General features: G+C 43.5%; 1 pseudogene; it reads left to right on the forward strand.

Moving 5' to 3' along the window:
* Window positions 1-1,756: 1,756 nt before the first annotated feature.
* LOC139382554 (neural-cadherin-like) lies at window positions 1,757-105,119 on the forward strand (annotated as a pseudogene).
* Window positions 105,120-141,109: the final 35,990 nt, after the last annotated feature.

The raw sequence follows: 141,109 nt of genomic DNA on the forward strand, positions 1-141,109 counted from the left end.
TTTGTTGTGATGTAATTGTTTTAACCTTGTTTGGACCCCAGGAAGAGTAGCTTCTGACTTGGCAGCAGCTAATGTGAATCCTAATAAAACCTAAGTACTAGATCCTCTTTTAAAATGTACTGGTCAGGGAGGAGCACTTGACTCCTGTTCATAAATGTGCACTTGCACACTCCCTGTCATTTAACAATGTTGGAAACTCCCTCCAGTCAATGCTTACACTAATCCAATGTTTTTCAATCTGTGACAGGAAATGCAACTTTGAAAGAAAGTGTAGCCTATTGGTCAGGGAAGAGCCCTTGTTCCTAAATGTGTACTTGCACACTCCCCATCATGGATTTAACAATGTTAGAAACTCCCTCCAGACAATTCTTACACTAATCCAATGTTTTTCTGTGACAGGATATGTTATTTACAAAGGAAGTGTGGAGAATCGAGACTCACCTCAATAGACAGCGTCCACAACGTCTCTGTGCTGAATGACAACAAGGCAAACAGTTCCACTATACCTTTATCTTCTTATATATTTTGTGTCGCTGAAAACACATTTTGCAACATGGAACAGGCCTATGCACAGTCCATATCCACATATTTAGCTATCGCCATATACTGTAAGAATCAAGAGTCATAACATTTCTGTGAGGATTTGTATGTGTGCAGATAACATTGTAGGGGTGTTCTGGATTGTGGGTGGGTACACTAGCAGGGGGTAAGGAGCAGTGACAGTGTTGATCATTAACACTCTGCTGAACACAGCACACAGGCAGCACAGAGATACTGCACAGTTTGCAAATCCCTTTTCTCACTCTGATAATAGGGAACAGGGATATCTAGTCAGCTGCACAACTGATTGCATTCAACCGAACTGTGTCTTCTGCATTTAACCCAACCCCTCTGAATTAGAGAGGTGCAGGGGGCTGCCTTAATCTACATCCATGTCATCGGCGCTTGGGTAGTTGTTGTTTCAGGGTTAACTGCCTTGCTCAAGTGCAGAATGGCAGATTTCTTCCACCTAGCCGGCTTGGGATTCAAACCAGCGACCTTTCGGTTATATCTCACAATGCATGTTTTTTTGTTGTTTGAGGGCCCATTTACAGCAGCCTAACCTTGATTCCCCATTTGCTATTATGCTGTGTATTCATATTGTCTCTACCATTTGTCATATTCCTAGCTTTCCACATCAAATTTAATCTCTGAGTTGAAATGGACTTTGTGCTAGGTTTGTGCTAGGAGAGAGCTGCTTCACTGCTCAACTCCCACTAAGGCTTCGGACTGAAGAGTGGAGATCAATAACTGAGAGTGCTCAATGGTTCATGGTTGTACTTGTGGTTTGTTTATTGTCGCAGACGTCTTGACCGCATTGGAACGGACTTGATCCCAACGGACTTGATCTAAGCATCCTCCAGGCGGTCACATGGGGTGCGAGGATTCTGTCCCCGTGCGCCACGCCCCCGCGCTTGGCGCTGTCCAGCACGCCAGGACTGAAAGCTGCTGGTTGCGAGCAGCCAGTAACTGCCTGCAGCGGTGGACTGCACGTAGTGCTGAATTGAACCAGCGACAGACAGTCGACAGATCTCACCGGATACTAAGGTGAAAGTTCAGTAGAAATAAATTCAATTCATGGAGTAGACATCGTACAAATATGTGACAGCTTTTAGATTTTACCAGACGGGGACATTTTTATTTTGCCTTTCAATGATTTGCTGTCACAATTGAAACTCCTGAACCACTTGGTAGTAGGCTAAAACTTGTTACCACCATGATTTGGGTTATTTTACTGTCTTATTGCCTGACGTTTGTTTTTGGATATAAATCGGATGCTCGACTGCCTTTCTTTTATGGGCATGCATTTGAGAACTCGCCGACGGCATCAAAAGTGAACGGACTAAGCATTCCTGTTAAACGCATCAACCCACAAAAATGGTGTCCAGAATCGGGAATGCACTTTAAACTGTATGGAAATGGCAGCGAGGATTTCCACGTCTTTGCCCACCACAAACGGGGAAATATATTACTTAAAACTTCCAAGGTTTTGGACAGGGAAGAGCGTTCCGAATACCTACTGAGTATATGTTTATGTTGCCAAACATGCGTGTCAGCGGACCATGTTGTCTTTGAGGTTGCGTCGGTGAAAGTGGACGTTTTGGACACCAACGACCACGAACCCACTTTTCGCAGTGCAGACTTGAAATTAACTTTGAATGACGCGACTCCACTCCGGTCTGTGGTTCACACGGTAAATGCACTTGATGCAGACAGTGGAAAGAACGCAGAGTTGACATACTTCTCCGTTCCCAAAAACGGCATATTCTACGTGGTACCACGAACGGGTGAAATTTTACTGGTGGACTCCATACTGGGGCTTCCATCTACAGTCAAGTTTTATGTTTTTGCAAAAGACCACGGTTGGCCCAGCAGAATCAGTAAGGGGGTTGAGGTCACGGTTATCCCACGACAGTGGTGCCCACTGCGCCCAGGCCAGACAGGGGAGTTAGGCCGCCTGGGCAGGGCAGGGCGGATGCAGAGGGCATTGTTGGACTCTGGTAGCACGGTCTTCCTCAATGTATCCGAAGATGTAAGCATCGGTTCAGTCGTTATGAACCTGAGCCCAGCCAAGTTTCAGGCAGCCTCATTTGAGCTGGTTTACCCGGAGACAGATATCACCCCAATCAACGTGGGCAAGGAGAGTGGACATATCGTGGTAGCCAGGCGCCTGGACAGGGAGACTGAACCGTTCGTGGAATTTACTGTCAAAATACAAGATCAACAAGGTGCGTACTAAATCTGCACTTTACTGGGCGCTTGTCTTCAGTGCGATATGTGCGGAGTGGTAATGCCCTTATTTAATTGGCAAACGTCTATTACGCATGCATGATGTCACTTTAATAGCGCAGTATTTTACGACCATCTGGGTGGCTGAAATAAAAGTCCCCCTGCAGTCACTATCCCTCAGTAATGCCCCAAAAGAGCATAATGTACATTGGGATAAATAGCCAGGTCGGAAAAAGCTATTAGCGCAGGCTAGCTACAATACATCCAACAGGTACACAAGGTATCCCTTTACCTGCTTCAGTGGAAAAACAACAACAACATGATTTGTAATTATGACATGCTCATACAATAATATGATGTATCTCATGTTTATGTATAACTCTAACAACTATTACTTTTTTAAATTAGGGCCAAATAATTATGGTTATTTTAATTAGGGCCAAATAATTATGGTTATTTTAATTAGGGCCAAATAATTATGGTTATTTTAATTAGGGCCAACTATTCTTCTTCTTAAATAGACTCCAGTCAATGTATGGCTACCATAGACTCTACTGTAGACTCGGCTGTGAAGTTGTTTCCAACATGAACCATTTTGGAGTGGAGATCCAGTGTGACCCCAATGCTGTCTGTTTCCTTGAGGGCTGGTCTTTTTAGTTTTATTTTCATCCTTGAAAAAGCAGACTACCCATCACCCTTTTTGTGTTTAAACACATATTCTGCTGGATTATTATTTTGAGTCTGTTTTGCACCAACAATCTTTCACTTATTAGTATGCTATACTGCATGTGGTTTGCTTGTGTTCCATTTTTCCCTTTGGCTGTGTGGTGAAGCAGGTAGCTAGCTATAGCATGTGGGTCCACAAGGATATTAGTGTGACTTGTGTCACTAAAGCTGTGTGCATGTGGCCCAGTGGCCACTTGTCTACACCCCAAGGCTGTCCTCATTGGGGAACTCTTTGAATAACCCTTTTTGATTCCAGGTAGAACTCTTTTGGTTCCAGGTAGAACCCTTTTTGGTTACATGTAGAACCATTTCCACAGAGGGTTCTACATGGAACCAAAAAGGGTTCTCCTATTGGGACATCCGAGGAACACTTTTTGAACCCTTTTTTCTAAGAGTGTATGTGTAGTCTCTCTCTGTCACCTCTACACCAGTAGCTGGGGAATCGGCATGGGGAGACAGAAGGAGAAGCCAGTGAATTAGGTCATCATGATAGACACTAGTAAGGTGTCATGTTGGAGAGAGGTAGAGAGAACTCTACATTAGTCCTGTGTAAAGATTTAGTTTCCACAAAGGCCATCAGCTTAATAGCTTGGTTTAATTGGAACAGAATGTAAAGTATAAGCTGTTTCTCTTCGACTGTGACTTTTTCCTGCCCCTGTGCTTGAATCAGTTAATGGTATTGGAAGGGGCAGGAGACTGGAGAAGTATTGAGCAAATGGGATAGTCCTTGGTGAGGTGGAAGAGAGGGGATGAGATTGGACTGAAGTGATTCCCCTGTTGGCAGGGGGGTGGTTTGGAGTGGAGCTGTGTCTCAGCTTGTGGTAATCACCAAGGGTCGTATGTATTATATCTTCTATCTGTAGGAGTGCTGAATTAAGATCAGTTTTTCCTTCAAGATCAAAATGAATAAGATTACCTGACTAAGATCCATTTAGGATGGAAACGTTGTCAATAAAGCAGTGAATTGGGAGCTTTAACAGTGTGCGGGCCTTCTTGTTCTTTACTGGGATCTGATTCTATATCAGCTCTCCATTATCCATATGGCACCTAAGCTCAGCCTGCTTTGTCAGAGAACTTCAGCTCTCTAATTCTAGTCAGCCTCTTGTCTAGTTGCAAATACATTTGCATGTTCATAATGTGATATGAAATTAATTGGGATGAGACCTGATCTTAATTCCTGTGTAATGTATGACTCTGGGGCTGTATATTTAATACAGAAAACTTCAAACTTTACATTTGTAAAGAAACTCAAGATGTGTGTGTGTGTGTGTGCGTCCATGCATGCGTGCTTGCGGATTTGTGTGTATGCGCACGCCCATGTGTGTGTGTGTGTGTGTGTTTGTGTGTATGTTTCTGTTTTGGGACATAGCTCCTTTCTGCTTGAAGTACATTGTCAATACATTTACAAGCAGTTGCATGTTAGTTTCCACCCAATCTATTTCTGCTCTATGTTCTGCTTGGATATTGTCTTTGCCCCAAGTGGCACTCTATTCCTTACATAGAGCTCTATTGGCCTTGGTCCAAAGTAGTGCACAGTATAGGGAATAGGGTGCCATTTGGGGCGCACATTTGTCTGTCTGGCCGTGTCAGAGGAACATTCTTCCCTGCAATGCTGTCTCCTCCAATGTACAGCACCACACCACACCACTGCTCCACTGCTCATCTGATGGCCAGGAGAAAGGAGAGGTGTAGCCTAGTTCCATGAGGATGGGTCCAGGGCAGAGGGTTTATTAGACCGAGAGGTGTAGCCTAGTTCCATGAGGATGGGTCCAGGGCAGAGGGTTTATTAGACCGAGAGGTGTAGCCTAGTTCCATGAGGATGGGTCCAGGGCAGAGGGTTTATTAGACCGAGAGGTGTAGCCTAGTTCCATGAGGATGGGTCCAGGGCAGAGGGTTTATTAGACCGAGAGGTGTAGCCTAGTTCCATGAGGATGGGTCCAGGGCAGAGGGTTTATTAGACCGAGAGGTGTAGCCTAGTTCCATGAGGATGGGTCCAGGGCAGAGGGTTTATTAGACCGAGAGGTGTAGCCTAGTTCCATGAGGATGGGTCCAGGGCAGAGGGTTTATTAGACCGAGAGGTGTAGCCTAGTTCCATGAGGATGGGTCCAGGGCAGAGGGTTTATTAGACCGAGAGGTGTAGCCTAGTTCCATGAGGATGGGTCCAGGGCAGAGGGTTTATTAGACCGAGAGGTTGCATTATTTATGTCCATTATTACAGAAATTGTCAGGCCCAGGACATGGCAGCCAGGGAGGAAGAGAATAGTGACAGTCAGGGGCAAATGCCTCTCTCCTCCTCCTCCTCCTCCTCCTCCTCCTTGGAGGAGTATTCCTAAGGCACAGATTCCCTGCTACGTGCCCATGCACCATGCTGAGTGATAAATGACTACAGTGGTCCTTACAGTAGCCCCAGTCACCACCAGCTGAGGTGGTGTTACACAAATGACAGGTTTTACCGATGGTGCAGCAGTACAGATCCAGAAGGGCGGGTGGGGGTGTCTGTGCGAGGAGATCCTGTCTGTTGTTTTATTTGTCTAACATTCTAGCTGGCCTTCTGTTCTTTTGGAATGCAGTTGACACCTAAACATAGTTGTTAAGTTAAGGTAGACTCAACGTTATAATGTTGCCACGAGCAGCTCTGTAGATATTGCAATGTGCTCGAACACAGTCACACAGAGTGTCTGGGCATGTGCACGGGTTTGCTTCACCCTGCTACAACGTGGTAGCTACGGGACCATAAAGCAGAAAAGTTTAGCCTCGCGCTTCAATGCGCTTAGTTGTTGCGGAAATCTCGCCGGCCGGGTCTATACCTTGAAATATTCCGGATAAAGATTTTGAAGGGCCACAACCCCTGTCTGTCAATCCAGAAACATCTTTGTTTACTGAGTTTTGTTTTGCCTCAGCTCCACATCCTCGCTGTTGGCATTTCCCCTCTGGGCCAGAATCGATTTGCCGCTATTGATTAAGCAAGCAGGCTTCTGTTATGTTCCAGTCACAAAACATTGCTTTAAACACAATTTATGTGTCAGAGAAGGCCTGCCATAGACTGCTACTAATAGTTTGCAAACTGGTAAAGAGTTAGGACTGTGATTGAGCGGACCACAGATGTAACTTTCTGGGACCATTTAATGAATCAGAGCCAGGCGTTTCAGACCAGACGAGCCAAGACCAGACTGAGCATATAAAATTGGTGTTGGCACTCAGACCTACCAAAGGAATTGTCTGGTCTGTGTTTATTTATCTATATTGTGTTGAGTTTCTTTACCTTTTTCCCCCTGAGGTCCAATTAACTGAGTAAAACAATGGTTGCGGCTCAACTTTCAGCCCACGAGAAGAGCTGTTAATTAAAACCAAAATACAGGGTGTATAGACAGCTCTGAAAATTTTTGTTTTGTGGACAAAGAGATTTTGCTGCAGAAAAATTACATGTCTGGCAGAGTTGCTTGGTATAGTATTTCGATAGGAATTTCCGTAAGAGAAAATACATGTAATTGCCGTAATGGCGTAACATGTTGTAAGGGACTTCTGTCAAAAGATGAAATGGCAGTTTGATTAAAGATTGAAGGAAGAAATTTGAAGCTGGCTTGTGATCAAAACAAAGCAAGGCTGACATGAGTCATCAGTATGCACAGTATTGGCCAGCTTGTTGGTGTGTGTGTGTTTGTGAGTGTGTGTGCACAGAGAGAAAGAGAGAGAGAGAGAGAAGGGGAGAGCCCATGGTGATGTAGCCTACCCACAACCTAGGCTGATGTGTGAACAACTCTGTGTCTACTGCTGACTGCTTAGCATTCAATTTGTTGTATTCCCATTACAGTTGGAACATATACTGTATCCTATGCTTTTTTTTATGGCTTCCGCGTCTGTGGTCGGGCTACCCCCGTGTGTGCTTTAATCCAAGTTTGACAGTATGTCTGTGCATTGTTCTCGTCATGTGGTTCGACATGTTGTTCTCTATGGAACAAATGAATGTGGTCCTCCTCTCCATATCGTCAGTGTGGGGGTCCGGCTTCATGCTGTGGACTAATAAGAACATATGGTCTCCACAGTCTTATGATGGTCTGAGGAGGAGGATGGGACAGTAGTGATGGTGGTGGAGTCATTAGTAGTGCTTCCAGTGGACACGCACACACAGACACACACACACCAAGCATAATGATCCAGATCTGGGTGTAACTTCCATCTTAGGCTTCTGCAATACAGTACTGTACTTAGAGTTCCTGGTCTTAAGCTCAACACATAATACACTACAGAGACGCTCAGGATAGAAACCATGAGAAATCATTTAAATAAAGTTTTTTTCTGTGTCAACGCTTTCGAGAGGTTCAAATTGTTTCACATCGTGACTATTGCACAAGATGTGTGGCATCTAATTACTTGTGCTCTTTGTGCCCCAGGAGGCCAGAGCGATAGCATTTTAATCATTCAATTTTAATCATTAATTGCATGAATGTGTGTTAAGTTGCTTATGATGGATCTCTTGGGTGCATAACATTCACTGCATCTGTCAAATCCTTAATTTAGTCCCTAAGAATTGTATGGTACTTAATAAAATAATCATACATTTGTCATAATTAAGTCATACTTTTATCACGTTGATATTAAACATTTAATACCAGAAAGTCATGCATTTAGTTGTAAAAAATTAAACACCCCTGATAATGCATTAATATTGTACTATGAGATATAGGATAATCAAAGATTTGGGGAATTAAGTCCCCTTAATAGTCCTATTTACCATGTAAATAAGAGATCATCATAGATTTCTGTTTTTAATATGTCACTTCTGTCACACTAATATAATCATCCAAGTTAGTGATCAGGGGTGTTAAACGTTGGGTGTTGATACCTCCTCCTCTACTCTCCCGCTGTGTGATGAGCATTGATCTGGTTTAATCACGCTGGCTTCCTACTAATGCAGATTAGGATGTGTGTGGGGAGATGATGGTATACAGCACAGGCTGTTCACTGGATTACATTCAGAAAATGAGGGGTTTATCCTCACTCCTGTCCCCATTAACAACGCTTCTAAACACGCTGCTGTCTTAGTGTGTGTGTGTGTGTGTGTGTGTGTGTGTGTGTGTGTGTGTGTGTGTGTGTGTGTGTGTGTGTGTGTGTGTGTGTGTGTGTGTGTGTGTAGGGGAGAGGTGTAGAGAGTGTGTGTGTCAAATCAAATCAAATTGTCTTTGTCACATGCTTTGTAAACAACCGGTGAGACTAACAGTGAAATGCTTACTTACGGGCCCTTCAACAATGCAGAGAGAAAAATATAAATATAATAGAAAGATAATAGTATGAGGAATAAATACACAATGAGTAACGATAACTTGGCTATATACACGGGGTACCAGTACCGAGATGATGTGCAGGGGGATGTGGTTATTGAGGTAGATATGTTCATATTGGTAGGGGTAAAGTGCCTAGGAAACAGGATAGATTATAAATAGTAGCAGCAGCATATGTGATGAGTCAAAATAGAGGCAGTATGCTAGCTAACACCTGTTGTCTTGGTTTGGTAGAGGCAGCATGCTAGCAAACACCTGTTGTCTTGGTTTGGTAGAGGCAGCATGCTAGCAAACACCTGTTGTCTTGGTTTGGTAGAGGCAGCATGCTAGCTAACACCTGTTGTCTTGGTTTGGTAGAGGCAGCATGCTAGCTAACACCTGTTGTCTTGGTTTGGTAGAGGCAGCATGCTAGCTAACACCTGTTGTCTTTGTTTGGTAGAGGCAGTATGCTAGCTAACGACCCATTATGTTCGTTAGGTAGAAGCAGTATGCTAGCTAAAACCTGTTGTCTTGGTTTGGTAGAGGCAGTATGCTGGCTAACACCTGTTCTCTTGGTTTGGTAGAGGCAGCATGCTAGCTAACACCTGTTGTCTTGGTTTGGTAGAGGCAGTATGCTGGCTAACACCTGTTCTCTTGGTTTGGTAGAGGCAGCATGCTAGCTAACACCCGTTGTCTTGGTTTGGTAGAGGCAGCATGCTGGCTAACACCTGTTGTCTTGGTTTGGTAGAGGCAGCATGCTGGCTAACACCTGTTGTCTTGGTTTGGTAGAGGCAGTATGCTAGCTAACGACCCATTATGTTCGTTAGGTAGAAGCAGTATGCTAGCTAACTCCTGTTGTCTTGGTTTGGTAGAGGCAGCAGGCAAGCTAACACCCGTTGTGTTGTGTCGATTTGTTAGAGGCCTCTCAGTGACTTAGTGGTGGAGTCGGTCGGAGGGTGAGAGAGTTCCAGAGAGGCCACGTCCGCTTTTAGAGCAGCCCCATTATTCTCCATTACGATCCCATTCTAGACCTGAGAACACCACTGAGAGTGGATTCTCCAAATTGTCCCCATACTTTACGCTCCTATATCTACCATCACCATCATAACACAAACATGACCCCTCCCTCCACCACAGCAGCACAGCATAGAGCGTGAGCTTTCTGAAGCCTCAAACATAAACAGATAGCCACAGATAGAGGTGAATGGACAAAATAATTCTGCTTTATGAACAACACCCCCGGTTCTGGTTACAGAGGTGGATAGATATCTGGAAATATGAAAAGAGAGAGAGAGAGAGAGAGAGAGAGAGAGAGAGAGAGAGAGAGAGAGAGAGAGAGAGAGAGAGAGAGAGAGAGAGAGGATGGAGCGAGGGACAGAGCAAGAGACGGAGGGGGATGCTCCCGACCTGGGAATGTCCACACTTTTCCTGGAAGAGATATGACTCTCCTTTTAGCCACAACCCTCTTCTGGCTCTCTGTTGTGAAGTGGCTTTTACAGAGTCTTTTCTTAGAGTTGTATAGTGTTTCTATGAACTCCCCACTGTTCCCAATCCACTTCAGGCCCAGTGTGGTGATAACAGCTGGAGGGACGAAAGAGCCTGAAGTGTACATCTATCTCCTTACTGCTAGTGTCCTTTCTCCTCGCAGCACACAACAGAAGACAATAAGGAGAGCCCCACAAGGAAAGCAGGATAAGGCTAAAGAATATTTGACTTTAGATTCTGTTATAGAGGATATTGTGTATATATATTCCATATGTGTGAAGCCATTTAGATTCACTTCTGTGTCACCTAGTCAGCAATGCATTGCATTTAAATGGTGTGTTAGATTGTATGTGTGCATGCGTGCACACGATTACAGTTAGTGAGTGTGCCTGTGCCTGTGGAGCTCTGTGTGTGTCCGAACCTTGGAAGCCTTGAGCCACTACAATACAGAGTGCAGAGGACGGATCTTAATAGATTTCAGTCCTCTGAGCTTTCAGTGTGTTGATCCTATGCTGACTGGTCCAGACTCACAGTGCTTTAGGCTCACAGTGGGGGGATTTACAATAGGGCCCCTTTAACACGGCAAACGTTTGGTTAATATGTCTTAATTCTTCCCTGCTGCGCTGAAATTCACTTTATACCCACAGACTGCTAAAAAGCCTAAAAGGTCTCTGATGCACCATCGGGTATTTATGTTTGCAGATGCAATTTCTATTAATTTGGTACCCAATTGATATATTTGTTTCATGTTTTATTTTCCTGCAACGGGCTCGAAGAAGAAGCAGTAGGCAAATCAGTGTGGGGTCCATATTATGTGGAGCCTTTGAAATTACAGTAATTAGATGGTATATCGCAATACAATTCTCTCCTGTGCTGTGTTCGAGTGCTGTCCTGTATTGTGTACTATACACAGATCATGTTCACTTGTGTGTGTTCACATGTAGTGTTTTGTTTAGCTGTTCGTGTAGTGCCATAGACTACTTAGGCTGCTCAGTTTCCTTTGTACTGTCCTCTTATACTACTCTGTTCTCTTAGGCTTCTCTGCCGTGCATTGCACTCCACATATGAACACACACACACACACACACACACACACACACACACACACACACACACACACACACACACACACACACACCCCTCCTTGTACCGTGGGCAGTCTATGAGAGGAGCACTTGAGAAAACTTTTTATACCAGCAAGCCACTTAGCAGCTTTATATAGCTACTGCCCAAGGAGAGGATTACCAGCAGGCAGCAACAACACAACATCCCTGCAGGGAGACAGTGGAGGGAATAGCACACTGTGACACTCCCAATGTGTTATACCTGCTATCCAATTTATCACGTTACATTTCATTACAGCCATTTAGCAGATTATATTTTTCGTTAGATACTGAACAGTAGACCTTATTCATCCGATTGACCTATAGTTAATACTTTGTATGGGCTTTGTAAATTCGGAGGAGACTTAAATCTGATTCGTCTTACATTCATTTGATTATAGCACTTGGTCTCAGTCAGGTGAGATGCTGTGAGGCGAGTTCCAGCCTGAGTGTTTTTATCACTGCTCTTTTTGTGGCTCCATAGATCATAGGAGCCTCATGCACACGTGCACACACACACACACGTCGGCTTTGACACACTCTTCATTATCATTCTAGTCCGGATGGTCTGTAATTATGTGGCTTGGCACTGATTAGACGCTCCATAACAAGCTTATTAAGCCAGCCTTGTAAAATCATCACCACCATTAGCTATAAGAGACATGGCTGGGAAAGGCAGAAACTTGCGAAAGCACTGCACTTTCTCCCCCCGCTTGTCACAACATAACGATATTTAACCAAATGTAAAGTGATTTGTCCTTGATAGAGTGCCTCTTAGACCTTCCAGATCTGAAAAAATACATATCTGTGATCATTGCTCAGCATAAATGGATTCTGGATTTCTTTTTTTACAGCTCTTTAGCTGGCGTAAACTGCCTCTGTCGACATTTCCACAGATACTATCTGAACATTGATGAGTTTCTCTGCCCCCATGATACTGTTCTATTTATCCAAATGAGCTATCGCCTGATCCGCAAGAACTTTTCTCCACAAACAGACTTCAAAGCGCCGGTAGCAAAACTAGATTAATTATCTCCTCTAGCCTCTGCCTTTTAGTTATTATCCTTCTAACAGGGATTTTTCTGCCACTGAAATCCTTGGGTGGGCCGTCTGAGTGTTTTTCTGGGTCGCCTAAGTACAAACAGTGAAAATAAAAGAACGTAGAAAAGATAATGGACCTCTATATATATATATATATCTCTTTATAATATTATAAAAATAATATAATACTAGCCATCACCAAAATAAAAGCTAGAGAGTCAGGGAGAATTGAAAATTCCCAAAACAATGAATTTGGCAGTGTAGATAGAACATAGCATTAGCTATTGCAAAATACATAAAATTGCAAGAACTTAGCTTTAAAATTGCAAAATGTCCTCTCAGCTCCATGGCAGAGGATGTACTGTAGAATCGCAGGACATGTTCTTTAAAACGTGGCAACATGACATAATTTGTAGAATTGCAGTAAATTAGCTTTAAAACTCCTAAAATGTCTCTCAGCTTCATGTAGAAATTTGTACAACTGCAGGAAATTTGATTAAAAATGCTAACATTTCTTTACACTGGCAAGACGTGAGCCGTCCGCGCCATATTTTTATTTAACCTTCATTTAACTAGGCAAGTCAGTTAAGAACAAATTCTTATTTACACTAACGGCCTACCCCGGGCCAAACCCGGACGATGCTGGGCCCATTGTGCGCCGCCCTATGGTACTCACGGCCAGTTGTGATACAGCCTGGATTCGAACCAGGAACTGTAGTGACGCCTGTGCGCCACTCGGGAGCCTGCATTGTTTAAACTCTGCATCGTTGGGAAGGGCTCGTGAGCAAGCATTTCACAGTAAAGTCTACACCAGTCATATTGGCACGTGACAAATAAAATTAGATTTGACTTGCCACGCCCCCTTCCACCCCCCCACCACGCCCACCAGCTAAGCCCCTTTTTTATCCAGATTTTTGTAGTGCTCTAACAATTAAATGACAGATCATACAAACTCATACAGTATACAGTATAATACAGTATAGCACATCATAGACCAGGTAATAGACTGTGAGTGACGGAGGGTCAGAGTCGGGTTAGAGCAGAAATACAGCTCTTTCTCCTTGGTAAACAACAGCTGTCATGGAAACCAGTAAAGGTGAAAGTCAGTAGCTACTTCCTGCAACAGTTGTTTAGATTGTTGAAGATCAGGAGACATGTTTATAGCCTGTAGTCAGACAGAGGAGGTTTAAGACAAATCCTCTGTTATCTTTGACCCCGGGATAACGTGCGTGGGACTCTAGCTACCTAACCTTGCTAAGGTGAAACAAAGAACAACTGAGGAGAGTGTGATCGTCCCATAGAGGTGGATTTAATTGATGGCATTTGATGAGTCAATATGTCTATGTCCTAGTCTTAATCTCTCAATATCTGTAAAACGTGCTTAGCATTCAAACGGTTTAATTTCCTGACAATGCCATAACATTCTTGATTATATATTTAGCATGCCCATTGTTTGAATGTGCTTTTCTGTCTAGTCCTTCAGTTTCAGCTCTGAACAATACAGTATCCTCTTCAGCCCTTTCCAGCTCACTTCAGAAGTCAACTGAGCTCTGTGGACCATATCCACATCTCAGACCTTGCATTCTCTCTCTCTCTCTCTTTCTCTCTCTCTCTCTCTCTCTCTCTCTCTCTCTCTCTCTCTCTTTCTCTCTCTTTCTCTCTCTCTCTCTCTCTCTCTCTCTCTCTCTCTCTCTCTCTCTCTCTCTCTCTCTCTCTCTCTCTCTCTCTCTCTCTCTCTCTCTCTCTCTCTCTCTCTCTCTCTCTCTCTCTCTCTCTCTTTCTCTCTCTCGCTCTCTCTTTTTTCACACTCCCGGTTCCTCCCTGCAGATTGATAATTGGATTGCAGGAATCTTCTTATTCATTCCAGCGTGGAAGGAGCATGGCAGTAGCAGTGTTCAGGTGACAAAGAGTCTGTGGACGTAAGGCATTATCGCCAAGCTCCTGGGGGATCACATAGGCTTTGCTGGGTCAGGGCAGATCAGCTCGTGGCTGGGCCAATCTCCCAGGGGAGTCAGGGTTTCAAGAAGTCTGCTGGGCTGGCAGCTGTCCTGAAGTGAAGAACCATCTCCTCACCCTTGTGACATTGTGACATCCATCCTGCACTCCCAGAAAGGCCTTTAGTCATGTAGCGCAAGAATCAATCAGAGAACTATATCGGCGATACTGTTGTTATGTACCCCTGTACTCATTTTGATGAGCAGTTTACTATGTGTAGCTCATAGAAACAGAATGATTAGAATAGAAATCCCCATCAATTCTCTTTGATGGGTGGACTGGCTTGGGTATTGAGTGTACCCATAAAAAAGCAGTAAAGCAGGAAGTACAGGATTCTATTTATATGGTCTAGTCTCTTCAGTTGACTCAATATCTCTCTCCTTTCCTGTCCTCAAGGGCCTGACTGGTACCTGACCAAGGTGAAGCTGATGGTGACAGATGTCAACGACAATGTCCCCGAGTGGGCTATGGAGCCATATCCCTACCTGGCCGTGGTGTCCTCCGAGGCCCCCCCTGGGGTGCTGGTTTACCTGCTCCATGCCCGCGACGGGGATGAGGGCAGCAATGGCGAGGTGGAGTACTTTCTGGCCGATGGTACGGAAAGCACACATAGACACACACACGGTGGGCCAAGCCCATCACTTAATGATTAATTAGTATTGTACATAACAAACCTAATATAATAGCATAGTATAACAATAGGCTCTACTGTTAGACCAAAAACACCACGTAATTAGGCTATTTGTTAAATTTCTCTCCTCATGAGACCAGAACTCAACAGCCACGCAACTAGGCTAAATATGCTTCGATTGAAACAAAATATGCAACTTACATCATTCAAGAAGAATAAAATCAAAATGCATAATCCCATGAAAGTGATTGGGATCAAATGGTTGGCATGCAGATGGCTCATGGACGTTTTACCTGTAAAACGTGAACATTTTTCTTTCATGATTGACAGTGATGAAAGCCTAATTTATAATAAGGTAGGCCTTTTATGACATGTTATTTGAGCCACTATGTGTATAGGCCGTCATTACATTTGCATTATGCATTATAGTATGTGTATATTCTAAAATGATATCATACAGTAGACTAATAAAAAGGAAAATGTGCTCTTGTGGCTAATAAAATAGCACTACACCACTGGGTCCAGTCAAGAGATCTGCATCTGTGGAGCCCCTGCAGGCTGCGGAGGGGGTTCTGGAGTGGGGGGTGGGTTTATCCGTCTGCCCTCTTCTCTGACCTGCATGAACTCAGTGCACTACCACTGATGCAGATAAAACCCTCACCAAATGACCAGTCAAACCCACCAGTACCACTTTTTGAGTGGATTGACCCACTTCTCTTTACTCATTCTACTCAAACAGATGTTGAAGATGAATTGTAACTAAGCACTGACATCAGATGAGCCCCAAGTGGTACAATCTAAATGGAACCCAGCAACCACCCGCTTAGAATTTTTAAATCAGATTTAACAATGATTTATATGACTTAATCCTCCAAACATTCCGTAGGTTTAACTCTTCATCTAAAGAGGATGACAGCCCTGATCTTGCACAGCAGCAACGTCTACTGGCTTACATTTGACCTCGTTCTATACAGTGTGATTGTTGGTAGCCTTACTGTATGTTACTCTAATGTACTGTCCGTGCATGGATTTACAGCAAGACTAGGATTAGGATGTTGCTACTGTATATGAATACATTAATATGGAAATATTACCCTCAGTCTATTCGTCTAGTCAAGTCAAATCAGGTCAAGTCAGGTGAAATATGCCTTTCACATCAATGCCACAACACACAAGGGCTTTACAAATAATTACGACTGATTGATTCATTAATATATGTATTGCCTGATTGATGTACCTAACAGGTGGTGATGGCTGCTTTGCAGTGGACAAGAAGAGTGGTCACGTCCTGACCACGGGTCTGCCCCTGCAGAGAGACAGGGAGTATCTGCTGAGTGTGGTGGCCTTTGACAGGCTGGGAAGCCGCAGTGCTCCGGCCATGGTGTCGGTCATAGCAGGACCCAGAGCACCACAGTTCACCAACACGTCCTACGTTATCTCCTTACCAGAGAACACCCCTGAGGGACAGTCGTGAGTACTGGGAGTGTATAGGTTTATACACATATGACATAGATATACACTATCCTGAGTGGCAGTCTGTTTGTGCTATCACACAAACATGGCTTGACAATGACAGCAATGGAGTTGGCAAGAGCACAAACAGATCTGAGGCCAGGCTAGATGCATACACACTCAACATGTTAACGCAGGTGCACACACGCACACACACACACACACACACACACACACACACACACACACACACACACACACACACACACACACACACACATCCTTGGTCCCACAACAGGCACAACTTCACTTATTTTGGTCCAGAACTGTAGCACTATACTATTAGTATACTGTTAATGTCATATTTCTGTTTCCTCTAAGCTTCCTGGTGGTGTTGGCCATCTCCTTCCAGAAGCAGCCAATCAGCTACAGCCTGCTGATCAACCCCAGTAGCCTGTTCAGCATGCAGCAGGAGACGGGGGAGATCAGCCTGACCCGCACACTGGACTATGAGAATGACCAGAGACGATACCTCCTCATGGTCAGGGCCAGTGAGGGTCCAGGGGGCCTCAGCAGCGCCATCGAAGTTAGTGATGGAGTGTGTGTGCAATTGGTGTGTGTGGGGTTAAAGGAGGGATGTATGTGTATGTGTGTATGTGTGTGCATTTAGCCTCGATTTCCAGACTTCTTCACATTCGATCCAGTGAAGAACGGGACTTGGAAGGAAGGCATTGTGAAACTAGGGATGGTCTGGACACCTAAATCTCAAATTTGTCACACTACTTTCTTATCTATCTCTCAGTGTAAGTGTTGTATGTACAGTAAAGACTGTCACGAGGTGTCGAGCAAGTCTATTGCAACCATGAAGTTTACTCAACCAGACACCCTATAGAATTCAGCCTGGAAGTCAGTTTGCTTACCAGAATTTATTTAAACCTTCTCAATTATTTAGTAAATGATTTTGTCATCCAATTATCATGTCAGACATTTATTCCACACTCCCCATTTCAGATAGAAAACAGAACTTTATATCTGACTTGGTCTGTTGGACGTAGAGTGTTGGCTTATAGGAAACCTTTCCAGCTATTTTCAGTGCTATTACTCAGCTGTCACTTCACGCTTTACACTCTGACAGTGACAGAGAGAGAGAGAGAGAGAGAGAGAGAGAGAGAGAAAGAGAGAGAGAGAGAGAGAGAGAGAATGGAGCGAGGGACAGAGCGAGTGAGTGAGTGAGAGAGAGAGAGAGAGAGAGAGAGAGAGAGAGAGAGAGAGAGAGAGAGAGAGAGAGAGAGAGAGAGAGAGAGAATGGAGCGAGGGACAGAGCGAGTGAGTGAGTACGGGTGCAGCGCTAAGGGCCTAGTTCTGCCAAAAAGACAGGTCGGGAACATTTCAATTTTAGAAGCAGAGTTCATGAGCTGGAAGATAAAGGAAATGTTGAGGTGGCAACTTTTAGAAACTAAAGTGCAATTTAGTTTTTCTCCTCCCAGTATGATATTTCAGTAACAATTGACTTGTTGTTTACTGAAATGTTGTACTGGGAGGAGAAAAATTTACCGATGCGGTCATAATGCATTGTAAGACATCATGAGCATCAATAACCCCATTATAATGACACATTTTCATCTCATAATGATCTTGACGAAATAGCAGTTATTTTGAGTCAGTTGAGATGTTGATACATAAAAACATAACCTATTATAAGCTTTGTTATAAGACATTATAAAGGCTTATACGCGCTTATAAATAGTTGTAAAGCATTATACCCGCAGGATTTTATATAGTCTTAACAAAATGTCCCACTTCTGTGTCCTAGATGTAGAACTATGGGTTATGAGAGACTTGTTAATTTTCCATTTATTTCCCTCTCTTCTCTGTCACCTGTCCCCCTCTTGTCTCTCTCTCATTTCCCCATCTCCTCTCCCTCTTGGCTCCCTCCCTTCCAACTTTCCCCATATTATTTTCCTCCTCATCCCCCTCTTCTCTCTCTCGTTTCCCCTGAGCAGGTCCAGGTGGTGATAACGGATGAGAACGACTGTGTCCCAGAATTTCTCCAGTCCATTTACAGCGTTGATGGAGTCTCTGAGACAGTCACCACAGCAACCTCTCTCCTGCAAGGTAAGATGAGAATGCAGCTCTGTCTTCCTAGTGTGTGTTGTGTGCTGTGTGTGTGTGTTTTACTATACCAGAAGTCCTCACAAGAATAGTAAAGAATAGTAAAGGAGAATTCAGACAAGTGAGGACATTTGGCCAGTCCTAAAAAGGAAATTTTGGGATTAGTGATTAGTTTAGGGTTAGGGTTACAATTAGGGTTAGGGTTAGTAGTTTGGAGTTAGGGTAAGGGTTAGAGTTAGGTTTAAGGTTAGAGAAAATAGGATTTTGAATAGGAATCAATTGTTGCTCCCCAAAAGGTCCTCAAAAGTATACAATGGCGCCGGAAGGGATGGCTGCCGTTTTAAGGACTCCTAACCAATTGTGTTATTGTGTGTGTTTTTTGCATTATTTGTAACTTATTTTGTACATAATGTTTCTGCCACCGCCTCTTATGACCGAAAATACCTTCTGGATATCAGAACAGCGATTTCTCACCTCGTACTGGACAAAGATTTTTTCTTTAACGAGTTTAATTTACAGTGGAGGTCTGTGTCTATTTGTCAGTAACAGCTGGTGCACGAAATCTACTATTAATGAAGTCTCCAATTTTTGCTCGCCTGACGTAGAGTATCTCATGATAAGCTGTTGACCACACTATTTACAGAGAGAGTTTTCATCTATATTTTTCGTAGCTGTCTATTTACCACCACAAACTGATGCTGGCACTAAGACCGTACTCAACGAGCTGTATAAGACCTTAAGCAAACAAGAAAATGCTCATCCAGAGGTGGCGCTCCTAGTGGCCAGGGACTTTAATGCAAGGAAACTTAAATCTGTTTACCTCATTTCTACCAGCATGTTACATGTGCAACCAGAGGAAAAAAACCTCTAGACCAGCTTTACTTCATACACAGAGACGCGTACAAAGCTCACCCTCCATTTTGCAAATCTGACCATAATTCTATCCTCCTGATTCCTGCTTACAAGCAAAAATGAAAGCAGGAAGTACCAGTAACTTGCTCAATACGGAAGTGGTCAGATAACGCAGATGCTAAGGTACAGTGCTGTTTTGCTAGCACAGACTGGAATATGTTCCGGGATTCTTCCGATGGCATTGAGGAGAACACCACATCAGTCACTTGCTTGATCAGTAAGTGCATCTATGACGTCGTCCCCACAGTGACTGTACATACATACCCAAACCAGAAGCCATGGATGACAGGCAACATCCGCACTGATCTAAAGGCTAGAGCTGATTATTTCAAGGAGCGGGACTCTAACCCGGACACATATAAGAAATCCCGCTATGCCTTCCGACAAACCATCAAACAGGCAAAGCATCAATACAGGACTAAGATTGAATGGTACTACTCGCCGGATGTGGCAGGATTTGCAAACTATTACGGACTACAAAGGGAAGCACAGCTGTGAGCTGCCCAGTGACACAAGCCTACCAGTAGAGCTAAATTACTTCTATGCTCGCTTCGAGGCAAGCAACACTGAAGCATGCATGAGAGCACCAGCTGGTCTGGACAACTGTGTGATCACGCTTTTCGTAGCCGATGTGAGTAAGACCTTTAAACAGGTCAACATTCACAAGGCCGTGGGGCCAGATGGATTACCAGGATGTGTACTCCAAACATGCGCTGGCAAGTGTTTTCACTGACATTTTCAACGTGTCCCTGACCGAGACTGTAATACCAACATGTTTCAAGCAGACCACCATAGCCCCTGTGCCCAAGAACACCAAGGTAAGTGCTTTGAAAGTCTGGTCATGGCTCACATCAACACCATTATCTCCAATTTGCATACCGCCCCAACAGATCCACAGCTGACGCAATCTCTGTTGCCCTTTCCCACCTGGACAAAAGGAACACATATGTGAAAATGCTATCCATTGACTACAGCTCAACACCATAGTGCCCACAAAGCGAATCACTAAGCTAAGGACCCTGGGAGAAACACCTCCCTCTGCAACTGGATCCTGGACCTCCTGATGAGCCTCTCCCAGGTGGTAAGGGTAGGTAACATCACATCTGCCATGCTGATACTCAACACGGGGGCCCCTCAGGGGTGCATGCTCAGTCACCTCCTGTATTCCCTGTTCACCCATGACTGCGTGGCCAAGCACGACTCCAACACCACCATCAAGTTTGCCGATGACACAACAGTGGTAGGCCTGATCACCGACAACGATGAGACAGCCTATAGAGAGGAGGTTGGAGACCTGGCAGTGTGGTGCCAGGATAACAACCTCTCCCTCAACGTGATCAAGACAAAGGAGCTGATCGTGAACTACAGGAAAAGGAGGGCCGAGCACGCCCCCACTCTCATCGACGAGACTGTAGTGGAGCAGGTTGAGAGCTTCAAGTTCATTGGTGTCCACATCACCGACAAACTGTCATGGTCCAAACACACCAAGACAGTTGTGATGAGGGCACCACAATGCCTTTTCCCCCTCAGGAGACTGAAACTATTTGGCATGGGTCCTCAGATCCTCAAAAAGTTCTACAGCTGCACAATTGAGAGCATCACCTGGTTGCATCACCGCCTGCTATGGCAACTGCTCGGCTTCCGACCGCAAGGCAGTACAGAGGGTAGTACGTACGGCCCAGTATGTCACTGGGGCCAAGCTTCCTGCCATCCAGGACCTCTATACCAGGCGTTGTTAGAGGAAGGCCCTAAAAATATCCAAAGACTCCAGCCACCCTAGTCATACCCTGTTCACTCTGCTACTGCACGACAAGCGGTACTGGAGCGCCAAGTCTAGGTCCAAGAGGCTTCTAAACAGCTTCAACCCCCAAGCCATAAGACTTCTGAACAGCTAAACCAACACTGCTGCTACTCTCTGTTTATTATCTATGCATAGTCACTTTTACTCTACCTACATGTACATATTACCTCAATTACCTCGACTAACCTGTGCCGCCGCATATTGACTCTGTACCAGTACCCCCTGTATATAGCCTAGCTACTGTTATTTTATTGTTGCTCTTTAATTTTTAGTAATTTTTCAGATTTTTTTTTTCCTCCTTTTTTCAGATTTTTTTCTTTCTTTATTGTTTACTTCAGTTTAACTAGTAAATACTTTCTTAAACCTGCATTGTTGGTTAAGGGCTTATTTTTTTCTTAAACCTGCATTGTTGGTAAGCATTTCTATAACGTGTGCGCTGGGACTCGAGAAGCAAGTTCAGGGAGTGAGTGTTTTAATAAATAAATGCAACATGAAACAAAACAAGAACCGCTAACAACGCACAGACATGACACAGGAACAGAAACAATAATGCCTGGGAAAGGAACCAAAGGGAGTGACATATATAGGGAAGGTAATCAGGGAGGTGATGGAGTCCAGGTGAGTGTCATTATGCGCAGATGTGCGTAACGATGGTGACAGGTGTACGCCATAACGAGCAGCCTGGTGACCTAAACGGCTGTTGTAGAACTTACAATGAATTATTCTGAAATTATTCTGTTGTTACAGTAATAAATAGATGCTAGCGTGCAGCTCTGCCAACATATGCCAACAGATTCATCAGATTTCTGTTCCAGACTGTGACCTTAGAGACCAGGGTCGTGTTCATTTGGGCACACCATAGAAAAACATATTGCAACGGAAACCGAAATGTGTGTTTCTTATTGGAAATGTTCAGCTAGTGCCCTCTTGTTTTCAGTACCTTTTCTCCGATTTGGTGCCTAATAAATACAACACTTCTGTACCTCTGCCGCAGTGTTAGCCAGTGACTGTGACTCTGGGTTGAATGCGGAGCTCACCTACTACACTCTAAGCCCAGACTTCAGTATTTCTCCCCATGGAACCATCTTCCCTGCGGGCCGTCTGGACTACGAGAGGCCCAACCACCTGTATGAGTTTGTGGTGATGGCTGTGGATAACGGGGAGGAGCCTCTCTCGGGCACCGCCACAATCCGCATCCGCATGGCCAACATCAACGACCAGGCCCCAGAGTTCTCCCAGACTGTGTGAGTGAATATGCAGGTGTACTGTACACTACAAACCCCATAACCTCTTCCCCCAACATCAGTAGACCATACTGTACTTTAAGATTTCATTAGGATCCCCATCATCTGTTGCAAAATCATTAGCTACCCTCCCTAAAGCATAACAAAATACAGAACAATAACAATTTAACTACAACCCCCCCTCCTCCATCAGTATTGAACTACAACCCCCTCCTCCTCCATCAGTATTGAACTACAATCCCCTCCTCCTCCATCAGTATTGAACTAACCCCCCCCCCCCCCCCCCCCGCTCCATCTGTAGTCCAGTTTAGCAGGATAATCCCTCTCCCATTCTCCCATTTTAGCTGTATGGTGGAGAGTTCTTCTATAATATAGTAGTAGTGACAGATTTAAAAGATCAATTGATACACTCGTTACTAATATTTTATGTTTAACCTTTATTTGACTAGGCAAGTCAGTTAAGAACAGATTCTAATTTACAATGACAGCCTACCGGGGAACAGTGGGTTAACTGCCTTGTTCAGGGGCTGAATGACAGATTTTTACCTTGTCAGCTTGGGGATTTGATCCAGCAACCTTTCGGTTACTGGCCAAAATGCTCTAACCACTAGGTTACCTGCCGCCCCAATATACTGCACATAATTATACCTAACAAACATCACACAGTGTAACGGGATTCTTGCTGTGAAGGAGAGGCGGACCAAAATGCAGCGTGGTTATAATTCATGGTTCTTTAATAATGAAACTATACATGAATAAACTACAAAACAAGAAACGTGAAAACCCGAAACAGTCCCGTGTGGTACTGACACAGGAGACAACCACCCACAAAACCCAACACAAAACAGGCTACCTAAATATGGCTCCCAATCAGAGACAATGACTAACACCTGCCTCTGATTGAGAACCATATCAGGCCCAAACACAGAAACAGACAAACAAGACATCCAACATAGAATGCCCACTCAGATCACACCCTGACCAAACAAAACATAGAAACATACAAAGCAAACTATGGTCAGTGTGTGACACACAGATTACACCCTACCCAATTGAGAGGTAATACCATACAGGTATCTTAGAATCAAAATGAGCGAACCATGTGTAAAGTGGGTGAAGGTGTTTTTGGAAAGCTGACAGGGAGGAGGGTGACAGTTTTTGACGATTTTCATATCTGCTGGCTGCATTAACTCTTCTGAGTGACTCAGGTCTTGTACTGTCAGTCATGTGCCAGAGAACTTCGCTAGAGCGCCAGAACATCTAAGATGCCCTCTCATGTCTAAGTGTTAGGTATCAGACTGAACCGACAGACAGGGTAAATTTTGTGTGGTATCGTCTCCTTAGATCAGCGAGAAAGAGGAAGAGATACATTGAGGATAGGAGGAGTGATACTCAGCGGAGAAATGCCTGAGCAGTCCCGTCTAGAGGCGCGTGAAGTGCCCTTTGAGCCGGATGACAGATTACAGGTCACTCATGTTGCCACGGCGACTGTCACAGCTGGCAGAGATTAATCACCCATCAGCGTTCTTCTGAAAACCATCAATCACATCGGAGACACACAAACAAACACACACACAGGTTTGCATTCTGCTGACGAGTCAACTTAAACTCACTCAAACTCTGCCACTCTTCTTACATTATACTCCTGTCTATTATTTTTTTTTTCTCTCTCTCTCTCTCTCTCTCTCTCTCTCTCTCTCTCGCTCTCTCTCTCTCTCCACATATCACTGCCCGTGTCATTTAACTTTTTCCCACCAACCCCCTCCCCACCCTCTCTCCAATCCTCTACCAAACAAGTGAACAAGCCTCTCTACCCCATCATCCCACTTCACCAGTCTATTAGTCTCTTGTTCCTGGCTTGGCTATCCCAGTTTCCAACACCACACAGCAAGCAAATCACTGTTGACATTTTAAAAGCCACTGATCAAATGTCACAGAGTGGGCTGGCACTGTGAAAGGGATGAGTTCAACATCCCAGCAAACATGATAATTTGTCTTTGGCCGGCTCATAGTAGGGGTTAAATCAAAGTGGCAGGTGAAGCCAGGCTCATAACTCTGCTGATTCTTTGACTATGTGCTTGATACAGTCTGTACAGTACACGGTGTGTGTGTGTGTGTGTGTGTGTGTGTGTATGTGCATGCGTGCATCTCCACACACAGACAAACATCTTTAAGGCTGAATGACGACACGGATAATATAGAACTGGCAGGGTTTCCCATGCATCAGCAGGATAGAACAGCTACGTCTGGTGTGCCTAACAGCTGATGCGCAATGTCTAATATTAAAAAAGTCTCGAGGTATTGCTCGCCTGAGGTAGACTATCTCATGATAAGCTGTAGACCATGCTATCTACCAAGAGTGTTTTCATCTATATTATTTGTAGCCGTCTATTTACCACCACAGACCAATGCTGGCACTAAGACCTCACTCAACGAGATGTATAAGGCCATAAGCAAACAAGAAAATGCTCACCCAGAAGAGGTGCGCCTAGTGGCCGGGGACTTTAATGCAGGGAAACTTCAATCCGTTTTACCTCATTTCTACGAGCATGTCACATGAGGGGAAAAAAACTCTCGATCATCTTTACTCCACACACAGAGATGCATACAATGCTCTCCCTCGCCCTCCATTTTGCAAATCTGACCATAATTATATTCTCCTGATTCCTACTTACAAGCAAAAACTAAAGCAGGAAGTACTCGTGACTCGCTCAATACGGAAGTGGTCCGATGACGTGGATGCTATGCTACAGGACTGTTTCACTAGCACAGACTGGAATATGTTCCGGGATTCATACAATGGCATTGAGGAGTATACCACCTTAGTCACCGGCTTCATCAGTAAGTTCATCGACGACTTCGTCCCCATAGTGACCGTGCGTGCATATCCCAACCAGAAGCCATGGATTACTGGCAACATCCACACTGAGCTAAAGGGGAGAGGAGTGGGACACTAATTCGGACGCTTATAAGAAATCCCACCATGCCCTCAAGGGCTCTGACACTCGTTGGATGTGGCAGGGCTCACAAACTATTACGGACTACAAAGGGAAACCCAGCCGTGAGCTGCTCAGTGACGTGAGTCTAGTGTACCAGACGAGCTAAATGCCTGTTATGCTCGCTTCGAGGCAAGCAACACTGAAGCATGCATGAGAGCGCCAGCTGTTCTGGACAACTGTGTGATCACGCTTTCCGTAGCTGATGTGAGTAAGACCTTTAAACAGGTCAACATTCACAAGACCGTGGCGCCAGACGGATTATCAGGACATGTACTCAGAACATGCGCTGACCAACTGGCAAGTGTCTCCACTGACATTTTCAACCTCTCCCTGACCGAGTCTGTAAGACGTACATGTTTCAAGCAGACAACCATTATCCCTGTGCCCAAGAAAGCGAAGGTAACCTGCCTAAATGACTACCGCCGCGTAGCACTCACGTCGGTAGCCATGAAGTGTGTTGAAAGACTGGTCATAACTCATATCAACCACACCATCACGGAAACCCTAGACCCACTCCAATTTGCATACCGCCCCAACAGATTGACAGTTGACTCAATCTCAATCGCAGTCCACACTGCCCTTTCCCACCTAGACAAAAGGAACACCTATGTGAGAATGCTGTTCATTGACTACAGCTCAGCGTTCAACACCATAGTGCCCACAAAGCTCAACACTAAGCTAAGGACCCTGGGACTGAACACCTCAGTCTGTAACTGGATCCTGGACTTCCTGACGGGCCACCCCCAGGTGGTAAGGGTAGGCAACAACACATCTGCCACGCAGATCCTCAACACAGGGGCCCCTCAAGGGTGCATTCTTTGTCCCCTCCTGTACTCCTTGTTCACACACGACTGTGTGGCCAAGCACGACTCCAACACCATCATTAAGTTTGCTGATGACACAACAGTGGTAGGCAACGATGAGACAGCCTATAGGGAGGAGGTCAGAGACCTGGCAGTGTGGGGCCAGGACAACAACCTCTCCCTCAATGTGAATAAGACAAAGGAGCTGATCATGGACTACAAGAAAAGGAGGGCCGAACAGGTTGCCATTAACATTTACAGGGCTGGATTGAGTCAGGTCGAGAGTTTCAAGTTCCTTGGTGCATCACCAACAAACTATCATGGTCCAAACACCCCAAGACAGTCGTGATGAGGGCACGACAACACCTTTTCCCCCTCAGGAGACTGAAAAGATTTGGCATGGGTCCCCAGCTGCACCATGGAGAAAATCCTTACCGGTTGCATCACCGCCTGGTATGGCAACTGCTCGGCATCTGACAGTAAGGCGCTACAGATGGTAGTGCGTACAGCCCAGTACATCACTGGGGCCAAGCTTCCTGACATCCAGGACCTACAGTATATACTAGGCGGTGTCAGAGGCCCAAATAATTGTCATAGACTGTTCTCTCTGCTACCGCAAGGGAAGCGGTACCGGAGCCAGCCAATCTCTATTGTCTCTTTCTCTATTGTTCATAGATCCTTCCAGCACTCTCTCTCTCTCTCTCTCTTCCTGGTTTTTCTTGACCCTTTATCTGTGGGTCGGCTCCACCTTCTGAGGGTTCCCCTTGCTTCTGGGACTTGTAGTTTTGGCGGTCGGCCATTTTGTGATCTGTAGTTCTGACAGGGGTGGCCATTTTAGTGATCGGGCAGAGCCCGTTTATTAGTTCTGCTCTCACATATCTGCCATTTATCACTCAACCCCCTTCTTTGCCACACTACGTATAGTCACTTTACCCATACCTACATGTACACATTTTTACTTTAGTTTATTTTGTAAATATTTTCTAATACTCTATTTCTTGAACTGCATTGTTGGTTAAGGGTATGTAAGTAAGCATTTCACAGTATGGTCTACACCTGTTGTATTTGGTGCATGTGACAAACCTATTTGATTTGATCTGATGTGTGTGTGCAATCAGGCCTGTTTGCTATTGTCTGTATTGTTGTTGTACACATAATGATTTTCTCCTATCCCTCACCAGCTATCGGACATTTGTCTCTGAGGATGCAGGCCCCAACACTCTCGTTGCCACGGTACTGGCTAAGGACCCGGATGGTGATGGAATAGTGTACTCAATTACAGCTGGCAACGAGGAGGGCAACTTTGTCATCGACAGCCAGAAAGGTGACACTTACTTTGTTACTTTATAATTTACATTTAAAATTTTCTCCTTGGGCTTTCATAGCATTCCTAATATACAGGTATAACTCTTGCCCATACGTGTCCTTGCTTATTAACAGAATGAGCCCTATGTTGTATGTGGAGTGATTTGTACTTATTTTATGCTGTGTCAATACTTTTGACACTCAAGGTTGATGAAAATGCAGCAATTTCAATAGAAGCGCAGTCTGTTTGTTATTGAAGTCATAAATATAAATAACTACATTACTGTATTTACCAACATATACTGAACATAAATATAAACACAATATGTAAAGTGCTGGTCCCATGTTTCATGAGCTAAATAAAAGATCACACACATTTTCCATATGCACAAAAAGCTAATTTCTTTCAAATGTTGTGCACAAATTTGTTAACATCCCTGTTAGTGAGCATTTCTCCATTGCCAAGATAATCCATCATGCTGACAGGTGTGGTATATCAAGAAGCTGATTAAACAGCATCATCATTACACAGGTGCACCTTGTGCTGTGGAAAATAAAAGGCCACTCAAATGTGCCTTTTTGTCACACAACACAATGAGCTGTTGCCAGATAATTTAATGTTAATTGCTCTACCATAAGCCTCCTCCAATGTCATTTTAGAGAATTTGGCAGTACGTCCAACCGGTGACAATACAATTTATTTGATTTGATGTTGCGTTAATATTTTTGTTCAGGGTAGTTTATTCTCTCATATAGAAAATAGTTCTCTGCTGAGTACTCTGTATTTTGTGGCTGTGCAATCTGTCATTCTTTATTCACCCTCTGATCCGTAACCAGCAGGACATTTGTCAGACTGGGTGACATTTGTCAACCAACCCTTTCAATTCAATTTCACATGAGTTGCTCAATCATAGCTCACAATCTACAGCTTCTACACTGCCAGCCCCCATCTTGGAGTTTACTCCTCTTTCCTCCTCTCCTCTGTCCTCCCTTTCTCATTGATCTTAAAGATTATGCCAAAGGCAGGCAGCTGTAGGTTAATAGGAGAACAGATAGCCAGGGAGCCACCACAGTTGTGTCTTATTGAAATGATACATTCTGTTATTTCAAGCGAGCACTTTAAATAGGGTAGACCAGAACATCAATGTGTCTTTTTTTGTCTTATTTTTCATATTTTCTTTGTTGTTAAATTTATAACAGCTTTTTGGTGAAAACATACAGTATGGGAAAAAAACAACATGAGACCGGAGAAATATATTATATCATTAATAGTTTTGTGTATTGACATTTTCGATTAACAATCATTGTCTGTATAAGCAGAGACCTCTTTCTCCAAGACAATGAGAGAGAAATAAGTAGACTACAGTCGGAACGAGTGGAGTGAAAGAACACCTGTCCCATTTGGGTGCGTGCTTGTTGTCTTTAATCCGCGAGGAACAGTGAGAGATGAATGATACCACAACAAGAGCAACAAGTCCTGTGCTCTCTCTCTCTCTCTCTCTCTCTCTGTCTCTGTCTCTCTCACCTTTGCGCTCGCTCGCCCTCTCTCTCTCTCTCTCTCTCTCGCTCTCTCTTTTAACTCAGTGAGATTTCCCCAGATCACAAGTAGCTCATCTTGCACCCATTGATGTTGGTGTTGACAGAGAGAACAGTTGACTCAGATGCTGTTCTCCTCTCATCTGTTATTTCATCCTTCCTGTTATCCAAAACCAAGACAAGGGGAGAATAATCAAACGTGCATGCATGCTGCCTGGTTTCTAGCCTTGGGAATGAGAACCTTTTCCCAGCTGAGCGGGGTGACAGTACAGTTGGGGGCATTCAAAAGTTGATCTGTTCTGAAATTCAATAGAAAAACATGTGGTTAAAAATGGATGTAACTCACCATCAGGGGTATATTTAACCTCTCTGGGATATGTGGGACGCTAGCAATCCACCTGGCCAAAAGCCAGAGCAGAGTGCCAAATTCAAATAAATTACTATAAAAATCAAACTGTCATGAAATCACACATGTAAGATACAAATTAAAGCTACACTTGTTGTGAATCCAGCCATCATGTCAGATTTCAAAAAGGCTTTTTGGCGAAAGCAAACGATGCTATTATCTAAGGATAGCACCTCCGTAAACAAAGAGAGAAAAGCATATTTCAACACTGCAGGCGCGACACAAAACTCAGAATAAAATATATAATTAATTCCTTACCTTGGACGAGCTTCTTTTGTTGGCACTCCAATATGTCCCATAAACATCACAAATGGTCCTTTTGTTTGATTCATTCCGTCTATATATATCCAAAATGTCCATTAATTTGGCGCGTTTGATCCAGAAAAACACCGGTTCCAACTTGCGCAACGTGACTACAAAATATCTCAAAAGTTACCTGTAAACTTTGCCAGAACTACTTTTGTAATACAACTTTAGGTATTTTTTAACGTAAATAATCAATCAAATTTAAGACGGGATGATCTGTGTTCAATACAGGAGGAAAACAAACTGTAGCTAGCTTTCTGGTCACGCGCCTCTATCTAACAGTACACTACAAGCGACCCTCGTTCTGAACAGGGCTACTTCTTCATTACACAAAGGAAAAACCTCAACCAATTTCTAAAGACTGGTGACATCCAGTGGAAGCGGTAGGAACTGCAAGAAGGTCCCTTAGAAATCTGGATTCCAAATGAAAAACCACTGAAAGGAGAGTGACCTAAAAAAAACAACATCTGAATGGTTTGTCCTCGGGGTTTCGCCTGCTAAATAAGTTCTGTTATACTCACAGACATGATTCAAACAGTCTTAGAAACTTCAGAGTGTTTTCCATCCAAATCTACTAATAATATGCATATCTTATCTTCTGGGGATTAGTAGCAGGCAGTTGAATTTGTGCATGCATTTCATCCGGACGTGAAAATACTGCCCCCTGTCACCAAAAAGTTAAGACATGTATTTCAATACATGAGTTATGGTTAGAGGGTGTTGTTTGGCATCACCCTGTGAGATAGTAAGTCACATTTACAATGTACCTGGCTGCAGCCAAACTAAAAAGTCACTTTTTAATACCCCCAACAGTAGGTGGGGGTCCTTTGCTAAGGTTGTAATGGTACTCTGGTCTCTCATCTTTTTAGGGTTGATCCGTCTGCGCTTCACCCCCGCTCCCAAGCTCCAGGGCCTGGAGTACGTCCTCAATGTAACAGCTACAGACGACAACGCCTCCGGGGGGCCACACCCACTCTCTGCCACCGCCTGGGTCATAGTGGGCGTTGATGATGTCAACAACAACAAACCCGTCTTTGAGAAGGTAAGAAAAAAGCCTTGTGGATGAATCCTTTATATACACAGTAACACAACAGCAGTAGTAAAATAATTGTCTTCTAGGTAGCCTTCGATGTCTTAGTCTGTCTGTCTGTCTGACCGTCCGTCTCTCTCTCACTCTCTCACTTCCCCCGTCTCCCTACAGTATCCCCTTATGTTTCCCCCAGAGCTCTGATTAGTGTGTCCAGCCGTCCACCCATGCTATCTTTAGGTATTCCACAGGGATTTGAATTCATTGATGAAAAAAGTACTGTATCATCATGATATACTATACGTGTTAAATTAACTTCCTCCTTAATTAGGTCTGCGACGTGTTCATAAAGTCCATGAAGTTATGCGGTCCAGATGGCTGGAAGGTGTCGAGTTGATATTTCTAAATTTAAATTTATGCCTGAATACCCAGAGCCTAGGTATTTTTATGATATATTTTTATACTTTGACATTGATAATATGTATAGTTTACTGTTCGGCATATTGGCTCCTCTCCCTCCCGCTCTCTCTCTCTCTCTCTCTCTCTCTCTCTCTCTGTCTCTCTGTGGGGTGTCTGTGCTTCTCTTTAGACAATGTAACTATTGGTCCAATAACGGTACTCTGAGAGAGTATTTGACTTGTATGTGTGTTAATTAAACAGAGGTCTCTCTGGGGCAGACTCATCGAGGGACAAAGTAAACAGGATACCAGGGAAAGACAGGGTGGGCGTTGCAATGTTTAGCTGAGGTTTGATGCGGTGGTGGACCTTCAAACAAAGGAATATCATTGCTCTATTCTCCGTCCTATCACGTGTACTGTACAAAATAGACATAGACTACATTGAGTAGATTATAACTATCAGTTTTAACTTGTTATTCCCCCTTTCTCTCTCCCTCTCACACACACACACACACACACACACACACACACACACACACACACACACACACACACACACACACACACACACACACACACACACATCCTTCCTCCCTCTCTCAGTGTCAGCAGTACAGGGAGCAGGCGTCCGTGTTGGAGAACCAGCTCACAGGAACCTTCGTATTACAAGTGCACGCGGTGGATGCAGACGAGGGGGCCAATGGGAAGGTCAAGTACGGCCTGATGCACAGAGACAGCGCCATACCTGCCTTCAGAGTCCACCATGACACAGGTAGGTACAGTCGACAAGGATCCCACAGTCCAGTTAGCCCCAGGCTGCTCTCTGACTGATGGGAACTGTATGAACATGGGTGTACCAGTCTGTGGTGCCAGGGGGCACTGTAATGGGCAGTGGGACTCCTTCAGCTGCCAGTGTGGGCCCGGGTACACAGGGATCCACTGTGAAGATGGTATATCCTTAGAGAATTAACAGTCAGATTATAACAGGTGTTGTTTCTGGGTATCATGAGGTGGAGTGGACTGCATTGCATAGCAGAGTCCTAATATGATCTAAACGACATACAGTTGAAGTCAGATGTTTACATACACTTAAGTCGGTTAGGACATCTACTGTGTGCATGACACAAGTCATTTTTCTAACAATTGTTTACAGATAGTGATTTATAAGTGAAATAATCTATCACAATTTCAGTGGGTCAGAGGTTTACATACACTAAGTTGACTGTGCCTTTAAACAGCTTTGAAAATTCCAGATTTAAAAAAATATATATATCTTTTTTTAAATGTACCCCTTTTTCTCCCCAATTTCGTGGTATCCAATTGTTAGTAGCTACTATCTTGTCTCATCGCTACAACTCCCGTACGGGCTCGGGAGAGACGAAGGTCGAAAGTCATGCGTCCTCCGATACACAACCCAATCACGCCGCACTGCTTCTTAACACAGCGCGAATCCAACCCGGAAGCCAGCCGCACCAATGTGTCGGAGGAAACACCGTGCACCTGGCAACCTTGGTTAGCGTACACTGCGCCCGGCCCGCCACAGGAGTCGCTGGTGCGCGATGAGACAAGGATATCCCTACCGGCCAAACCCTCCCTAACCCGGACGACGCTAGGCCAATTGTGCGTTGCCCCACGGACGCGGTCGCGGTCGGTTGCGACAGAGCCTGGGCGCGAACCCAGAGTTTCTGGTGGCACAGCCCTTAACCACTGCGCCACCCAGGAGGCCGCCGTGGTGGTATTTGTTGAGATAGCCATAGACCCATAGTCACAGCCCCATAGACCCATAGTCACAGCCCCATAGACATAGCCGTAGCCATAGTCAAGCAGGATGTGAGCATATTGGGATTACAACATGACAGCTGAAACTGACCTGAAAAAGAATCTACAAGAATCTACAATTCCCATGTAGTCTTCACACTCTTCATTAAAAAAAATGAATAATGCTAGCGTCCGATAAATGACCTCTTATACCTGTACAGTATTCCAAAGAGCCCCATTGAAATGAAGTGTAACACCTCATACTTAACCTTTATTTATGTCCTATAACCATGTTTTGTAGTATAACAATATACTGTATTAATTATAAATGGTTTCAGAATAAGTATAACAATATGTTAATCAATAATGTCATGACAAATAGAGCTATTATATTAACAAGCCACTCTACAACCTTGAGTTTTTCCTGACCACATGAGCTGACCAGGAAAAATCAAACTTAAGGACTGAAATTTTTGTCTAAAACTAGTGCCCAGAGTTTTTCCTCAATTTCATGGCCACATAGTTACCACAGGAAAACTCAAGGGGTCTAGTCATGACGTTTGGCCTCTGACCTCAGGTGTGATCGTGACAGCGCGGCGGTTCGACCGGGAGCGTCAGAGAGAGTACTCCATCACGGTGACGGCTACAGACTGGGCTGAGGAGCCCCTTATAGGGATCTGTCAGCTCAACGTCATCATCCTGGACCAGAATGACAACAGCCCCAAGTTTGAGAACCTACGCTACGAGTGTGAGTGTCGTAGTATACATATGATAATACATAATATTAATAATACGTATGGTTGATGGCAGACTAATCATTCATTTTAATGATATAGACCATTAACCAAAGCTATTCGAAAAGGGTTTATGTACGTTATGCATAGTTCCTTTTTACTTTTCATCATAATGTTTCCATTATGTCTTTAACTGTATTGCCATACATAAAGATGTAAACATACATAAACACACTTAAGTATGTAAACAATTGATTTGTGGTCTACTGATTCAGCCTGTGACCGACCGTGACCTTGCTCCAGAGTGTTGAGCATATTATTTTGTCTGTTACTGTCTCTTATAGATTTTCTGAGAGAGGACACAATGATCGGCACCAGTTTCCTGCGTGTGGCGGCACATGACGACGACTTTGGTACCAACGCTGCCGTCACCTACTCCATATCCCAGGAGCAGCCTGAGTACCTGAGGGTCAACCCTGTTACCGGCTGGGTGTACGTCAACCAGCCCATATCACAGGTCAGTCAACCAGACGTCAACCATTCAGTCAACCAGCCCATATCACAGGTCAGTCTACCATCAGTCAACCAGCCCATGTCACAGGTCAGTCTACCATCAGTCAACCAGCCCATATCACAGGACAGTCTACCATCAGTCAACCAGCCCATATCACAGGTCAGTCTACCATCAGTCAACCAGCCCATGTCACCATCAGTCAACCAGCCCATGTCACAGGTCAGTCTACCATCAGTCAACCAGCCCATGTCACAGGTCAGTCATTCAGCCGATCAACCAGCATCTTGCTCAAGCAGGGTAAAATTGATCAGGGCAGGTGATACAGCTATATAGCAGTATACAATACAGTCCCATAAACTTACTTGACCATGTCAGGCTTAATGAACTAAATGAACCGTATTTCAGACAGAATCATATTTCCTTGCTATTGTTTTGACTTCAGAGGTCCTACCTTACCCGGGAGATTATGGCCACGGACGGGGGGAACCGCAGCACATCTGTAGAGATGTCTGTGACCATTACCAATGTGAAGAACCAGCCCCCGCAGTGGGAAAAGGACAGCTACAGCGTGGTCATCCCAGAGAACACTGCCAGGGATACTCCCATTGTGGTGCGTGGAACAGTCCGGGTACCAGCCTGGGTGGCATGGGAAGTCAATCTCATTATGGCATATGGGGGTACCTTTTTTTTTAGCTATTTGGTTTGCTGGCTGCATACACATTAGTAAATTTTTTGCAGAAATGTTCATTACTTTTTTTAGTTGATTACATTTTCGGTTGCACGCTCTGATTTAATCAGTAAGCACTAATTGACTTGACAATGAGCGCTAATTATTGCTCCACAAACAAATTACCTCAATATTATACCGGAGTGTATAACATTGAATGTTTTTGTCATATTTACCCCCCCAAAAAGATTGTTTGTGTTCTGTTTTTGTCAGACGATCAAAGCAACCTCGTTGCTAGGCGACCCCAGGGTGACCTATAACCTGGAGGAGGGTGTGGTCCCGGAGACTAACATGCCTGTGCGGTTCTACCTGTCGCCCAATCGCGAGGATGGCTCAGCCTCCATCCTGGTTTCGGAGCCGCTGGACTACGAGACCACGCCCAGTTTCTCCCTGAGGGTGCGGGCTCAGAACTTAGCAGCGGTACCACTGGCTGCATTCACCACCATCTATGTCAATGTCACAGGTAGGTCTCAACTCAGACACCCTGCAAATGCCCCATCACTAGGGGGCAAATCCTAACTTCCACTTAACATCAATTTTTTTTTACTGAGTCATGAATTGATGTCACTGGGAGACTAAGTGAAAATGTCACTTCAGAGGAAGTTAAAGCAGCCCCTGGGTGAATTGTAAGCATTCATTATTGTCTTCTGTTGACATTGATCCATGACTCATATGTTATTTTTTCTCAGCTATAATTATATAACATTATTCTTTGAAATCTGTAATTGTATACATCCATTAGCACAAAGTCAGTGAAAAGCTTAAATACTGAACAGAGTTTAATGGCTGTGATAGTAGAAAAGTGAGGATGGATCAACAACATTGTAGTTACTCCACAATACTAACCTAATTGACAGCATACAAAGAAAGAAGCTTGTACAGAATACTAATATTCCAAAAGATGCATCCTGTTTGCAACAAGGCACTGAAGTAATATTGCAAAACATGGCAAAGCAAACTGTTTGTCCTGAATACAACGTGTTATGTTTGTGCAAATACAATACAACACGTTACTGAGTACAACTCTCCATATTGTAGTGGTGGCTGCATCATGTTATGGGCACGCTTGGAATTGTTATGGACGGGGGAGTTTTGGAGATAAAAAATGAATGGAATGGAGCTAACTACAAACAAATTCTATAAGAAAACCTGGTTCTGTCTGCTTTCCACCAGACACTGGGAGATTAATTCACCTTTCAGCAGGACAATAACCTAAAACACAAGGCCGAATCTACACTGGGGTTGCTTACCAAGAAGACAGTGAATGTTCCGAGTTATAGTTCAGAGTTATAGTTTTGGCCTAAATCTGCTTGAAAATCTATGGCAAGACTTGAAAATGGTTGTCTAGCAATGATCAACAAGCAATTTGACAGTTTGAAGAATTTTGAAAATAATATTGGCCAAAAATTTTACAATCTAGGTGTGCAAAGCTCTTAGAGACTTACCAAGAAAGACTTGGCTATAATCACTGCCAAATATGATTCTAACATGTATTGACTGTGTGGTTACTTATATTAATGATATATTACTGTATTTAATTTTCAATAAATGTGCAAACATTTCTAAAAACATGTTTTCATTTTGTGATTATGGGGTATTTTGTGTAGATGGTGAGAATTATTATTTTTGAATCCATTTTGAATTCAGGCTGTAACACAACACAATGTGCAATATGTCAAGTGGTATACATTATTTCTGAAGACACTGTAAGTCATATTGAAATGTAAAGTTCAGTCAATTGAGTTATATTTGTAGGCTACACTGTCTGTAATTGTTGCCTCAATATATTTTATGATGTGTAACAACATGTGCGCAATGATGTGCCAAATGAGTCTGTGATTAAGTGCATTATTATTGGGTAAGCATTAGAATAAGCCGCCTCAATATTTGCAGCCTCTCTATGAGCTGATCCGTCATCAGTGTTGTGAAATAATTATAATGTTCAGGTAAGATTTGAATGGAGAAAGCTGATCAGAGATCAGCGCTGCCTTTCTTTCGATCCTATCAGTATTGGCACATGTTTTGGGAAACGCATGTTACAGCTTCAGCCTTTATAGGAAATTTGCATTGTTAAAACACTCAAAAGCCTAAATTCCATTGCTATCGGGAAACCGGGCGCTGGTAACTTTACCAGTATATCCAAACATTTGGGGGCACAGAAAGAAAGGAAAAGGGATGGCTTCTTCTTCAGGAGACCAATGATCATAGCAATAAATGAATGACAGATATCTTGCATGTAGTCAAAATCAACCTGACATTTTTAAAGAGACAATGTACAATTATCAATGTAATCCGTCTCAGTAGGAAAATAGTGCTTTTACACAATGTAGAAATCTGATATTCCACAAATGACTTTGTAAGTTCAATGACAGGGTACAGTACAGTATCAACATTTGAGCTATTATAATAATTGAATGTATTTACAGTGTTACATATTAGGTTCTAGGGCACAACATGTGATTAGCTAGAATTCATATAGGGCCAATATAGACTGTATCTCTATCAATTAAAACAATCTTATTTTGTGGGGCTCCTAAATTCCGTGGTGCTCCTAAATTATTTAAGTTGGGAGCACCAGTGATACCAATGAACATTTTTCATTTTGAGTCCTGGATATAGTTTCTGAATTGAATCTTCAAATAATTATGTTTTCAATCTTGTCTCTTAGATGTGAACGACAATGTTCCATTCTTCACCTCCTCCATCTATGAGGCTTCAGTGACGGAGGGAGCCAAGGTGGGGACCATGGTCCTCCAGGTGTCTGCTCAAGACAAGGACCTGGCTTTCAATGGACATGTGAGTGGCACATCTGCAACATCTAACACAGCACAACACAACATCCATTCACCCATCCATAACTTAATATCACATAGCTGTGGTGGTCAAGTGGTTGGGACTGTGTGTTATTCTGCCTGTGTGGCTTTGACCTTACGACTGTGAAGGAGAACTTAAATAAGGATTATGTTGCAGTGACTCTAGTTTCTATGAACAGTCGTTGACCACAAGGATGTGATAGGATAGGATGTGATGCTATAAGGCATCCATATCAGGAACTCATCAGATTTCTGTAATGTGTTCACTTCTTAATATGGGAACCATCATTAATTGTACTCTGTCGTGGCCCTATAGATCACTTACTCCCTCTTGAGTGACAGTAGTGGGGACCACCGTCTATTTCGTGTAGATCCAGAGCTGGGCTCCATTTATACAGAGGCTGTGTTTGACCGCGAGGCGCAGGGATCCTACCTACTGGAGGTTCAGTCTGAAGACGGCATGGAGTCAGCACGGCCTGGGAGGAACAAACAGCCCAACTCTGGTGAGGGCTGGTAGTAAGAGGAGGAAGGGAAGCGCTACTAAGGTACACAATAGTACATTTTGGTCGATAGAAGGTGCTCTTTGGAAAAAGGGGTTTATTGGTCATCAAAAAGAAAGGAGGACCAAGGCACTCTTTTCTGGTGAGGGCTGGGTTGTATTTATTAGGGCACAACGTAGCAAAAAGGTTTGCAACGGGTAACAAAAACGAGTTTCTAAGTTCACTTACTCCCTCCCTGTTTCAGTCAGTTTTTTTCCAGTTTGGTATACAGTATGTGACCGACCTGCTCGGATCGGTCTTACGTAGCAAAATATGAAATTGTGTTTTTTATGTTGGATAAAAGTAGAGACTCAGAGCTAGAAAATGGTATATCATACAGTACATACAGTACAACAGAACAATAGAAAAGTAATTCTGCTTTGAAAGTTTATAATCTTGTAACCCCACTTTTGAGGAAATGGCCCTTGAATGTTTTGGTATACCTACTAGAGAGCTCTTTTTTTGTCTACACCCATTCAGCATCATTCCCACCATCTTAAGCCTTAGCCCCACCCATCTTTTTAATGATTCACATGTGAGGCCATGTGCTAAACAGAGTGAGTACTCTAGTGTACAAAACAACCACACATTTCTAGACTAAAGGCTGGTTTATACAACGTCTATCGACATGTCTGTATAAAGTTGTCGCAGTGACATTATGAACATTTTATTGTCGTCCAACATCAAACTTGTCATTTTCGTTATGAAAAAGTATAAACACAAAAATGACAGGCTGCATGACATCAGTAGCCTGGTGGTCCAAAATAGCATAACTGGTGTATTTTAAAACCAATATACCCATCCATTTAAAAATGAATTTAGTATACTGTATGTCAATCTAGCAAACCAGGCAACTAAAATAAACTTTCTAAACAATGTTTTGGTTCGTTTCTAGCTTGTTAGCTAGTTAGTTAATGTGAAGTTCAAATAATGGCCATATCTTATAGCTGACAAAATCTTAACTTCAGCTAATTTTTATTCATTATTACAGGGAAATAAACTCACAACAAGATCAATATTTACAAGTTAATGGCGAGATAATTACAGAACATAGCTTATGGTTGTGAGTGTGATGAAATGAAAGCAGGGCATTATATTATATATATAATATGTACTTGTCCTCTTGCTCAGTTGTGCACCGGGGCCTCCCACTCCTCTTTCTATTCCGGTTAGAGCCAGTTTGCTCTGTACTGTGAAGGGAGGAGTATCAAATCAAATCAAATTTATTTACAAAGCCCTTCTTACATCAGCTGATATCTCAAAGTGCTGTACAGAAACACAGCCTAAAACCCCAAACAGCAAGCAATGCAGGTGTAGAAGCACGGTGGCAAGGAAAAACTCCATAGAAAGGCCAAAACCTAGGAAGAAACCTAGAGAGGAACCAGGCTATGAGGGGTGGCCAGTCCTTTTCTGGCTGTGCCAGATGGAGATTATAACAGAACATGGCCAAGATGTTCAAATGTTCATAGATGACCAGCAGGGTCAAATAATAATAATCACAGTGGTTGTCGGGGGTGCAACAGGCCAGCACCTCAGGAGTAAATGTCAGTTGGCTTTTCATAGCCAATCATTCAGAGTATCTCTACTGCTCCTGCTGTCTCTAGAGAGTTGAAAACAGCAGGTCTGGGACAGGTAGCACGTCCGGTGAACATTCCAGGGTTCCATAGCCGCTGGCAGAACAGTTGAAACTGGAGCAGCAGCACGGCCAGGTGGACTGGGGACAGCAAGGAGTCATCAGGCCAGGTAGTCCTGAGGCATGGTCCTAGTGCTCAGGTCCTCTGAGAGAGAAAGAAAGAAAGAGAGAGAGAATTAGAGAGAGCATACTTAAATTGACACAGGATACCAGATAAGACGGGTGAAATACTCCAGATATAACAGACTGACCCTAGCCCCTGACACATAAACTACTGCAGCATAAATACTGGAGGCTGAGACAGGAGGGGTCGGGAAACACTGTGGCCCCATCCGACGATACCCGAGGACAGAGCCAAACAGGCAGGATATAACACCACCCACTTTGCCAAAGCACAGCCCCCACACCACTAGAAGATATCTTCAACCACCAACTTACCATCCTGAGACAAGGCCGAGTATAGCCCACAAAGATCTCCGCCATTGCACAACCAAAGGGGGGGGGGGGGCAACCCAGACAGGAAGATCACGTCAGTGACTCAACCCACTCAAGTGACGCACCCCTCCTAATGACGGCATGGAAGAGCACCAGTAAGCCAGTGACTCAGCCCCTGTAATAGGGTTAGAGGCAGAGAATCCCAGTGGAGAGAGGGGAACCGGCCAGGCAGAGACAGCAAGGGCCGTTCGTTGCTCCAGTGCCTTTCCGTTCACCTTCACACTCCTGGGACAGACTACACTCAATCAAAGGACCTACTGAAGAGATGAGTATTCAATAAAGACTTAAAGGTTGAGACCGAGTCTGCGTCTCTCACATGGGTAGGCAGACCATTCCGTAAAAATTGAGCTCTATAGGAGAAAGCCCTGCCTCTGGCTGTTTGCTTAGAAATTCTAGGGACAGTTAGGAGGCCTGCGTCTTGTGACCGTAGCGTATGTGTAGGTATGTACGGCAGGACCAAATCGGAAAGATAGGTAGGAGGAAGCCCATGTAATGCTTTGTAGGTTAGCAGTGAAACCTTGAAATCAGCCCTTGCCTTAACAGGAAGCCAGTGTAGAGAGGCTAGAACTGGAGTAATATGATCAAGTTCTTAGGTTCTCGTCAAGATTCTAGCAGCCGTGTTTAGCACAAACTGAAGTTTATTTAGTGCTTTATCCGGTTTGCCGGGAAATAGAGCATTGCAGTTGTCTAACCTTGTAAGGGTTTTCCTGTGGTGAAGTAGAGGCGGACCAAAATGCAGCGTGGTTATATTGATTCATGTTTAATAAAAACAGAAACACTACAAAACAATAAACGTGGAAACCAAAAACAGCCCTATCTGGTGCAAAACACAGAGACAGGAACAATCACCACCAAACACACAGTGAAAACCAGGCTACCTAAGTATGATTCTCAATCAGAGACAACTAATGACACCTGCCTCTGATTGAGAACCATACTAGGCCGAAACATAGAAATACCCAAATCATAGAAAAACAAACATAGACTGCCCAACCAACTCACGCCCTGACCATACTAAATAAATACAAAACAAAGGAAATAAAGGTCAGTACGTGACAAACCTAGAAGTGATAGAAGCATGGATTAATTTTTCTGCATAATATTTGGACAGAATTTTAAGATTTTTGCAATGTTACGTAGATGGAAAAAAGCTGTTCTTGAAATAGTATTTATATGTTTGTCAAAAGAGAGATCAGGGTCCAGAGTAACGCCGAGGTCCTTCACAGTTTTATTTGAGACGACTGTACAACCATCAATATTAATTGTCAGATTCAACAGAAGATCTCTTTGTTTCTTGGGACCTATAGCAAGTATCTCTGTTTTTTTCCTAGTTTAAAAGTAGAACATTTGCAGCCATCCACTTCCTTATGTCTGAAACACAGGCTTCCAGCGAGGGGAATTTTGGGGCTTCACCATGTTTCATCGAAATGTACAGCTGTGTGTCATCTGCATAGCAGTGAAAGTTAACATTATGTTTCAGAATGACATCACCAAGAGGTAAAATATATAATGAAAACAATAGTGGTCCTAAAATGGGACCTTGAGGAACACTGAAAGTTACAGTTGATTTGTCAGAGGACAAACCATCCACAGAGACAAACTGATACATTTCCGACAGAGAAGATCTAAACCAGGCCAGAACGTGTCCGTGTAGACCAATTTGGGTTTCCAATCTCTCCAAAAGAATGTGGTGATCGATGCCATCAAAAGCAGCACTAAGGTCTAGGAGCATGAGGACAGATGCAGAACCTCGGTCTGACGCCATTAAAAGGTAATATACCACCTTCACAAGTGCAGTGTCAGTGCTATGATGGGGTCTAAAACCATACTGAAGCATTTCGTATACATTGTCTGTCTTCAGGAAGGCAGATGATTTGCCGTGCAACAGATTTATTTTTTCAGAGGAATGGGAGATAGTTTTTCATTTATTCTGAGTCAATGTTTGGCTTTTTCAAGAGAGGCTTTATTACTGCCACTTTTAGTGAGTTTGGTACACATCCGGTGGATAGAGAGACGTTTATTATGTTCAACATAGGAGGGCCAAGCACAGGAAGCAGCTCTTTCAGTAGTTTAGTTGGAATATGGTCCAGTATGCAGATTGATGAAAATAATCATGGCCTCTAAATCTTCATTGTGTCAAGAGATATAGTACTAATACACTTGAGTGTCTCCTTTGATCCTAAGTCCTGGCAGAGTTGTGCAGACTCAGGACAACTGAGCTTTGGAGGAATACGCAAATTTAAAGAGGAGTCTGTAATTTGCTTTCTACTAATCATGATATATAGCCTTCATTTCTCAGAACAAGAATAGACTGACAAGTTTCAGAAGAAAGTTATTTGTTTCTGGCCATTTTGAGCCTGTAATTGAACCCACTAATGCTGATGCTCCAGATACTCAACTAGTCTAAAGAAGGCCAGTTGTATTGCTTCATTAATCAGCACAACAGTTTTCAGCTGTGCTAACATAATTGCAAAAGGGTTTTCTAATGATCAATTAGCCTTTTACAATGATAAACATGGATTTACTAACACAACGTGCCATTGGAACACAGGAGTGATGGTTGCTGATAATGGGCCTCTGTACGCCTACGTAGATATTCCATAAAAGCCGTTTCCAGCTACAATAGTCATTTACAACATTAACAATGTCTACACTGTCTTTCTGATCGATTTGATGTTATTTTAATGGACAATTTTTTTTATTTTCTTTCAAAAACAGGGACATTTCTAAATGATCCCAAACCTTTGAACGGTAGTGTATATTATTTTATTTTGTACTTTTCCCCCTTTTTCTCCCCAATTTCATGATATCCAATTGGTAGTTACAGTTTTGTCCTATCGCTGCAACTCCCAGATGGACTCGGGAGCGGTGAAGGTTGAGAGCCATGCGTCCTCCGAAACACGACCCTGTCAAGCCACACTGCTTATTGACACTCTGCTCGCTTAACCCGGAACCCAGCCGCACCAATGTGTTGGAGGTAACACCGTATAACTGGTGATGCAAGTCAGCTTGCAGGCGCCCGGAACACCACAAGGAGTTGCTAGAGCGCGTTGGGACAAGGACATCCCGTCCGGCCAAACCCTTGCCTATCCTGGATGACGCCGGCCCAATTGTGTGTCGCCTCATGGGTCTCCCAGTCATGGCCGGCTGTGATACAAAAGCAGGGCGTTCTACCTGAGAATTTTAGAACTTGGACACTGTGTCATTGGCCTAACGTTATATCCTAATTTGACTTTGGTGCAGGTCATGTTGTTTTTCACATTACCATCTCTGATAAACACAAACTATATCAAATAAAATCTAGGTTTATTTGTCACATACACAGGATACAGAAGGTGTAAACGGTACCGTGAAATGGTTACTTGCCTAGTGGAGTCTTTTGTTTAGACATGTAGTTAGCTAGCTAGATAAACAATGAACCAATCCCAACTCTTAACGTTACTTCCCTGCATGAATGTACACATACAGTAGCTAAAGCTAACCAACTACTAGGTTCAATGTTAGCTAGCTAGCTAACATTAGGCTATAACTAGAAATGCAAATGGCTCTGAGATATGAATAATATTACTACACAGATAATACACGTAACCTTAGCTAGCCAGCCAGCTAAGGTTAGCTAGCTACTTAACAGTACGCTTTAACTTGCAATGAAATTGACTTTCTGACAAAATTAGAAATGCATAATATAATATCTAGCTAGACTCTCTTACCGTATACATGTTTTGAACGCTTTTCCCTCCCTGTCACAGATGCCATGGTTGCCCTTAGTTTAATGTTGTAATCCATAGACAGGTGTTTCATTCAACACAGCCTTCTGTGTTCTCTTTTCGACTCCATACGCATTTGCAATTATACGCATGAATTTTCTCCATCTCCTTAGCGATCATACTTTGCTTCCACTGGGTAATCCACTGATTTCAAAACTTGATCCCCTTAGCAACACATTTGTTGTTGTTAGTAATACCTTTCAGAAATGCAACGGTAGAAAGGATTACCCACACATACTGAGCAGCTCATGTTAGCTATAGACAGAAGTGTACTACATGGCAGACCAATTTGAACAAGATGGAGGGAAAGTTGAAGCATACCTAATGAAATTACAGTTAACTAAAATGTACACTTAATCCAGAGTAAACTAATATATCGAATTTATTATCCACAAATTCTGCAGCACAATGGCAGAGCCATGTCTTGTGTAAAATGAATATATGACTTAATAATCTATGCTTTCTGGGAATGCTATAAGGTCCAGAAGTTTTGGGCAGAGCCAGAAAATTGGCTGTCAGAAGTATTACAATGTAACATACTTTTAATCTGTCTCTCTGCATATTTCAAGACATGGCACATGGGGGTATAGTGAGATACCCAATGGGCTGGAGGATTCTCTTCTCATCCCTCATCTGGAAAAAACGTAAATCAATCAAAACTAAAAATGAATTCATGCACTATGCACATTGTTTTACATAGACAAGAATTGCCTAGTGCATTCTATTCATTTTCCTCCTGCGAGAACAAGCGTAATCAGACAGCCTCTTGTCTCTTCCCTATAGAAAAAAACGCTGTGAGCGTTGTGGTACATCGTTTTACAAAATATTTTTCAATTTCTCAATTGACTGTTTCAGAAATCAGAATTTCTGTTTGGCTTGGTCCTACATGATGACAGAATGCATTCTGTTTTGGTATCGCAAATGTTTGCGGAGAAGGTATTAGAGGTAAGGGTGAACAGCAAAGCCTTTTCTTTAGGGGATGTGAGGGGGCTGCTTAGCATTTCCAAATGAACCTTAGCGCTGTGTTACCGCTGTCTTCTACCACATATCTGCACCAGCAGAAGGGCTCATCTCCTTAGTAAATACTACCTGTCTGTCGGGTTTACCCCCGGAAGGAGGGAGGGAGAGAGAGAGTGCAGGGGAATGCAGACAGAAAAATAGCAGTCCATGGCCATGTTCCTACCTACTGAGCCTATCACATCTGCCAAACACGTCACAAAATGTATTTAGCTAAATATATCTATGTACGAGTTAAAAACAAGGAATGGTGTGAAAAGGGAACCAGACAGACAGAGATGTAAACACTTGCCATCCCAGAGGAGAAGTGGATAGGTTCTTCAACTTTTTTTATTTCAGAAAAGTCTGTTCCCGAGGAAGTTTTTTGCTGCCAAAATGTTACCTGGCTAAAACAGTGAACCATCTACCCTGGTTGAATACTTTCTGTAATCCCGAACACCTTGTTGACAATAACATTATTTCTGATTTGCATGTCAAGTGAGGCACATTACATTAGGTTAAGTGCTTCGCTCCCCACAAGAGTGTCATTGGCTCACACTGACTGACAACATCCTCTGATGAAAAGAGGGATTGGAAGAGATGGAAAGAGAAGTGTAAGGATGAGATGAGAGAGAGGAGGATGACAGAGCGAGTTGTATGGTGTTTAATCTCTCTCTTGCTTGTCATTCTTCTTGCAGACACAGCATATGTGCGGGTTTTCATCAGCGACGTGAACGATAACAAACCCGTCTTTGCTCAGCGCCTCTATGAAGTTGGGGTTGACGAGGATGCAGATATCGGCCTAGCTGTTGTCACTGTCAGTGCTAATGACGAAGATGAAGGTATGGAAGCAAGGATGAGGAAGAAAGAGAGAGAGCAGCGAAGCCCAAGAATTTCCACCAGTGATGGCACTTTTGCACTAATGGCAGTGAAATTAGTGAATGTGTAACATTTATTTTTTCTCAGGAGAGCATGTTAAGCCAGTGAGGCAGGTAACCTGGCACAGGTATAACATTTCATGAAAAAGTTGAGCGAAAAGTACATTTTTCACATTCTGTGCAGGGCCCAAACTGTCATTGGTAAGACATTAGACTTTGTGCAGAGGTAACTGTCAATCACAGAATTACATTTTTCCCAAACCTAGACTCGTCTAGTTTTAGAGACAATGTGGGCAGTGAAGGGTTAAAATGTTCCAAAATGACACACCACAAGTGCCATCTCCCCATCTGGATGTAGCTCTGCTGGAATCATGCTGAGACGAGATAAGCTGAGCACCATGCTACATTAAGACGCAGCCATTTAATAGTCAAGTAATGCAACACTACATATGTTCTAAAAAGACAGACACACTTCTCCTGCACAGTACAGTAGGTGGGTGGGATTTGGTGTGATAAACCAGTTTATCCCCTGTACAGCGGCAACACTCTGTGTAATATCAGCTATGTTTTGGGTTGTTAATCAAGTATTTATCGCAAGCGGGGGTTGGTGCTGCTTAGTTTATAGGGTAGCCTATTTAGCACTAGCTGCAACCAAGCCAAGATGAACAACCAGACAACACCAGCCCCCAGCATTTAAAGGAGCCTAAACCCAATCTGTCTTTTTTTTATCCACACATGGGCTCAACTGCAGTAGAAGCTTATAGGAAAGCCCTGAGGGAGCACTTTGTCTGCTGATTTATGTTAATAGCAGAGATTAGACTAGTATTTTCATTGGGTTTGTAGCTCCTTTAACACAACAGACTGGTTTAAAGGGGAGTCATGAAATATCCATAGGACTATTTTATCTGGCTAAATTAGCCCACAGGACGGTCTCCATGGACACACACTGGAAATCTACTTCCTCATTGATTTCTCAACCCTCATAGTGACATACAGATGTAGGATCTTAATTTGACCTATATTGTTCCAGCAAAATAATCTGTCAGCAACAGGATTTGAACGTTTAGTCCATAATGTTGCTTGATCGGTGGTTAGCTGGCCAAAAGTAGGCTACATGAAAAGTGCTATGCTGTAGTACTCAACCTGTCTCGAGTCTGGTCTCAAGACCACATTTTGAGTGTCTTGGTCTTGTCTCAGTGTCAGATGCATTTGTACTTGGTCTTGACTCGGTCTCGGACAGTGAGGACTCGTCATTTCTTCCAGAGACCACCCGAGACCAGCAGAGTAAAAAACGTGTAATTATCAACTTCCATTCAGTAAGCGCATAAAACCGCTTTGCCAGGCCAAATATATACAATTCTTTCTTGAAACAGTAATACCTGCAGTCTTTATATCTAGTATAGACATGTTTGCGGAGTGGCGCAAACATTTGCAAACCATGTGAAATATATTCACATGCAAACCGCACACAGCCTAGTTTCAACTGACTATCATCTGCAGGCAGCAAGAGCACACAGCTCTCAACTGGTTTTGACATGGAACAGCTCACAGAAGAATGACATCGGTAGCCTGCAGGGTAGGTAGGAAAGATGTTTCAACTCATGATATCTACCAGTAAATGCTAACTAAGGCAACAATGGGTATGTAAACCAGGTATTGAAAAAGTATGATCTTAAGTCTTGGTTGATGCTGTAGGCTTTTTGTGATGCACAATTCAGTCATCATGCCCTGTTTGCATCAGGGGCGTAGGCATAGGTGGGCCTGGGTGGACACAGACCCACCCACTGGGGAGCCAGGTCCAACAAAAAAAGAAGACATTATTATTACAAAAATAGTCAATTTTCCCAGACCTCCAAAATGGTTCCATGACGTGGTTTAAGCATTGTTGTGGACTTAGAACATCAAATTACAATTTAAAAAAAATAAATCTTTAGAAAGTGTGATTTTGAGAGTGCAAATCTGAAAAATATTTAAGAAAACGAATAAAAAAAGAGGAATTTTTCACAAAGGGTGCCTTTCTTTCGTTAGGCATGCTGTTTGGGAAATTTTGTCATATGCTGCATTTGCTATAGGGCAATTGTTTACCTTTTGTTCGTGACACTTTGATATCTTGATAATATGCAGCTGTTTAAAGGGCAAATCTACAAATGTAACAATAACAAAATGGGCACCCCACCACTGTTATGGTTAAAATCTGAGGGGTGGGACTGGAGAAATATAACCATTCTCAGATTAGTAGACAGAGCTACAGTATGGATGCAAGGACTGACCATCCATGATATGAAAATTATTGTTTTAACCATGTTATGAAGCTATAAAGTGTTTGTTTACATTTACAATGATTACAAACATTGGAGTAAAACAAGCTCATATTTTGGGTTTGCATGGATTGTGACAGTTGAACTAAGCTCATGAGGCATTTATAAGTTATATTCTTCAAGAATCAATGGATATACAGTACCAGTCAAAAGTTTAGACACAACCAGGGTTTTTCTTTATTTTTTAAAACTATTTTCTACATTGTAGAATAACAGTGAAGACATCAACACTATGAAATAACACTGGCTCTCATTAGGACCACCACAGGAAAGGAAGACCCAGAGTTATCTCTGCTGCAGAGGATAAATTAATTACCAGCCTCAGAAATTGCAGCCCAAATAAATGCTTCACTGAGTTCAAGTAACAGCAGCATCTCAACACCAACTGTTCAGAGGCTGCGTGAATCAGGATCATGATCAAATTGCTGCAAAGAAACCACTATTAAAGGACACCAATAAGAAGAAGAGACTTGCTTGGTATAAGAAACATGAGCAATGGACATTAGACTGGTGGAAATCTGTCCTTTGGTCTGATGAGTCCAATTTTGAGATTTTTGGTTCCAACCGCTGTGTCTTTGTGAGATGCAGAGTAGGTGAATGGATGATCTCCGCATGTGTGGTTTCCACCGTGAAGCATGGAGGAGGCGGTGAGATGGTGTGGGGGTGCTTTGCTGGTGACTCTGTCAGTGATTTATTTAGAATTCAAGGCACACTTAACCAGCATGGCTACCACAGCATTCTGCAGTGATACACCATTCCATCTAGTTTGCTCTTAGTAGGACAATTATTTGTTTTTCAACAGGACAATGACCCAACACACCTCTAAACTGTGTAATGGCTATTTGACCAAGAAGAAGAGCTGCATCAGATGACCTGGCCCCCAAAATCACCTAACCTCAACTCAATTCAGATGGTTTGGGGTGAGTTGGACAGCAGAGTGGAGGAAAAGCACCCAACATGTGCTCAGCATATGTGGGAACTCCTTCAAGACTGCTGGAAAAGCATTCCAGGTGAAGCTGGTTAAGAGAATGCCGAGAGTGCGCAAGGCTGTCATCAAGGCAAAGGGTGGCTACTTTGAAGAATCTAAAATATATATTTATTTGCTTACTAAATGATTCCATATGTGCTATTTCATAGTGTTGATGTCTTCACTATTATTCTACAATGTAGAAAATAGTAAAAAATTAAGAAAAACTCTTAGGTAGGTGTGTCCAAACTTTTGACTGGTACTGTATATACAGTTGAAGTCTAAGTTTACAAACACCTTAGCCAAATACATTTATACTCAGTTTTTCACAATTCCTGACATTTAATCCTATGCCTGTCTTAAATCAGTTAAGATCACCACTTTATTTTAAGAATGTGAAATGCCAGAATAATAGTAGAGAGAATGATTTAGGTAGGTAGAAAGGTAGAATGGTGGTGATGTGGACGGCAAGGAACTTTAAATCAAATCAAATGTATTTATAAAGCCCTTCTTAGCTGATATCTCAAAGTGCTGTACAGAAACACAGCCTAAAACCTCAAACAGCAAGCAATGCAGGTGTAGAAGCACAGTGGCTAGGAAAAACTACCTAGAAAGGCCAGAACCTAGGAAGAAACCTAGAGAGGAACCAGGCTATGAGGGGTGGCCAGTCCTCTTTTGGCTGTGCCGGGTGGAGATTATAACAGAACATGGCCTAGATGTTCAAATGTTCATAGATGTTAATTTATTTCAGCTTTTATTTCTTTCATCACATTCCCAGTGGGTCAGAAGTTTACATACACTCAATTAGTATTTGGAAGCATTGCCTTTAAATTGTTTAACTTGGGTCAAACGTTTCAGGTAGCCTTCCATAAGCTTCCCACAATAAGTTGGGTGAATTTTGGCCCATTCCTCCTGACAGAGCTGGTGGAACTGAGTCAGGTTGATAGGCCTTCTTGCTCTCACACACTTTTTCAGTTCTGCCCACAAATGTTCTATAGGATTGAGGTCAGGGCTTTGTGATGGCCACTCCAATACCTTGACTTTGTTGTCCTTAAGCCTTTATGCCACAACTTTGGAAGTATGCTTGGGGTTATTGTCCATTTGGAAGACCCATTTGCGACCAAGCTTTTAACTTTCCGACTGATGTCTTGAGATGTTGCTTCAATATATCCACATATTTTTCCGTCATCATGATTCCATCTATTTTGTGAAGTGCACCAGTCCCTCTTGCAGCAAAGCACCCCCACAACATAATGCTGCCACCCCCATGCTTCACGGTTGGGATGGTTTTCTTCGGCTTGCAAACCTCCCCCTTTTTCCTCCAAACATAACGATGGATATTATGGCCAAACAGTTCTATTTTTGTTTCATCAGACCAGAGGACATTTCTCCAAAAGGTATGATCTTTGTCCCCATGTGCAGTTGCCGACCGTAGTCTGGCTGTTTTTATGGCGGTTTTGGAGCAGTGGCTTCTTTCTTGCTGAGTGGCCTTTCAGGTTATGTCGATATAGGACTCGTTTTACTTGGGATATTGATACTTTTGTACCTGTTTCCTCCAACATCTTCACAGGGTCCTTTGCTGTTGATCTGGGATTGATTTGCACTTTTTGCACCAAAGTACGTTCATCTCTAGGAGACAGAACGGTATGACGGTTGCGTGGTCCCATGGTGTTTATACTTGCTTACTATTGTTTGTCAGATGAACATGGTACATTCAGGCGTTTGGAAATTGCTCCCAAGGATGAACCAGACTTGTGGAGGTCTACAATTTTTTTCTAAGGTCTTGGCTGATTTCTTTTGATTTTCCCATGATGTCAAGCAAAGAGGCACTGAGTTGGAAGGTAGGCCTTGAAATTCATCCTCAGGTACATCTCCAATTGACTTAAATGATGTCAGTTAGCCTATCAGAAGCTTCTAAAGCCATGACATAATTGTCTGGAATTTTCCAAGCTGTTTAAAGGCACAGTCAACTTAGTGTATGTAAACTTCTGACCCACTGGAATTGTGATGCAATGAATTATAAGTGAAATATTCTGTCTGTAAACAATTGTTGGGAAAATTACTTGTGTCATGTACGAAGTAGATGTCCTAAACGACTTACCAAAACTATAGTTTGTTAACAAGAAATTTGTGGTGTGGTTGAAAAACGAGTTTTAATGACTCCAAGTGTATGTGAACTTCTGACTTCAACTGTATGTACTGAGACTGCATATGAAAGAGCACCATGTTCCTTGTATGAAGCACTGCTTTTTAACAGAGACTATGGGGCAAACAAGTATTGTACTAAGTAAGGAATAGGGAGCCATTTCAGACTTGCCCAAATTCTAAGTACAGCATCTAAAACTCCATCCCCCAGAATCCCCTCTTAAATTCCCTGGTCCCTCCCCAGGTGCCAATGCCAAGTTGCGCTACCAGATAACTTCGGGCAACACAGGGGGGGTGTTTGACATGGAGCCTGAGGTGGGAACCATCTTTGTCGCCCAGCCTCTGGACTACGAGCAGCAGAAGAGGTACAAGCTGCTGGTGCTGGCATCGGACGGGAAGTGGGAGGACTACGCCGCCGTGGTGGTCAACGTGGTCAACAAGAATGATGAGGCACCCGTCTTCTCCATGAATGAGTACTATGGCTCAGTGACAGAGGAGCTAGATGGCTCACCGGTCTTTGTGCTCCAGGTGTGTGTTCTTTCTCTAACCTGGGTGCCAGTCTGTTTCTGTTTGAGCGGTCAGGTACCGAGGCTCAATCAACCATGTCAAATGCATGCTTCTGTATACTAACTGTATATATGCTAGCTATAGCTAATAACTACATGTCACTCTACAAGTTATTTCGGTCTCTAGCCTGGGTGTCTTTCTGTTTCTGCTTGAATCAAAACATAGTTTTGTTCATGGACAAGGCAGGGATTCATTTTGAATGCACAAACAGTCAGCTAGCCAGGATAATCTTTATCAAGCATAAATATCAAATACTTGCTTCTGTATGTCATGCATGTACATGACAAGTCTGCTATTCATTACATAAACAACGGATGTAAAGATAGATTGATGGGATGCTTGCTTAGAAAGACAGGCACACGGATGCATGCACACACGCACGCACGCACGCACATGCACACACACACGCACGCACGCACGCACGCACATGCACACACACACGCACGCACGCACGCACATGCACACACGCACGCACGCACGCACGCACGCACATGCACACACACGCACACACACACACACACACACACACACACACACACACACACACACACACTCTTAGATGTTGATTGCTGATGAGTTGGGTGTCTCACCAGGTGACGGCCACGGACCCAGACAAGGATGCAGACCAGGACGCCGTCCGCTACTCTCTCCATGGTCAGGGGGCGGACTCTCAGTTTATGATTAATGAGAACACGGGGGAGATGTACGCCCAGAAGACGCTGGACCGCGAGGAGCGGAGAGTGTGGCGCTTCGTGGTCCTGGCCACGGACGAGAAAGGGGAGGGGCTCACCGGCTTCACTGATGTCATCATCAACGTGTGGGACATCAATGACAACGAGCCCGCTTTCACCTGCGCACCCGATGGCTGCCACGGCAACGTAGCCGAGAACTCACCCCCAGGAACTTTTGTCATGGAGATGACTGCGGCAGACCTTGACGACACGGCAGTGGGTCAGAACGCCATCCTCACCTATCGTATCATCAAGAACGCCCGTGACGCAGATTCTGAGGAACTATTTACAATCGACACTAGTACGGGCACCATCTCCGTGGTGACCGGCGGGCTGGACAGGGAGGTGGCAGAGCGGCACCAGCTGGTGGTCGAAGCCAGGGATGGAGGGGACATGGTGGGTACAGCTACCGCCACTATCATCATCATGGACCTGAACGACCATACCCCCCGGTTCAAAGATGAGTGGTGTGGGGCTCGTGTGTCTGAGAGCAGCCCTCCAGACTCAACCGTGCTGGAGCTGGAAGCTGTGGACCCAGACTCTGGCCCTCACGGCCTGCTGGGCTTCAGTGTGGTGGCGGGGGACCAGTGGGAGAGGTTCTACATGGTGAGCCACAGAGCAGAGCAGTCTGGGAGTCTGAAGCTGAGGAAGGGGCTGGACTATGAGAGGCCCGGAGAGCAGCGCTTCAACCTCACCATCCAGGTGGAGGACTCTGACTTCTCCAGCCTCATCCAATGCATCATCCAGGTGCTGGATGAGAACGACCACATCCCTGAGTTCACCACCACCTTCTACCCCCTCGCTCCTCTAGTGGAGGATGTTGCCGTAGGAACCAGCATCACCCAGGTGATGGCCAATGACTCAGACTCTGACCTGAATGGGGAAATAGTCTACAGCATCTCCCCGGAGTCAGACCCGTACGGTAATTTTATAGTGGACCGAGACGGCATTGTGACCGTGACCCGCCCGCTGGACAGAGAGACAATGCCCGAGTACCAGCTGGTTGTCATGGCGACAGACCGCGGGAGTCTGGCGTTGACGGGGAGCGCCACGGTCCAGCTGAGCCTGCTTGATGTTAATGACAATGGGCCAGAGCTGGAAGTGGCCTACACCCCTGTCCTCTGGGAGAACAGCCCTGCTCCACAGCTGGTGTGGCTCAACCAGACCTCCACGCTGCTCCATGTTATCGACAGGGACTCCCCAGAGAATGGGCCTCCCTTCTCCCTCGCCCTTCCCCGTCTTTACGCCCCCGACTTCCACCTGCAGGACCATGGCAATGGCACGGCAACGCTCACAGCGCTGCGCCGCTTCGACCGTGAGCGCCAGAGGGAGTTCCTCCTGCCCGTGGTCATGACGGACAGCGGCCGTCCGCCAATGACGGTCACCAACACGCTCACCATCACCGTGGGCGACCAGAATGACAACGCCCACCAGGATGGAGAGAAGGAGATTTACTTTCACAGCCGGAGGGGTGAGTCCCAACTTTCCATAAACTTTTAGACATTCGTATTCACGAAGCCTCTAAGAGTAGGTGTGCTGATCTAGGATCAAGTCCCCCCTTTTATTCTTCATGATTTAAAAGGCAACACTAAGATTCTTTGTGAATATGGACCCAGGCCTTTCCCCAAGTTAGCAGAGCATGGCGGTGCTCTTTCTGTCTTTCTGTGTACCTATTCTGTATTGTCTGAATTAGTAATTGATACACCCTAGGCAAATATTAGCATTGTGTTGCAGCATTTCATGATTCTTGATTGCAAATCATTCCTATCGGGCTTAAGAACATTCGACCCCCACACACTCTCTCCACTCTGCTAATTGTATCTGGCCCTGATGTTAACTTGACCATTATAAGAGGGATCACAGGGGTGATTGTTAGGCCCATTAAAGTTCTGATCATAGACCTGGATTTTTTAGTTTTCAGTAATTGTATGAGACACTGCAGCAGCTTGACTCATACAGGCCCTGGTTGTTTACCCAGCTGCAGTACGCTGGCACTGGGGCTCGATAATAACATAATCCATAGAGAGATAGCCCTGACTTCCTTAAGCTCTCAGCGCTCCTCATCTCAAGTACTGGAAGCCTATTCAACCCAGACAGTGGGACTTCACACTCATGAACAGAATAGGAAGAACAGAAACAGCAGAATCACAGAACAGCAGATAAGAAAACGGCTGAAGATAAGTGGCCTGGGGCCTCTATCACTTTCGGTTTGGAAACCGTTGTTTTCAGACAAAAGTCAGACAAAAGTCTTTGTGTGCGTTGGACAGGAAGGATGCAGACTACTTCGCTGGGCAAGGTCTATGCCCCTGATCAAGATGATTGGGACAACAAGACCTACACCTTAGACGCAGGAGGAATGAGGTAGGTGTTATGTTTGTCTGTAACTAGCGTGAGTCATAACAGGACAGTTAATCAGTTAAACAGTTAACATATTACTGATGCAAATATGTATCCCTATAAATATGACCTTCAGCTACTTTCATTCAAAGTCTCAGAGTCAAATAAAATGAAATGTGATTTGTCAGATGCTTGGTAAAGAACAGGTGTAGACTAACAGTGAAATGCTTACTTATGAGCCCTTCCCAACAATGCAGAGAGAAAAATATAAATATAATAGAAAGATAATAACACAGGAATAAATACACAATGAGTGTAACTTGGCTATAAACACAGGGTACCAGTACCGAGTTGATGTGCAGGGGTACGAGGTCATTTAGATAGATATATACATATAAATAGGGATAAAGTGACTAGGCAGCAGGAGAGACAATAAACAGTGACAGTCAAAGAAAGTCAAAGAAATGGAAAGGATGGAGGATATTACCACATTTCCTACATGGCCAACAAGTGCCTCTTGTTCAACATGCACTTAACCCTAATTGCTCCTGTAAGTCGCTCTGGATAAGAGCATTTGCTAAATGACAAAAATGTCAAATGTTAATGTAATCAGAGCAATCAGTGGATGCATTTGTATCATATCAACTGGTGGACTCGCTGGGGAACAAGGATCAATAATATTTACACCAAGATTGTTTGCAATTTTGCATCTAACACAGTCAGGGAACAGAAGAAAATCCCAATTGCATATTTTACACATTCCTGTTTTATTCATATGCCAATCCTGACCTGTTTCTATGACTACCGAGCTCCTTTGGTGGAGATGTAAACAAAATAGCATTTACCTCCCAGCAGAAACAAAACAGTTGTTATTTCCGTTAATTTCCTTTGGTAGGCACAAAATGGAATAAAACATGGAATAAACACTTAAATTGCTTGTCCATGTCCAATAAGAAACATTTATTTCCATTTTCCGTTGTATTTTAAAATATTTTCCATTGCATGCCCTTAATGAATACTACCCAGTCTTTTCCACCACATTTATGTCCTCCCCTACAGGTATTTCACTCTAAACAGGAGTTCAGGCCACCTGGCCATCAGACAGAACACCCTAGCAGGGAGCTACTATCTCAGAGTGGGAGTGTCGGACGGGGTGTGGCCAGACGTGGTGTCTGGGGTCACAGTTCACGTCCGGGAGCTAGAAGACATGGCCATCCACTCGTCAGCCTCCCTGCGTCTGACCGGTAAGCTACTGCAGCATGACAACATCGTACTTATCTATTCTACAGTTTATGTCATGATTCGTGATTACACTCTTAGAAAAAAAGGTGCTGTCTAGAACCTAAAAGGGTTCTTCGTTGTCCCAATAAGGTTCCTAGTAAAAACCCTTTTTGGTTCCAGGTGGAACCCTTTTGGGTTCTATGTAGAACCCTGTCAACACATCGTTCAGCAACTAGAGTCATGCTTCTTCAGCTGCTGTTACTCCACAGCAGGGATGCTCTATATGAGATGATGAGTCTGAACCTGTCAACATGAATAACTTTTTCCATTTGTTTTCCTTTCTCTTGCACTCTATCGCTCATCTTTCCGCCCACACCAAACGTCAGGCTTTTTATTTTACTTCGTTCTGTTGTTGGAGAGATAGACAATGATACAATCAGCTGCTGCTCTCTGGATTAAAATAGAAGAAAGAAGAATGAGTAAATTATTTTTTAAAGTGAATGAATTAAAAAACATACAGAACCCTGTAGACTTACAGTATACACCTTAAAATAGAGAGTATATCTGGATCTAGAACTGGTACTTTTAAATCTGAGGCTACGCTGTGAGTCAGTAAATTCAATGGATTGGATTTATGTTAATCTTTTAACAAAAGATCCAAGCGATTTACGTCGAATTGGGGGAGCTCACCTTTTCACCTTTACAAGCTGTAAGGTATGTACTTTAAAGCAAATCTATTAGGATAACCTATAGTCGCTATCACTTCAAGCAGCAGTGTGTATCACACCTCAGGTGCCGTTTTCACAAACATATGAAGTTTAATGTCTTGGTCTTTTGGCTCTCTCTGGGCAAATCCCAAATGTAAAGGTCAATTTCAAAACTGCCAGGTTAGTCCTTGACATTTGAAAAAAAAAATGATGAATAGACTGCAAGGCTATTAGGCATGCCAGGGCATCAATTTCACTTTGTAGAGATTAAAGAGGACTTTTTCCATCCTCTCCGATATTATTAGAAGAGACGCATTGCATTGCTAATGCTTCGACCTCTAAATCTATTTGACAGTGAGGCCGTCAATGTTTTATACTGGAGCCAAGAATCGGTCTCAGTGGAAATAATTAAAGAACGGTAAGTTAAATAGTTTCACTACATGGGTGAGTGAATCAATGTGAGGCCAGTATAGATCAATTGTATTTGCTAATTGAACCAAGACTGAGTTCACTTTGATCAATTTCTCCTGTCAGTAAATAGTGAATGTTCTTGAGGTTCTAATGCCTGAGGTGTGTTTCTGTCTTTGTGTGTGTGCCTGTGTGTGTGTGCATATGTGTGTGTATTTCCCCCTTCTGCAGGCATCACTGCCAGAGAGTTTATTGAGTCCCGGGTGGACGAGAGGAGTCGGCAGGATATGTTCAGGAGCTTCCTGTCTGAACACCTGTCCATCAGATCAGGCACAATCAACGTCTTCAGCCTGACAGACGTTAGACCGAAGACGCTGGACGTGCGCTTCTCTGTGCACAGCGATGGCTACCTGCGTCCAGAGAAACTACACGGATACCTGGCGGCGCATATAAAGAAGGTACACGCCTCGATGTTTTCCCATCTTGAAGATAGGGATCTTAGCTCATACATCTCTAGGTGCAGAGCTTGGTGTTGTCGATATTGTTTCTTTATCAGCTAAGAGGTGCAATGTGCATTCATATCTTTTTCAATAATGTTGTTCACACCAACTCTCCCCGTTCTGTGTTCATAACTGCTTCCTTACTCATTCTCTCTCTCCCTCACCTCATTCCCTATATCTCTCCATCCCTCTTTCACTCTCTCGCCGACCCTCCTTTCTCTGTCTATCTCATTTCTCATTCATTTATTGAAAATAAATCTGCCATTTTGGAGATGTACTCGTTTCTTTATAAGTATATATTTGTATGCTTGAGGAGTATCAGCCAGGCTCATCCCTCTCTGTCCTCCCTTACTTCCCTTACCCTCTTCTATCTATCTATCTATCTATCTATCCATCTATCCATCTATCTATCCATCTATCTATCCATCTATCTATCTATCTATCTATCTATCTATCTATCTATCTATCTATCTATCTATCTATCTATCTATCTATCTATCTATCTATCTACTACTCCCCTCTCTCTCCCTATTTCACTCTCCTTCTCTCCCTCTCTCTTTCTCTCCATCTCTCTCTATCCCCCTCTTTTTCTTCCCACCAACCCCTCTCTCTGTCCCTCTCCTCAGCTGCAGTCTCTGCTGCGGGTGAACGTGTCCCAGGTAGAGGTGGATGAGTGTGTGTACACAGACTGCAGGCCGGGTGGCGGCTGCTCCACACAGCTCAGCGTCAGTGACACACCCACCCTGGTCGATGCCGGGAACATAGCACTGGTGTCTATGACGATGATGTCCTCTGCCCGGTGTGGCTGCTCTGCCAGGGACCGGGTCCATCAGGCTTGTTCCTCCTACCTCACAAACCCCTGCTTCAATGGAGGCACCTGCATGGATACCCTCAGTGGGTACAGGTGAGCAGAGAGCAGGGACCAAAGCAATACCATCACCTGAGGACTATGTGAACTGGGTTTTGTTCACTAGGGCACATCGCTGCAGAAAACACACATAAGAGTGTCTTATTGGACACGTGCAGATAGTTCCTCATTTTTTCACTCTATTTCAGACCTTTTTCTTCCACTTTAACTCTACCGAACACGATCGTATCCTGTCTTTATTGTAATTAATTTATTACACAAGATAAAGATCCTTCCATCAGAGACAATTGAGAGATAATTAAGAGAAGGTGATAGAAATAGTCAGGAGGAAATCTAGACACAGATGGTGATGTGGAGAAAATTATACCATAATCAGAAATAACACCAATCTGAATAAATTAGAGAAGAAGAATGACAATAAATTCAGGGTAAAAAAATCTATAGTTTGATGATAAATTGCCTCATAATTATATACTAGAGCCTTGAATGCTAAGCATATAAAGCAGTCAGAAATCCATTTAAAAAAAGTACAAGGCCCCATGTGGGTGTATCACAGAGGAAATAGCATGGAGCTAATTTGATGATGAGAATTGGTAGGATTTAAGAAATGTGGGCCAGTGAGATTACAACAAGCACTACACACCCCTCTCCCAAGTGCTGACAACTTTTCAGAATCCCACTTAATACCATTTACATGAGCATGTAAAGTTAAATAAGGCAAACAGATGTCTGCCTTAAGACCTTAGAACATAGAGCCCTATGGCACTAGTCAAAAGCATGCTGCAGTCTGCAGTCTTGTGAGAGAGCCCTTGTCAGAATATAGATGCTGCTATATAACCCAATGTGTATTCAGAATGTGTGTGAAAAATCACATTTTAGGCCAATCCCATGTCGAGAGAGCTTAATAGCCAGTCTGAGACGTTGGCCTTATCAGATCGTGTCAGTCAGAGGAAGAAACATGCCCTGTGCTCTGGAGTCTGGATTGGCATTGCTCTCTGGAGTCACATGGAGAATGCCTGGGAAGGTCTGTTATGTGTGTGTGTGTATATGTATGTGTGTGTGTACGTGTGTACGTGTGTGTATGTTCAGGCACAAACATGTGTGCATGCTTTCTCCATGTATGTATGTGTGTGTACATACATCACAGAATCATCCCCTGTCTCTCTCTGTATGGATCAGTATTCCTGACATGTCTTGGCCCTCTGCAGAATAAACAGAGTTGGAGATGTTGACAGAAAGAGAAAACAGCCCCTAACTGTACATAGCAGAGCCATCCACTCAGATACAACGCCACATGAAAATAGATGGCTCTGACATTATCTACCAAGCCCAGTTAGTCAAACATCATGTTTCGCCAGGAGTCTGAGAATATTCTGTCCTGTTTTGGATCCAAAGTGATATTTTTCTCTGTGTGTATTTCTCTTTATATCAAGGCATTTATTTGATTACTGTTTACGGCTAGTAGGTATGCAGATTCACTAGAGGAGGCATACAATAAAGAAGTGGCAGAATAGCATGAAGAAGTGGAAGAATAACATGAAGAAGTGGAGGAATAACATGAAGAAGTGGAGGAATAGCGTGAAGAAGTGGAAGAATAACATAAAGAAGTGGAGGAATAGCATGAAGAAGTGGAGGAATAGCATGAAGAAGTGGAGGATGAGCATGAAGAAGTGGAGGAATAGCATGAAGAAGTGGAGGATGAGCATGAAGAAGTGGAGGATGAGCATGAAGAAGTGGAGGATGAGCATGAAGAAGTGGAGGAATAGCATGAAGAAGTGGAGGAATAGCATGAAGAAGTGGAGGATGAGCATGAAGAAGTGGAGGATGAGCATGAAGAAGTGGAGGATGAGCATGAAGAAGTGGAGGAATAGCATGAAGAAGTGGAGGATGAGCATGAAGAAGTGGAGGAATAGCATGAAGAAGTGGAGGAATAACATGAAGAAGTGGAGGATTAGCGTGAAGAAGTGGAGGATGAGCATGAAGAAGTGGAGGATGAGCATGAAGAAGTGGAGGATGAGCATGAAGAAGTGGAGGATGAGCATGAAGAAGTGGAGGAATAGCATGAAGAAGTGGAGGATTAGCGTGAAGAAGTGGAGGATGAGCATGAAGAAGTGGAGGATGAGCATGAAGAAGTGGAGGAATAACATGAAGAAGTGGAAGAATAACATAAAGAAGTGGAGGAATAGCATGAAGAAGTGGAGGATGAGCATGAAGAAGTGGAGGAATAACATGAAGAAGTGGAAGAATAACATAAAGAAGTGGAGGAATAGCATGAAGAAGTGGAGGATGAGCATGAAGAAGTGGAGGAATAGCATGAAGAAGTGGAGGAATAGCATGAAGAAGTGGAGGATGAGCATGAAGAAGTGGAGGATGAGCATGAAGAAGTGGAGGATGAGCATGAAGAAGTGGAGGATGAGCATGAAGAAGTGGAGGAATAGCATGAAGAAGTGGAGGATGAGCATGAAGAAGTGGAGGATGAGCATGAAGAAGTGGAGGAATAGCATGAAGAAGTGGAGGAATAGCATGAAGAAGTGGAGGATTAGCGTGAAGAAGTGGAGGATGAGCATGAAGAAGTGGAGGAATAACATGAAGAAGTGGAGGAATAGCATGAAGAAGTGGAAGATGTGCATGAAGAAGTGGAGGAATAACATGAAGAAGTGGAGGAATAACATGAAGAAGTGGAGGATGAGCATGAAGAAGTGGAGGATTAGCGTGAAGAAGTGGAGGATGAGCATGAAGAAGTGGAGGAATAACATGAAGAAGTGGAGGAATAGCATGAAGAAGTGGAAGATGTGCATGAAGAAGTGGAGGAATAACATGAAGAAGTGGAGGAATAACATGAAGAAGTGGAGGAATAACATGAAGAAGTGGAGGAATAACATGAAGAAGTGGAGGAATAGCATGAAGAAGTGGAGGAATCAGCCATTTCACCCGTGATACAAGTCAGTATTCGACGTCCACCCAGAGACTGAAAAACAGCTTCTATCTCAAGGCCATCAGACTGTTAAATAGCCATCACTAGCCGGCCTCCACCCAGTACCCTGTCCTGGACCTAGTCACTGTCACTAGCCCGCTACCACCCCGCTGCCCTGTGTACATAGACTTGGAATCACTGGTAACTTTAATAATGGAACACTGGTCTTTAATAATGTTAATAATGTTTACATATTGTTATATTCATTTCATACTGTATACAGTATTCTTGTCAATGCCATCCTATTCAACTATTGCTGTATATATACACTATTCTATCTTATGTATTCTACAGATACACTAAATAGTCTATCCACACACTGTCCATAATGTCTATACATCCCATCACATACTGTACATAATGTCTATACATCCCATCATATACTGTCCATAATGTCTATACATCCCATCACATACTGTCCATAATGTCTATACATCCCATCACATACTGTCCATAATGTCTATACATCCCATCACATACTGTACATAATGTCTATACATCCCATCACATACTGTACATAATGTCTATACATCCCATCACATACTGTCCATAATGTCTATACATCCCATCACATACTGTACATAATGTCTATACATCCCATCACATACGGTACATAATGTCTATACATCCCATAACATACGGTACATAATGTCTATACATCCCATCACATACTGTACATAATGTCTATACATCCCATCATATACTGTCCATAATGTCTATACATCCCATCACATACTGTCCATAATGTCTATACATCCCATCACATACGGTACATAATGTCTATACATCCCATCACATACGGTACATAATGTCTATACATCCCATAACATATATACAGTGCCTTGCGAAAGTATTCGGCCCCCTTGAACTTTGCGACCTTTTGCCACATTTCAGGCTTCAAACAAAGATATAAAACTGTATTTTTTTGTGAAGAATCAACAACAAGTGGGACACAATCATGAGGTGGAACGACATTTATTGGATATTTCAAACTTTTTTAACAAATCAAAAACTGAAAAATTGGGCGTGCAAAATTATTCAGCCCCTTTACTTTCAGTGCAGCAAACTCTCTCCAGAAGTTCAGTGAGGATCTCTGAATGATCCAATGTTGACCTAAATGACTAATGATGATAAATACAATCCACCTGTGTGTAATCAAGTCTCTGTATAAATGCACCTGCACTGTGATAGTCTCAGAGGTCCGTCAAAAGCGCAGAGAGCATCATGAAGAACAAGGAACACACCAGGCAGGTCCGAGATACTGTTGTGAAGAAGTTTAAAGCCGGATTTGGATACAAAAAGATTTCCCAAGCTTTAAACATCCCAAGGAGCACTGTGCAAGCGATAATATTGAAATGGAAGGAGTATCAGACCACTGCAAATCTACCAAGACCTGGCCGTCCCTCTAAACTTTCAGCTCATGCAAGGAGAAGACTGATCAGAGATGCAGCCAAGAGGCACATGATCACTCTGGATGAACTGCAGAGATCTACAGCTGAGGTGGGAGACTCTGTCCATAGGACAACAATCAGTCGTATATTGCACAAATCTGGCCTTTATGGAAGAGTGGCAAGAAGAAAGCCATTTCTTAAAGATATCCATAAAAAGTGTTGTTTAAAGTTTGCCACAAGCCACCTGGGAGACACACCAAACATGTGGAAGAAGGTGCTCTGGTCAGATGAAACCAAAATTGAACTTTTTGGCAACAATGCAAGACGTTATGTTTGGCGTAAAAGCAACACAGTTCATCACCCTGAACACACCATCCCCACTGTCAAACATGGTGTTGGCAGCATCATGGTTTGGGCCTGCTTTTCTTCAGCAGGGACAGGGAAGATGGTTAAAATTGATGGGAAGATGGATGGAGCCAAATACAGGACCATTCTGGAAGAAAACCTGATGGAGTCCGCAAAAGACCTGAGACTTCCAACAAGACAATGATCCAAAGCATAAAGCAAAATCTACAATGGAATGGTTCAAAAATAAACATATCCAGGTGTTATAATGGCCAAGTCAAAGTTCAGACCTGAATCCAATTGAGAATCTGTGGAAAGAACTGAAAACTACTGTTCACAAATGCTCTCCATCCAACCTCACTGAGCTCGAGCTGTTTTGCAAGGAGGAATGGGAAAAAATGTCAGTCTCTCGATGTGCAAAACTGATAGAGACATACCCCAAGCGACTTACAGCTGTAATCGCAGCAAAAGGTGGCGCTACAAAGTATTAACTTAAGGGGGCTGAATAATTTTGCACGCCCAATATTTCAGTTTTTGATTTGTTAAAAAAGTTTGAAATATCCAATAAATGTCGTTCCACTTCATGATTGTGTCCCACTTGTTGTTGATTCTTCACAAAAAAATACAGTTTTATATCTTTATGTTTGAAGCCTGAAATGTGGCAAAAGGTTGCAAAGTTCAAGGGGGCCGAATACTTTCGCAAGGCACTGTACCAGTCAAAAGTTTGGACATACCTACTCATTCAAGGATTTGTCTTTATTTTTACTACTTTCTACATGTAGAATAATAGTGAAGACATCAAAACTATGAAATAACACATATGGAATCATGTAGTAACCAAATAATTGTTCAACAAATCAAAATATATTTTAGATTTTAGATTATTCAAAGTAGCCCCCCTTTGCCTTGATGACAGCTTTGCACACTCTTGGCATTCTCTCAACCAGCTTCACCTGGAATGCTTTTCCAATGGTCTTGAAGGAGTTCTCACATATACTGAGCTATTGTTGGCTGCTTTTCCTTCACTCGGCGCTATCAGAACTCAGGATAAGACCCAGATGCAGACAGCTAGTCACAGATGTTTATTGGCAAAAGACAGGTCAAAGGCAGAGGTCTGTAATCCAGCGCAGAGTCAATAAGGTACAGAACAGCAGGCAGGCTCAAGGTCAGGACAGGCAGAGTTCCGGAAACGGGTCAGAATCAGGCAGGTACAGAACGGCAGGCAGGCTTGGGGTCAGGGCAGGCAGAATGGCCAGAACCGGTGAAACGAGGAAACAGAACTTGAGAAAGCAGGGAGACGGGAAAACACTCTGGTAAGACCTGACAAGACAAGAACTGGCAACAGACAAACACAGGTATAAATACACGGGGGATAATGAGGAAGATTGGCGACACCTGGAGGGGTGTGGAGGCAAGTACAAAGATAGGTGAAACAGATCTGGGTGTGACAGGCGGTCCAACTCATCCCAAATCATCTCAATTGGGTTGAGGTCGGGTGATTGTGGATGCCAGGTCATCTGATGCACTCCATCACTCTCCTTCTTGGTTAAATAGCCTTTACACAGCCTGGAGGTGTTGGGTCATTGTCCTGTTGAAAAACAAATGATAGTCCTAATAAGCACAAACCAGATGGGATGGCATATAGCTGCAGAATGCTGTGGTAGACATGCTGGTTTCATAGTTTTGATGTCTTCACTATTATTCTACAATGTGGTAAATAGTAAAAAGAAAGAAAAACACTTGAATGAGTAGGTGCGTCCTAACCTTTGACTGGTACTGTACATGTTATTCAATCATTGCACCAACACTGTTCGTGTGCGTCAATGAGTGTGTGTGTAGCCAGGCGCTAAACTAGAACTTGGTTCTATTTGTGACGTTTGAAGCACTGCAAGTCCCGTCTCTCCCATCTCCTCATTGGTTTTTAGGAGCATACACCCACTTGCCATCTCCACATTGGTTTTTAGGAGCACATACCCACATTGGTGATTTAAAGAAGAACTTAGGTCCACACTCCAGGCCAGTTGGTAGTGGTAATGCACCTTAAAGTTGGTTGCCAACCACCATATAAAATCCATAGTAGAAGAAGAAGCCTGAAGGAGGGGAGATTACTAGAAACGAATTTGGTGCACCCTTTTATCCGTGGATTAATTGTCGGAGTAGAGGACTTTACCTTCATTTCAGGTAAAATAAGAACCCAATGTTTATATCCCAAGACAAATTAGCTAGCGACAGCTAGCTAGCTAGCTAAATTACCATAAATGTTTAATGCTTTTCGACCTGTCCCCAAATTAATATAGTTGGTTCAGAGTTCGTTTTGATATTTCAACCTGCGTGTCCTGATTGCGTCTAGTTTGGGTGGACAAAATCAACATGCGTGGTACTGGTCTGGCCAGCATGTACCTTAAACATTTGGAGCTAAACATTAAACACTTCGAAATGTAAAGTTTGCAACAACTTCGAAATTTGATGTTTGAGAAAAAATGTATGAACGTCTAATTCTAGAGCTAGTTGGGAGGAATACCATGAAGAAGTGGAGGAATAACATGAAGAAGCACTCTAGCTGATTTATCGGCGATTACTTCTCCTTTCCCTTCCTTTGCCTTGATTACAGACTCGAGCTCTTCTATGGACCACTGCTAGCTTAACACACACATACACTTCACCATGCCAGGGAATCTGCACAGCAGAGTAATGGGTCGGAAACAAGGAGATATTGAGAATCAGTGATACTGTAGGGTACCTAGAAAAGTATTAATCATGTTCGAACAAAACGATCTGATGTGCTGCTGAGCGGTTGTAAGGGATTTTTCAGCAACAAAGCCTGTGTTGAGGCTCACAGGCTGAACAATGTGATAAGGATATCTAATGTATTAAATGCAGTATTTTCATATGTACTTGATGTGTTTCATGCCTAATGCACTAGCAGCTACTGTATGTGGTGTGTTTTATTAGTCCTATTCTCCTGTCTGTCTACTGTATGTTGTCATTTATAAACATAGTCACATCCCACAGCACTTTACACAGAGATATATGACAGTAGAGACAGACCCATCATAATGTTTCAATAGGGAAAAAATCACTGTTAATGTTCTCTGGGCTGCTTTTGTTTCATGCCACCACAGGTGCCAGTGCCCACTGCAGCATGAGGGTCCTGAATGCCAGCAGACGAGGCGAAGTTTCCTTGGCAACGGATATGCCTGGTTTCCTCCCATAAGGCCGTGCTTTGATAGCCATCTTTCCCTGGAGTTCATCACAGAGGCTGAGGACGGCCTGCTACTCTACAGCGGGCCCCTGGCCACCCTGCAGCCTGGAGACCCAGAAGACTACATGGCTATAGGTAGGGTAATGTGTTACCCACCCAGGATTTGAACACGGGTCATGGAGATCACAAAAGCCCTTTGAGCTAAAGCCTAGGCATTAACTGGAAGCTACTGTAACTCTGGATTTTAGGTCTCAGGCAAGGTTACTCATCATCTTGGGATTTGAACTTGGGTCGTCTGCGTGCCTCAATATGACACGTTAGCCCGCTGAGCTAAGCGATGGGCATTAGCTTACTTGTTTTTTCAGGGGGATACAAGCAAGGTTATTCATCAGGCTAGTATGGTTTAACAAACCACCTCTGTTGCACAATGGCAAATGTATACTGTCGCTGCCTCCCAGTCCAACCAAGGTGCATGAATTAAATAACAAACTGGATGTGTGGGAGATATTCAGCATGATTTGCATTTATTGGGTTGCTTAGTCATACAACCCATACAGAGTCAAGCCACTCAAACTAAAACAATGTAGCCTTGTTTATTGATTGACTTTTTCATCATTGTAGACCAAAATAATGGTCCATACCTTTGGAATGAACTGTATATATATACAGTTTCATGTTATGTATGTACATTTGTATGAATTTACTATTTGACACTGAACAACATCCCTCTAAGAGTATAAGAAGAGCATCCTACACCACTGTTGAACTTTGACCCTTTAAGTCTGTAGGTGGAATGGCATGTTGATGATGCTGATATTGATGACCTCTCTTTTCCCTTCAGAGCTGATTGGTGGAACACCCAGTCTGAAGATCAACCACGGGTCTGGGACCCTGGTCCTGCAGTTGCAGGGCAACATGGTTGTGTCTGACAGACGCTGGCACCGACTGGATGTTAGAAGCAACAGTAAAGTAAATGGACTATTAGATGACTGTATTCAACACATTATTTTGTGTGTGTGTGTGTGTGTGTGAGAGAGAGTATGAGCAGACACAGAAACACACACACAGACACATGTTATTAACCTTGCTCCTGTTTTCAGGATGTGCATTTCACCCTGGACCGCTGCTCCAGTGCTATCGTTATGGAAACTGAGGGTGTGGACAGCTGGGCCATGACTGAGGACCGCTCCTCCTGTGAGGTCAGAGGAGTCACGCCTAATAGGGACAGGTAATGTCCTCCTCAGAACCCCGCCCCTTGGGACGTCGCACCAATCACACCTGCTAGCCAGCCAAGGCATTGTGGATGGACACAATGATTCCTCTGAAAAGCATAACAAAAAAGAATAACCTCTATCCATCCATGATTATCTGTGATCACGGTATCATCCACATTCATGTAGAAGTGTTCATTATATTCTTATATACAGTAAAAGTGATTTCAAAATGACACATTACAATATTTACAATTATATTGGGCGCAACATAATGTAAAACAAACCAAAATAAACTGCAAATGCATCCAACAAGTGTGTAGTCACCAGCTTGACGGAATCATTCTCTCAACCAGCTTCACCTGAAATGCTTTTCCGACGGCCTTGAATGAGTTTCCACATGCTGAGCACTTGTTGGCTGCTTTTCTTTCACTCTGCTGTCCAACTCATCCCAAACTCATCCCAAACAATCTCAATTGGGTTGAGGATGGGTGATTGTGGAGGCCAGGTCATCTGATGCAGCTCTCTATCACTCTCCTTCTTGGTCAATTAGCCCTTACACAGCCTGGAGGGGTGTTGGGTCATTGTCCTGTTGACCAACAAATTATAGTCCTACTAAGCGCAAACCAGATGGGATGGTGTATCACTGCAGAATGCAGTGGTTTCCATGCTGGTTAAATGTGCCTTGAACTCAAAATAAATCAGACGATGTCACCAGCAAAGCACCCCACATCATCACACCTCCTCCTCCATGCTTCACAGTGGGAACCACACATTCAGAGATCATCCATTCACCTGCTCTGCGTCTCACAAAGACACAGCGGTTGGAACCAAAAATCTCAAATTTGGAATCATCAAACCAAATGACAGTTTTCCACCAGTCTAATGTTCATTGCTCGTGTTTCTTATCCCAAGCAAGTCTCTTCTTATTATTGGTGTCCTTTAGTAGTGGTTTCTTTGCAGCAATTCTACCATAAAGGCCTGATTCACGCAGTCTCCTCTGAACAGTTGATGTTGAGATGTTTCTGTTACTTGAATTCTGTGAAGCATTTATTTGGGCTGCAATCTGAGATGCAGTTAACTAATGAATTTATCCTCTGCAGCAGAGGTAACTCTGGGTCTTCCTTTCCTGTGGCGGTCCCCATGAGAACCAGTTTCATCACCTCGCTTGATGGTTTTTGCAACTGCACTTGAAGAAAGTTTTAAAGTTATTGACATTTTCCGGATTGACTGACCTTCATGTCTTAAAGTAATGATGGACTGTCATTTCTCTTTGCTTATTTGAGCTGTTCTTGCCATAATATGGACTTGGTCTTTTAACAAATAGGGCTATCTTCTGTATACCACCCCTACATTGTCACAACACAACTGATTGGCTCAAACGCATTAAGAAGGAAAGAAATTCCACAAATTAACTTTTCTAAGGCACACCTGTTAATTGAAATGCATTCTAGGTGACTACCTCATGAAGCTGGTTGAGAGAATGCCAAGAGTGTGCAAAGCTGTCATCAAGGCAAAGGGTGTCTACTTTGAAGAATCTCAAATATAAAATATATTTTGATTTGTTTAACACTTTTTGGGTTATTACATGATTCCATGTGTGTTATTTCATAGTTTTGATGTCTTGATGAGTAGGTGTGTCCAAACTTTTGACTGGTACTGTAAGTTAATTTGTCCGACTACTTATGGCACCTTCAAATATGGGGACAAGAACATAAAGTGCTTTCATTTCTAAACGGTAAAACAGATATGTATGAAAATACCCTCAAACAAAAGATGACATTCTGTACTTTCGCCTCATATGAAACATTTGATCTCAAATCCAAAATGCTGGAGTATAGAGCCCAAAAAAAACATTTTAGCTTCACTGTCCAAATAAATACGTAGGTGAGTGTATATTGCGAATAAACAAACTTAAACTTGAAGGATAGATAGCTGGATGGATGGATGGACGGATGGAATGGTCAGACATTGACAGTGAAATGTGTCCTCCACAGGTACCTGAATGTGAGTCAGGTGTTGCAGCTAGGTGGGGTCAACGAGAACATGTCCTATGAGTATCCCCAGCTACAGCAAAAACACTTCAATGGTTGTCTGCGCAACCTGGTTGTGGACAGTAAGGTAAGACACAAAAGTCTACAGCTCTGCCCTAACACCCTAACAAGAAAATAGTCTACCTCTCTAACTCCATCTTGGCTCTAAACATTGCGGTTTTATTTATTTTATCACACCTTGGTCTGTTTGGTTGACTTGCTGGAAGATGTTTTTAAAAAGGGAGTTCAAGAGGAATGTAAATGTGAGCTCAAGGCTAAACTAGGAGTATCTTCTGAATGCTGATGTCTCTGTCATCACATTCCACTTTAGTCAGACTATATCAGTGCTGTCAGACAGGTTACATGTACTGGTGCAATGTATTCTCCTTCAAGTTCTTTCTCTCATTTATGCCCATGATCTTTGCACCTCTCTACTTTAGGCTTTAGAAAAGGATGTATTGTGCATTATTGAAGATACACCTAAAATATCATGCCATCTCTCTCTCCCTTATTCTTTTTTCTCTCTCGCCCTCAATTTGTATTTTTCTTCTCTTCCGCTCTCTCCCTCCACATATCTCTCTCGCCTTCCCTCATTGCTCCCCCCCCCCCCCCCCTCTCTCTTCCCTCTGCTCCAGCTCTATGACCTTGGCTCTCCCTCGGCATCCTCCAGCACTGCCCCAGGCTGCTCTCTGACTGATGGGAACTGTATGAACATGGGTGTACCAGTCTGTGGCGCCAGGGGGCACTGTAATGGGCAGTGGGACTCCTTCAGCTGCCAGTGTGGGCCCGGGTACACAGGGATCCACTGTGAAGATGGTATGTCCTTAGAGAATTAACAGTCAGATTATAACAGGTGTTGTTTCTGGGTATCATGAGGTGGAGTGGACTGCATTGCATAGCAGAGTCCTAATATGATCTAAACGACATACAGTTGAAGTCAGATGTTTACATACACTTAAGTCGGTTAGGACATCTACTGTGTGCATGACACAAGTCATTTTTCTAACAATTGTTTACAGATAGTGAATTATAAGTGAAATAATCTATCACAATTCCAGTGGGTCAGAGGTTTACATACACTAAGTTGACTGTGCCTTTAAACAGCTTTGAAAATTCCAGATTTAAAAAAATATATATATTTTTTTAAATGTACCCCTTTTTCTCCCCAATTTCGTAGTATCCAATTATTAGTACCGTAATTGCTGGACTATTAAGCGCACCTGAATATAAACCGCACCCACTGAATTATAAAAAAATATGTATTTTGTACATAAATACGCTGCACATGTCTATAAGCCGCAGGTGCCTACCGGTACATTGAAACAAATTAACTTTACACAGCCTTTAAACGAAACACGGCTTGTAACAAAAATAAATAGGCTTTAACGAAACACGGCTTGTAACAAAAATTAAAACAGTAGCCTACCAAGACTCCTCCTGTGCACTGAAACCACTGAAGTCATCTCCTTCGGTGTCGGAGTTGAATAGCCTCAGAATTGCTTAATCCGATGTTGGATCGTTTTCATTGTCGCTCTCTCGTCACTTTCATCCGGAGGCAAATACCCCGCTGAGCTCATGCTGCCCCTTCAACACGCAGCAGTCCAGCCTTTGGAAACCCGTTGATGATAGTGGATTTTTTGACAATGCTCCACGCTGTCAGGACCCACTGGCAGACTTGACCATAAGTTGCTCTTCGCATGCGGCCCGTTTTAGTGAAGGATTTCTCCCCACTTGTCATCCAAGCCTCCCACTGAACACGGAGCGCCACCTGCTTTTCTTCCCTCTGAAAGATTTGTTGTCTTTTTGCACTGAGTCAGTTCCTCACGCTGCTGTTTACAAAGTCTTATAATCGACTCATTAAGGCCAAGCTCCCATGCAGCAGCTCTATTTCTTTTTCCAACAGCCAAAAATTGCTACCGTAATCAGAATGATGGGAAGTTTGAGCGCGCTCGATTTACGTCACATTATGTGACAGTGCTGTTTTTTGGCGGCGGCATGAATCTTGCGAAAGCGGGAAAAATCCATAAATTAGCCGCGTCATTGTATAAACCGCGAGGTTCAAAGTGTGGGAATAAAGTAGCGGCTTATAGTCCAGCAATTACGGTAGTTACTATTTTGTCTCATCGCTACAACTCCCGTACGGGCTCGGGAGAGACGAAGGTCGAAAGTCATGCGTCCTCCGAAACACAACCCAACCAAGCCGCAATGCTTCTTAACACAGCGCGTATCCAACCCGGAAGCCAGCCTCACCAATGTGGAGGAAACACCGTGCACCTGGCGACCTTGGTTAGCGCGCACTGCGCCCGGCCCGCCACAGGAGTCGCTGGTGCGTGATGAGACAAGGATATCCCTACCGGCCAAACCCTCCCTAACCCGGACAACGCTAGGCCAATTGTGCGTCGCCCCACGGACCTCCCGGTCGCGGCAGGCTGCGACAGAGCCTGGGCTCTGACAGAGCCGAACCAAGAGTCTCTGGTGGCACAGCTAGTGCTGCGATGCAGTGCCCTAGACCACTGCGCCACCTGGGAGGCCCTTAATTGACATCATTTGAGTCAATTGGAGGTGTACCTGTGGAAGGCCTACCTTCAAACTCAGTGCCTCTTTGCTTGACATCATGGGAAAATCAAAACAAATCAGCCAAGCCCTCAGAAAACAAATTGTAGACCTCCACAAGTCTGGTTCAAACTTGGGAGCAATTTCCAAATGCCTGAAGGTACCACGTTCATCTGTACAAACAATTGTACGAGTATAAACACCATGGGACCACGCTGCCGTCATACCGCTCAGGAAGGAGATGCGTTCTTTCTCCTAGAGATGAATGTACTTTGGTACTTCACAAGGACCTTGTGAAGATGCTGGAGGGAAATGTGTACAAAAGTATCTATATCCGCAGTAAAACAAGTCCTATGTCGACATAAGCTGAAAGGCTGCACAGCAAGGAAGAAGCCACTGCTCCAAAACCGCCATAAAAAAGCCAGACTACGGTTTACAACTGCACATGGGGACAAAGATTGTACTTTAGGGAGAAATGTCCTCTGGTCTGATGAAACAAAAATAGAACTGTTTGGCCATAATGACCATTGTTATCTTTGGAGGAAAAAGGGGGAGGGTTGCAAGCCAAAGAACACCATCCCAACCGTAAAGCACAGGGGTGGCAGCATCATGTTGTGGTGGTGCTTTGCTGCAGGAGGGACTGGTGCACTTCACAAAATAGATGGCATCATGAGGAAAGAAAATTATGTGGATATATTGAAACAACATCTCAAGACATCAGTCAGTTAAAGCTTAAAGCTTGGTCGCAAATGGATCTTCCAAATGGACAATGATCCCAAGCATACTTCCAATGTTGAGGCAAAATGGCTTAAGGACAACAAAGTCAAGGTATTGGAGTGGTCATCACAAAGCCCTGACCTCAATCCTATAGAAAATTTGTGGGCAGAACTGAAAAAGCTTGTGCGAGCAATGAGGCCTACAAACCTGACTCAGTTACTCCAGCTCTATGAGGAGGAATGGGCCAAAATTCACCCAACTTATTGTGGGAAGCTTGAGGAAGGCTACCCGAAACGTATGACCCAAGTTAAACAATTTAAAGGCAATGCTACACTGATTGAGTGTATGTACTTCTGTATGTAAACTTCCCACTGGGAATGTGATGAAAGAAATAAAAGCTGAAATAAATAATTCTCTCTCCTATTATTCTAACATTTCACATTCTTAAAATAAAGTGGCGATCCTAACTGACATAAGACAGGAAATTTTGACTAGGATTAAATGTCAGGAATTGTGAATCACTGAGGTTAATGGTATTTGCCTAAGGTGTATGTGAAACTTCTGACTTCAACTGTAGCTCTGAAGGTTTAGAGCTCTTGTTAGCTTCAAGATGTAAAATTATTTTTATTATCCTATCTTTTGGAATGTAAAATTGTCTGAAGGCTTTACATGCATGACTCACACGTAAGATGACTGTGTCTGGCTCCTTTCACATGTGAATTGTCTCGTATTGTCTACTGAGTGCATACAATAGTGGGTACAGTATAATTAATTAATTGTATGTTGTATTTGAATCCCTCATGGTATCTCTATTCAACTCTTATGTTTTTCCCTCTTCAACTGACAGAAGTTCCAGAGTTTTCCTTCAATGGGAGGAGCCATGTCCAGTACCAGGTGGGCTGGTCACTCCCCGCTCGTCACTCCAGCTTTCAGCTCCAGGTGCGAACCCACACCCCCAGCGGTGTCCTCCTCAGCCTCCTCTCGCAGGAGCAGAATGAATACTTACGTCTAGAGGTGAGTCTTGTATTTGTTATGGATCCACATTAGCTGCTGCCAAGGGTCCAGCAACATAAGACAGTTTAAAATACTACGTGACGTCACATTTCATAACACCTTACCCAACACATTCAGTGTGTTCCCTCAGGCCACCACTCCACCACAACATATTTACAATACAACACCCATGTGCACGTTTGTGTAGAGTGCGTGTCTTATCATGTGCCTGTGTGTGTCTCTTCACAGTCCCTGCTGTTCCATCAGGTGTAACTTTATTTGTTTTTTAAAAAATCTGATTCTACTGCTTGCCTGAATTACTTGATGTGGAATAGAGATCCATGTAGTCATGGCTCTATGTAGTACTGTGACACTTCCATAGTCTGTTCTTGACTTGGGGAATGTGAAGAGACCTTTGGTGGCATGTTTTGTGGGGTATGCATGGTGTTTTTTTATTTGTTTTATTTCACCTTTATTTAACCAGGTAAGCTAGTTGAGAACAAGTTCTCATTTACAACTGAGATCTGGCCAAGATAAAGCAAAGCAGTGTGACACAGACAACAACACAGAGTTACACATGGAGTAAACAATAAACAAGCCAAATAACACAGTAGAAAAAAGAAAGTCTATATACAGGGTTTGCAAAAGGTATGAGGAGGTAGGCAATAAATAGGCCATAGGAGTGAATAATTACAATTTAGCAGATTAACCCTGGAGTGATAAATGAGCATATGATGATGTGCAAGTAGAGATACTCGTGTGCAGAAAAGTAAATAAAATAAAAACAGTATGGGGATGAGGTAGGTAGATTGGGTGGGCAATTTACAGATGGACTATGTACAGCTGCAGCAATTGGTAAGCTGCTCAGATAGCTGATGTTTAAAGTTGGTGAGGGAAATAAGTCTCCAACTTCAGCGATTTTTGCAATTCATTCCAGTCACTGGCAGCAGAGAACTGGAAGGAAAGGCGGCCAAATGAGGTGTTGGCTTTGGTGATGATCAGTGAGATATACCTGCTGGAACGTGTGCTACGGGTGGGTGTTGTTATCGTGACCAGTGAACTGAGATAAGGCAGAGCTTTACCTAGCATAGACTTATAGATAACCTGAATATGGCGATGAATATGTAGCGAGGGCCAGCCGACTAGAGCATACAGGTCGCAGTGGTGGGTGGTATAAGGTGATTTGGTAACAAAACGGATGGCACTGTGATAGACTGTATCCAGTTTGCTGAGTAGAGTATTGGAAGCTATTTTGTAGATGACATCACCGAAGTTGAGGATCGGTAGGATAGTCAGTTTTACCAGGTTAAGTTTGGCGGCATGAGTGAAGAAGGCTTTGTTGCAAAATAGAAAGCCGATTCTAGAATTGATTTTGGATTGGATATGTTTAATATGAGTCTGGAAGGAGAGTTTACAGTCTAACCAGACACCTAGGCATTTATAGTTGTCCACATATTCTAGGTCGGAACCGTCCAGGGTGGTGATGTTAGTTGGGTGGGCGGGTGCGGGCAGCGAACAGTTGAAAAGCATGCATTTGGTTTTACGAGTGTTTAAGAGCAGTTGGAGGCCACGGAAGGAGTGTTGTATGGCATTGAAGCTCGTTTGGAGGTTAGTTAGCACAGTGTCCAAGGAAGGGCCAGAAGTATACAGAATGGTGTCGTCTGCGTAGAGGTGGATCAGGGAATCGCCCGCAGCAAGAGCGACATCATTGATATATACAGAGAAAAGAGTCGGCCCGAGAATTGAACTCTGGTACCCCCATAGAGACTGCCAGAGGTCCGGACAACATGCCCTCCGATTTGACACACTGTCTACAAAATAGTTGGTGAAGCAGTCATTAGAAAAACCAAGGCTATTGAGTCTGCCGATAAGAATATGGTTGACAGAGTCGAAAGCCTTGGCCAGGTCAATGGTTGATGAAGACGGCTGCACAGTACTGTCTTTTATCGATGGCGGTTATGATATCGTTTAGTACCTTGAGCGTGGCTGAGGTGAACTTGTGACCGGCTCGCAAACCGGATTGCACAGCGGAGAAGGTACGGTGGGATTCGAAATGGTCAGTGATCTGTTTATTAACCTCTTTGTGATAGGGGGCAGCATTTTCACTTTTGGATAAATAGTGTGCCCAATTTCAACTTCCTGCTACTCATGCCAAGAATATAAGATATGCATATTATTAGTAGATTTGGATAGAAAACACTCTGAAGTTTCTAAAACTGTTTGAAACGTGTCTGTGAGTATAACAGAACATATGTAGCAGGCAAAACCCCGAGGACTAACCATTCAGAATTATTTTTATTTTGAGGTCACTGTCTATTCAGTGAGTTTCATTGGGAAACGAGATTTCTAAGGCACTTGTTTGCAGTTCCTACCGCTTCCACTGGATGTCACAAGTCTTTGGAAATTGGTTGAGGTTATTCCTTTGTGTAATGAAGAAGTACGGCCATCTTGGATCAGGGTAACGTTATGTGTACTGTTTGAGAGTTGCGCAAGACTAGAAAAGTAGCGTTAGTTTGTGATCCTCCTGTATTGAAAACAGATAGCCCCGTCTTCAATTTGATCGATTATTAACGTTTAAAAATACCTAAAGTTGTATTACAAAAATAGTTTTTAATGTTTTGGCAAAGTTTATAGGTAACTTTTGAGATATTTTGTAGTGACGTTGCGCAAATTGGAAGCTGTTTTTTTCTGGATCAAACGCGCCAAATAAATGAACATTTTGGATATATATCAACGGAATTAATCGAACAAAAGGACCATTTGTGATGTTTATGGGACATATTGGAGTGCCATCAAAAGAAGCTTGTCAAAGGTAAGGCATGATTTATATTTTATTTCTAAGTTTTGTGTGGTTTACTGTTGTGCTATCATCAGATAATAGCTTCTTATGCTTTCGCCAAAAAGCCTTTTTGAAATCTGACATGTTGGCTGGATTCACAACGAGTGTAGCTTTAATTTGGTATCTTACATGTGCGATTTAATGAAAGTTTGAATTTTATAGTATTTTATTTTAATTTGGCGCTCTGCATTTTCCCTGGCAATTGGCCAGGTGGGACATTTGCGTCCCGCCTATCCCAGAGAGGCTTTCGAAGACTTTAGATAGGCAGGGCATGATGGAAATAGGTCTATAACAGTTTGGCTCTAGGGTGTCACCCCCTTTGAAGAGTGGGATGACCGCGGCAGCTTTCCAATCTTTAGGGATCTCGGATGATACGAAAGAGAGTTTGAACAGGCTGGTAATAGAGGTTGCAACAATGACGGCTGATAATTTTAGAAAGAGAGGGTCCAGATTGTCTAGCCCAGCTCATTTGTACAGGTCCAGGTTTTGCAGCTCTTTCAGAACATCTGCTATTTGGGTGAAGGAGAAGCTGGGGAGGCTTGGGTGAGTAGCTGCTGGGGGGGTTGGAGTAGCCATTGTTGAAAGATGATTGCTGAGAGAGGAGTTTTATGGCTGAGGGTTATATCATGTTGGTTGTTGCTAACAGAGTTGGTATGTAGTATGTTAGCTGTTGTTGGGAGCAGCTTTGGTATGTGCTGTGTTTCCTGCTTTGTCAGAGCTTCTTCAATGTCCTGAGTTAGTTTTTTGTCAGCTTTTGTTGTGAAGTTTGTATTGTGTTTCATTTGTTCCCAGGGGGAAGGGGAAGGCACCTAGGAAGTGCTTAGGCAAGAGGCCCGCGGGCATACATATACCCGTAGTATATTCACTGTCTAGGCACACTAGGTACGATCTGGGCGGACCACCCACTGTATTTTGGTTAGGCCACCAGGTGGTGCTAAATTAGGTAAGTAGTGGGTAGGCAGGTAAGGTAGTAGAGGGGGCTTTGAGATTTACTTTCTTTGCTTTGGTTCCGTCCAGCCCCGTTTCCCCATATTACCGTGTGACAGAATAAATTCCTAGTAAACGGTAAATTCTCTGCCTTTTGTCATCCTTACTCGCACCTACAGTCCATACTTCTTTCACTTCACAGAGAGTTGAGTTGTAGCAGGGTGTTGCATTCCCTCTTCATAGAGGCGTGCGTAACATTCTCCATGGACTTTACAGTGTTCCCAAAACTTTTTGGAGTTAGAACTACAGGATGAAAATTTCTGCTTGAAAAAGCTAGCCTTTGCTTTCCTGACTGACTGCGTTTATTGGTTCCTGACTTCCCTGAACAGTTGCATATTGCGGGGACTATTCGATGCTATTGCAGTCCGCCACAGGATGTTTTTGTGCTGGTCAAGGGCAGTCAGGTCTGGAGTGGATTTATCAGTGGTGACCGTGTTACCTAGCCTCAGTGCAGTGGGCAGCTGGGAGGAGGTGCTCTTGTTCTCTGTTACGTTCCCCAGTTTCTGTGTTGTAGTTTGTATTTTAGTGTTCTTAGTTCTGCATTTTTGGGGATTTTTTTGAACGGGGCATGCTTATGCAAGATGGTGAGGAAATTACTTTTAAAGAATGACCAGGCATCCTCGACTGACGGGATGAGGTCAATATCCTTCCAGGATACCCGGGCCAGGTCGATTTAGAAAGGGCTGCTCGCAGAAGTGTTTTAGGGAGCGTTTGACAGTGATGAGGGGTGGTCGTTTGACTGCGGACTCATAGCGGATACAGGCAATGAGGCAGTGATCACTGAGATCCTGATTGAAAACAGCGGTGTATTCGGAGGGCAAGTTGGTCAGGATAATGTCTGAGGGTGCCCATGTTTATGGATTGAGGGCATCTAGCTTAGATTGTAGGACTGCCGGGGTGTTAAGCATATCCCAGTTTAGGTCACCTAACAGAACGAACTCTGAGGCTAGATGGGGGGCAATCAATTCACAAATGGTGTCTAGGGCACAGCTGGGAGCAGAGGGAGGTCAATAGCAGGCGGCAACAGTGAGAGACTTATTTCAGAAGATATTAATTTTTAAGATTAGAAGGTCGAACTGTTTGGGTATAGACCTGGAAAGTATGACAGCAGGATTCAGACACGGCAAGGACATCAGGGTTGGCGGAGTGTGCTAAAACAGTGAGTAAAACAAACTTAGGGAGGAGGCTTCTGATGTTGATATGAATGAAAACAAGGCTTTTTTGATCACAGAAGTCAACAAATGAGGGTGCCTGGGGACACGCAGGGCCTGGGTTTATCTTCACATCACCCGAGGAACAGAGGAGGAGTAGGATGAGGGTACGGCTAAAAGGCTATCAAAACTGGTCGCCTACAGCGTTGGGGACAAAGAATAAAAGGAGCAGATTTATGGGTGTGATAGATTCAGGGCATAATGTGCAGACAGGGGTATGGTGGGGTGCGGGTACAGCGGAGGTAAGCCCAGACACTGAGTGATGATGAGAGGTTGTATCTCTGGACATGCTGGTTATAATGGGTGAGGTCACTGCATGTGTGGGAGGTGGGACAAGGGGAGGTATCAGAGGTATGATGAGTGGAACTAGGGGCTCCATTGTAAACTAAAGCAATGATAACTAACCTAAACAACAATATACAAGGCATATTGACATTTGAGAGAGACATACAGCTAGGCCTAAAGTAGTTGCAGGTGTTTTTTTGGGAGAGCTTGCTAGACAACAACGGGTGAGACAACAGCTGATCAGCTAAAACAACAACAACAGGTAAAATGGCGATGACTGGGCAGAGAGGGTCGGTTACACACAGAGCCTGAGTTCGTGGCTGACAGATAAACAAAAAATAAACAGAATGGAGTACCGTGATTAATGGACAGTCCAGCAGGCATCAGCTAAGTGATCATAGGGGGCAGCAATAGATGGAACAGGGAAGCCGCGGAAGTAGTCGCTACTACGCTAGCACGCGGGCAACACCGAGTTTAAAGTTAGTAGCCCGGGGCTAGTAGAAGTGTCTGCTCCGACGTCCGACGGAGGCCGGTTGAAGGCACAGCGGATGGAGTATTCGTCGGCAGACCAGTCGTGGTGGTGCGGCGGGGCGCCGTGTCGACAAAGGTTCCAAGCCAGATGGCGAAAGAGGTATTGTAGTTGTAGTAATTTAGTTTGCTAGCCGGGAGATGAGCCTGGCTCACGGCTAAACTGGTGCTAGCTTCGGGGCAGGGGCGTTAGCCACTAAAGCCACTCGGAAGCAGCGGTGATCCGGTGCCAAGGTCCAGAGCTTAAGGCAAGGATCTGGTGGAGTAGTGGGTTCTACCCGTGTTTGGGTGGAGTCCGGGTGAACAACTGAATAGGCCGGGAGTTGGGCTACGTTGTAGTAGAGAGACAGTCTGATACTGGTGGGCTGGCGAGTATTATACAGGCAACAAAAAAAAGGGCTGGTATCTGTGAAGAAGGTAAAGGCCGCTAGCAGTGGCTAACAATGAATAAATAGCTTGTAGCTAATTAGCTGGTTAGCTTCTGATGGCTAGGTGGTTCTTGCTATAAAGGTCTAAAAATGTAAAATTAATAGTGGTTCCGTATCTCACTGGGTGAGGCAGGTTACCGGAAGGTATAATTTAATTGAAATGGAAAAGAGATTGAAAATAACATTTAAATATATATATAAAAGGCTTTACTCAAGGCCAATGGCATGTCATTAGTAAAGATTTTAAAAAAGGGCCTAGACAGCTGCCCTGGGGAATTCCTAATTCTACCTGGATTATGTTTGAGAGGCTTCCATTAAAGAACACCCTTGTTAGACAGGCAACTCTTTATCCACAATATAGCAGGAGGTGTAAAGCTATAACGCATATGTTTTTCCAAGAGCAGACTATGATCGATAATGTCAAAAGCTGCACTGAAGTCAAACGAAAGAGCTCCCACAATCGTTTTATCATCAATTTCTCTCAGCCAGTCATCAATAATTTGTGTAAGTGCTGTGCTTGTTGAATGTTCTTCAACAAGCATTAGTTTGCACACAGGTGGACATTATTTAAGTGTCGCATGATCTTTCACATGATCTCAGTATATAAACACCTGTTCTGAAAGGCCCCAGAGTCTGCAACACCACTAAGCAAGGGGTACCACCAAGCAAGCGGCACCATGAAGACCAAGGAGCTCTCCAAACAGGTCAAGGACAAAGTTGTGGAGAAGTACATATCAGGGTTGGGTTATAAAAAAATATCCAAAACTTTGAACATCCCACAGAGCACCATTAAATCCATTATTACAAAATGGAAAGAATATGGCACCACAACAATCCTGCCAAGAGAGGGACGCCCACCAAAACTCACGGACCAGGCAAGGAGGGCATTAATCAGAGAAGCAACAAAGAGAGCAAAGATAACCTTGAAGGAGCTGCAAATGTCCACAGCGGAGATTAGAGTATCTGTCCATGGGACCACTTTTCTGTAAACCCCAGCTCTGTAAGCCGTACACTCCACAGAGCTGGGCTTTACAGAAGTGTGTCCAGAAAAAAAAAAACATTGCTTAAAGAAAGAAATAAGCAAACACATTTGGGGTTCGCCAAAAGGCATGTGGGAGACTACCTAAACATATGGAAGACGGTACTCTGGTCAGATGAGACCAAAATTTAGGTTTTTGGCCGTTAAGAAAAACGCTATGTATGGTGCAAACCCAACACCATCCCCACAGTAAATTATGGTGGTGGCAACATCATGATGTGGGGATGTTTTTCATCGATAGGGACTGGGAAACTGGTCAGAATTGAAGAAATTATGGATGGCGCTAAATACAGGGAAATTCTTGAGGGAAACCTGTTTCAGTCTTCCAGAGATTTGAAACGGGGATGGAGGTTCACCTTCCAGCAGGAAAATGACCCTAAGCATATTGCTAAAGCAACACTCGAGTGGTTTAAGGGGAAACATTTAAATGTCTTGGAATGCCCTAGTCAAAGCCCAGACCTCAATCCAATTGAGAATCTGTGCTATGACTTAAAGATTGCTGTACACCAGCAGAACCCATCCAACTTGAAGGAGCTGGAGCAGTTTTGCCTTGAACAATGTGCAAAAATCCCAGTGGCTAGATGTGCCAAGCTTACAGAGACATACCCCAAGAGACGTGCAGCTGTAATTGCTGCAAAAGGTGGCTCTACAAAGTATTGACTTTCAGGGGTGAATAGTTATGCACACTCAAGTTTTCCATTTTTTGTTGTCTTATTTCTTGTTTGTTTAACCATTAAAACATATTTTGTATCTTCAAAGTGGTAGGCATGTTGTGTAAATCAAATGATACAACCCCCCCCCCCCAAAAAAAAGTAGATTTTAATTCCAGGTTTTAAGACAACAAAATAGGAAAAATGCCAAGGGGGGTGAATACTTTCGCAAGCCACTGTATCTGGTCAAACTCAAAAAAAAAAATGTTTTCAATAGTTTGGTAACAGCCTGATTGGTCGGCTATTTGAGCCAGTAACGGGGGCTTTACTATTCTTGGGTAGCATAATTAATTTAGTTTCTCTCCAGGCCTGAGGGCACACACTTTCTAGGAGGCTTAGATTAACCTGTTGCGACGACCAAACCCGGATCCGGGATTCTATTTATAGACCTAAGCTCATTACCATAACGCAACGTTAACTATTCATGAAAATCGCAAATGAAATGAAATAAATATGCTAGCTCTCAAGCTTAGCCTTTTGTTAACAACACCGTCATCTCAGATTTTCAAAATATGCTTTTCAACCATAGGAAAACAATCATTTGTGTAACAGTAGCTAGCTAGCGTAGCATTTAGCGTTAGCATTAGCGTTAGCATTAGCGTTAGCATTTAGCAGGCAACTATCACAAAAACAAGTAAAGCCTTCAAATAAAATAACTTACCTTTGAAGAACTTCTGATGTTTTCAATGAGGAGACTCTCAGTTAGATAGCAGATGCTCCGTTTTTCCAAAAAGATTCTTTGTGTATTAGAAATAGCTCCGTTTTGTACATCACATTTGGCTACCAAAAAAAAAAAAAAAAAAAAAACGAAAATTCAGCCCTCAAAACGCGAACTTTTTTCCAAATTAACTCCATAATATCGACTGAAACATGGCAAACGTGGTTTAGAATCAATCCTCAAGGTGTTTTTCCACATATCTCTTCAATGATATATCCTTCGTGGAAGCCTGGTTTCTCCTTGCTCTCAAATGGAAAAATAATTGCACCTGGCTTTACGCTCCAATTTCGACGCAGGGACACCAGGCGGACACTTGGAAAATGTAGTCTCTTATGGTCAATCTTCCAATGATATGCCTACAAATACGTCACAATGCTGCTAACACTTTGGGGGAACGACAGAAAGTGTAGGCTCATTCCTTGCGCAATCACAGCCATATAAGGAGACAATGGAAAACAGAGCTTCAGAAATTCTGCTCATTTCCTGGTTGATGCATCATCTTGGTTTCGCCTGTAGAATGAGTTCTGGGGCACTTACAGACAATATCTTTGCAGATTCTGAAACTTCAGAGTGTTTTCTTTCAAAAACTGTCAAGAATATGCATAGTCTTTTCGTGACAAAATATCGCGCTTAAAACGGGAACGTTTTTTATCCAAAAATGAAATAGCGCCCCTAGAGATGAAAGAGGTTAAAGATATGGCAAATAGGAGTGTCAATATAATCGGCTATTACCCTCAGTAATTTTCCATCCAAATTGTCAGACCCTGGTGGCTTGTCATTGTTGATAGACAACAATATTTTTTTCACTTCTTCCACACTCACTTTACAGAATTGAAAAATTACAGTTCTTTCATAATTTGATCAGTTATACTTGGATGTTTAGTGTCAGCGTTTGTTGCTGGCATGTCATGCCTATGTTAGCGAATCTTGCTAATGAGAAAATAATTAAAGTAGTTTAGTGATGAATGAGCCATCTGATTCAATGAATGATGGAGCTGAGTTTACCTTTTTGCCCAACATTCTTTGTCATTTATCTTTGTTTCATAGTGTAGTTTCTTTTTATTCAGTTTAGTCACATGATTTCTCAATTTGCAATGTGTATGGTTTTTAAAATTATTTATTATTTCACCTTTATTTAACCAGGTAGGCCAGTTGAGAACAAGTTCTCATTTACAACTGCGACGTGGCCAAGATAAAGCAAAGCAGTGCGACACAAACAACAACGCAGAGTTACACATGGAATAAACAAACATACAGTCAATAACACAATAGAAAAGTCTATATACAGTGTGTGCAAATGAGGTAAGATTCGGGAGGTAAGGCAATAAATAGGCCGTAGTGGCGAAGTAATTACAATTTAGCAATTAAACACTGGAGTGATAGATGTGCAGAAGATTAATGTGCAAGTAGAGATACTGGGGTGCAAGGAGAAAAAAATAAGAACATGGGGACGAGGTAGTTGGGTGGGCTATTTACAGATGAGCTACGTACAGGTGCAATGATCTGTAAGCTGCTCTGACTGCTGATGCTTTAAGGGAGATATGAGTCTCCAGCTTCAGTGATTTTTGTAATTCGTTCCAGTCATTGACAGCAGAGAACTGGAAGGAAAGGCAGCCAAAGGAGGAATTGGCTTTGGGGGTGACCAGTAAAATATACCTGCTGAACGTGTGCTATGGGTGGGTGCTGCTATGGTGACCAGTGAGCTGAGAAAGGCTGGGCTTTACCTAGCAAAGACTTATAGATGACCTGGAGGCAGTGGGTTTGGCGACAAATATGTAGCGAGGGCCAGCCAACGAGAGCATACAGTTCGCAGTGGTGGGTAGTATATGGGGCGTTGGTGACAAAACGGATGGCACTGTGATAGACTCCATCCAATTTGCGGAGTAGAGGCTATTTTGTCAATTACATCGCCGAAGTCCAGGATCGGTAGGATAGTCACTTTAACGAGGGTATGTTTGGCAGCATGAGTGAAGGATGCTTTATAGGAAGAAGGAAGCCGATTCTAGATTACAATTTTGATTGGAGATGCTTAATGTGAGTCTGGAAGGAGAGTTTACAGTCTAACCAGACATCTAGGTATTTGTAGTTGTCCACATATCCTAAGTCAGAACCGTCCAGAGTAGTGATGCTGGACGGGCAGGCAGGTGCGGGCAGCGATCGGTTGAAGAGCATGCATTTAGTTTTACTTGCATTTAAGAGCAGTTGGAGGCCATGGAAGGAGAGTTGTATGGCATTGAAGTTCGTCTGGGGGTTAGTTAAGTGTCCAAAGAAGGGCCAGAGGTATACAGAATGGTGTTGTCTGCGTAGAGGTGGATCAGAGAATCACCAGCAGCAAGAGCGACATCCTTGATGTATCAAGAGAAAAGAGTCGGCCTGAGAATTGAACCCTGTGGCACCCCCATAGAGACTGCCAGAGGTCCGGACAACTGGCCCTCTGATTTGACACACTGAACTCTGTCTGAGAAGTAGTTGGTGAACCAGGTGAGGCAGTCATTTGAGAGATCAAGGCTGTTGAGTCTGCCGATAAGAATGTGGTGATTGACAGAGTGGAAAGCCTTGGCCAGGTTGATGAATACGGGTGCACAGTATTGTCTTTATCAATGGCGGTTATGATATCGTTTAGGACCTTGAGTGTGGTTGAGGTGCACCCATGACCAGCTCGTAAACCAGATTGCATAGCGGAGAAGGTACGGTTGGATTCGAAATTGGATTCGGAATGGTCGGTGATCTGTTTGTTAACTTGGCTTTCGAAGACCTTAGAAAGGCAGGGTAGGATAGATATAGGTCTGTAACAGTTTGGGTCTAGAGTATCTCCCTCTTTCCAATCTTTGGGGATCTCAGACGCTACGAAAGAGAGGTATGAACAGGCTAGTAATAGGGGTTGCAACAATTGCGGCGGATAATTTTAGAAAGAGAGGGTCCAGATTGTCTAGCCCAGCTGATTTGTAGGGGTCCAGATTTTGCAGCTCTTTCAGAACATCAGCTATCTGTATTTGGGTGAAGGAGAAATGGGGGAGGCTTGGGCAAGTTGCTGGTGAGGGGTGCAGAGCTGTTGACCGGGGTAGGGGTAGCCAGGTGGAAAGCATGGCCAGCCGTAGAATTTATTTATTGAAATTCTCAATTATTGTGGATTTATCGGTGGTGACAGTGTTTCCTAGCCTCAGTGCAGTGGGTAGTTGAGAGGAACTTGACTAGGGTTGCACATTTTGGGGAATATTCAGAGGTGGAAACCTTCCATGGGAATTAACAGGAATATATATGGGAATTAACTGAAATATATGCACATTAATATTAATACCATTTAAATGTAGATGTTTTTTGCATTGGATATATATATATATACCACATCATATGGAGACAGAAACAAAAATCTTTTACCTTATAATAAGTAGACATAATTGCAAATGATGAAATCCTTCCAATATAAATAAAATCGTAACTAAATAGTTTAAAAAACATTTTTAATTAAATGAGTTGACTTTTCACATGGGATTAATTCACTGAACAACAAAAGAAAGGGAATATTGAATGGTTCCCAATGATCCATCGCATCTCTCAAAAATGTTTTCAACGTAAAATGATAACAAAGCTTTAGTCTAGAAACTATCTTCCTCTCAGGCTTCCATGTCTTCTCCCTGGACCTCCTCAATGTCCACCTCTTGAACATCAGACTCTGAGGCCTCATCTTCACTGTCACTTTCCAACCCTTTTGGGGATAGCTCGTTTTCAGGCTCAAAAATCCTCAAATTTGCACAGATGGTCACCAATTTTTCAACCCTTGTATTGGTCAGCAGGTTAAATGCTTTAGTGTGTGGGTTCCCAAACAAGGACCAGTTGCGCTCTGAGGCGACAGATGTTGGTGGTATTTGGAGGATGATGGAGGCAACAGGGGAAACAGCCTCAGATCCACAAAGTCCCTTCCACCAGGTGGCTGATGAGATATGTTGGCACGACTGCCATATTGCATCTCCATCCCAAAGCCCTTGCTTGGAAGTGTACTTCGCTAGACTGCCAAGAACCTTGCCCTCATCCAGGCCAAGGTGGCGAGACACTGCTCTTGCCAGGATACTTGGGGTACAACGTGGGCTCCAGGCAGAAGTCTTCATGCTTTTTGATGTATTTCAGAACTGAAGTTTCCTCTGCTTGGAACAACGGTGAAGTGGGCAGGGCAGAACGGATTTATCTTACATCTGCAAGCAGAGTCTGGACATCAGACAGGATGACATTGTCTCACTCAATCCGTGCAATGGCTAATGCTATAGGTTTCAGGCTGCTTACCACTTTCTCCCAAAATACATCATCCAGGAGGATCTTCTTGCTGTCCATATCAGCAGACTGTGATATGGCCATTTCTTGGAGAGACTCTCCCCTCTAGGAGACTGTCAAACATGATGACAACACCACCTCAACGGGTGTTGCTGGGCAGCTTCAATGTGTTGCTTTTATTCTTCTCACTTTGCTTGGTGAGGTAGATTGCTGTTATAACTTGATGACCCTTCACATACCTAACCATTTCCTTGTAGAGTGTATCCATTGTTTTCAGTACCATTTTTTTTATTTAACCAGACAAGTCAGTTAAGACAGATTTCTACCTTGTCAGCTCGGGGATTCGATCTAGCAACCTTTCGGTTACTGGCCCAACGCTCTAACCACCTGCCGCCCCAAATGTCTGAGGAGCAGATTCAATGCACGAGCAGCACAGCCAATGGGTGTGATGGGTGTGATGTGAGGGTAGGACTCCTCCACTTTAGACCAAGCAGCCTTCATGTTCGCAGCAGCAGTGCAAATACCTTCTGTGGTCCAAGGTCATTGATGACTGCCTTCAGCTTATCTGCAATGTAGAGACAGGTGTGTCCCTTGTGTCTGTGCTCTTATAGAAGATGATGGAGATGATGTTGTTAATTATTCCGTGCCTACGAACATTTGACCGCCCATCAGAGATGATTGCAATACAGTCTGCTTTCTCTATCATTTCCTTGACATTCACCTGAACTCTGAACTCTGCATCCAGCAAATGAGTAGATAAAGCATGTCTGGTTGGAGGGGTGTATGCTGGGTGAAGAACATTCAGAAATCTCATCCAATACACATTGCCTGTGAGCACCAGTTGCATACACAGCTCGAGCAAGACATTCATGAGCATTTCTCTGACTACGTTCAGGCGGCAGGGTAGCCTAGTGGTTAGAGCGTTGGACTAGTAACCGGAAGGTTGCAAGTTCAAACCCCCGAGCTGACAAGGTCGTTCTGCTCCTGAACAGGCAGTTAACCCACTGTTCCTAGGCCGTCATTGAAAATAAGAATTTGTTCTTAACTGACTTGCCTAGTTAAATTAAGGTAAAATAAACTTCTGATTCCAGGAGGGCCATGAGCTGTTGCTATCGAATAGAAGTAGAGGGACTGGTTGTCAGAGGCTGTTTGTAGCTGCAGTGAAATGTTGTGACCGCTGATTCTGCATCTTTGTAACATTCTTCACATATGATTTGGCACAGTATTTGCAAATTTTCTTATACATTAGCTGCAGTGAAATGTCTCCACATATCATAAAGTTCCCGTGGCATTTTCCTGTAAAGATTAGAAAAAAATAGTTTAAAAAAACACTAATACAATTCCATGTACAGACAAGACAAATAGTTAAGCAGTTAGATTAAACAACTCCTAAATAAATGTTTTAACATGAAACATGTATGGAAACAGGTAAATTAACACTCCCCAGTTAGCAGGCTCAAGCAAGCTAAAACCCACATGGTAGCAAAACCGAACTAGCAGAAATTGTTAACAAGTTACAAATTATTATAACCCAAAACTTACCAGAAAACATGTAGTCCTTGGCTCAGACAGTGTAGTAGTGTGGTCTTAATAGCATTTCAGTGTGCAATAGCTTGACAATCAGCTGTACATGTGCAGAGCATGGAAGTGCACCGTGTACACAGAGGGTTGCAATTCCATTGAATTTGGGATAGTTTAACCAAAACAAGACCTAGAATTGCCTTGTGTATCCCACAAAAAGGTTTCACTGTTATAAGCTAACTTTTTTTTGATGAATTAAAGCAAAATTCCCCAAATTACAGGGCTTAACTTCCCATGGAAAATTCTGGAAATTTACCGGAAAGTTTCTGACCCTTTTCAACCGTAGGCTTGACTTCTTAACAGTGGAGTGAGTAATAGCAGGCTTGGAAGACAGTGTGTATGTTCGGAGTATATTTATATTGCCTTAGGGTTGTTTTGAGATGTGCCTATGGAACATTTACAGAACAGTTTTCAGGGTTATTTCAGTGTCTAGTGTCTACTGTCTCGTGATAAGCACATCTCTCCTTCAGTATTAGGGTATAGGAAAGTGGGTAGCTGTTATTAGTTGGACGTAAGAGCTGTCTTCAGTGGAAAGAGCCAATTTAGTCTTTTCTCCTTCAAGCTATTATTGAGAGCTTTTTCAGTGGATTGCTCGAATTGTGTACCCTGTTTGAACTGGAAAACATGAAGTGGCATTTTCAATCAATGTAACTTACCTTTAGTGTCTGCTACTTCATAAGGCTCTTCTCTGTCTGGCTTTGCCAGGAAAATAGAACACATTTTCTGAGTGTGAATGCCATTTCTGTGGAGATAGGATGTTGGGGTTCAATGGTTGTAGGAGCTTTTGGCCTCTGAGTGACAGTGTGTCCACAACACCTGGCAGGTGACTGCTCGGCTAGCGTCTGTCACGCAAGAACACCTACCCAAACAGGTCAGCTGTTTCCACGGCTCTATCCTACTATTGCTTCCTCATGACAAACATATCTCTCCAACAGCTTGTTGGTGTCAGAGAGAGCACCAACATGCAGTCTCACTGCTATAGCACTGCTATTGCTCCTCTTGGAATATCTGAGTCAGTGTAGCAGCAACCCCCCTCTACCCTTCTCTGCCTACCAGCCCCATATATCAAAACCTTGGGACTATAAGGTTATGTCTGCAAAATAATGATTCTGAGATAATTGGCTTTAAAGTTCCGAACTGTAATTGGTTTGAAAGGAGTCAGCAATTTTTGTATTGTAATTCTTTTGAACTTAACAACATGAATTTGGGTATTTAGAGTACTATATAGGTAGAGATCATTGAACAGAAGAAGGCTATATCAATAATAACATTTTGACAAAAATGTATTTATCTTTGAGTCGGCGTTGAGTCGGCGAACTGTTTAAAAACGCTAGTTTTCTGGCAAAAGCAGCATACTCTGTCTGAAGCATTTGTTTAGGAAAGCATCAGAGCTCTCTGATAGACAATTGAGTGTAGATCCTGACAACTTGAGTGTAGATCCTGCTTGCTCTGATGGGTAAGAAGGGGTGGAAATGGAGGATGACGCTCATGCTGAATGAATAACTAGACATTAACAAGGTTACCGGGGACTGTCGAGTTTTAGGTCTCTGAAACATTTCCTCATTCCTGTTGATGTGTCTTTATCTTTACATAATGGCATCCTTCAACGTGTTTTTAAAACCCACAGGGTTGCTTTATTTTGTTGAGTGTTAGTGTAAAGGTGTAAATCAATGCTTATAACCCTCATCGCTTATTAAGAGGCTTTTTATTTATTTTCCTAGCTGGTGTTTTATAAGTCAAATAGAAAGGTTTTACTCAATAAAATATTGTCCGTTTTTCCTTTGCAGTGAAATGTTTGCATGGTCGGATTCTGTTCAAAGTTGGGATCGATTGAGTTCATTGTTCATTTTGTTTGCTTAGGCTGCCCGGGGGGGGGGAGGTCCATAGGGGTGCGGGGGGGAATAGAATGTTGGCATTATGATCTGATGACAATGCTGAGGGAGCAATAGTTAAAACAAGCTGTGCTATATTTCTGCATATATTAAAACACAGTATTGAATTATCTCTGCTCCACAGTTTCCAATTAGGGGATGGACATGTACAAACTGCAGTTGTAGCAGCCAGCAGCCCCCCTCAGCCCTATTTCCAGCGCAGTGTGTTTGCTCAGCCTTAGCTGCTGTGGATAATTGTTGTCTGTGATATTCTCCCTCTGGACTAAATTAATTGATGTCCGTGGCAGTTTTGTAAAGCATGATCAAATACAATGGGTTTAATTGAAAATAGAAAATAGAAAATTGCCTTCTTAATTGTACATTGCCATTTTTGAACTGCAAGTTTTAAAGGCGAACTCTGTGATTTTTATAGCCATTTTGGATTATTTAATTTGATTGATATATTCTGCTTATTTCAGATGTTTCAGGGGCTACTGGCTGTCTTTTACAACCTGGGTGACAGACCCTACAACCTCACGCTGCCCTTCCATCGCCTTGACAATGGAGAATGGCATGAGGTGGAGCTTGATCGTCATGGCAAAGAGTTCACCCTTCAATTGGACGGTGGCGGTGGAAGGCGGGAGGTTACGGCCGCTCCTGGGCGGAGTCAGGAGATAGTCATCGACCAATCAGTGGTGATGCTGGGAAACTCCTTCCCCTCAGGACACAACCGCAGCTTCCTAGGTATGGTACTGGTACTGCCATCTGGTACTGACCATTAGTACTGTCCCATGGTACTGCCCCCTGGTACAGCCCTCTAATACTGTACTATCCACCTAACCTCCAATAGCGTAGCACACACCCATCGAACCCCCACAAGGCTGGGGGCCCACAAACTTTGGGGGCTCAGGGGCCCTCCTTTTATTTCATGTCATAATACATGTTAAAAAATTACACAAAATTAGCTTTAAAACTGCTAAATTCTCTCTCAGCCTCATGGACAAAATGTGTAGAATAAAAGGAAATTAGCTCAGATTGTTGAAAGTCGGGACAATCCTTGTCCAGAAGGGAAACTTTATTTCTATAGTTGTATTGTGTAGCATTATTTGAGCTTAACATGTACATTTAGTGGAATATTATACATTTATTATACATTTTTATATCGGCCCTTTCCACGCATAGGGCCATTTTCAAACTCTTCAATTTTTTTTATATTAACTGAAAAATAAATCTTATGTAATTTCTTGCTTTAAAGAATATTTCTGTCAAAACTGTGATTCCTAAAAGATGTGTCCGAGATTTGCCAAGAGTGTGCAAGCTGTCATCAAGGCAAAGGGTGGCTACTTTGACAAATGTAAAATATATTTTGATTTGTTTAACACTTTTTTGGTTACTACATGATTCTATATGTGTTATTTCATAGTTCTGATGTCTTCACTGTTATTCTACAATGTAGAAAATAGTAAAAAGAAAAACCTTGGAATGAGTGTCTAAACTTTTGACAGGTACTGTATATATTACACATTTTATTAAAATTAAGTTAAATATTTGAAAAGTTGAGATTGTTCCATCGTTCAAGAATCCCTGACCTCTAAAACAGCATGAGATTAGCTATAATACTGCACATTTTTGTCCCTGCTCCATGTAAGGAGAAACCCCCACCCCCTCTGTATAAATGTGTTTCACCTCTCCCTCCCAGAGGCTGGCCAGCCAAACTAACGGAGTAAATATCCTTCAAAACAGAGGGCTCGCACTGACAGCTAAGCCCTGGGCTGTGTGTGTGTGTGTGTTCTATTCCTGTGTGTTCATGTGTCTCTGCCTCTTCATGAAACTTACTTAAATGCTTTTTGCCTTAGGCCTGGTGTGTATGAATGTCAGTTATATTGCTGTCTTATCTCTCTTTCCCTCTCTGTGTTTTTCCTCCAGGATGTCTGCGAGACCTAAGGCTGAACGGGCGGCCCATGCCCATTGCCAAGCAGCCCTCTGTGGGGTCTGAGGGGCTCCAGGTGGTCACTTCTCAAGGGGTCTCCCCAGGCTGCCCCTCAGATGCCTGCAGGAAACACCAGTGCTCTCCCCCCTTCATCTGCATGGACCTCTGGAGGAAACACGAGTGCAGGTACATAAATGGCAGCAGGAAATCATGTAAGGAAAAACTCTGGGCTATAACTGAGGGCCAGCAATTTTCCAGGTGAGGTCACATGTTCAGGAAGAACTCTGGGGCCTGGTCATTGGTTATAGGCCACAACTCCTTGAATTATGCCACACTGGCCATTCACTGTCCCAGTATAACAAAGAGACACTAACTTCTCTTCAAGCAGAAAACATCCCCCCAGACAAAGACACGTCAGTTGTACCTGGACTAGGTATGTAGCAGCTTAACAACTGGACAAGGCTTAGTAGTCTATAGCATGGCCTGTTTTGACCTGTCCTGAACGTTACAACCTTGGCCATGTCAGACTGGGACAATCTTCTTTTGTCTTTCTCTCTTCTCTTTCTCTCTGTCTCTTTAGCTCTTTTGAGAATCCTAGCCGTGTGTCAACCTGAGCTGAATAAAGCCCTGTTCTAATCATAGTGACAGGGAGTGTTTCGGCAGCAGTGTCTTTAAACACCCCAGGACTCCAGTGTTTCCTGTCGTACTGACTGGGATCAGAGCGTGTAAAACTACTCCAAAAGCCTTTCATCACTATGGGATGTCCACACAGGGTACTAAGCTTGTAGAGACTATCTTCAGGAGCGGCGGAAATATACTGACAGAAATGAGGACATGGAACAACAAGGCTACTGTTACTGAGAGTGCTTTGCTTAATGACCTAAGTGTATGGAAACTTCCGACTTCAACTGTATTTCTGAAACGACAACATTGTATCAGATATAGCTATCAGAAACAATACACTCTTAGAAAAAAGGGTAATTTAGCTGTCCCCACCTTTTTTGGTTCCATGTAGAACCCTCTGTGGAAAGGATTCTACATAGAACCCAAAATGGTTCTAACTGGAACCAAAAAGTGTTCTTCAAATGTTTATCCTATGGGGACAGCTGAAGAATCCTTTTAGGTTCTACATAGCACCTTTTTTTTCTAAGGGTGTACCTATAGATTTTCACAGTGCCAGGTTGGCTATTCCCTTATAATTTAAAAACATTTTCAATCCAATGATAGCCTAATCAGTCACCACAACCTCTTCATCATTTGCATCTCCACAGGTGCCCCCCTGGTCACATGATGAAGAAGAATGCCTCGGGCAAGGTCTGCGTCTACACGCTGTGCGCCAGCAGGCCCTGTCGCCATGGCACCTGTGTGGCCCACTCCCCCTCCAAGTACTCGTGTCACTGCTCGGAGGGCTATCGCGGGCTCCACTGTGAGGTCTCTCTGGCACTGTACCACAACGACGACAGCAACACGCTGAGCCTCAGCTCTGCGTTTGCCATCAGTATCTGTGTCCTGGCCTTCCTAGGTAGCTATATGGACTATGTCATCTACTACCTGTGGTGACCATACCATCTTTCATCCTCACTCTCTCGTCTGGTTTCATCTAGTTCAATCTGATTTAATCTGGTTTTGGTTGTTCCCAAGGCTGGAATTCAATGGAACACACCATATTAACGTTTATGCAGTGTCTTTATTTATAAACTGGGTACACAGATTTCTAGATCTGAGAATTGAATGATTCAACCTGTGAGACATGTCTACCTGGTAATAGATTCTTGCAGTACCCAAATCATCTGTGATCTATTTTGGCCATGGGAAAACGAGATACTGGAATGTGGGTTCGATGGTATTGAGCCCCAAGTGTTTTGTTAGTTTGGGCCTCAGGGTCTGTGAGTGGGCTCAGTCAGTGTGGCTGCAAAGGTCCTGGCTAGAAACATTGATTTTGTCGACTGTGAGCCACAAGAAAAAACTCTGAAAGCTTTCACTGGGTCACAGTTCAAAAGGTTTGGGGGGCCCTTCAGTCATCCCCTCCTCACATCTATTGTGTCTTTCCTGATGTTTGTGATGTAAATTCAGACTTGTATTTGTCATCCTCCTTTGTCTTACCTTTTTATCTGTCCGACTTGTTTTATCTCGTCTGTTTGTCATTCAAGTTCCGGTATGTCTGTTTTTATCTCGTCTGTTTGTCATTCCAGTTCCGTTATGTCTGTTTTTATCTCGTCTGTTTGTCATTCCAGTTCCGTTATGTCTGTTTTTATCTTGTCTGTTTGTCATTCAAGTTCCGTTATGTCTGTTTTTATCTCGTCTGTTTGTCATTCCAGTTCCGTTATGTCTGTTTTTATCTCGTCTGTTTGTCATTCCAGTTCTGTTATGTCTGTTTTTATCTCTCCCTCCGTATTTCTTTGTCAATGACTTTCTTCTCCATTCTTCCTTTAACCTAAATGTGTCCATGTCTGGCTCATTCCACCAATTCAGTGCATTTTGAGAAGTGTAACTTGGTCAAACAAAAACTCAGATTTCACCCAATTTCAACATTCTGCTACAAAGAGCAGTTCTTTGTTCATAAAAAAACACGTTTTCCCAATCTCAAGAGCACCAAATCAAGAAGCAGTGTTGACCATAAATCCCCTTGTGACAGGCGGAATGGAAACTTGTGTGCAACGGAGTGGTAATTGAATACAAGCGTCACAAAAAAAAGACATGGTTATTAAAAATAGTTTTACCATATATATATATATAAAAAAAATAATTCAGTTCACATAACATGGCCGACCCAAAAATGAGGGAGAGATGTAAATGAATCACTAATCACATGAAATAAATAATAATCTTCGTAAATTACTTTGTCAAAGCAACAAAATAACTAGGGCTTTACAATGATGGTGAAACAGGGTTGATGAAGGGAATTTTAGCAAGCCTTTACTCATATAAAAACATCTGATTGATTTAATTATTTATGTTGTCTACATTAAAGGGCATTTCATTTAATATAACAGGCTTTAAAATTCAATATTTGTGCACAATTTCTGTTTAATATATAAAAGGGATGCAAAAGACACTCATTTCGTGGAACAACCCGTTTGTTTCTGACACGTAGTAAGCTGTGTTTTGTGTCCAGTACAGAGGGCTATCTCTCCATGGAGCTACTACTATACAGTTTATGAGGCTCTCTGTCACCAACAGGGTTATAAAATGGTCTGACGATTCAATACACTGTCTCTACTAGCGCTATAACTGACTCAACAACCCAACACCTTCCTGGGGCATTTGGCTGGTGAATTGCAACATCAGTTATTTTGACACGCTGGCTCCCTGAGAGAAACCGATAAAACGATACTTCAGTGTTTGATATAATGAATACAAAGATAACAAACTGAGGCCTTGGCATCATTTATGAACATTCATGTGTTGAATGTGTAAATGAAACTGCCTGGTGCTGTCATGTAAGGTACCTAGTTGCTACAGTTACTTTAGTTCCTGGCATTTATAAGCTGCACTCAAACCTTTGATCTCCAGATGAATTAGTCTATTTCTTCAATATATATCAAATGAGAGGTCGCCAAGAGTTTATATGAACTTTTCTCCAACCGTCTCTGTAACAGGAAATACAGTACAGTAGCTAGCAACACTTGTCTGTCTCTTACAAGACTCAGGCTACAGTTCTTAGACTGGGGCCGTCTTTAACAGGATAACACGGTTGAAGGTCCTTTCATGAACTGTTAAAGTTGTTGTCATGGCGACCACCTCATCCTCCTCCCTTTACGTCATAACTGAGAGAAGACAAGGCTTGGTGGAGATGACAGAGTTGTGTCTGTGTGCATGCATGCGCGTGTGTTTGTGTGCGCATGTGTTCGTGTGCCTGCAAGTGACAAACACGCCTCATAGGCCCAGACAGACTGCGACACCGGGAGAAGCCGCACACACATTACACACAGCACACACTAAGGCGGGGTGAAGTCACGCTGCTAAATTAAACTGGAACTCTCTGTCTCTGCTCCTCTGCCTCAAACTCCATTAAAAGTGATCATCCATAATTCAGATTGACATAACCCATCAGACTGGCTGATTGCCGAGTTCAACTTTTGCTACAGACAGAACCAGAGACGAGCACATTTGGGCAATATAAGTATGCTTCATTAAGCCTGTTAAATGGGTTTGAAATTCAAAATTTAAAAGCTTTATTGTCCATCACATTTACATTTTTACTGTTGTGTTGTTGGATTTGATATTCAATGAAGAAGAAAATATTCAATTGCCTTTCCATATAGAATGGGAATGGATGTGAATAGTCGTAAAAGTGCCTGTATTTTTGTATTAGAACATACTTTCCCTAATAAAGCGTTCTCACACCATTTCTCTTCTCTCATCTGTCTCCAATTTATGTCCTTCTTTTCTCCTTGCAATGTATATTTTCTCTCCATTTTCTATGTTGAATGTCATTGAGTGTCTGACACATGCATTAACATGCATAAATGTTTCATGTGTACATCATACTGATTTATCCATGTTATACCCTTCATGTTACTATAAACATTCAACCGAACATCCCAAGAACACCATGGTTGGTGGATAACCTCAAAGCAGCAGCATGTGAATTGATGGATAGGAGCTGTGTAAGGTCTCCAGCCTGAGTTCTATTGATATATTTGAAGATATCACAACACGACCACTGCACATCTCTGTGTGTGTTTTCATCGGAGTCTGTATGTGTGCGTATGCACGTATGTGTTCTTCATTGTCAGTGGCTTGGTGTGTGTGTCTGCGTCCATTTCTCTGTGTGTGTGGTAAAGCCCCACTGATGGGTGTGTTGACTGATTGGCACATAGAAGTGTGGAGCTGGTAATTACTGTGGTTGAGGGGAGGTCTGAGTACTGCTGGTAATACTGTGGTTGAGGGGGAGATCTGAGTACTGCTGGTAATACTGTGGTTGAGGGGGAGGTCCTGAGTACTGCTGGTAATACTGTGGTTGAGGGGGAGGTCTGAGTACTGCTGGTAATACTGTGGTTGAGGGGGAGATCTGAGTACTGCTGGTAATACTGTGGTTGAGGGGGAGGTCCTGAGTACTGCTGGTAATACTGTGATTGAGGGGGAGGTCTGAGTACTGCTGGTAATACTGTGGTTGAGGGGGAGGTCTGAGTACTGCTGGTAATACTGTGGCTGAGGGGGAGGTCTGAGTACTGCTGGTAATACTGTGGTTGAGGGGGAGGTCCTGAGTACTGCTGGTAATACTGTGGTTGAGGGGGAGATCTGAGTACTGCTGGTAATACTGTGGTTGAGGGGGAGGTCCTGAGTACTGCTGGTAATACTGTGGTTGAGGGGGAGGTCTGAGTACTGCTGGTAATACTGTGGTTGAGGGGGAGGTCCTGAGTACTGCTGGTAATACTGTGGTTGAGGGGGAGGTCTGAGTACTGCTGGTAATACTGTGGTTGAGGGGGAGGTCTGAGTACTGCTGGTAATACTGTGGTTGAGGGGGAGGTCTGAGTACTGCTGGTAATACTGTGGTTGAGGGGGAGGTCTGAGTACTGCTGGTAATACTGTGGTTGAGGGGGAGGTCTGAGTACTGCTGGTAATACTGTGGCTGAGGGGGAGGTCTGAGTACTGCTGGTAATACTGTGGTTGAGGGGGAGGTCTGAGTACTGCTGGTAATACTGTGGTTGAGGGGGAGGTCCTGAGTACTGCTGGTAATACTGTGGTTGAGGGGGAGGTCTGAGTACTGCTGGTAATACTGTGGTTGAGGGGGAGGTCTGAGTACTGCTGGTAATACTGTGGTTGAGGGGGAGGTCTGAGTACTGCTGGTAATACTGTGGTTGAGGGGGAGGTCTGAGCACTGCTGGTAATACTGTGGTTGAGGGGGAGGTCTGAGTACTGCTGGTAATACTGTGGTTGAGGGGAAGGTCTGAGTACTGCTGGTAATACTGTGGCTATGGGGGAGGTCTGAGCACTGCTGGTAGACCTCCCCTTCAGCCACAGTATTACCAGCAGTACTCAGACCTCCCCCTCAGCCACAGTATTGAGTACTGCTGGTAATACTGTGGTCTGAGTACTGCTGCGATCGTAGCTCATCTGGATTCCTCAGCGTGTTTCTCTGGATCTGTACAGCACAGTGGAGGGGATGGGGATGGAGCAAGGTTAGCTGATCAATAGAACTCTACAGTACATATACCTCCAGCACACACTGAGCAGGCCTGGGGAAGGTTAGCTGATCAATAGAACTCTACAGTACATATACCTCCAGCACACACTGAGCAGGCCTGGGGAAGGTTAGCTGATCAATAGAACTCTACAGTACATATACCTCCAGCACACACTGAGCAGGCCTGGGGAAGGTTAGCTGATCAATAGAACTCTACAGTACATATACCTCCAGCACACACTGAGCAGGCCTGGGGAAGGTTAGCTGATCAATAGAACTCTACAGTACATATACCTCCAGCACACACTGAGCAGGCCTGGGGAAGGTTAGCTGATCAATAGAACTCTACAGTACATATACCTCCAGCACACACTGAGCAGGCCTGGGGAAGGTTAGCTGATCAATAGAACTCTACAGTACATATACCTCCAGCACACACTGAGCAGGCCTGGGGAAGGTTAGCTGATCAATAGAACTCTACAGTACATATACCTCCAGCACACACTGAGCAGGCCTGGGGAAGGTTAGCTGATCAATAGAACTCTACAGTACATATACCTCCAGCACACACTGAGCAGGCCTGGGGAAGGTTAGCTGATCAATAGAACTCTACAGTACATATACTGGTCCTTTACCTTTTTACAGTGAGCCTTTTTCTAATCAACATTTGTTTTAGTTTTTTAAATGGTGGATTTGAAAACATATTCAGTTGAGTGACCTTGATGAGTGTGATATGGGTTCAGTAAACCATTACTTCAGTCTAATGTCATTAACGCAATGCACTTTATCAAAGAATCTTCAATTATTAAATTGATGAACGGATGCTTCCAAACCTACTGCACAAGCAAAGCACAATAGAAAAGATGGCAGTTCTGGTGCATCACCTTTAAGTGTGAGAGATTAAAGCCGTACGGAGTCTGGAGACAAGGAGAGCGGAAAGAAACACAGAGAGTCAAACAAGAATGAGAGAGAGAATGAGAGAGAGAATGAGAGAGAATGAGTGAGAGAGAATGAGTGAGAGAGAATGAGTGAGAGAGAATGAGTGAGAGAATGAGTGAGAGAATGAGAGAGATAAAGAGGGAGACAGAGAGGGAGGACAGACAGGAGAATAAATATTGGTTGAGATGAATTAACTTTAAAGGTCAGTGCAGCATACTGTACATTTCAACACACAATAGATGTGATTGATGTCAGTGCTTCAGCAGCATTCCTACAACGCGCTCACAACATTCCAGGGAGTGCAGGTTCTGTGAACAGGGTTGAGTGTTTTAAGGGAAGAATGCATCTCTAGTACTTTGCTTTACAGGATTGGATAAATGCAGATTAGCAATGTGATGGAAAGACAACAAACCCTGACCATTCCCAATGACTGCTTTTTTACAAAGAAAGGCTGGTATTGAGAGTTATTGTGTATCTCATATCTGGGTGTAAAGTGTAAATTTTGTGTTGTTGGCTCATCTATCTGGCATGTTGTACTCTAAGAACTGAGATACAAAATGTGCCTATCGGGTACCACACCCCTCTCCCCAACTCATCTTCACAGTCCATTTTAACTTCTTTATTACAAATCGTTGCTGACTGTCTGGATTTATTTATTGTGTTTTTAATTGATAGAGCATTGTGTGAAGATGACTACACCTGTCCCTGTCCTAACTTGCTCTATGGCGACCCCCCCCCCCCCCCCCCAGTGCTGATGCTGGGCCTGTTCCTCTACTCCTGCTGGAAGAGACACAAGGGCCTGAAGGAGAGCGTCTACCACGTATCAGCACACCACGGAGAATGGGAGGACATCCGAGAGAACGTGCTCAACTATGATGAGGAGGGCGGAGGGGAGCAGGACCAGGTACAGATAGAGACACTGAATCCCAAATCAAGCCAGCGTCCCTGGTTGCCCCCCATAGGCACTTGTGTAGAACAAAAAGGATGGGATCGGTTTAAACAGTTTGATGATTGCTTCCCCATACCTTCTGATAGGCTGGGTGAAGCTTACACCTATCCAGATATACAGGCCTATAGTGTGTAGGAGCTACAAGATGATTGGGAATTCAAGGAGACACTGGTATTCAGACAGAGGAAGTAAAGCAGGACCAGGTACCATACAGCTACTGCTATTTAGACAGGACACGGACAGTAGAGGAAAAGTCTATCCTTCAACACAGCACAACTACCAATATCTTATAAGTCAATGTAGTGGTCGTATGAGTCAATAGTATGGCTCATAAGACCACTACAATACAGTAGAGTAGAATCCAATTTTATTGATTCCCTTAGGGCAATTAGTATCACAGCTACAGCTATGCATCCGACACACACCTGTACAACAACTCACACAGGAGAAACGATACAAATCATAGATAAACACAAACAATATAAACCAAGGAAGAATGGGAAGATATTCACAGTTTACATAGTGAGTGTTAGTTTGGTAGCGCAGCTAGGGGAGGACTGGTGTTGGAAGATGCTTGGCAATGAACACCAAACTAATGATCCTAGGAGAGTCAATTAGGAGAAATTATGTGAGTAGATACTTTAGAGAATGATAGCGGCCAAAAGACTGTATTAGCATGTGCAGCGCGTTTGAGGGCTCCCACTATTTTAATCTAGTCAACTGGGTCGGACTTCCAACTTCACTGGCTGATCCCTCCTGGTGACGCTGTTGGAGTCATGTCCAACCGGTTCATCAGAAGGGATCAGCCAATCGTGAAGAATAAAATGGGGCTACTTCAAAGTAGAGAGAACCTCAATGGCACTTCCCATGCTGTGACAGACGCTATAAATAGCACCGATACAAAGATGAGTTCTTGTATTTATCTCTATGGTAGATGCCATTAGTCCTTAATGCCTGTATTTGTTTAATTGCACTGGTAATAGCACTTTTACCCACATTAATCAGACAATTAATTACAAGTTTGGCCAATTAATGGGGCTTTTGCTGCCAACGTTGGCACTTGGGCCGCATGTCTTTTTCTTAGGTAGAAATAAAAAGCATCGCAGACTGGCATTTTTCATAGACAAATATGATTATAAATGCATGTCCTGCTGTTGAGTGTTTTCTATTAGTCTATTGGTCTTTATAAACAGCTCATCTCTAATCAACTATCTCATCTTCTTAATCTCCCTCTCTTTATCTCCCTCTCTCTCTCCGTCTCCCTCCCCCTCTCTCTATCTCCCTCTCTCTCTCGCTCTCTCTGTGTCTCTGTATCTCTCTCTCTCTGTGACACTGTATCTCTCTCTCTGTGTCTCTGTATCTCTCTCTCTCTGTGTCTCTGTATCTCTCTGTCTCTGTATCGCTCTCTCTCTCTGTCTCTGTATCGCTCTCTCTCTCTGTCTCTGTATCGCTCTCTCTCTCTGTATCTGTATCGCTCTCTCTCTCTGTCTCTGTATCGCTCTCTCTCTCTGTCTCTATATCGCTCTCTCTCTCTGTCTCTGTATCGCTCTCTCTCTCTGTCTCTGTATCGCTCTCTCTCTCTGTATCGCTATCTCTCTCTGTCTCTGTATCGCTCTCTCTCTCTGTCTCTGTATCGCTCTCTCTCTGTGTCTCTGTATCGCTCTCTCTGTGTCTCTGTATCTCTCTCTGTGTCTCTGTATCGCTCTCTGTGTCTCTGTATCGCTCTCTGTGTCTCTGTATCGCTCTCTCTCTCTCTGTGTCTCTGTATCGCTCTCTCTCTTTCTCTCTGTCTCTGTATCTCTGTCTCTGTATCTCTCTCTCTCTGTCTGTCTCTATCTCTCTCTGTCTCTGTCTCTGTATCTCTCTCTCTCTGTGTCTCTGTATCTCTCTCTCTCTGTGTCTCTGTATCTCTCTCTCTCTCTGTGTCTCTGTATCTCTCTCTCTCTCTGTGTCTCTGTATCGCTCTCTCTCTCTGTCTCTGTATGGCTCTCTCTCTGTCTCTGTATCGCTCTCTCTCTGTGTGTGTCTTTGTATCGCTCTCTCTCTCTGTGTGTCTCTGTATCGCTCTCTCTCTGTGTGTGTCTCTGTATCGCTCTCTCTCTGTGTGTGTCTCTGTATCGCTCTCTCTCTGTGTGTGTCTCTGTATCGCTCTCTCTCTCTGTGTGTCTCTGTATCGCTCTCTCTTTGTGTGTGTCTCTGTGTCTCTGTATCTCTGTATCTCTGTATCTCTGTCTGTCTGTCTGTCTGTCTGTCTGTCTGTCTGTCTGTCTGTCTGTCTGTCTGTCTGTCTGTCTGTCTGTCTGTGTCTCTCTCGCACTCTCTGTGCTTCTCTGTGTCGCTCTCTCTCGCCCTCTCTGTGCTTCTCTGTGTCTCTCTCTCTCGCCCTCTCTGTGCTTCTCTGTGTCTCTCTCTCTCGCCCTCTCTGGGCTTCTCTGTGTCTCTCTCTCTCGCCCTCTCTGTGCTTCTCTGTGTCTCTCTCTCTCGCCCTCTCTGTGCTTCTCTGTGTCTCTCTCTCCCTCAATTCAATTCAACTCAAGGGCTTTATTGGCATGGGAAACGTGTTAACATTGCCAAAGCAAGTGAGGTAGATAATATACAAAAGTGAAATAAACAATAACAATTTACAGTAAACATTACACATACAGAAGTTTCAAAACAATAAAGACATTACAAATGTCATATTATATATATACAGTGTTTTAACAATGTACAAATGGTTAAAGGACACGATAAAATAAATAAGCATAAATATGGGTTGTATTTACAATGATGTTTGTTCTTCCCTTTTCTCGAGGCAACAGGTCACAAATCTTGCTGCTGTGATGGCACACTGTGGAATTTCACCCAGTAGATATGGGAGTTTATCAAAATTGGATTTGTTTTCGAATTCTTTCTGGATCTGTGTAATCTGAGGGAAATATGTATCTCTAATATGGTCATACATTGGGCAGGAGGTTAGGAAGTGCAGCTCAGTTTTCACCTCATTTTGTGGGCAGTGAGCACATAGCCTGTCTTCTCTTGAGAGCCATGTCTGCCTACGGCGGCCTTTCTCAATAGCAAGGCTATGCTCACTGAGTCTGTACATAGTCAAAGCTTTCCTTAATTTTGGGTCAGTCACAGTGGTCAGGTATTCTGCCGCTGTGTACTCTCTGTTTAGGGCCAAATAGTATTCTAGTTTGCTCTGTTTTTTTGTTAATTCTTTCCAATGTGTCAAGTAATTATCTTTTTGTTTTCTCATGATTTGGTTGGCTCTAATTGTGCTGCTGTCCTGGGGCTCTGTAGAGTGTGTTTGTGAACAGAGCCCCAGGACCAGCTTGCTTAGGGGACTCTTCTCCAGGTTCATCTCTCTGTAGGTGATGGCTTTGTTATGGAAGGTTTGGGAATCGCTTCCTTTTAGGTGGTTATAGTATTTAACGGCTCTTTTCTGGATTATGATAATTAGTGGGTATCGGCCTAATTCTGCTCTGCGTGCATTATTTGGTGTTATACGTTGTACACGGAGGATATTTTTGCAGAATTCTGCGTGCAGTCTCAATTTGGTGTTTGCTCTCTCTCTCTCTCTGTGTGTCTCTGTATCTCTCCCTCTCTGTGTGTCTCTGTATCTCTCTCTCTCTGTGTGTGTCTCTGTTTCTCTCCCTCTCTCTGTGTCTCTGTATCTCACTCTCTCTGTGCATCTCTGTGTCTCTCTCTCCCTCCCTCCAGAATGTCTTCAACATGGTGGAGTTACAGAGGTCTCTGCAGCCCAGCCCAGCCCAGTCACTGAGATACAGCTACCCACAATGCATAATCTCCTACCCTCAGACGACCAAGCCACCGGACACCAAGAATGGGACCAAACCAAAAGGATCAAACGAACCCAGAATCGGCAGCACAGCGATCGCCCTGCGTCTGGCCCACCCTCCGTCCGGGTCTGCTACCCTCCCCTCTCCCCTCGCCATGCGGCAATCCCATAAGTCCCTGTCCTTCTCCAGTCAGGACCTGGCCCGCTACCTGTGTGAGATCATAAGGGACACGGACCATCCCCTGGGGGACAACCCTGGCTTCATGACCTCACAGCGTCGCCTGTCCAATAGGGGACAGCATGGTGGTCTAGTTGTGCGCTCACTTAGCTCCCTCAGTGCTGGAGGTCAGGGGTCAGAGGTTAGGGTTCAGGGGAGTCAGGAGAGCCTGGAGCGTCAGAGAGCCCAGAGCCCACGGCTGGACAGGCTCAAAGCCCTGCGAGCTGTAGTCAGTGAGCTCAGAGTGGACGCTGCTGTAGACTGCTGCCACCAAGAGCACAGAGGGACAGAAGGACAAAGTGAAGGAGAGGGAGACCAGGGGGCAGGCCAACTGTGAGAAGAGAGCATGAGACTGGAGTTGTGCAATTTTTAAATCGATTGATCCAAAGATGGTGTTGGGGGGGGGGGGGGGGAGAATGAGAACAAATAGTTAAGAAATGTACATTTCTGATTTGTAATCCATTTGTAAAGTATTCTATGGGTGGATTGTGGCAAAAATGTGATGCATCTTTAATGTGACAGATTTTACAACAAATCTGGAAAAGCAGCACCATTTTCTTGGCAATGCCCTGTCTATACCCCACAAAAATATATGTAAAAGAAGGCTAAATGAATCTAGATTTTAAATAGGGTTCCTTTTTTGTTGTTGATAATTATCGTAATATAATTTCTGTGAGAAAAAAATATTTTGTTTGTTTTGTTTTGATTTAACGCCTTTTAAATAAATGAAAATCTTAAGTTTATGTCTGTGATAATAAGACATTGCTATCTTTGAGGTTCATTTTGTGATGCATTTTTTGTTTCAGATTTTTACCAACCAATTTTCATTATCAAAAGCTATGTTTGGTAAATGCATGCCTCTATTCCTCAGCAACTTAAGTACATCACTGCACTACCTCTTATTTACTGATTCATAATAGCGCCTAAATATTATATGCAATTAAAACCCACTTGTCTAGACTGGAAAGTGTGTGGGTTGAGAACCAGGACCAGTATCTACCAATATCCTGACTATGACTACTTCACTCCACTGAGTATTGTCTCTCAAGCTCCTCATCAATCATGTGCACACAGGTGCTGTTGACCTGGTTAGAACTCTGAAATTCAGTTGAAAAAGTTGTAAAAAAATGCTACAAAAAGGTAGCATAGCATCCAACTCAAGATGGACAATGTAAGAAACAAGAAAACACACATCCACCAGACAACGTTGCTCCAAAGGTTTTAAAATGACTCAAATGTCCAACGTGTGACTCTAGCAGTTAGCAACAGGCTACAGTATATTTAAATATGATGATGATGAAGATGGTAATGATGATGATCAGTTCATTCCTGCTCCAGAGTGAATCATTCATATCCTGTACCCAAACCTTGCTGACCCTTTTGGAGTTCTCTGACATGCACTTAAAGAGTATGTAGCTCCCGCAGACTGACCTCTTCAATACTTAATTGCACTGCGTGACTTCAGTTAAATGGCAGTGAAATTGGAGCTTTCATAGGGAAAGGAAGCAGTGCTGCTTTTATAGAAATATAATTACTAGAAGGTACCAAGCCCTTACATGTGCCGTCTAGACATGTAACACGTGCTTATCCATGTCAGTGATGTCACACATACTGGCCTTGTGTTGAAACATGTATAGACCCATAAGTCTTGGAGCCAAACAAATATAAATAGCATCTTCAAGTTCAAACATGAAATCAAATCAATTTGTATTTTTCACATGCCCCGAATACATGTGTGTGTCTGTTTCTGTCTGTGTCTGTTTGTGTGTGCGCTTGCATGTTTGTGCCAGCAAATGTTTACATACAGTGGGGCAAAAAAGTATTTAGTCAGCCACCAATTGTGCAAGTTCTCCCACTTAAAAAGATGAGAGAGGCCTGTAATGTTCATCATAGGTACAATTCAACTATGACAGACAAAATGAGGAAAGACAATCCAGAAAATCACATTGTAGGATTTTTGATTAATTTATTTGCAAATTGTGGTGGAAAATTAGTATTTGGTCAATAACAAAAGTTTATCTCAATACTTTGTTATATACCCTTTGTTGGAAATGACAGAGGTCAAACGTTTTCTGTAAGTCTTCACAAGGTTTTCACACACTGTTGCTGGTATTTTGGCCCATTCCTCCATGCAGATCTCCTCTAGAGCAGTGATGTTTTGGGGCTGTTGCTGGGCAACACGGACTTTCAACTCCCTCCAAAGATGTTATATGGTGTTGAGATCTGGAGACTGGCTAGGCCACTCCAGGACCTTGAAATGCTTCTTACGAAGCCACTCCTTCGTTGCCCGGGTGGTGTGTTTGGGATCATTGTCATGCTGAAAGACCCAGCCACGTTTCATCTTCAATGCCCTTGCTGATGGAAGGAGGTTTTCACTCAAAATCTCACGATACATGGCCCCATTCATTCTTTCCTTTACACGGATCAGTCGTCCTAGTCCCTTTGCTTAAAAACAGCCCCAAAGCATGATGTTTCCACCCCCATGCTTCACATGGTGTTCTTTGGATGCAACTCAGCATTCTTTGTCCTCCAAACACGACTAGTTGAGTTTTTACCAAAAAGTAATATTTTGGTTTCATCTGACCATATGACATTCTCCCAATCTTCTTCTGGATCATCCAAATGATCTAGCAAACTTCAGACGGGCCTGGACATGTACTGGCTTAAGCAGGGGGACACGTCTGGCACTGCAGGATTTGAGTCTCTGGCGGCGTAGTGTCTTACTGATGGTAGGCTTTGTTATTTTGGTCCCAGCTCTCTGCAGGTCATTCACTAGGTCCCCCCATGTGGTTCTGGGATTTTTGCTCACCGTTCTTGTGATCATTTTGACCCCACGGGGTGAGATCTTGCGTGGAGCCCCAGATCGAGGGAGATTATCACTGGTCTTGTATGTCTTCCATTTCCTAATAATTGCTCCCACAGTTGATTTCTTCAAACCAAGCTGCTTACCTATTGCAGATTCAGTCTTCCCAGCCTGGTGCAGGTCTACAATTTTGTTTCTGGTGTCCTTTGACAGCTCTTTGGTCTTGGCCATAGTGGAGTTTGGAGTGTGACTGTTTGAGGTTATGGACAGGAGTCTTTTATACTGATAACAAGTTCAAACAGATGCCATTAATACAGATAATGAGTGGAGGACAGAGGAGTCTCTTAAAGAAAAAGTTTCTGAGAGCCAGAAATCTTGCTTCTTTGTAGGTGACCAAATACTTATTTTCCACCATAATTTGCAAATAAATTCATTAAAAATCCTACAATGTGATTTTCTGGATTTTTCTTCTCATTTTGTCTGTCATAGTTGAAGTGTACCTATGATGAAAATTACAGGCCTCTCTCATCATTTCAAGTGGGCGAACTTGCACAATTGGTGGCTGACTAAATACTTTTTTGCCCCTCTGTATATCCCCAGGCTATGGATCCAGGGATGAGACATTATGGAGGACCCCTCTGTCAGTCGTGCCAAAAGTGGGATGCTTGTCAGTTCCACTAACAAACGGACTCGTCCTCCTGCCCACGATCCCGGCTGCAAATGCGGGACATGTCTTCTGACAGATCGACACAGCGACACAACAACACAGTGGCCTTCCCGTGAAATGCTTACTTACAAGCCCTTAACCAACGATACAGTTTTCAGAAAATATTTACTAAATAAACTAAAGTAAAAAAAGATTTAAAATGAAACAATAAAATAAAAATAAAGAGGCTTTATGGTACCGAGTCAATGTGCGGGGGTGGAGGTTAGTCGAGGTAATTTGCACATGTAGGTAGGGGTAAAGTGACTATGCATAGATAATAAACCGAGTATCAGCAGAGTTAAAACAAAGTGTGTGGAGGGGGTCAATGCAAATAGTCCGGGTGGCCATTGGATTATTTGTTCAGCAGTCTTATGGTTTGGGGGTAGGAGCCTTTTGGACCTAATTTTGGTTTTCCTCCCAATTTTTTGGGCCTTCCTCCCAAGACTTAAGTAGCTGTTTGTAACATAAACTTTGCTACTCCGACACCTTGGAATCTGTATTTCTGTACTAAGCAGTCTTCTGTCTTGATCTCAGTCTTGAATATACCTATTACCACATCTCTATCTAGTGGTGACTTCCTAGAATTGCATTTCCTCATGATTTTTTTCTTCCATAAATGTAGTTCTCCAATTGAACACTACAGGGCAGTGCTAGTCCATAAACTAGACAGCTGGGTCAGGAAAGAGCCTGGAACAGGAACAAAACACATGTTTCCAGAAATGTTTAAATGATGCATGTACAGAAAGAAATGGCTACACAAAAGCATCTTTTTTCATTTAAAGCCATCTTATCAGATCCAAATGGTTTCATTCAAAATGTTTATGTCAACACCAATTGGTGGTGTTCCATACTGTAGGCCTCCAGATGCATTTCTTTTTATTTTACCTTTATTTAACTAGGCAAGTCAGTTAAGAACAAATTCTTATTTTCAATGACGGCCTAGGAACAGTGGGTTAACTGCCTGTTCAGGGGCAGAACGACAGATTTGTACCTTGTCAGCTCGGGGGTTTGAACTTGCAACCTTCCGGTTACTAGTCCAACGCTCTAACCATTAGGCTACCCTGCCGCCCCTCCAGATGCATGCCAGGATGTCTCTTAAAACAGTTCAATTGATACATCAGAAAGGGGCAAAATCTTGGTCTCTCAAGCGATGCAGCGAAACTACCAAGCTAATGAGATCTCAATGAAGAATGGATAGGGAGAAGAGAGAGATATGCGAGAGGGGAAGTGGGGAGGTAGGGTATGGGGGCGGCTGCTTGATGTGAAAGCTGGAGATTGTGGGAATGAGCAGTGACAGAGCCAGAGTCCTAGCCCCAGACAGTCAGTCAATCGTCACTCCCACAGACAGTGTGCCCCCTACTCACCCCTGTGTGTGTGTGTGTGTGTGTGTGCGCGCTTGCATGTTTGTGCCTGCAAATGTTTACATATATCCCCAGGCTATGGATCCAGGGATGAGACATTATGGAGGACCCCTCTGTCAGTCGTGCCAAAAAGTGGGATGTGTGTCAGCTCCACTAACAAACGGACTCGTCCTCCTGCCCACGATCCCGGCTGCAAATGCTGGACATGTCTTCTGACAGATCGACACAGCGACACAACAACACAGTGACATCACAGCGGACAGACAGAACACGAGCAGTCAGGTGGGATGTGAGGGGGTCACAGGCAAGAGACGGGAGGGTGAGTGAAAGCACTCTGATGTCAACACAGCTGGAGATATTGTGCTACACAACTATCGCTGCACCTTACTGACATCCCTTTGTTCCCATAGGACAAGCCCATTATCAACAAGTTTTCATCTTACAAAATAGAATTTGTGAATGCTGGGTAACATATAATGAATGATACATAATAATTCAGGGTGTTTTCTTTGTATGGAATGTATAAGAGGACAGACAGAGGTAATCTATAGAGATTGTAATTCTTCCTTTCTATACTGTACCTGTGTGTAATTCTGGACTACATCTACAGATGGCAGTCTAATCCACATCTGAGGAGTGTCACACCACTGGTCTGTGCTCACCACAATGTCCTCAATTTTCTTTAATCTTCAATACCTTACCTGTGTGGTTCAGCTCTAACATTCTCTCTGCTCTGCAATGTTGTACCAACGATGTCGGAATGTTGTAGAAATGTTGTCTGTAGAAATGTGCTGTCTACCGTTGGAGTTATTGGGATTGTCTAATGACACAAACCTGATTGATTCTAGAAGAAAGGTTGTATTGATTATATCTCCTAGCCGTGAATAATCCATGAGTTAGCATTCACCTCTGTTGTAAACCACCTCTGCATTTCTCCACCATTCTCAAGAGTTTAGCATTGTCTCCTTTTCCAACGCTTCTTGATTCCTCCAGATTCCTTCATTACTATGAAAGTGGTGCAGTCTAAGTTCCATGTGTCTGTCTGTCTGTCTGTGAGAATGTGAGAGACTCTGTTGTCAAGTTTCATAAGAACACATTGGCGTTGAATGTGAGACATTCTGTTGTCTCATGTAACTTACCATTTTGTGGATTCGCAGCACAGCCAACCGTCATGGAAGAAGAGGAGGGAGGAAAGGATAGGAAGAGAGGAGAGGACAAGCAGTTGGGCCTGACAGATGGGCTTAGTGAGTGAATCATTGACAGGGTCATGCTAACGGATGCTGTGCCCATCAACAGCTCAAAGCCCCTGTGATGAATTACTGCAGACAAACAATGCTGACTGAGCAAATGTGCTTTTAACAAAGTCAGGCCAAATATTACAGCTTCTTTGGAAGAAGACTAAGGGAGCGAGAGAGAAATCTAAAGACCACGGTAGTACTGATCTCACCTGTTCTTAGTTGGTAGAGTCTAACTTGTGATTCATTTTGTAAAAAACTAAACAGGAAGGAGTGTGTGTGTGTGTGCGCGGGCATTAGAGAGAGCGTTATTCATTCATATCTAATGAAATAGACTGAAACATCACAATCCTAATTCTGTCCCTAAAAATAGAGGTAGAAAGCCCCTTCTACTTAATCTCTCTTCACACTTCCTGACCTTTGTCTGTCCTTGTTCCTCATCCTTCAGACTGTTTTACACGTTGTTTCCTCTCTTCATGACAAGCCAGTGCTACACCACGTTCAGGGATAAACAATGGCTCTGGCCCTACAGGGATCAATGCCAGTTCACTCAGAGTGAGTGTCTCATTCCTTCAAGAGATGACTTGGATAAATTACATGGTCCATATGTCTCAGCAGCATCCTCTCTCCAGACTACTACTGAGGGAGCCCTGCCCTGACTACAAGCCTGCCTGCAGCCTCTTTTGTTTCAACATCAAGAGAGAGTTACATGGTGACATAACACAATCACACACGCATAGCTAAAGTCCCAATAATATGTCTATGGCAAACTCCAGTCTTGTATTTCATTGATATTACAAATTGCGGAAAATATTATTAATTGTGCATTTTTAAGCAATGTCCCTATGTGGATGCTTTATGAATCTCACTGAACGTCTGTGTGCTGTGTGCTGGCCCTTCCGTGTCCCAGGCGTTTTCTCACCTGTCAGAAACAGCCGGCTGCAAACAGGGATGGCATGACCGGTGGACCGGGGGCTGTGGAGGACGGGTCAGCAGCGTGTTACAAGTGTTACAGACAGGCAGACAGACAGACATGCGGAAGGAATCTCCCAGTAACAGGCTGTCCGAGTATGTCTGTCTGTCAGCCCACCTCATCTGACGACACATTAATGCAAAAACTTGTTTTAAATAGTCCACATTATTTACTCTATTTACTTGTATTTATTCAGGGGAGCCCAAATGAGACCATTCTCTCATTTTCAATGGTGCCCTGAGGACAAAAACTCCATCAACACAACAACAAAAATATAAAAAACAGTTATAAATGAGGTTATTACAACAAGTTATAATAATCAATTGAAACAATTGCACACTTCAGGGAACTCATTTAACACAGTTTTAAACTGCCCTATTGGCACCTGGGAATCCAGGTTTAATTTAACTCCAATTGGGTCCATCATTTAAATTCTTTCAACATGAGATAAAATGGGTGTCACCGTCATCATGTTACATGTTACACGTATCGTTTCAAACATAGCCCTGTGTCTGACTAGTTATCCCAACACAACCCCCCTGCACCCACATCACTTCATGTGACATTTTGAGTTCCACAGGAGATGTGTGTTGTCAATAGTAATGCTGACAGGGTCACAGACTGCAGTATGAACTGTTGGAGGAAGGGACACGGAGAGAAAACAATATCCTATCAGATCAATACAGGACACAGATCTACAGCGATAGTTCATTGGCTGCTGTCAATCCATTGTGTTTGTCATGTGGTCATTATCTGCCCTTCACTGTGTGTCTGGACAAACAAGCAGGGAGGGTGAGGTTGGAGATTTGTAAATACAATCTTCACCAAAGTAACTCAGTTCAATCAAAGCTACATTATATGCTCTTAGAAAACAAGTAGCTAGCTAGAATCATAAAAAAGGTCCCTGGCTGTCTCTGTAGGTGAACCTTTCTGGTTCCAAGTAGATCTTAACACCAAAAGGTTCTTTGTGAATTCTTTTGTTGGGTAAAAATGCTCAAACTGCAAGCGAAAGTATTCTACCCTAAACCAAGAAAGGTTTTATCTACCTACAGGAACAACAATCAAATCAAATTGTATTGGTCACATACACATGGTTAGCAGATTGTTAATGCGAGTGTAGCGAAATGCTTGCGCTTCTAGTTCCGACGGTGCAGTAATATCTAACAAGTAATATCTAACAATTCCACAACAGCTACCTAATACACACAAATCTAAAGGGAAGGAATAAGAATACATACAGTGCCTTGCGAAAGTATTCGGCCCCCTTGAACTTTGCGACCTTTTGCCACATTTCAGGCTTCAAACATAAAGATATAAAACTGTATTTTTTTGTGAAGAATCAACAACAAGTGGGACACAATCATGAAGTGGAACGACATTTATTGGATATTTCAAACTTTTTTAACAAATCAAAAACTGAAAAATTGGGCGTGCAAAATTATTCAGCCCCCTTAAGTTAATACTTTGTAGCGCCACCTTTTGCTGCGATTACAGCTGTAAGTCGCTTGGGGTATGTCTCTATCAGTTTTGCACATCGAGAGACTGACATTTTTTCCCATTCCTCCTTGCAAAACAGTTCAAGCTCAGTGAGGTTGGATGGAGAGCATTTGTGAACAGCAGTTTTCAGTTCTTTCCACAGATTCTCGATTGGATTCAGGTCTGGACTTTGACTTGGCCATTCTAACACCTGGATATGTTTATTTTTGAACCATTCCATTGTAGATTTTGCTTTATGTTTTGGATCATTGTCTTGTTGGAAGACAAATCTCCGTCCCAGTCTCAGGTCTTTTGCAGACTCCATCAGGTTTTCTTCCAGAATGGTCCTGTATTTGGCTCCATCCATCTTCCCATCAATTTTAACCATCTTCCCTGTCCCTGCTGAAGAAAAGCAGGCCCAAACCATGATGCTGCCACCACCATGTTTGACAGTGGGTATGGTGTGTTCAGGGTGATGAGCTGTGTTGCTTTTACGCCAAACATAACGTTTTGCATTGTTGCCAAAAAGTTCAATTTTGGTTTCATCTGACCAGAGCACCTTCTTCCACATGTTTGGTGTGTCTCCCAGGTGGCTTGTGGCAAACTTTAAACAACACTTTTTCTGGATATCTTTAAGAAATGGCTTTCTTCTTGCCACTCTTCCATAAAGGCCAGATTTGTGCGATATACGACTGATTGTTGTCCTATGGACAGAGTCTCCCACCTCAGCTGTATATCTCTGCAGTTCATCCAGAGTGATCATGGGCCTCTTGGCTGCATCTCTGATCAGTCTTCTCCTTGTATGAGCTGAAAGTTTAGAGGGACGGCCAGGTCTTGGTAGATTTGCAGTGGTCTGATACTCCTTCCATTTCAATATTATCGCTTGCACAGTGCTCCTTGGGATGTTTAAAGCTTGGGAAATCTTTTTGTATCCAAATCCGGCTTTAAACTTCATCACAACAGTATCTCGGACCTGCCTGGTGTGTTCCTTGTTCTTCATGATGCTCTCTGCGCTTTTAACGGACCTCTGAGACTATCACAGTGCAGGTGCATTTATACGGAGACTTGATTACACACAGGTGGATTGTATTTATCATCATTAGTCATTTAGGTCAACATTGGATCATTCAGAGATCCTCACTGAACTTCTGGAGAGAGTTTGCTGCACTGAAAGTAAAGGGGCTGAATAATTTTGCACGCCCAATTTTTCAGTTTTTGCTTTGTTAAAAAAGTTTGAAATATCCAATAAATGTCGTTCCACTTCATGATTGTGTCCCACTTGTTGTTGATTCTTCACAAAAAAATACAGTTTTATGTCTTATGTTTGAAGCCTGAAATGTGGCAAAAGGTTGCAAAGTTCAAGGGGGCCGAATTCTTTCGCAAGGCACTGTACATATAAATATATGGATGCGTGATTGACGTGTGGCAGAGGCAAGATGCAATAGATGGTATAGAATACAGCATATACATATGAGATGGGTAATGTAGGATATGTAAACATTATAAAAGTGGCATTATTTAAAGTGACTAGTTATATTTTCATTAAATCCATTTATTAAAGTGGCCAGTGATTTGAGTCTGTATGTTGGAAGCAGTATCTCTATGTTAGTGATGGCTGTTTAACAGTCTGATGGCCTTGAGATAGGAGCTGTTTTTCAGTCTCTCGATCACAGCTTTGAATCACCGGTACTGACCTCGCCTTTTGGAAGATAGCGGGGTGAACAGGCAGTGGATCGGGTGGTTGTTGTCCTTGATGATCTTTTTGGCCTTCCTGTGACATCGGGTGCTGTAAGTGTCCTGGAGGGCAGGTAGTTTGACCCTGGTGATACGTTGTGCAGACCGCACTACCCTCTGGAGAGTCTTGCGGTTGAGGGTGGTGCAGTTGCCATAGCAGGCGGTGACACAGCCCGACAGGATGCTCTCGATTGTGCATATGTAAAATGCTGTGGGGGTTTTAGGTGACATGTCAGATTTCTTCAGCCTCCTGAGGCTGTTGCGCCTTCTTCAACACATTGTATGTGTGGGTGTGATTTGTACGCCGAGGAACTTAAAACTTTCCATCTTCTCCACTACTGTCCCGTCGATGTGGATGGGGGGGTGCTGCATCTGCTGTTTCCCGAAGTCCACAATCATCTCCTTTGTTTTGTTGACGTTGAGTGAGAGGTTATTTTCCTGACACCACACTCTAAGGGCCCTCACCTCCTCCCTGCAGGCTGTCTCGTCGTTGTTTGTAATCAAGCCTAACACTGTAGTGTCGTCTGCAAACTTGATGATTGAGTTGGAGGCGTGCATGGCCACGCAGTCAAGTATGAACAGGGAGTACAGGAGGGGGCTGAGAACGCACCCTTGTGGGGCCCCAGTGTTAAGGATCAGCGGGGTGGAGATGTTGTTTCCTACCTTCACCAACTGGGGTGGCCCATCAGAAAGGTTTGTAGGGCTCCTTGATTGCACACGCTTTTTCAGTTCTGCCCACAAGTTTTCTTTGTGATGGCCAATCCAATACCTGTACTTTGCTGTTCTTAAGCAATTTTGCCACAACTTTGGAAGTATGCTTGGGGTCATTGTCCATTTGGAAGAACTATTTGCGACCAAGCTTTAACTTCCTGACTGATGTCTTGAGATGTTGCTTCAATATATCCACATAATTTTCCGTCCTCATGAAGCCATCTATTTTGTGAAGTGCACCAGTCCCTCCTGCAGCATGGCACCCCCACAACATAATGCTGCCACCCCCGTGCTTCACGGTTGGGATTGTGTTCTTCGGCTTAAAAGCCTCCCGCTTTTTCCTCCAAACATAACAACAGTCATTATGGTCAAACAGTTCTATTTTTGTTTCATCTGACCAAAGGATTTTTCTCCTAAAAAGTCAATCTTTGTCCCTAAGGGCAGTTGCAAACCGTAGTTTGGCTTTTTTATGGCGGTTTTGGAGCAGTGGTTTCTTCCTTGTTAATTGGCCTTTCAGGTTATGTCGATATAGGACTTGTTTTACTGTGGATATAGATACTTTTGAAACCTGTTTCCTCCAGCATCTTCACAAGGTCCTTTGCTGTTGTTCTGGGATTGATTTTCACCTTTCGCACCAAAGTACCTTCATCTATAGGAGACAGAACACGTCACCTTCCTGAGCGGTATGATGGCTGCGTGGTTGCATGGTGTTTATACTTGCGTACTATTGTTTATACAGATGAATGTAGTACCTTCAGGCATTTGTAAATTACTCCCAAGGATGAACCAGACTTGGGGAGGGCTATAATTTTTTTTCTGAGGTCTTGGCTGATTTCTTTTGATTTTCCCATGATGTCAAGCAAAGAGGCACTGAGTTTGAAGGTAGGCCTTGAAATACATCCACAGGTACACCTCCTATTGACTCAAATGATGTCAATTAGCCTATCAGAAGCTTCTAAAGCCATGTCATCATTTTCTGGAATTTTCCACGTTGTTTAAAGGCACAGTCAACTTAGTGTATGTACACTTCTAACCCACTGGAATGTGATACTGTGAATTATAAGTGAAATAATCTGTCTGTAAACCTATTGTTGGAAAAATGACTTGTGTCATGCACAAAGTAGATGTCCTAACCGACTTGCCAAAACTATAGTTAACAAGACATTTGTGGAGTGGTTGAAAAACGAGTTTTAATGACTCCAACCTAAGTGTATGTAAACTTCCGACTTCAACTGTAGTTATTCCTCTTGTCCAGATGGGTTAGGGCAGTGTGCAGTGTGATGGCGATTGCATCGTCTGTGGACCTATTGGGGCAGTAAGCAAATTGGAGTTGGGTCTAGGGTATCAGGTAGGGTGAAGGTTATATGATCCTTATCTAGTGTCTCAAAGCACTTCATGATGATAGAAGTGAGTGGGCGGTAGTCATTTAGTTCAGTTACCTTAGCTTTCTTGGGAACAGGAACAATGGTGGCCATCTTGAAGCATGTGGGGACAGCAGACTGGGATAGGGATTGATTGAATATGTCCGTGAACACACCAGCCAGCTGGTCTGCGCATGCTCTGAGGACAGCCTTGCGAGGGTTAACACGTTTAAATGTTTTACCCAAGTCGGCCACAGAGAAGGAGAGCCCACAATCTTTCGTAGCGGGCCGTGTCGGTGGCACTGTATTGTCCTCAAAGCGAGCAAAGAAGTTGTTTAATTTGTCTGGGAGCAAGACGTCGAAGTCCGCAACGGGGCTGGTTTTCTTATTGTAATCTGTGATTGTCTGTAGACCCTGCCACATACGTCTTGTATTTGAGCCATTGAATTGCGACTCTACTTTGTCTCTATACTGATGCTTTGCTTGTTTGATTGCCTTCCGGAGGGAATAACTACACCGCTTGTATTCAGTCATGTTTCCAGTCGCCTTGCCATGATTAAATGTGATTGTTCACGCTTCAAGTTCAGCGCAAATGCTGTCATCAATCCACGGTTTCTGGTTATCCATGCAAATGCTGTCACTGTGGGTACAACATCTCCAATGCACTTCCTAATAAACACACTCACAAGTCAGGGTATACGTCAATGTTATTGTCTGAGGCTACCCGGAACATATCCCAGTCCACGTGATCGAAGCAATCTTGAAACGTGGAATCCGATATCTGATTGGTCAGATCAGCATTGGATAGACCTAAGCACGGGCGCTTAATGTTTAAGTTTATGCCTATAGGAGGGGTGAAAAAAGATAGAGTCATGGTCAGATTTGCCAAATGGAGGGCGGGGGAGGGCCTTGTATGCATTGCGGAAGTTAGAGTAGCAGTGGTCCATTGTTTTGCTCGAGCGGGTACTACAATCAATGTCCTGGTAGAATTTAGGTCGCCTTGTTCCCCAATTAGCTTTGTTAAAATCCCCAGCTACAATAAATGCAGCCTCAGGATATATGGTTTCCAGTTTACATAGAGTCCAGTGAAGTTCTTTCAGGGCCGTCGAGGTATCTGCTTGGGGGCAAGGGGGGTGGGGTGGGGGTGAACAAAAGGACTTGAGTTCCTGTATGTTGCTTTGATTACAACATGAGTCCTTAATCATGAGGCATACACCCCCGCCCTTCTTCGTACCAGAGAGATGTTTGTTTCTGTCGGCGCAAAGCATGAAGAAACCCGGTGGCTGTACCGACTCTGATAACATATCCCGAGTGAGCCATGTTTCTGTGAAACAGAGAATGTTACAATCTCTGATGTGTCTCTGGAAGGCAACTCGTGCCCTAATTTCATCCACCTTGTGGTCTAGAGACTGGACATTGGCGAGTAATATGCTCAGAAGCGGTGGATGGTGTGCAAGCATTCTAAGTCAGAAGTCCTGTCCGCCTCTACCATGGCGACGACATTGCTTTGGGTCGGCCTCTCCTGCGGTGACCACGTTGTTTTGGGTTGGCCTCTGGGATTAGATCCCATGTCCAGGGTGGAGATCCGAACAAAGGATCTGCTTCGGGAAAGTTGTATTCCTGGTCGTAATGTTGGTAAGATGACGTCGCTCTTATATCTAATAGTTCTTCCCGGCTGTATGTAATAACACTTAAGATTTTCTGGGCTAACAATGTAAGAAATAATACAGAAAAAACGAATTACTGCATAGTTTCCTAAGGACTTGAAGCGAGGCGACCATCTCTGTCGGCACCATCTAGCTATCTGTAACCGAAGATCCCTCCTTCATATTCCTAGGTAGTACCTTTATTTCCAAAGAGGGTAGCATTATAAAAAGAAGAAGATACTGTACTTTCACAAATAGACACATACATTACAGTGCAGACCAGGCAGTATGATGGAGTAAACATAGGCACTGCATAAACACGGCTGTGGCAGGACTGATTGAACACTAGCCTGTAAGCTAATGTCTGTGTTAAAGCCCAGTGATGTATGCCGGTGTTGTGGAGGCCTGTTGTCTGCTCAGCTCTAACTAGAGAGGTTTGTGAGGTACCGGAGAGATGGAACATGACAACAGAATATGCTAAACCAAAAAAATACTTTGCTGCAGGGCACAGATTTTTAATGATGAATATATTCATTATGGAATGAGGTCATTATGCTTTTGTTGTTGTGGAAAGTACACATTCATCATAAATCCACTCAAGAACAAGTCTGTTGTCCTGCTTTACATCATGACCTGGGTGTAGCTTTTACAAAGTTAACAATTATATAAACATGGACACACACACAGAGGGTTGGGAGTAACTGTAATCTGATTGCAAAAAAACTTGAACTGTTATCAGTTACGTTACCAGCAAAAAATATTCTAATCAGATTACAGATACTTTTGAAAAACTATATGATTATTTAGAAAGAATGTGTGCAAAAAAGAAATACATTATGACACCTTTCTGTTGTCTCAATGATATTAAATTCATAATTGAAAAAAGGCGCAGGTTTAAATTTGTTCCACAGGAGCAAATCTGACTCCAATTCAGAGACCACAAGTCAGAGACCACTATGATGACACAAAAAAATGTGTATGATGGATCCTTTTTGTATTCTTGTAATGCCTCTTAAAGGAAAAGTAATCCAAAAGTTATGTTACCAATTCAAATGTTGGACAGATAACTAGTAACTTTAACCGATTACATTTAGAAAATAACCTACACACACACACACACACGCGCACACACACACACGCACGCACGCACGCACGCATGCACACACGCACACACACACATACACACACACCTACATTTGTCAAAAAATTTGAGACAAATGTTGGGTAAATGTTTTCTATTTTCCCCCCTGTGGGAAGTTCATCAGTGCTGTAACATCATTAGAATATCACCCAGATATATGAGCCTGTAATCAAACATTTTATGCTAATTGTATTTGTTTATGAGCAAATTAACGTCAGGGATGCAAAACAAATGATGCTGTGAGTGCACACTGCACACAACATGATGGGATTCCTGAAGAATTCATTAGTTGTTTACAGGTAATTAGAGGTTATAATTAAGGTGATTAGTGTGCATGACGCAGACACGCACACATACATACACACACGCATGCATGAAGGCACAAACGTACGCACACACACACACACACTAAATCAAAGGATCTAATTCTCCCCTGTACTTCCCTCTCTGGGTTTCTGTGTCATTATGGAAAGTGCTGACATAGTTGTCTGCTATAACCCAAGCATTGGATGTAGAGAGTTTGGTAACACGTTATTTTAAGGGTTCATAATGAACCTTTTATAAGGCATTTATAAGGCAATTACAAACCGTTTGCTCACCATTTATTTATTATTACTTATATATATATTTATATATATATATATTTTTATCTTTATACTTTGCCATTCTACCTCACTTCTACCAACACGTCTACTGCACCACTAGGGGCGCAAAAACTCTAGACAACTTTTATTCTACCCACATAAAGGCATACAAGGCCCTCCCTTGTCCTCCCTTCGGCACACCTGACCATGACTCCATTCTCATGCTTCCTATTTACAAAAAAAGCTCAAACAGGAAGTACCAGTGATGCGCTCAATATGGAAGTGGTCGGATGAAGCAGACGAGGCTACAAGACTGTTTTGTTAGTACAGACTGGGATTGTTCTGGGATTCATTCATAAAGTCACAGGCTTTATCAACAAGTTCATTGACGATGTCATCCCCATAGTGACTATAAGAACATATCCAAATGAAAAACCATGGCTTACAGGTGATATCTGCGCTAAGCTAAAGGCTAGAGCTACTGCTTACAAGGAAAGGGACACACAGTACAAGAAAGACCACTACGACCTCCGAAGAGACATCAAACATGCAAAAGGAAAATATAGGAGGAAGGTGGAATCCTATTACACTGGCTCCGACGCTCGTCGTATGTGGCAGGGCTTGCAGACGATAACAGATTACAAAGGGAAACCCAGCCTTAGTGGCCCAGTGATGCAGAACTCCCAAATGAGCTAAATGCTTTTATGCTCACTTTGAGGAATATAACACTGTGCTTTGCATGAAAGCCCCTGTTTTTCTGGATGACTGTGTGATCTCGCTCTCCATGGCCAATGTGAGCAAAACGCTTAAACACATTAACAATCACGAAGGCTGTCGGGCCAGACGGAATACCAGGGCACATTCTCAAAGCATGCGCAAACCAGCTGCAAGTGTCTTCACAGACATCTGTCCTTGTCCCAGTCTTTAATTCCAACATGTTTCAAGCTGACCACCATTGTCTCTGTTCTCAAGAGTTCCAAGGTAGCCTGCATAAATGACTATCGCACTGTAGCACTAACATCTGTAATTATGAAGTGCTTTGAAAGGCTGGTCATGACACACATCAACACCATAATCCCAGACACCCTAGACAGCCTCCAATTCGCATACCGCCCCAACAGATCCACAGATGACGCTCTCAATTGCAATTCACACTGCCCTCTTCCACCTGGACAAATGGGGAAATAACTACATTATGTTAGAAGGATCTTATTCAACGCCATAGTCCCCTCCAAGCTCATCACCAACTCAATATTAGGAAGGTGTTCCTAATGTTTGGTATACTCAGTGCATACACACCATATACACACTTACTCACACACAATACATTGACACTCCCACACAAAACCCCCACACATTCACATACACTACATACGCACACACACACACACACAACACACACACATACAGTAGAAACACGACACAAACACACATACATACACATTACACACACACGCACACTTTTACACTCATAATTTTCCATTTTACTATCCTGATGCCTAGTCACTTAACCCTGCCTTCATGTACATATCTACCTCAAATAACCTGTACCACTGCAGAATGATCTGGTACTGCTACTCCCTGTATATAGTTCTACATTGATTTGGTACTGGTACTCCCTGTATATAGCTCCACATTGACCGGGAACTGGTACTTCCTGTATATACAGTGCCTTGCGAAAGTATTCGGCCCCCTTGAACTTTGCAACCTTTTGCCACATTTCAGGCTTCAAACATAAAGATACAAAACTGTATTTTTTTGTGAAGAATCAACAACAAGTGGGACACAATCATGAAGTGCAACGACATTTATTGGATATTTCAAACTTTTTTAACAAATCAAAAACTGAAAAATTGGGCGTGCAAAATTATTCAGCCCCCTTAAGTTAATACTTTGTAGCGCCACCTTTTGCTGCGATTACAGCTGTAAGTCGCTTGGGGTATGTCTCTATCAGTTTTTCACATCGAGAGACTGACATTTTTTCCCCATTCCTCCTTGCAAAACAGCTCGAGCTCAGTGAGGTTGGATGGAGAGCATTTGTGAACAGCAGTTTTCAGTTCTTTCCACAGATTCTCGATTGGATTCAGGTCTGGAGTTTGACTTGGCCATTCTAACACCTGGATATGTTTATTTTTGAACCATTCCATTGTAGATTTTGCTTTATGTTTTGGATTGTTTGAAGCCTGAAATGTGGCAAAAGGTTGCAAAGTTCAAGGGGGCCGAATACTTTCGCAAGGCACTGTAGCTCCACATTGACCTGGTACTGGTACTCCCTGTATATAGTTTTACATTGATCTGGTACTGGTACTCTCTGTATATAGCTCCACATTGATCTGGTACTGGTACTCCCTGTATATAGTTCTACATTGATCTGGTACTGGTACTCCCTGTATATAGCTCCACATTGATCTGGTACTGGTACTCCCTGTATATAGTTCTACATTGATCTGGTACTGGTACTCTCTGTATATAGCTCCACATTGATCTGGTACTGGTACTCCCTGTATATAGTTCTACATTGATCTGGTACTGGTACTCTCTGTATATAGCTCCACATTGATCTGGTACTGGTACTCCCTGTATATAGTTCTACATTGATCTGGTACTGGTACTCCCTGTATATAGCTCCACATTGATCTGGTACTGGTACTCTCTGTATATAGCTCCACATTGATCTGGTACTGGTACTCCCTGTATATAGCTCCACATAGATCAAATACATTTAAACTCAGTTTTTCACAATTCCTGACATTTAATCATAGTAAAAATTCCCTGTCTTAGGTCATTTAGGATCACCACTTTATTTTAAGAATGTGAAATGTCAGAATAATAGTAGAGAGAATTATTTATTTCAGCATTTCTTTCTTTCATCACATTCCCAGTGGGTCAGAAGTTTACATACACTCAATTAGTACTTGGTAGCATTGTCTTTAATTGTTTAACTTGGGTCAAACATTTCGGGTAGCCTTCCACAAGCTTCCACAATAAGTTGGGTGAATTCTGGCCCATTGAGTCAGGTTAGTAGTCAGGATCATCAGGATCATCAGTTACCACCTACAATCTACCCAGAACCCCTGTCTAAGCCAATGAGTCAGGTTAGTAGGCCTCCTTGCTTGCACACGCATTTTCAGTTTTGCCCACAAATTTTCTATAGGATTGAGGTCAGGGCTTTGTGATGGCCACTCCAATACCTTGACTTTGTTGTCCTTAACCATTTTGCCACAACTTTGGAAGTATGCTTGGGGTCATTGTCCATTTGGAAGACCCATTTGCGACCAAGCTTTAACTGATGTCGCTTCAATATATCCACATAATTTTCCGTCCTCATGATGCCATCTATTTTGTGAAGTGCAACAGTCCCTCCTGCAGCAAAGCACCCCCACAACATGATGCTGCCACCCCCGTGCTTCACGGTTGGGATGGTGTTCTTCGGCTTCCCCCTTTTTCCCCCAAACATAACGATGGTCCTTAAGGCCAAACAGTTCTATTTTTGTTTCATCAGACCTGTGTACATTTCTCCAAAAAGTACGATCTTTGTACCCATGTGCAGTTGCAAACCGTAGTCTGGCTTTTTTATGGCGGTTTTGGAGCATTGGCTTCTTCCTTGCTGAGTGGCCTTTCAGGTTATGTCGATATAGGACTCGTTGTACTGTGGATATAGATACTTTTGTACCTGTTTCCTCCAGCATCTTCACAAGGTTGTTCTGGGATTGATTTGCACTTTTCGTACCAAAGTACGTTCATCTATTGGAGACAGAACACATCACCTTTCTGAGCGGTATGATGGGTGCGTGGTCCCATGGTGTTTATACTTGCGTACTATTGTTTGTACAGATGAACGTGGTACCTTCAGGCGTTTGGAAATTGCTCCCAAGGATGAACCAGACTTGTGGAGGTCAACAATCTTGGCTGATTTCATTTGATTTTCCCATGATGTCAAGCAAAGAGGTACTGAGTTTGAAGGTAGGCCCTGAAATATATCCACAGGTACACCTCCTATTGACTCAAATTATGACAATTAGCCTATCAAAAGCTTATTTTTTACACACTGTTTAACGGCACAGTCAATTTAGTGTATGTAAACTTCTGACCCACTGGAATTGTGATACAGTGAAATAATCTGTCTATAAACAGTTGTTGGAAAAATGACTTGTGTCATGCACAAAGTAGATGTCCTAACCAACTTGCCAAAACCATAGTTTGTTAACAAGACATTTGTGGAATGACTTCAACCTAAGTGTATGTAAACTTCTGACTTCAACTGTATAACTTCAAAGGGGACGTGCATCTTCAACTAACTGTCTTGATTTCAAAAGTCTTCTTAGTACACTCTATTGTGATGATCATACTTAGCGTGATCCTCATTGTCTCAGTCCAGCTCGGAGGTCGGTTCATCACCCTGGCTCTGAAACCAGAAGGGACACTTCCCAGCAGGACTCCTGTCCTACCCACCGCTCCCAGAAGGCCATGCTCCAGCCATGTGTCCATCAGCGCTCTCGGGATGCATCTCGTTTGTGACCCTGCCATCCCGTTTGAAGCGCCACTCGCTGTCCAACCTCCTCTCCGCTCGCTGATGAGCCGTGTGACCTTTTTCCCTGTCAGGTGTCGCGCTCCCTTAAGTCAGGGTAGCGGACGCCGTGTCACAACGGGGCCTCCTCAGCCTCTTTTGACTCAATGAACGTTCCCCAGCGTTCCTGTTTGTTCTCATCGAGTGGCTGCTTTAGAGTGAAACGGGACCTGACGAGAGATGACAGCTGTGACACAGCGGTGACACTGACTGGGTGTTCTGGCGCAGGTCGAGGCAAAGAGGGTGAGGTTGCCTGGGCGCAGTGGGAGGTGTCCCAAGAAGACGGGCCACACATTGTTCATTATCCAGACGGTGGTGGACAGCTGCCAAGATGAAAGCTGAGAAGAGGCTGTGTGGTGACACCCCCAGACTGCAGGGAGGACAGTGTGGAGGCAGGGCCAGTCAACTCGGTTTAGAGACTTTACTCCACACACTGGACTGAGAAAGAGGGAGGGAGGGAGAGAGAAAGAGAGGGAGCGGGGGAGAGAGAGAGAGAGAGAGAGAAGACAGGGGGATTGCTCTTATGCCCATATCCCATCTGTACATGAAGTAGCACTGTGCCACTGAGACCAGACACTGAGACTTTTATTAACCAAAGATACAGTATTTGTATGAGTACGTTAATCTGTGTGTGTGTGTGTGTGTGTGTTTGTACGTGAGTGCATCCATGTGTGTGCGCATCTGTGTGTAAGTCAATGTGTGTGAACGTGCGTTTGTGTGTGTGTTTGTATGGGTGTGTGCATGTGTGTGGGCGTGTATGTGTAACATCTGTATGTGTAACATCTGTATGTGTAACAGGGAGTGTAGGCTATGTTTGTCCACTGTGTTCCCACTGTGTTATAACCCTTTCCTTCTCCCTCATTACTTCCCTCATGGTGGGTTGAGCATACAGCACACAGCAGAACACAGCGCTCACACCGTTGCCTCATCTAGTCAGGGCTGACTGGGACACCATAGCAGGCTTTTTCCAGTGGTCTACCCCGGGGCTACTCACCCCCAACTGTCACAGGACTGTATGTACCAGCAGTGCAGGGGTCAGTCCACCCCACACACTAACTCCCTCTGTCCACCACCATAATGTATTATAGTAGAAACACACCAGAGCTTTTCCATAAATGAACTCCCCACTGTGGCATTCCTTTCAGAGTACTTTACACTACAGTACGTGGTGCTTTTGCATGACAAGTCATCTTGATAGTTGATAGTCATGATGGCATTAAGGCTTATTTTCAGTGTGCCTTGACTTTTAGTGGGCGTACACAGGGAGAATTGTGGTTGGGTTATGTTTTGACTAACATGTTTTGAATGCATATTTTAAGGATTTATATCTATTTCAATGGCCACCAAGCCAATGGTAATATCCTGTCATGCAAGGAAGGACAGAGGGGGTATTTGTGATTGTGAAACAACCTGACTACAGTATAACATCCACACACAGCCAAACGACAGATACCAGCCCAGCAAACAACCACCACACCCACAATCCATTTTTATTGTGTTTGAGCAGCCGTCTTATATTTTCTGGCCTCCCCTAGCACCACACACACAGGGCACTCCAAACAAAAAATCCATACTATCGACCGGCCAATGTCACCACAATTACTCTTCCCAAACAGCCATTGAGGACAAATTACATCTGCACTGCCTTTTCACCCGGTCACTCCGGCTGAGCAGAGCTCTCTCCCTCCACTTCTCTATCCTACCTCTCTTGTACCCCAGAGTCTCAGGGACAGGATAGCAGAGAGGGGACAGGGGACAGGTGAAAGGGATAAGGGGACAGGGGACAAGGCAGAAGTATGAGGAGCTGTTCAGTGAAGCAAGTTCACATGACAAAGTACTGTATTTGACGAGAGGCTTATAACTGGCTCAATTATTCTTATACTATCTAGTATTATAGGTATTATCTAGTATACCTATTCTCTTACTTTTCACCAAATCCCAAAGAAGCAGGAGGTGGAGGATTGGTCCACAGCTAGGCCTATAGTGGTAAGAGGTATAGTCTAATGATGCTCTGAGCGAAACCACTTCCCATGTCGACACGAACACAGCAGCACAACTAACACAAGAAGTCCTCTGGTGCGCTGCATTGATTTTGCTGTCTGGATGCAGCGACCCAATCATTTATTCACTATTGGAAGCTGTGTATAGCAGGAGCCTGCTTTTAATGCTCTTAGCTATTATATATATTTTTAGTAATCTTGGAGAAAGTTACCCCCCTTCAGTAGCAGACAAAATGATTTAATTTCTCACTTTAACTGACCCAAGAAGACATTTTCAATGACTTCTAGTGCAGGTGCCATGTAACCTTAAATGTCTGAGTCTGAGTTTCAGACTGTCTGGGTCTCAATCTGATCATCAGTCACCACCTACAATCTACCCAGAACCCCTGTCTAAGCCAATGAGAGGCAGTGTTATACAATTATTACCCAATAATCCCTTCACACACTGGAACATTCTCAGCTCTTAGTTGATCAATATGATAAAACGTTTCATGTTCCCCCTCAGGCTCAGCAGCCTTTGTCAGTAGCAGCCATCTTATGTACAGCCGGGCTAGCCTATCCATAATACTCTTAAATAAAATTAAAGTTAGTGCCCGAAATGTATTCTTGTGCACAAGGACTTCTCTGCATCCAAAGCTGTAGTCGTGATCCATCATAAACTCAAACACCTCTCTCTCTCTTCTCTCTTCCTCTCCGGGGGGGAAATAATCGTATTTATTATGATCTAAAAGCTAAACTGATCCTAGGTCAACTATCCTACTCTGAGACCCAGATGAAGAAACCCATCAGGATTAGACTGTAAAGTCATCAGCAGTGTGAGGCTGTGGCATGTGGTCATCAGTCACTGTGTGATTATTCCCCCACTGGCACTAATGAGCCACGGCTGCACTCAGAACCTATTGCAGGCAAATTACACCTCCAGGGGGAGGTGCTACTGGCTGCTGCCTAGCTGCTTATCACCGCAAAATAATCACCTGGTTTTATTCTGGACTTGTAGTCTTAGACCCAGGTGGGAAGTGAGATATTGTCTAATGGGAGATAGGGGATTGAATATTTAATGATTCAATGATTTAGGCTGTACTGTAGAAGCATAGATCTGCAATAGTTGTAGTGTGCCAATATATGCCATCTGCCTGGTTCAGATTCCTACTCTGCTTCGTTTGAGGGATTGGTTACTGGAGGGGAATCGTAGAAAGAAGGAAAAACAGTGATGGGGGAGAGAGAAGAGGTTCAAAAAACTATCGGTAGCTCTTTATTTAAAGGACCTGTAATAAACCATTTATAAGGCATTTATGAATTGTGTGTTCAGTCTGTTTATTCATTATTACTCTGATCATCTATGAACGTTTGAACATCTTGAAGAACAATCTGGCCTTAATGGCCATGTACTCTTATAATCTCCACCCGGCACAGCCAGCGGAGGACTGGCCACCCCTCAGAGCCTGCTTCCTCTTTAGGTTTCTTCCTTAGGTTCTATGCCTTTCTAGGGAGTTTTTCCTAGCCACTGTGCTTCTACAGTACATCTGTATTGCTTGCTGTTTGGGGTTTTAGGCTGGGTCTCTGCTGATGTAAAAAGGGCTTTATAAATCGTTGTATTGAAATTTGATTGATACTCCCACATTTATAAACCATTTGTGAGCGCAATTTATACTTTATAAATGCTTTATAAATGTTTTGAGTGACCAGTGAAATGTATCACAAAAGATGGGCATGCCATTGGTAGACACTCCTGCAGTACCTGGTAAAAAAAATCACACAAACACAGGATGTTTAAGGAAATCAAATCAAATACATTTATATTTGTATCATGCGCCGAATACAACTGGTGTCAAGAAGGGCAGCAAAGAAGCCACTTCTCTCCAGGAAAAACATCAGGGACATACTGATATTCTGCAAAAGGTACAGTGATTGGACTGCTGAGGACTGGGGTAAAGTAATTTTCTCTGATGAATCCCCTTTCTGATTGTTTGGGGCATTCGGAAAAAAGCTTGTCCGGAGAAGACAAGGTGAGCCCTACCATCAGTCCTGTGTCATGCCAACAGTAAAGCATCCTGAGACCATTCATGTGTCGGGTTGCATCTCAGCCAAGGGAGTGGGCTCACTCACAATTTTGCCTAAGAACACAGCCATGAATAAAGAATGGTACCAACACATCATGTGAAACCAACTTCTTTTGGTAACCAACAATGCCTTTTCCAGCATGATGGAGCAAGGCAAAAGTGATAACTAAGTGGCTCGGGGAACAAAACATCAATATTTTGGGTCCATGGCAAGGAAATGGCAAGGAAACTCCCCAGACCTTAATCCCATTGAGAACTTGTGGTCAATCCTCAAGAGGCGGGTGGACAAAAAAAAACACACAAATTCTGACAAACTCCAAGCATTGATTATGCAAGAATGGGCTGCCATCAGTCAGGATGTGGAAGTTAATTGACAGCATGCCAGGGCGGATTGCAGAGGTCTTGAAAAAGAAGGGTCAACACTGTAAATATTGACCCTTTGCATCAACTTCACGCAATTGTCAATAAAAGCCTTTGACACTTATGAAATGTTTGTAATTATACTTCAGTATTCCATAGTAACATCTGAAAACAATATCTAAAGACACTGAAGCAGCAAACTTTGTGGAAATTAATATTTGTGTCATTCTCAAAACTTTTGGCCACGACTGTATACAGAGAGTACCAGTACCAGATCAATGTAGCGCTATATACAGGGAGTACCAGTAACAGATCAATGTGGAGCTATATACAGGGAGTACCAGTACCAGATCAATGTAGCGCTATATACAGGGAGTACCAGTACCAGATCAATGTGGAGCTACATACAGGGAGTACCAGTACCAGATCAATGTGGAGCTATATACAGGGAGTACCAGTACCAGATCAATGTGGAGCTAAATACAGGGAGTACCAGTACCAGATCAATGTGGAGCTATATACAGGGAGTACAAGTACCAGATCAATGTGGAGCTATATACAGGGAGTAGCAGTACCAGATCAATGTGGAGCTATATACAGGGAGTACCAGTACCAGAGCAATGTAGAGCTATATACAGGGAGTACCAGTACCATATTCATGTAGAGCTACAGTCGGAAGTTTACATACACTTAGGTTGGCGTCATTAAAACTAGTTTTTCAACCACTACACAACTGTCTTGTTAACAAACTATAGTTTTGGCAAGTCGGTTAGGACATCTACTTTGTGCATGACACAAGTCATTTTTCCAACAACTGTTTATAGACAGATTATTTCACTGTATCACAATTCCAGTGGGTCAGAAGTTTACATACACTTAGTTGACTGTGCCTTTAAACAGTGTGTAAAAAAGAAGCTTCTGATAGGCTAATTGACATAATTTGAGTCAATTGGAGGTGTACCTGTGGATATATTTCAGGGCCTACCTTCAAACTCAGTACCTCTTTGCTTGACATCATGGGAAAATCAAATGAAATCAGCCAAAACCTCAGAAAAAACATTGTAGACCTCCACAAGTCTGGTTCATCCTTGGGAGCAATTTCCAAATGCCTGAAGGTACCATGTTCATCTGTACAAACAATAGTACGCAAGTATAAACACCATGGGACCACGCAGCCGTCATACCGCTCAGGAAGGAGATGTGTTCAGTTTCCTTGAGATTTCCTTGAGAACGTACTTTGCTGCAACAAGTGCAAATCAATCCCAGAACAACAGCAAAGGTCCTTGTGAAGATGCTGGAGGAAACAGGTACAAAAGTATCTATATCCACAGTAAAACGAGTCTTCTATCGACATAACCTGAAAGGCAGCTCAGCAAGGAAGAAGCCACTGCTCCAAAACCGCCATAAAAAAGCCAGACTACGGTTTGCAACTTCACAAGGCACAAAGATTGTACTTTTTGGAGAAATGTCCTCTGGTCTGATGAAGCAAAAATATAACTGTTTGGCCATAATGACCATCATTATGTTTGGAGGGAAAAGGGGGAGGCTAGCAAGCCGAAGAACACCATCCCAACCGTGAAGGACCGGGAGTGGCAGCATCATTTTGTGGGGGTGTTTTGCTGCAGGAGGGACTGGTGCACTTGACAAAATAGATTGCATCATGAGGACGGAATTATGTGGATATATTGAAGTAACATTTCAAGACATCAGTCAGGAAATTAAAGCTTAGTCACAAATGAGTCTTCCAAATGCAAACGGGTCTTCCAAATGGACAACGAACCCAAGCATACTCCCAAAGTTGTGGCAAAATGGCTTAAGGACAGCAAAGTCAAGGTATTGGAGTGGCCATCACAAAGCCCTGACCACAATCCCATAGAACATTTGTGGGCAGAACTGAAAAAGCGTGTGCAAGCAAGGAAGCCTACAAACCTGACTCAGTTACACCAGCTCTGTCAGGAGGAATGGGCCAAAATTCACCCAACTTATTTTGGGAAGCTTGTGGAAGGCTATCCGAAACGTTTGACCCAATTTAAACAATTTAAAGGCAATGCTACCAAATACTAATTGAGTGTATGTAAACTTCTGACCCACTGGGAATGTGATGAAATAAATAAAAGCTGAAATAAATCCTTCTCTCTACTATTATTCTGACATTTCATATTCTTAAAATAAAATGGTGATCCTAAATGACCTAAGACATGGAATTTTTACTATGATTAAATGTCATGAATTGTGAAAAACTGAGTTTAAATGTATTTGGCTAAAGTGTATGTAATTTTCTGACTTCAACTGTAAGTACATCAAACAAGAGTGTTTTTTAAAAAGAACTAAGGCCTAGATTCAATCCGGACCGTGGAAGATCGGCACTGTAGCGTGCTTGACATTTAAAGGTAATTTCAAATTGAGACAACATATGCAGCATTTACCGTGAATGCAGTCTCCGTGGGAACATTGCCTGTAAAAGCTGCAGAGCTTTTTGGCCTAAGAAATTGTCTGAAACAAACACAGTTGCTTGAAGCTACCATTCCACTATAATGAAATAAGCCACCATCACTGATCAGAAATAAATATGAATAGACAGACAGAATGCAAAGTGGTATGATGGTGGAGTGAGTGAAGATGCAGCTTTGTATTTTATGCAGTGTTGGGGAGTAGTGAAGTACATGTAGCTCCACTAGTCATTCTGTTAACATTATGACCCCAAAGTGAGTTCATGACATTTCAGATTTACGTACGAAAAAAATTCACAAAGTAGTATGGATGAAGCGAACTACTTTTTCAAAGTAACTTTATTTAGGTGAACTATGTCTTTCTTAAGGGTAACTTTAGTGTAGCTTAACTTCTTCCAATGTGAACCAATTGGTAACTTGGAAATCAAGCAATTGAACGGAAATTAAAAACTGTATTGTGTTTAAACGGAATAATAGAAAACCACACACACACACACACACACACACACACACACACACACACACACACACACACACACACACACACACACACACACACACACACACACACTGTGCCATCTTACATAAAACCAGGGAAAGTTACTCTTAAAATATAGTTGACCATCAATGTCATTTATCTTTCTTTTTACACTAAAGACCATGTAGGCAAAAAAAGGGCACAGGAACCGAACAGTCGGCCAATACCAGCATGCAGGTGCTCCCTCACCAAACACTTCAGCCATAAGCTCTCTGACACAAGGCTCCACCATGCCTCCGGACTGCATCACTTCCTGTGGGCAGCCGCCTGGGAAAAAACTAAATATGGGGTTTAAATACATGCAGTTCAAATCATATGAACTATCACTTAACCAAAAGGAATTATTAATATAGATTGCATTCAAATAGTTCACACCTGTGACATGCATCTCCCCTAACTTCCACATGGAGCAGCAGTATGCTCATGGAGATCCTCCTCCTAGTGAGAGGCCAAAGACAATGTCTCTGAGGTTCCATTAGTGTGGCTTTGCTGTGGGCTGGTGACATCTGACTAGATCAGCGCTGCTTCAGACTGCTTCCCTCCTCTTATCCACTGGAGTCAATAAGCACAGTGAAACTACACCGTGAAACTGGCCACCAAGGGGTGGGCACATTCATTTGGTGGAAACTGTTTGTCTTTGTGAAGGTAAAGAATGTAATAAGTAATCATCTAGATTTCCTGTCCCATTTCATCAATTCCATCTTTGTGATTTGTAAAATGTTTTGATGATCGAAACTGTTAACGCAATCCATAAAAATGTGTTATGTTGTTGAATTTTTTTTCTCAACATCTTTTATGTTGTGTGACAACATGTACACATTATTATGCTTATGTTTCTAAGAGAGGCATTTTAGGTGGATAAAAACACAATTCTAATAAGATATTTGTATGTTCACTATACCACAAGAATAACCAGTCTATCCTGTGCAAGCATTTCTCCCCCCATAAAGGATGAAACTTTGAAAGTCAAGCGGTCCTTTATCCTTCCCTGCTCTGACCTTTCTGCTAGGCTGCCCTGTACTCACTGGCTGTCAGTGGCTGTTTGTCAGCAGCCATCTGTCTCTGTCCGCCCTCTCCCCCTCCCCAAATCCCAGCCGACCCATTAGGCGCAAGGATCCGGGGAGAGGCAGTGCGGCCAGCCTATGGGAGATGGGCTCAGCCTGCTTCAGGGCCCTGGGAGCCCGCCTGGTATCCTTTGGTATCCAGGTAGTGGTACTCAAGTACCCCAGAGAGCTAGCTAGCTCTATATATAACATATGACAAAAACATCAACACAGCACAACTGTCTGACACGGACCCATGGGAGAGGGGAGCTTCGGAGTAGTTGATCACTATTGGGACATGGAGAGGGGGAGAGATAGCCGGATAGCTGTTATGCTGTTAGAGAAGGCTCTAGGGTCTGGTCCAGTCTAACTGCCAGCTGAATCTTTACAAGAAGATGGGATTACTTTAGACCGGTCTTGAAAAATGTTTTATTTAGTTTTTTTATTTAACCTTTATTTAACTAGGCAAGTCATTTAAGAACAAATTCTTATTTACAATTACGGCCTACCCCGGCCAACACTGGGCCAGTTGTGCACCGCCCTATGGGACTCCCAATCATGGCCTGTTATGATACAGCCTGGAATCGAGAGAGAGCGAGAGAGAGAGAGAGAGAGAGAGCAGAGTGACAGTAATAAAGTGAACCTGCCTCCCATTCATCTCCTTCACCCCGTCTCCCGTCTCGCTGTCAGGGCCTTACACCCACTGACTAATGCCACGCTCTGAACGTGGGCACAGACAGGAGTGCCACACACTGCCTTACCACACAAACAACAGGTTGGGTTGCCCTGTAACCGGTGTTGTTGGAGCCCAAACTCATTCTATTGACCTCAGAGATGAAAACTCTTAAAGATCAGTCGTAACATAGCTGAGATTTCTGATCTCTACAATATAGATGATGTTGTTGTGTACGAACCTCCATAGTGTTTTTCTACCGCATGTTCTATAGCCTAAATATGGAGTACACAGTCAATTTTCTTTAAAAAAACAATGGTGCCCAAAATGATTTGTGAAGGTGATTTTCTTCTCCTTTTCAAGACTGAACATTACAAGAGTTGAACAGACAACTTCCTCACTCTTTTATTAGATATTATTTGGTTGATCTTGGCCTCTTTTGAACGCTGAATATTACATGAGATTTTCAGCTGATTTCCTTTTTCATTCATTTGATATTATTTGGTTCATTTTGGCCTCTGTTCAAGGCTGTGGTTGTTGTTCCATGAACATCAGCATTTCCCTTTCCTGACCTCCCCTCTGGCTGGCTGTGGTAAGCTAGCTGTGGTAATGATATGCACATCCCACTGTGACCCCATTAACCTGTCCTGAGCTGTTTCAGGTCACTAGCTTTTCATTGATTTGACACTGGGGAAGAATACTGTCCCTGTAATAGGGTTATGTCAGGGTTGTTACCTCTTCCATCATGCTTCACATTTAGAGCTAGACCTGCTGTAATTAATGGAAATCAGGCCTGCTAGCCTATGCTAGCCTGTTCATTAAGGTTGAAGCTCAGAAGCTGAATATTCATGGTTTCGTTTGAAAAACCAAAACTTTTCTGCAACATGACCTCTCTGGTGCATGACATGGAGTCTTTTCATTCCAGATGCATAAATGACTGCTAAATTAGTAGGACCGGCAGTTGTGAATAGAAAAACACGGTTTGTAACTGCTCTGTGGTGGTCGGACTAAAACTACAAGGCTACAGATTACTTTCCTTGTGTGTTTCAAACGAAAATCAAATGTTCAACCAATTGGCAAGGCATGGCACTTCTTGATCGAGGACTCCCTGTGTTATTTCAATCATTAAAGGCTTTAATTGCACCCAGGTATAATGAAGACATAACTAATTAATAATGAAACCCGAGCAGAGTAGAAACATTAAAACCTCTCCCTCGCTGTGCCTCACCTGCATGGGGTAAATCTGTCTTCATATCAGGCCGCTGACTTTAGCCCGTCCAGACAATAGATTAAACAATGAATGAATGATTTATTAGCTGTCGTTGTCATCCCATTTAGATTGATGGCTGTACACGTGGCGTGACCTCACTTCCTTGTAAGCGAGGGTGTGAGGGAGGGGGGACGTGGCAGGGCTGGGCAGGTCAGGTACACCACCGGCCAGTGACAGAAGCCAGCCTCTTGATCAATGATCCCAGGATTCGGTTGTGTGTTGTGTGTGTTGGGGGGGGTGTAATAGAGTGTGAAACGATGAGAGAATGTACTAACTCTCCAACCTCACCTCTCCCTCCTTCCCTTTTTCTCTCTCTCAAATGGGTAATTCTGGCGATGCCCCTGACAAGCCATGGTTTGGATTTTGATTTATGTTCCTGTGAAGCTGAAATCAAAGATTCCATCTAGTGCTGCTTTATGGCAGCTGCTATGATGAATGGTGCAGTCTCTCGGTCAAACCAAGCTGCTGTGTCTTTGCCCCACATTTTAATTGCCAAAGTAGCCAGTTATTGCTCAGCCAGTTTTGCTACCCCCTTCTCTTTGTCTCTAAACCTCATCCCTTTCTTTCTCTTGCTTTTCTCCCCCCATTGTCTTTCCCTTATTCTCACTTTGATTTGTCACCTTATTTACTGGGTATTTTACTGGTCCATAATAATGCTTTACTAAAGTTGGTGGATGAGAATTTGCCATGATGCCATCTGAAACAATCGCTATTCCATTTCCATCTTCAACCCCAAGCAGTATAAAGTCAAACAGACATCCCTCAGTATTTCCAAATAGCATCTTTCTTCTCCTACATCCTTTTTTCACACTTCAAGCGTTGCCGCATGATACACTGCAAACAAGTCTGATGAGGGGGGAAATTGATTCCCTGAATCAACATAAAAAGCCACTTTATTCGGGTAGGAAGAATGTGTTGATGTCAGGCTCTGATAGAGTTGATGTTTTCTCGCTATTTTTCAAAAGTAAACACATTCTCGTGTAGATGACATTACTAAGTAGGTTAAGTATAGCCTGAAGACAGGAATGAACGTAGCATAAAATTATTCTGCTTCGATGAGAGGTGAAAGTTTTCCACTGTGTCAAAATGACATTTAATTTTTCACATCTCCTGTGTAGTCCTGGGAAGGTTTTTGGCAGACCTGGTGCAATTTAGCTGCTTGGCCAATGATGTGGATTCAACGGGAGCCAGTCATCATGTAATATTTGTTCTTTTTTTTTTTGTGTTGTTTTTTTACCCCTTTTTCTCCCCAATTTCGTGGTATCCAATTGTTGTAGTAGCTACTATCTTGTCTCATTGCTACAACTCCCGTACGGGCTCTGCGTCCTCCGATACACAACCCAACCAGCCGTACTGCTTCTTAACACAGCGCTCATCCAACTCGGAAGCCAGCTGCACCAATGTGTCGGAGGCTACACGTGCACCTGGCAACCCAGCCCGCCACAGGAGTCGCTGGTGCGCGATGAGACAAGGAGATCCCTACCGACTCTGTTAGATAGCAAATGTTCAGTTTTTCCTGAAAGATTATTTGTTTAGGAGAAATCGCTCCGTTTGGTGCGTCACGTTTGGCTACCAAAAAAACCTGAAAATCCAGTCATCAAAACGCCTAACTTTTTTCAAAATTAACTCCATAATATCGACTGAAACATGGCAAACGTTGTTTAGAAGCAATCCTCAAGGTGTTTTTCACATATCTCTTCGATGATATATCGTTCGTGGAAGTGTGCTTTCTCTCCTGAATCCCAGGAGAAAATGCCCGCATCTGAAGATTGCGCACCAATTTAGACAAAGGACACCGGGCGGACCCCTGGAAAATGTAGTCTCTTATGGCCAATCTTCCAATGATATGCCTACAAATACGTCACAATGCTGCAGACATCTTGAAGAAACGACAGAAAGCGCAGGCTCATTCCTGGTGCATTCACAGCCATATAAGGAGACAATGGAAAACAGAGCTTCAGAAATTCTGCTCATTTCCTGTTTGAAGTTTCATCTTGGTTTCGCCTGTAGCATGAGTTCTGTGGCACTCACAGATAATATCTTTGCAGTTTTGGAAACGTCAGACTGTTTTCTTTCCAAAGCTGTCAATTATATGCATAGTCGAGCATCTTTTCGTGGCAAAATATTGCGCTTAAAACGGGCACGTTTTTTAATCCAATAATGAAATAGCGCCCCCATAGATTCAACAGGTTAACCAAAGTGGGCCACCAGTACTTCCCAGTCAGACAGCGCCCCGTCCGACCGATCCCCGGATGACCATTGGAGGGTGACGTGTGGGCCCAATAGATCAACTGGTCACGGACAGCAGACGGAACGTACAGACGCCCGACGGAACACTGGAGGGGAGTGGGCTCCGTACGCAACTCCTTCTCAATGTCCGCGTCCAGCTCCCACACGATCGGCGCTACCAGGCAGGAGGCCGGGAGTATGGGAGTCTGATTCACGGGCCGCTCCTCTGTGTCATACAGCCAGGACAGTGCGTCTGCCTTCACATTCTGGGAACCTGGTCTGTAGGACAGGGTAAACACAAAACAGGTAAAGAACATGGCCCACCTTGCCTGACGAGGATTCAGTCTACTAGCTGCCCGGATGTACTCCAGGTTGCGGTGGTCAGTCCAGATGAGGAAAGTGTGTTTAGCCCCTTCAAGCCAATGTCTCCACGCCTTCAAAGCTTTAACCACAGCCAACAGCTCCCGGTCCCCCACGTCATAGTTCCGCTTCGCCCGGGCTGAGCTTCTTCGAGAAGAAAGCACAGGGGCGGAGCTTCGGTGAAGTGCCCGAGCGCTGAGAGAGCATGGTTCCTATCCCAGCCTCGGACGCATCCACCTCCACTATGAACGCCAAAGAGGGATCCGGATGGGCCAGCACGGGAGCCAAGGTAAACAGAACTCTTAGGTGCCCAAAAGCACAGTTCGCCTCAACCGACCACTGCAGACGTACAGGACCCCCCTTCAGCGGTGAGGTAATAGGAGCAGCCACCTGGCCAAAACCCCGGATAAATCTCAGGTAGTAATTGGCAAACCTGAAAAACCGCTTCACCTCCTTTACCGTGGTGGGAGTCGGCCAATTACGCACGGCTGAAATGCAGTCACTCTCCATCTCCATCCCTGATATGGAAATGCGATACCCTAGGAAGGAGACGGCCTGCTGAAAGAACAGGCATTACTCAGCCTTGACGTACAGGTCATACTCCAACAGTCGTCCAAGTACCCTGCGCACCAAGGACACATGCTCGGCGCGTGTAGCGGAGTATATCAGAATGTCATCGATATAAACCACTACACCCTGCCCGTGCAGGTCCCTGAAAATCTCGTCTACAAAGGATTGGGAGACTGTTGGAGAATTCATCAACCCGAACGGCATGACGAGGTACTCATAATGCCCTGAGGTGGTACTAAACGCAGTCTTCCACTCGTTTCCCTCCCGGACACGCACCAGGTTGTACGCGCCCCTGAGATCCAATGTAGTGAAGAAGCACGCGTGCATTGACTCAATCGCCGTGGCGATAAGAGGTAGGGGGTAACTGTACCTCACCTCGATCTGGTTCAGACCTCGATAGTCAATGCACGGGCGCAGATGACTGCCTTGCCTGGTTCACCAACTACTTTGCAGACAGTTCAGTGTGTCAAATCGGAGGGCATGCTGTCCGGTCCTCTGGCAGTCTCTATGGGGGTGCCACAGGGTTCAATTCTTGGGCCGACTCTTTTCTCTGTATATATCAATGATGTTGCTCTTGCTGCAGGCGATTCCCTGATCCACCTCTACGCAGACGACACCATTCTATATACTTCCGGCCCGTCCTTGGACACTGTGCTATCTAACCTCCAAACGAGCTTCAATGCCATACAACACTCCTTCCGTGGCCTCCAACTGCTCTTAAACGCTAGTAAAACCAAATGCATGCTTTTCAACCGTTCGCTGCCTGCACCCGCACGCCTGACTAGCATCACCACCCTGGATGGTTCCGACCTTGAATATGTGGACATCTATAAGTACCTAGGTGTCTGGCTAGACTGTAAACTCTCCTTCCAGACTCATATCAAACATCTCCAATCGAAATTCAAATCTAGAGTCGGCTTTCTATTCCGCAACAAAGCCTCCTTCACTCACGCCGCCAAACTTACCCTAGTAAAACTGACTATCCTACCGATCCTCGACTTCGGCGATGTCATCTACAAAATTGCTTCCAACACTCTACTCAGCAAACTGGATGCAGTTTATCACAGTGCCATCCGTTTTGTCACTAAAGCACCTTATACCACCCACCACTGCGACCTGTATGCTCTAGTCGGCTGGCCCTCGCTACATATTCGTCGCCAGACCCACTGGCTCCAGGTCATCTACAAGTCCATGCTAGGTAAAGCTCCGCCTTATCTCAGTTCACTGGTCACGATGGCAACACCCACCCGTAACACGCGCTCCAGCAGGTGTATCTCACTGGTCATCCCTAAAGCCAACACCTCATTTGGCCGCCTTTCGTTCCAGTTCTCTGCTGCCTGTGACTGGAACGAATTGCAAAAATCGCTGAAGTTGGAGACTTTTATCTCCCTCACCAACTTCAAACATCTGCTATCTGAGCAGCTAACCGATCGCTGCAGCTGTACATAGTCTATCGGTAAATAGCCCACCCATTTTTACCTACCTCATCCCCATACTGTTTTTTTTTTATTTTATTTTATGCTCTTTTGCACACCAATATCTCTACCTGTACATGACCATCTGATCATTTATCACTCCAGTGTTAATCTGCAAAATTGTAATTATTCGCCTACCTCATGCCTTTTGCACACAACGTATATAGACTCTCCTTTTTTCTACTGTATTATTGACTTGTTAATTGTTTATTCCATGTGTAACTCTGTGTTGTCTGTTCACACTGCTATCCTTTATCTTGGCCAGGTCGCAGTTGCAAATGAGAACTTGTTCTCAACTAGCCTACCTGGTTAAATAAAGGTGAAATAAAAAATAAAAAAATAAAATAAAAAGAACTCCATCCTTCTTCTTCACAAAAAATAAAATCGAGGAGGCGTGGGAAGTGGAGGACCGAATGTACCCCTGACGCAGGGATTCAGAGACATATGTCTCCATAGCTGCCATCTCCGCTTGCAACAGGGGATATACGTGACTCCTGGGAAGTGCAGCGTCTACCAGGAGATTTATCGCACAATCCCCCTGTCGATGGGGTGATAATTGAGTCGCCTTCTTCTTTACAGAAGGCGAGAGCCAAATCGGTATATTCTGGGGGGATGCGCACGGTGGAGACCTGGTCTGGACTTTCCACCGTGGTAGCACCAACGGAAACCCCTACACACCTCCCCGAGCACTCTCGCGACCACCCCGTGAGAGCCCTCTGTTGCCATGAAATGATGGGGTCATGATGAGCTAACCAGGGAAGGCCTAGTACCACGAGAAACGCAGGAGAGTCAATGAGGAAGAGATTCTAATTCTAATTCTCTCCTCATGACCCCCCTGCGTCACCATGACCAGGGAGATGGTGACTTCCCTTATTAGCCTGGACCCTAATGGTTGACTATCCAGAGCGTGTACCAGGAAAGGTCTAACCTCGTCCCCTGCCTCAAGTGGAAGAGCCGCTCTAGCCTCGGGCGGATGGTCGAAGATGGCCCGGAAGCGGAGGGTGAACTCCTCGAAGTGGTCCA

The sequence above is a fragment of the Oncorhynchus clarkii genome, chromosome 2, assembly GCF_045791955.1.
Source record: "Oncorhynchus clarkii lewisi isolate Uvic-CL-2024 chromosome 2, UVic_Ocla_1.0, whole genome shotgun sequence".
NCBI classification, from domain to species: domain Eukaryota; kingdom Metazoa; phylum Chordata; class Actinopteri; order Salmoniformes; family Salmonidae; genus Oncorhynchus; species Oncorhynchus clarkii.